Here is a 144,179-nt window from a genome sequence, read left to right on the forward strand (position 1 = left end):
TCTGCTAATCCCCTAAATACTTGATATTTGAATGGGACATTTAAAAGCTTTCATTTTAAAAAAGAAAAATGTCTTATTCCTTACATATTTCACTCACAGAGTTCCATATATTAAAAGGTTCCATGTTATCTAAAGAAAAAAATGTTCTCTGAGAAACCCCACTTAACTAAGAGACTTGTTTTGGCAGAACTGGTTTTATTTAAAGTCACTGGGAGAAAATTAAATCCGCCAGAGGTGGAATTATGGAGCACTAAAATCACTTCAATTTATTATGTCCTGTTGTTACATCCATTTGGCCCTCTTTGAGGGCACCACTGTTAATTCAGTTACTTTCATAAATGTTTGTTACCTACCAGCTATGTGCCAGGCTGCGTTCTAGGCTCTTAAAAACAGATAAATATCCAACAGATAAATTTAGTAATTTCTTGTCAGCCATTTATTCTGGGTCTGAGGATAGAGCAGCATCCAAGATCAACTTAGGACCCGGCCCCCTAGGATTGATACTTTACTTTGGGGTTTCTCAGCCTCAGCACTGTGGATGCTGTATGCTAGATGATGAGTTGTTGGGGACTTTCCTGTACATTATAGGGTTTTTAGCAGCATCTCTGGATTCTACCCACTAGATGTCAGTAATACCACCCCCGCCCCCAAGTTGAGACAAGCAGAATTGTCTCCACACATTGTCAAGTGTCCTCCAAGTTAGATTCAGGGAAAGGGGAGAGGGGTGTTGAAGGGCAGAATTGCCCCAGTTGAGAACTGTTGATCTGGTGGGAAACAACACATTAATTACAGATGAGTGTTAGGGGTACAAAGCAGACAGTTTAGGGCTTCCCTGGTGGCGCAGTGGTTGAGAGTCTGCCTGCCGATGCAGGGGACACGGGTTTGTGCCCCTGTCTGGGAAGATCCCACATGCCACAGAGCGGCTGGGCCCATGAGCCATAGCCGCTGAGCCTGCGCGTCCAGAGCCTGTGCTCCACAATGGGAGAGGCCACAACAGTGAGAGGCCCGCGTACCACAAAAAAAAAAAAAAAAAAAAAAGACAGTTTACTATAGTGGATAAGGATGGGCTCCAGAACCAGATTTCCTAGGTTTCTAATCCCAGCTCTGCCACCTCCTAGCTTGTGACCCTGGTTAGTTTCCTCAGTTGCTTTACCTGTAAAATGGGAATGATAGTAGCATCTACTTCACAGGAGTTAAAGAGAGTGAAGTACATGGCCAGTGTCATCCTCCAGGTCAATATTTTTGTTGCTTTTTATTTTGTATTTTGCTAACAGAAATGGGGCTGTGGTTTTGGCAAAAAACACCATTGTCTCCCATACAAAATAATAACTGCAGCTTAGGAATGCAAATCATATGTAGATTGACTTTTCTGGTACTTAAATGGACAAAAATATTAAAATAATTAAGTCAGAAAACTAATGAGTCCCTTTTTATGTCCCCAAGGATACTTGGAGAAAAGCAAATTTTTGGAGAAAAACAGTGGTATTTCACGTAATTTTTCTAAAAAGTGTAAAAACCTTGTTTTAACTTGCATGTTGATTCAATTCTTTTCCTTAAATATATAATCTTTACCACACGTGGATATTATGAGTAGGAAGTTTTAAAACCTCTGCTTATGAGAATAACTTTGCTTTGCTTTTTTTTAAATCGTCTCTAGATGTGGGGCAGATAGCTTAGAATCAAAACTCATTACTGCAACATTTTTTCTTCTGGTTTGTCTGTCTGTGTCTTCATTGAATTTAATCCCCATCTATTCTGCCACTCTTTAAATCATGGAAATGTAGAGTTACAGTATTTTATAATTAATACTCCTACAGCCTTATCTTAGAAATAATCATAGTGTTTGCAGTCTTTTTTTTTTAATTTTAATGTTATTTTTTGGCTGCATTGGGTCTTTGTTGCTGCACACGGGCTTTCTCTAGTTGCGGTGAGCGGGGGCTACTCTTCATTGTGGTGCGTGGGCTTCTCATCGCAGTGGCTTCTCTTGTGGAGCATGGGCTCTAGGCGCGCGGGCTTCAGTAGCTGCGGCACTCAGGCTCAGTAGTTGTGGTGCGCAGGCTCAGTAGTTGTGACGCATGGGCTTAGTTTTAGTTGCTCTGCAGCATGTGGGATCCTCCTGGACCAGGGATCAAACCCTTGTCCCCTGCATTGGCAGGCGGATTCTTATCCACTGCACCACCACCAGGGAAGTCCCAGTGTTTGCAGTCTTTATCTCTCAAACTAGCAGTGAGCCTTAACAAATTGTGACTTATAAGACTCAAAAATTTTTTAATCTGTTCTATAATTTGTTACAGTGCATCAGTACATCTGGTATTTTATGAATGTATGAGAGGAGTGAAATAGAAAACAGAACTAAACTTCTGTTCCCTTAACTGACCATTGAAAGAAGAACGTATGAGTCCTTTTTATGCTATTGATGATACTTGTCAAAATTCTAAACCTATTAATGGAGCAACTAAGTTTGTAGGCTTGACATTAATTTATCTTTGAAAGGTAGAAATAAAATACTTATTGCTGAATAGGTCGGTTTTCTAAATGCTACAGAAGTAATCCATATGTTGCACATACTTTGAACTTGTTCCCTTAAAACACCCTTTGTGTGGCCTATAGATTACTGACCTTAAAAATTAAAGATTTTTTTCCAGAATTAGGGATATCCACCTGATTTTTGTATCTTAAGAACCAACAAACACATTGAGTATTGCATATTTACCATGGTTCAAGCACTGTTCACTATGCTAGTGTGGATACAGCAGGGATGTTCTGCTCACGTGGAGCTTACATTCTATCGGGGGGAGGGGGGGAGTCAACAAATGAACAAAACTCAATTGGTGTAAAACAAACTGTCTCAGAACTTTCTATTTGGGACAACTTAATGATTTTAGAAAAGCATGGTATCGTTTTTAATATGTATAAAGATGTTATCATTTGTAGGCAGTTAATTTCTCTATTCTGATTTATTTGAAAGGGTGTGGAGAGAATTTTTACTGTTTTGTTATATTACAAACCTAGTTTAACCAGATTTTCCTGATACAGTGACTTAAATAATTATCCATATTCAACATTTGGGTCAAAATGCACGTTTTTTCCTGAATACTAAACAAGGCAGATCATACAAGGTTTTAATGTGAATAGAGTATTCACTTAAATCAAAAGGGTACAGCAGTTTTTTAAATAGGCAGAGATCAAAGCCTTCAGTGTTTTTGTCATCTACCATTATTACCCATTGAACTTTCTATTTATAGTGTGGTAGTTTATGCCCCCTGGGAGCACTAAGTTCAGAACAGGAAACTCTATTTCTGTCAGACGTGAAATGTGCTGTGTTTGGAGGAGAGGGGAGTAGGAAAAAGTAAATGAGAGAATAAACCCAGTCACTGCTGGCAAGGTGCTTAATGTATCAGTGGTGGGGAAGGCCAGTCAGAAAGTATCTCATAAGCAAAAATCTAGTACCTCATATCTACCCACAGAGAGTTCATGCTCCATTATCCACACTAATCCAAGTGACTAAGAGTAAAAATTGTATTTTGCTTGTATGGACTATTTGATTTATATTTCTATGCGTTTTACTCAGGTCAGTGTTAATTAGATTCTCTGAGCAAATCAACCACTGATGGAGAACTACATGGCTGGCAGAAAAAAATGAGTGTCTTTCCATACTGGAAATGGAGCAAGATCAGATGGCTACAGCATAGAGTGGGAGTAATATGACTAATCAGCAGATTCTGACAGCTGTGTGAAAGATAGCTCAGGAGGTAAAATGGTCGAGCTGGAGGTAACCCAGCCAGCTTGGAGGCTGCTTGGGTGTGTAAGCATGAAGTGATAGCGTTGGAGCTGCGGTGAGAAGGAGAGCCCACAAAGTTTTAAAAAGGAATAACTAGAGAATTGTTTAATGGCTTAGATGTGGGAGCTGAAGGAAAGAGTGAAATACCGGGTTATATGAGCCAAACCAGAGGGATTGAAACCAATGATGATACAATACAGAAGCCAACAAGGAATCGTGGTTTTTAGTGCATGAGCGAAACAACGTTTTGGTATGATGAAGTTTATTTTAAGTGAAATGTTTTAAAGGGTATCTTCTGAGGAGAGGTGGATTTTAACAGTTAGACTTTGAAGTCATTGACATACAGGAGGCAACTGAAACCATGAGTGTGAATGAAATTATTTTCATAAGGATTAAGTATAGAGAAAGAAATATAAGAAAGCCTGGCCTCAGTGGGATGGGGAGGAGAAAGGTTGGAGTACAAAGGATTGCTGTTACAAAGACAAGGGCGTAGAAGGCAGCAAATAGCCTTCTATAGCCAGAGAATACAGCATTCTTAATAGCAAGACAGTGTCCCCCTCTACTTGGTTTACACTGGTAAGGCCAGCAGTAGTTCATTCTCTCGTTGCATCATAATTTCTATCTGTCTCTTTATATACTTCTTGGTGGGGAATTAGCTACTAATCTAAGGAGATGATAGGATAGTTTTAGAAATACCATCCTCGGATTAGTACCAGGTCTGTGGATGTCTGTTCAGCAACTACAGGCACACCTCAGAGATATGGCAGGTTTAGTTCCAGACCACTGCAATAAAGTGAATATTGCAATAATGCAAGTCACAAATTTTTTAGTTTCCCAATGCATATAAAAGTTATACTATACTGTAGTCTATTAAGTGTGCAGTAGCATTATGTCTAAAACAAACTACAAACCTTAATTTAAAAGTATTTTATTGCTTAAAAAAATGCTAGTCATCATCTGAGCCTTTGGCAAGGTGTAATCTTTTTGCTGGTGGAGGGTCTTGCCTCAGTGGTGATGGCTGCTGAAGGGTGGGGTGGCTGTGGACATTTCTTAACATAAGACAGCCATGACGTTTGCCACATGGATCAACTCTTCCCTTCATGAACGATTTCTCTGTGGCATGCAGTGCTGTTTGATAGCATTTTACCCACAGTAGAACTTCTTTGAAACTTCAAGTCAATCTTCTCAAACCCTGCCGCTGTATTATCAGCTAAGTTTATGTAATATTTAAAATTCTTTGTTGTCATTTTGACAGTCTTCACAGCATCTTCACCAGGAGTAGATTCCATCTCAAGAAACCACTCTTTCTTGATCCACAGGAAGCAAATTATCAACCATTGAAGTTTTATCATGAGATTGCAGCAATTCAGTCACATCTTTGGGCTCCACATCTAGTTCTAGTTCTTTTGCTGTTTCCACCACATCTGCAGTTACTTCCTATACTGAAATCTTGAACCCCTCAGAGTCATCCATGAGAGCTGGAATCAACTTCTTCCAGATTCCTGTTAATGTTAATATTTTGACCTCTTTCCCTGAGTCAGAAATGTTCTTTCTTTTTGCTTTTCCATTATGGTTTATAATTCCCTTTGGTATACAGTAGGACCTTGTTGTTTATCCATTCTGTATATAATAACTTGCATCTGCTAATCCCAAACTCCCAATTCAACGCTCCCCGCTGCCCCCTACCGGCAACCACAGGTCTGTTTTCTATGTCTGTGAGTCTGTTTCTGTTTCGTAAATAAGTTCATTTGTGTCATATTTTAGATTCCAAATATAAGTGATACATGGTATTTGTCTTTTTCTGACTTCACTTAGTATGATAATCTCTGGGTCCATCCATGTTGCTGCAAATGGCATTATTGCTTTTTTATGGCTGAATAGTATTCCATCGTATTATATGTGCCACATCTTCTTTATCCATTCATCTGTCAGTGGACATTTAGGTTGCTTCCACGTCTTGGCTATTGTAAATAGTGCTGCTGTGAACATAGGGGTGCATGTGTCTTTTCCAGATATAGTTTTCTCCAGGTATATATCCATTAGTGGGATTGCTGGATCATATGGCAACTCTGTTTTTAGTTTTTTAAGGAACCTCCATACTGTTTTCCATAGTGGCTGCACCAATTTACATTCCCACCAACAGTGTAGGAGCATTCCCCTTTCTCCACACCCTTGCCAGCATTTATTATTTGTAGATTTTTTAATGATAGCCATTCGAATCAGGAATGTTCTTTTTTTTAAAAAATATATTTATTTAATTATTTTTGGCTGCATCGGGTCTTCGTTGCTGTGTGGGCTTTCTCTGGTTGCAGCAAGCGGGGGCTACTCTTCGTTGCCGTGCGTTTGCTTCTCATCGCGGTGGCTTCTCGTTGCAGAGCACGGGCTCTAGGTGCGTGGGCTTCAGTAGTTGTGGCTTGCGGGCTCTAGAGTGCAGACTCAGTAGTTGTGGCACACGGGCTTAGTTGCTTCGCGGCACGTGGGATCTTCCCGGACAGGGCTCGAACCCATGTCCCCTGCATTGGCAGACAGAGTCTTAACCACTGTGCCACCAGGGAAGCCCAGGAATGTTCTTAATAGCATCTAGAATGGTGAATTCTTTCCAGAAGATTTTCAAATTACCCAGATCCATCAGAGGAATCACTATGGCAGCTATAGCCTTATGAAATATATTTCTTAAATAATAAGACTTGAAAGTCAAAATTACTTCTTAATCCATGGGCTGCAGAATGGATGTTGTGTTAGTGGGCATGAAAACAACATGAATCACCTTGTACCTCTCTGTCAGAGCTCCTGGGTGACCAGGTGCATTGTCAATGAGCAGTACTATTTTGAAAGGAACATATACATTTTTTTTTGAGCAGTAGGTCTCAACAGTGGGCTGAAAATACTCAGTGAACCACGTTGTAAACAGATGTGCTGTCATCCAGGCTTTACTGTTCTATTTATAGATCACAGAGTAGATTTAGCATAATTCTTAAGGGCCCTAGAATTTTCAGAATGGTAAATAAGCATTGGTTTCAACTTCAAGTCACCAGCTGCATTAGCTCCTAACGAGAGAGTCAGCCTGTCTTTTAAAGCTTTGAAGCCAAGCATTGACTTCTCTCTAGCTATGAAAGTCCTAGATGGCATCTTCCAATAGAAGACTGTTTTGTCTACATTGAAAATGTATTGTTTAGTGTAGCCACCTTCATTATCTTAGCTAGATCTTCTAGATAATTTGCTGCAGGTTCTACATTAGCACTTGCTTCACCTTGCACTTTTATGTTATGCACATGGCTTCTGAAATCTCAAGAACCAACCTCTGCCAGCTTCAAACTTTTATTCTGCAGTTTCTTCACCCCTCTCAGCCGTCTTAGAATTGAAGAGAGTTAGAGCTTTGCTCTGGATTAGGTTTTGTTTCAAGGGCATGTTGTGGCTGGTTTAATCTTGTATCCAGACCATTGCAACTTTCTCCATATCAGCAATAAGGCTGTGTAATTTTCTTATCATTTGTGTGTTCGTTGGAGTAGCACTTTTAATTTCCTTAGCACTCACAATTTGCCTATCTGGTACAAGAGGCTTTGGACATGTCTTCCTCACTAAGCTTAATCATTTCTGGCTTTTAAAGTGAGAGACATGCAACACATTCTTTCAGTTGAACACTTAGAGGCCATTGTAGGGTTATTAATTGGCCTAATTTCACTACTGTTATGTCTCAGGGAATGGGAAGGGCAAGACAGGAATGGCCAATCAGTGGAACAGTCAGAAGACACACAACATTTACTAAGTTTGAAGCCTTATATGGGCATGATTTGTGGCACCCCAAACAATTAGAATAGTAACATCAAAGATCACTGATCACAGATTGCCATAACAAATGTAATAATAATGAAAAAGTTTGAAATATTGCAAGAACTACCAAAATGTGACACCGAGACACGAAGTGAGCAAGTGCTGTAGGAAAAATGGTGCCAGTAGGCTTGCTTGCTGCAGGGTTGCCACAAACTTTCGGTTTGTAAAAAACACAGTAGTCTGCTAATTGTAATAAAGTGAGGTATGCCTGTATAAAGTCTGTTTCAGAGCCAGTATTGACAAACTTCTTTTCAAATTCAGCTGTACCACGTCCCCAAGGCATCTTTCAAATACATGTCATTGAAATATTTCTCCACCTGCATTTCCAATGATATAAACATGTTTGTTCCTCTTTTAAATGGCACTTTGGTGTTTTACCCACAAAAATGCATTAGGGTGGTAAATTATTATTTATTAAGTGGGTTCTCATACGTTGTCGACTTGTTTCTGTTATTTTCTAAGAAGACATTGGTGTCCTAGCTAAGCAGTATGTGTTAGTTCCTAGGGCTACTATAACAAATTACCACAAATTTGGTGACTTAAAGCAACGAACTTTCTGTGACGGTTCTGGAGGCCAAAAGTCCAAAATCAAAGTGTTGGTGAGGCCTCGCTCCCTCTAGCGGTTCCAAGAGAGAAGTCATTCCTTGCTGCCAGCATTCCTGGGCATTAGGCCGCAATCACTCCAAACTGCCTCCATCTTCATATCGCCTCTGTGTCTCATCTGTCTTTTAAGGACATTTATGTTGGCATTTAGGGCACAGCCGGATAATCCAGGATAATCTCAAGATCCTTAATCACACCTGAAAAGACCCTTTTTTCAAATGAAGGTAACATTCACAGGTTTGGGGATTAGGATGGGAACATATCTTTGGAAGCCATTATCAACCTACTACACAGCGTTTTTACTAATTTTGCAGTAACAAAGACCAGCATGGGTCTACTCTAGGATAATCCGAAACATGGCAAATTGAATCAGCAGACCTAAGGGTCTCCCTAGAAGGATCTCGCCTAGGAAATCCCCAGAATTAAGCTACTCTGCAGAGATCCTTCTAAGGGAAACCTAAAGTCAGAGGAGACCTTCATGAATCAATAAGAGGTCCAGTCTGGGCTAGTTCCACAATCCCAGAACCAATATCGTGTCCATGAAATGCTGTTAATCATTATCCCACTGAATTACCTTCCACTTGGGTTAGCACACGTCCAGTCTACCCGACATTTTATAATATTCAGCGATGACAGAAACTTCCCCCTTCTACTGACTTACTTTTAGGAGTGATAAATAGTAAACTTTATTTTCTCTGCTTTTCATTTCTAGACACAACAAAAAGGGTTTTGCCTCCACCTCACCCCCTCACCTTCAGTCAGACATACATGATTCATATTAGAAGAAAATGAGTGCTTCTGAAACCAGTGTCATGATTTAGATTTTATTCGACCTCTGCACTGAATTGCATGTTTCATTTACTGCCTTCCTTTCTTTGTTTTTAGAAATGGGAGCAATGGATGGGCACAAGAATTAAATGATAAAAATTCATTTGGTTGGAATAAAGTACATTGAACACTCAAGCAAATAAGGGATTAATTCAACCCAGTGGGATTTGGGGGTTTTATATTTTTTAGTACATCCTGCATTAGGTTTCTGTGAGGTTTCTCAAAAATGAATTTGAACCTTCTCCAGATAGGCCTTATCTGTTCGTTATTTCTGGTAACTATTTGAAGTAATGGTAAAAGGGGACAGTAACCATCTGTGGGGTTTATGTGTTTAAGAGACAAACTTACAGTTCCCAGAAGTTGATTCAGTCATTCTCTATCAGAACTATTCTGGAAAAAGTTCTCACTTTGTTCATTTATTCCTTTGGGTTTTCTGACTTCACTAAAGCATGACTTGGATTGTGCAAGATTTTAACTGGAGACATACAGTCTATTTTATTAGACTAAAAGACAGTCATGATTCTTGAAATGCATCTTGGGCTCCTGCAGAAGCTAGACCAGCTGGTAATTACTATGTCAAACACCTAACAGCTAGCTCTTAACTTGTTCAGAAACAAAGAGATGATACTAGCTAGCTACCACCATGCCATTAATTTCATTCCACCAGTGCTGTCATAAAGGATGGCACTAAAGAAGGAAGAGGCACCCATCACCCCTCCCTTCATCCTTCCATTCTGAACCAGTACAGGATATTCTGATGGGCAGGGCATCCTCTCCTTAGCAGGATGTGGCTAATCCAGATACAGAGTTAGCCCTGGGCCCCCTGCCAAGGTTCTTGTTCAGGGAGGGTAAAGAGGACAGGTCTCAGGTTGTCATCCAAATAAGAACTAAAATGTCAAACCATGTCAGCCCTGAAAAGTGAAGACAATTTACAGTGCCACCTCCCTGCCCCACTGTCTGCCGGAAGAGAGCTATAGCTACCCTAGAGTTCATCTCCCCAAGGCTATTACATCATAAGGAAGTACTTTTTTCTTGGCTCAGTTGCTTGTGAAACTCACTGAGAGGAGCAGTAGAATTAGTCACAATCAGCTCAACTGCTTTATCTCACTTCGAGGAAGAAAGGTAACAAATTCTAGGAAGCAAAAGATTTTGTGACAGGTCTCCTTGACCTGCACACAATAAATTCAAAACCACCCCATGAGTTAAACCAAAACATATTCAGTATCTAGCCTTAAACCTAGTTTGACTATAACATCTCTTTTCCAAAGGAAGGTACCTGTGGAATGATAATGATTCCAGAAATTGTTGTTATAATAATTATGTAATAATTTTTAATCTTATTACATAATAACAATTTATGGAATCATCCCCAAACATAGACTATTTCTCTGCTCTCTTTTCCTGTCATCCTATCAAGGTGAGAGAATCACAAATAAAAGCTTAAGAAACCTGTTACCCATGCTCCCCAAAACCAATTTAAATGCAGAATGATGAAAGAATAAGAAAAACCAGCAAGTGATAGCTGAATTCTTGTTCTTTGGCATGATGTTCTGATGAGAAACTTGGGATTCAAGAACTCATCAACTCTGATAGTTTAGAAGTAATAACAATATTAGTTATTTCTTGGACCCCTACCATGTGCCACCCACTGCTCTAAGCACTTTACAGGTTTTTATTTAGCCTTCAAAACGATGCTATGAAATAGGGGATAGTAGTGTCCCCAATTAGTGCTAATGGATGCCTTAAATCAATAGAATAAAACATAAACACTAGAAAAGGAACTTATTATAAATAAATACTTGAAAAGCTCAAAAAGTCAATTAGAATTATTCAGGAACTTAGGAAGGTAGCTGGATACAAAATAAATATGCCAATCAATAGCTTTTTTTTTCTATATTCACAATAAGCACTTAAAAGTTGATATGAGGGTAAATATTGTAACAGACAAAAATTATAAATGTCTCAAGGAATAAAGTAAACAAGAAAGAGCTACTAAAAAGTCATTAAAGAACATAAATCAAGATCTGAACAAACTATATTCTTGAATGGGAAGACAATATGAAATATCAATTCCCCCAAATTAACATTTTAATGTAATATGATTCCAATTTGAATTTCAACTGGTGAAGTTTTGAAATTGAACTAAATGATCTTAAAGTTCAAGTGAAAGAAGAAATAACATTAAGGGACTTCCCTGGCCCTCCAGTGGTAAAGAATCTGCCTTCCAATGCAGCAAACGCGGGTTCGATCCCGGGTCAGGGAGCTAAGCTCCCACATAGCACAGGACTACTGAGCCTGCACACAACTAGAGAAGCCCACGTGCCACAACTAAGAGCCTGCCTGCCGTGACTGAGGCCCAACACAGCCAAAAATAAATAAATAAATATTTTTAAAAAAGAAATAACATTAATTAGTAGAGTAGAACTGAGTCCAGAAGTAGATTCTAGTATATAACATTAATATATGACAAAGTTGTATTTCAGTAAGAAAGAATGTTTCTTAGTAAATGCTGGCGCAACTAGCTATCCATTTGAAGAAAATGGAAGTGCAACCCTTATATCGCACAAAAAGCAAATTCCAGATATATTAAATTTTTTTAATTAAATATAAAGTAAAACAAAAAGAAAGAAATCTAAGAGACTGGAAGTGTAGTCTAGAGATAGGGGAGACTTTCTTAGCCAATTTAAGAAACTAAAAAGCTATTTTTTAATTAAAATATTTTATATATTTATGGGACTTCCCTGGTGGTCGGTCGGCGGTTAAGAATCCGTCTTGCAATGCAGGGGATGCCAGTTCGATCCCTGGTTGGGGAACTAAGATCCCACGTGCCAGGGGGCAACTAAGCCCGCGCACCACAACTAGAGAGGAGCCCGTGCACCACAACAAAGAGCCCACGCACCACAACGAAAGATCCTGCATGCCGCAACTAAGACCTGAAGCAGCCAATAAATAAATATACTAAAAATATTTTATATATTTAAATTAAGATAATGAAATTAAAGAATTTATAGATTTAAAATTTGACAAAATATATTACAAAGTTCATGTGGGAAAATATAACAAAATATATAGGGTTAATATCTATAAAATACAAAATGTTCTTAAGAATTGAGATGAAACAATCCAAAAGGAAAATGGGCGAAAGATATTCCTAGGCAGTTCCGAGGAGAGCAAATTCAAATGGCCCATAAACATTAAAAAAAAAATGCTCAAACTAACTTCAAGACAGAGAGATGCAAAACAATATACCAAAGAACCCAACACACGGGGAAAATTTGCAAAGAGATAACACTACAAGCCCAGAAGAGAGGTTAGAGGGCAAGAAAGGAGTCATATATTGCTGATGGAAATGTGCCTTGTAGAGCCTTTGGTAAGCAAAAATTTTAATTTGCTATCTGCCATTACCTATTGAAAGTCAAAGTAGGCTTATTTGACCCAGCTATATCCTACTCCTGATAGCTACACCAAAGAAATAAAAGTATATATATATATGTACTTTACTGCTACAGTGTAGTAGAAAAACAGAAATAGGGTGAATGACCATCAAAAGAATGATTAAATAAATTATGATGCATTCATAACATAGAATATCATGCAGCCATTAAAAATGAGTTTGAGGGGATTCCCTGGCAGTCCAGTGGTTGACTCGCCGCTCTCACCGCGGAAGGCCAGAATTCGATCCCAGGTCGGGAAACTAAGACCCTACAAGGCAAAAAAAAGTTTGATTTTTGTTTTTTTAATTAATTATTTATTTATTTTTGGCTGCGTTGGGTCTTCGTTGCTGCGAGCAGCGGCTACTCTTTGTTGCGGTGCAAGGGCTTCTCATTGCACTGGCTTCTCTTGTTGCGGAGCACGGGCTCTAGGCACGCGGGCTTCAGTAGTTGTGGCACACGGGCTCAGTAGTTGTGTCTTACAGGCTCTAGAGCACAGGCTCAGTAGTTGTGGCGCACAGGCTTAGTTGCTCCGCGGTATGTGGGATCTTCCCAGACGAGGGCTCGAACCCGTGTCCCCTGCACTGGCAGGCGATTGTTAACCACTGCGCCACCAGGGCAGTCCAAGTTTGATTTTTAATGGTTGATTTAGAGGGATTTCTATGAGGTATTTAAAGTGAACAAAGCAAAATACATGGAAGGATTGTGTTATGTTTGTGTGTGTGTGTTACATGAGCCTGGGAAAGGTACTGAAAAATACATCCCAGGTTGTTAACATGGTTTTAGAGGAGAGGAGGGTTGAGGAAGTTAGAGTTAGGGGGATCTGAGTAGATAAGGGAAGAATAGCAAAAATACAGCTGTGGGAAAACAAAACAGGATCATAAAGGCACAGACAATTCCTCATTGTCAGTGTCAAGTAAATAACAGTTTCTGGAATATAAATTTTAAAAGCTATATGAATCTCATTGCTATATGTAAAATATGAATATCAACATATGGGGAATAATGTGCTATAACAAAAATAACTGTCCTAGCCATAGTAATATGGATGACTTTTGAATTATTTCTTTTTCCCTAACATTCTTATGCTATCTTTAAGTAAAAAATAATTTAAAAAAAATTAAGTAATTAAGTAATAACTTCATAGCTAAATCAGAAAAAAATAAGTCATCATTCAAAAAGCAAAAGGAGTTTAACTTTCTTCTGTTACCTGAAATTCAATCTTCTTACACAGCTGAAGAACTTCAGTTGATCTTGTGAAGGACAAAGAAGCAGAAGGACTCCCCTAGGATGGCAGGCAGTTTGCTGAAGATTAAACTCAATCTTTTAAAAATTGCAAATAGGAAGCCAGGACAGATTTCTAAGCACAGACGTACCTAATGCCCTTTCGCGGCACAGACTCCAGCGTCCTAACAAGTTTCAAGGGCAGTGTTCAAGACAGACGCAGGTTTTCTTGGCATTATAGTGCACTGCCAATACTTACATTATATCATGATATCATTTTATGCTATATATGCTATATATCATTATATCATTATATCATTTTATGCTATAACTGCTCTTCTATTTATAGAACCGGCATAGTTGGCTCTTATATGTCAATATATTTGTAGCTCAAAATATCCTCAAAGTATTTACAAACTAAATATACTGCATTTTCAATCATTAAAATAACCCCTTGGGACTTCCCTGGCGGTCCAGTGGTTAAGACTCTGCACTCCCAGTGCAGGGGACACAGGTTGGACCCCTGGTTGGGGAACTAAGATTCCGCATGCCGCACAGCATGCCAATAAATAAATAAATAAATAACCTCTTGAAAATTGTGTTGTTGTTAAAGAATAGATTTATAGCATACATTTTCATAGATGATCTAATTAGAAGATATTTACTTATAGAAAAAGATAACTGTACATACATGGGATCCATTCAAGTTTTTTAATTACTTGTTATATTGTTTCTCAAAAGGTTTTCATTTAGATAATGATGTGTTTGTTTTCGCTGTGTTCTTTTAACCCCTCCCTACCCTCTTCCAACTCACTGGGTATGCAGCATCTTTCTGACTGTCAGACACAGAGACCTGGACAATGACTTGCATTTGGTAAAGTGGATTGAAGGCTGAATGCCATTATCTGTGTTCTTAGCACCATAGAAGCCAGCGCATGGATTCTTATGCAAACCCTAGAGAAGAGGAAAGACCCTCTGTGATGTGTGAGGTTGAATTTCCTGCCTTCAACCCACCAAACCAGGGAGGATGAGGGCTCAGTCAGAAGTAAGACCATTATAAGAAAAACAATTTTTAATGTGACTTTCCTTAGCCAGTCGAATTTATGGGGTAAGGTTCATGCTAGCTACCTTCTCTTCATATTAAAAGCTAAATAGAGTATAAATCATGCTATTTAGAGAAAAGAGAACAAAGCAATGCTGTCTCAAAGGCCCTAAGAAGTCATTCATCAGGAATGCGAGTGCGTATTTGATTTACAGAATTTCTATGCCAAGCAGAGAAGTATGCGAAAACAGCAAAGCAAAATGCAGAAGCTGCAATAATAGTTTCGTTTAGCTGGAGCATGTCCTGTATCAACAGGGATTAACGATTTTAGTTTTTTGATCGCCCCCAAGATCATGTTCACTATTGATGACGCCTATGATGTCTGTAAAGAGTCACTGCAATTGATTTATTTGTCCAGCAAACTTTTTGTCAGCAAATTCACTACCACCTTAAAAATGTCACTGACTGCTCTATGCTTTCAACACTAGAAGCACAAGCTGCAGTGAAAACTGTATTGAGCTCACCCTTACTGTCAGAATTCTAAGAAGCAATAACATATTTATGATTTCATGTTAAAAATCTCCCAGACATCACTGTTTAAATCACAATTTAGCAATAACAGAGTAACTTGAAATTATGAAGTTTTACATTTCACCATTCTGTTTTCCTCTTCACATTGAACAAAATTTGAAAGGATTAAGAGGAGAAGCTATAACATATAAATTATTCAAGAGTTCTTCCTGTTTTTAAGCTCCACAAGACTGAGACGACAACTCTTTTGAAGTGGTAGAGAGTACTGTGAGGTATCTATATATGATAGAATATAATATAAATGAAAATAAATTGAGTCTGATTATATAAATGTAGATATTCTTATTAGAATATTTGTTGAGGAATTGAATGCAGTTGTATTGATTGGAAATGACCCACTCATTCAAAAACATTTGAGCACCTACAAAGTGACAAAAGGTAGAGATGAATAAAACAGATATGGTCCCTGCCTTCTTGGAGCTGAACAAAAGAGCAAACACATACTAAATACTTACTATACGTGGTGCATTATATTAGTCTATGTTTATTATTATAGACCAAACGCTGTTCTAAGTGATTTGTCTGTGTAAACTCATTTAATCCTCACGAGAAATTTCTCAGGTAAGTACTATCATTTATGTTATACAGAAACAGAGAGGTAGTTTGTTCAAGGCTCCACTGAGTAAGTGGAGGAGCCAGGATTCAACCCAAGGAGTCTGTGTTCTGTGCCACCTCTCAAATTGCTACATAATTATACTCCAATAAAGATGTAAAAAAAAAAATTTGCTACATAAATAATATTTAATCACGAGTACAAACTTCTGAGGACAGTACTCTTATCTCAGTTTTGCAGAAGAGGAAACTGAAGTGTAAAGAGGTGAAATAACTCATCAAATATGAACTGACAAGACCCTACCCACCACACTACACTACACTACACTCTGCTTTACAGGCAAGATAGACACACAAGGGTCAACTAGGCGCCGTATTTAAACTTTGACCCCATTTGACCTCAAGGTAAAGCATTTTCCTTCAAACCAGATACTAACCCCACCCCACCCTCGGCAAAAAATGTCATATCGGAAAAGACATAATGTACTCAATCAATAGCTTCGTGCTGTCACCACCACGACCACATCCTTTCCTAGACTCCTATCAATGTCTCAGGAAGTCCTTCCATTAGCATTTCTCCTATATGTGAGGTTCCAATAACACATCTGAATCTTCGAGGGCACACAAGGTTTACGCTCCACACTTAAATATTTTTTTACTCCCCTGATTCATGAGCTGCTTCTTCTTGAAATTTAACATTTTTTCTATCTTTTTTGCTCCCGATCTCTCCGGACCAAACTCACATCTTGCAGATTCCCCCTAAAATCCATTCGAAGCTCTGTTTTCCTTCCCATCACTGATGTATAACTGCTTTACAATATCACTGCTACTTATGCATGAAATGTGTGTCAGCATTTTATTCTGACTACCAAGATCTGATGCATCTTGAGCAGGCAGCCAAATTAAATAAAAAATAATTTTGGATTTATTTTGGTTTATAATTTGGTTTCTATGTTTAAGGCTAAAATATTTCCTTGCACAATAATGTGAAATGTACCTAATGCCACTGAACTGCACACGTGGAAATGGCTAAAATGGTAAATTTTATGTAATATATATGTCATCACAATTTTTTTAAATAAATAAAGAGCTGAAAGAGCTGGTCGACATCAAAAAGGAAAAGAAAAAGAATAAAACATTGCCAATCAAGCCCTGATATCAATTTGCGAGATCTAATGGTTTTACCTCATAACAGGTTTTAAGTAAGAATATTTTAAGAAAATAATGGCCAGGGAATTCCCTGGAGGTCCATTGGTTGACTCCACAGGGACTTAAGATCTCACAAGCCACAGCACGACCAAAGGAAAAAAAAAACGCCAAATTTTATTTGGTGACTATAATGGTGATCTAAAATATTTATGTATTCCAAGTTTGTGATCAATTATGTATATTTGAATAGGTAAGTTTACATGATTTATTTTTTTTTAATCAGCAAATGTCCTTTTCCCCAGTCAATATCTCCCAGCTACAAGCACAGTGCCTGGTACATAATTGACACTTGATAATTATTTGTGAATGGTTGAATAAAGGATTCTTCAGGATTATAACCACTGAGCTACTTTATATGGAGAACAAAAGGAGACTTTGCAATTATAGTTATCAATATAAAGTATTAGTTATTTTGAGATCTTTATATAAACAGGGAAAAATGCTTCTGCATCAGAGGTGAAAAATAAGGATTGGAATTAGTTCAATCTATGTTACTAATGTCTCTTTCTCTATGTCTTAAGTTTGATGTTGCAAAATGAACTGATAATTATTGTAAGAATAAGATAATTTTTGAACATGTATAATATGCCACACATTTAATGCCTGGTACTATTCTAAGGCTTTACACATATTAACTCACTAAATCCTCCTAACAACTTTATGATTTCATACTAGTATTACACCCAAAGAGAATAAACTGAGGCACACACTTGCACCCAAGGTCATGTAGCTGGTATGTGGTGGAGCTAGGATGTAACCCAAGTCAATCCAACTCTCAAGTCCGAGCTTTTGACCACTTTGCTCTATTGCTATTTTTGTATTTAGTCCTCACAATTACCCTAAGAGAATATTTTCATTTGTAGAGGTGAGGTTTAGAATAGTTAAATAGCTGATAAACTGCAGAACTGAGATTTAAACCTGGGAAACCTGATTTCCAAGACTGCTCTTAACAGGCCAGGCAATATTGTCTCCTGAGCCAAGCTAGGTCTTATAACTTACATGTGGTTTTGGTTCAGCCAAAAACTGGTATTTGTATTTAATTCATGATTCATGTTATTTACTATACTTTTGGCTTGTGATTCAATTTAGCTCAAGTCCATGACCTGAAGTAAATTACTTAATCTTACTGTAATTCTACTTCTTTAGATAAAAAGAATATTATGAAATTTTAATAGCATGTTTGCAATGTTTTGAGCTCAAAGAAGAAAACTGCTGTTTTAGAATTCGAACATGTTAAATTTCAGATACTCTGTATCCTCAAAGTGGACATGCCCAGTAAGCAATTGGATGTATGAGTCTGGAATACAAAAGCAAGATATGGGCTAGAACTATAGATTGGGAATCTGGGAGGAAAGAGTTGGTAGTTTAAAGCCTGAGGATAGTGCAGAGTCGAAGAAAAGAGAGCTTAGGTCAGAATTCTGGAGAAAATGAATTAACATTTAAGGGAAAGGCAGATTTCAAAAGCCCACGTAGGAGACTAGTCAAGAGAAGCCAGAGAAGACTTAAAAAAGTTCATGAGGAAAGTCATGAGACCTAGGGACAGGACTGTGGCAGAGAAGAGAGTGGTCTGCAGTGTCAAATGCACCCAAGATGATGAGAGATGAAACACAAACTTTTACTGACAAAGAGAGCATTGGTGACCTTGTTTGGAGCAGTTTTCTTTTAGCAGTGAGGGTTGAAGTCAGACTGTGTTAAGTTGCATTGTCAGTGTAAATAGAGACAAAGTTTCCTCCTTCAAAATATTTGGCTAAATTAACAATGTTGCAGATGAAAAATATTTGATATGATTAAAATGTTCATACTGTTAAGTGAAAAAGCGTTTATAAAACAGTGTTATAGTCTGATCCCACTTCTTCCAGTTATCTATTGCTATATAACAAGCCACCCCAAAATGTAGTGGCATAAAACTGAAACAGAAAGGAAGGGGGCAGGGCACATTAAAAGAATGCCTAACCATTGAGGACAAGACATAAACTGGTTAGAACCAACTAGGTCCAAGATGGCAGAAGATTCAACTTCCAGTAGACCTCCAGTCTCATTATACACTCATTGTAATTGTAATACATTAGCATTTAATGACACACCCACAGATGCCATGACAGTTTCCAGGGCTACCATAAAAGGCCAAAAAGTGGGCCGTGGCCCAGTTCCTGAAAATCCCTGTCCCTTCCCCAAAATAGTTGGAATAATCCTCCCACTTGTTAGCCTATGAAATTACTCAGTCATAAACTAACCACCCCATATTTCGGGGCTCACTCTTGCCTTTTGAGATGGACTGCATTCTGTCTATGGAATGTGTCTCTCTCTAAATAAATCCACTTCTTACCTATCACTTTGTCTCTCACTGAATTCTTTCTGTAACGAGACATAAAGACCCTGAGCTTCATTAAGTCCTGAGACCAGGTGTCAGATTTCAATTAAAAGTGGGTTCAAGGGCTTCCCTGGTGGCGCAGTGGTTGAGAGTCCGCCTGGCGATGCAGGGGACACGAGTTTGTGCCCCTGTCCGGGAGGATCCCACATGCTGCAGAGCGGCTGGGCCCGTGAGCCATGGGGGTGGGGGGTGGGTGGGTTCAAGTTCCAGTTTGAGTTCTGGCTGGGTTCGAATCCCATCCGAGTTGTGCAGTTTCAGTATGGTGTTTATGCCTACTAGTCGATTGTTTCAAAAGTGAACCCCAGTGCACTTTTTAACAAGTGTTCCCTCTTTGCATATGAACTGAACACTAAGCTAATCCTTTGCCCAAAGTTGCTCTTCACTTTTATTGTGTGCCTTAAGGTCAATCACTTTAAGTACATTACATGAATAAAACGCATTGGAATTCACTTGCCAGGGGACACATGGCAAGAACCTGAAACACTGGCTCATACTTTGAATAAACCTGCCTCTGGCACTGACAAAAACCATTAAGACCACATTTCATATTCCATAAGAGAAAAGTGTTCTTCTGTACAAGAAAATTAGGATATGGGAAAAATGAGAGAGCACTAGGGTGAGACCCAAATAGTGATTGGAGGAGGAGAAAATTAACATTTCGATGAGTACAATGTGCAGTGCACATCTGACATCTCGGTTTTTTTTAAATTTTTTGCGGTACGTGGGCCTCTCACTGTTGTGGCCTCTCTCGTTGCGGCACACAGGCTCCGGACACGCAGGCTCAGCAGCCATGGCTCACGGGCCCAGCCACTCGCACACAGGCTCCGGACACGCAGGCTCAGCGGCCATTGGCTCACAGGCCCAGCCACTCCACGGAATGTGGGATCCTCCCGCACCGGGGCACGAACTTGTGTTCCCTGCATCGGCAGACGGACTCTCAACCACTGCGCCACCAGGGAAGCCCTGACATTTTGTTTTCATCCTCCCAACAACTCTTCGATAAAGGCGTTACCTCTGTTCTACAGATGAGGAATCTACAGCGCAGGGGTTTCGAGCCTAGATGGAGCCCAAAGCCACGTTTCTTCAAAACCCCACGTCGTCTCAGCAGAAATTAGCTATGAAGAAGCCTTCCTAGAATGACATTTCCCAGGATTAGAGTGGAATGTAAATGCCTAAGGCAAAACTTCGACTGATTCCTTCAGGGCCAGAACATTCTTTTTGCCTATCCTGCACTTTGAAATAGAGGGCAATACCAACATCTTTATGCTTTTTTAAGACAGGTGATCCTTTTCTCCTTAATAGGGAAAAATACCAAGTAAAGAACAAATAGCTATTAAGGAAAACAATTTCAAAAACTGTAGGGGGTTTACACTACAGTTCAAACAAGGTGAGTACAGTAAGAGAGAGACAGGGACCCCCGAGGTGTAGCGCAGAGACTGCACGTCAGAATTCCAGGTCCAGGCTGTTTCTGACAGAGAATACCAGGAAATGACTTCACATTTTTCTAGACTATCAATATACGTCAAGTATCCCAGCAGGATAATCCCGGCGCCTGGACCACGCCCATAAATGCCAGTCAAGCAAAGGGGCGGCCGCACAGCGAGGCGAAATGCTCCTTCCTGCCCCGCCCCCTGCCCCGCCCCGGTCCTGCCCCGCCCCGCCCAGTGACGTCAACCGCCGGCACACCTTTGCGCCTGCGCAGACCGGACAAGCGGCGGCAGACCGAAGAAGTTGCGCATGTGCCGAATGGGAAGTTGTTCCTTCTCCCCTCCCGCCTCTCGCTTCTTTTTTCTACAGCGACTTAGCGAGGACGTGCTTCCGGGTCAAAGGGTTTGCTTCCGGAGAGCGGGAAGGCTGAAACGCGGTGGTTAAGCTGGGACTGAGTTTGCAAGGTTCTCGGTGGGAGAAGGCTATAGCCATGGACAGGTCAGTTCTGGTGGTGACGGCCGAGCCCGGACACTTGTCCCTCCAGGGTGTTGGAGGAACGAAACAGGTGAAACCCGACTCCCAGAGGAAGCCGACGAGGGCCCGGGTGCTGACCCTAGGACTCCTTTTCCGGGCTGGGGGGACTGCAGCTGATGGGAGAAAGGCCGCTTGGGTCGGGAAGGGATACGGCTAATGATAATCTCCTGGTTCCCACGGCGGCTCTGCCATCTACTCACTTTCGCGCAACATTTTTCGCTCCTGGGTTGGGCGAGGTAGGAGGTGGCCCGGCATTCGAGATGCTGAGTGACCTGCCGTAGACCACAGAGCCAGTCAGTGATGGAACAGGGATCTCAGCCCAGACTTTCTGATTACAGGTTCCAGCACCAGATAGTTATTGTGTTCTTTCTATGACCCTGGCACTATGCCAGACATCTGCGTTAAAGATGAGTTATTCAAGGTTCTTGGCCTCGGGGGAATGTGTAGTGGAGGAGACAGCCGAGTAGTACGGAGTGATAAGTATTTTGTACTGCTCTGTGGGAAAAGAAATGGGGAGCAGTGAAGTCTCCCTGTCATGGGAGGTATCAGGAAGACCTCTCAAAGGAGAATGCTTTCTAGTTGGTGTTTGAATAGTAGCAGTAGCCTACACTGACTAACTTAAACGCTTTAAATATATTATTAGCTAATTTAATCTTTCTAACAATCCTGTGAGGATAGCTACTTTTTACACCTAACATTGGGGCTAAAAAAGGTTAAGGACCTTGGTCAGTTAGGAAGCTAACAAATAGAAGAACCAAGTTGCCAACCTGGATCTGTGTGTCTCTAGATTCCAGGAGGCTGTTTGATGAGTAAGTATTCACCAGGTAGACCAAGGGGGCAAATGTAGGCCTCTGTAAAAGAAGCAACATGTACAAAGGTGTAAGGATATGAAAGCGTAGCCGAATGGTCACATGCAGTGTATGTTTGTATGGAGTGATGTTTTGGCTGAATATAAGGCTGGACTGGTAAGCTGGGGTCAGATTGTAAAAACCATGCTAGGAAATTTGGACTTGATTCTGTAGGCCAGAGATAGCTATCTGAAGATTTTCAAGTGGAGGAAATGCATATTAGATTCTTGTCTTAAGATACAGGCCTCTTAATTCACACAATTTATTTTCTAGACTTTGGGCAGAGAATGACAAGGGCATTGTGACCACAGTAGTGCTGAGACAGGAGACACCTTTAGTGTAGTCTGGGGAGAAAAAACTTGAAGGATCATTTCTCTCCAATTTACTAGATTTCTTTTTTACTTAGCCTCCCAAGTCACCAGCTTAAATAGTGGTATCCATGGTTTGAAGTATTTTGGAAACTACAGAAGATCCTTTTAAGAGTTCCTGCAGTTTTAGGGACCTCAGTCCAAAGAGGAAAGGTTTACCTTCATGAAGCAGTTATCTAAAACAGTGTTATAATATAGATTTAGATTCCACGTGTTAAAATAATTCCATAGGAGAAAATAACAAGTAAGTATTAGAAAGTCATAGAAGTCTTTGTGCAGGTAAAATGTGAGCAGGACTTTGAGGGATACGCAGGATTTGGAGCCATAGGGGCATTGTCAACAAAAATATCAAAGACTTGGCTACTGGGATGATCTGCATCTTGACTGACTTAGGATCCTTTGGTCCAATCATGATGATAAAATTTTTTTGCAAATGCTACATTCTCATTTCATTCACATGAGCTTGATTATGCCATTTTAGGAGTGGCTTTGAAGAGATGGCATCTCCTGTGATCCGGGAGGCAGAGGTGACTCGGACTGCACGAAAACAGAGTGCTCAAAAAAGAGTTTTAAGTATCCTTTGCATTTTAAGCATGATTATAAAAATTGCAACATGTTGGGAATCAGGATTATAGACTTTTCTTTTTATGAGCGATATTAAACACTAGCTATAATAATAAAATGCTATGGACATTAGTTTTAGGTTTGTTTTTTTTTAAACTTCCCAGATGTGTTATTTTGTAAGTATAATGCTGAAATTCAGTGAGATTCATGTTTCCCTGAAAATAAGGATGTTCCATTTTACTGCTAACCATCATACGGTGGTTAGCTTCTGCTGAGATTAGATTTTTTTTATTATTTGAAATCTGACTAACAACTTTTAGTTCAATGTGTAGTAACCTAAGACTGATAACTGAGAATTTAAAGGGGAGAGGGAATTATTTACTCTTTGCATAGAAAATGTGGTAGCCATAAGATACTTTGCCCTTGAAAAATGTATTCACATATTTTGTATAGTGTAAATATGGTTCATTCTATCTTTGATGGTGTCTTTTCTACATGAAAAACTTTTCTTAACTTTTCCTGTAGTTCGGGCATCCCAAGATGAAATTTTTGCTAATACTACACCAAGAAACCAGGTTATCCCCCGAACTCCCAGCTCATTTAGACAACCTTGTAAGATTTTTTTTTTTGCTTTTAAAGCATTTAATAATGATAACAATAATAGCAACTAATACCATAATATATATTATATTTTATAAATTATCTCTAATTAAGAACAAATAATAATGATTGCAGTTACTATTTGTTGAACTCTTACCATGTGTAAGTCACTGTTCTTTACATAAATGCATACTAACTATGACATAGGTATTATCTCTATTTTGCCAAGACTGAATGTGAGACTTAGAGAAGTTGATTAACCCAGATAACATAGCTAGGTAAGTATGTAAGTAATGGAACCAAAATTCGAATCATAATCTGCTTACTCCAGGGCCCATGTACTCTATACTATAGTATGCTTTATAAAATTAGAATTTGGCAAATTCACGGACTCATTCGTGTCCCTTTTTTTATGCTCAGTTGTGCTATAATGAAAGCATCTCTGTTTGCAGTAAAGTTTTTCTTGGTGGGCTCAGTAGTACCAAAAATTAATGTTAGGAAAATAAGTTGAATCTTCATATGATGGAAATGTTAATAATTGAAAGTATTTATTTGGTTAGAATCTAAATAATTGAAAAGTGAAAATTATTCTTTATTGTTTGTTTGCTTGTTTTCTTCCATGATCAAGGCTCACGCATTTCGAATTCTTTTTACTAACCTCTTCCTAGTAGTTACTCCAACAAACCGAAGCTTACTAAGGCAGCCAGATGTTTTCTGCATTCTTGGAACTGGAGGGAGGTCTCCTCGGTTTACACAGTCTTCAGGGTTCTTGGGAAATCTGTCTATGGTATGTAGAAAGATGGAGCTGAAATTTTCTTCCTAATTATTAACGTAAGATATTTAGCTTAAAAGCTTTTAATGAGAATTGAAGTCTTATTTGTCATAAAGTAAAGTAATTCGGTTATGTTAATTGAAATCAGGTTTTGATTAGAAAGACTTTCAGAAAACTGAGACCCTTAAGCATACTCATGTCATAGGTGGAAGCTGTGGCACCAGCGGCAGTTAGTTGCCTACAAAATGTGTTAATCTGACAGTTTGCTGATCAGAATAAATCAATTCCGATTGGTTGCTATTGGTATAAAAGCTGAGCCCAAGAAGCATAGAAGAGAAGGAAGCCGGGAGTAATCAATGAAGACTGTCATAAGGAAGGAGGACAAAGCATTAAAGGAAAGAGGAGAAAATTTTGGGAGAAGTAGATGAGACACTCTTTAGGAATCACTATGGTACAATATTTATAATAGCAAAAGAAATGTCTTATAAACTGTGATACAGAATGACGTGACCTAGGTGCTTAAAATACCCTATAGAAAAAGAAAGAATTGTGTCTAACTGAGAAGAAGAAAATGGAAGACTTTTGTTGGAGTAGTAGAGTATTATGGCCCATTTAGTTCCAAAAACAAGATAAAAATGGCTCTTTATTTGGCTCTGTGCTTATTAAAAAGAGGTTTTGCATGTTAAACCTCTCCTTGTCTTAGAAGGTTAAATCCATCTTAGCAATGTTTATTACAGTCTTACGAATTTTTAGAGTGTTAATATCTAACAGTGATCTAGTCATTGAACAGTTTTACTTTGCTTATGAAACTGGTTTATTTTGACAATGTTTATTCTTATTCCTCTTAAAAACATGAGTGAATTGACTGCTTCTGTGTTTAAGCAAAAGAAAATGAGTTTTATTATTTACTGCTTCAGAACTGCAAGATTAATAGTAAAATTGTTACTCTTTTAAAGGCCAGGATAGAGTAAATATGTATTGATTATTACAAAATGTTTGGAAATTACTTTGTAGTCAAAGATATTGTCTTGATTTGTTTTGCCTATTTTATTTTATTTTTGAATATTTATTTATTTTCCTTATTGTTTTGGCTGTTTTGGGTCTTAATTGGGGCACACGGGATTTTTGTTGAGGCATGCGGGATCCTTTCGTTACGGCGCGTGGTCTCTTTGTTACAGCGTGCGGGTTTTCTCTCTCTAGGTGTGGCACACTGGTTTTCTCTCTCTAGTTGTGGTGCGTGGGCTCCAGGGTGCGTGGGCTCTGTAGTTGTGGCGTGCGGGCTGTCTAGTTGAGGTGCGAGAGCTCAATAGTTGTGGTGCATGGGCTTAGTTGCCCTGTGGCATGTGGGATCTTAGCTCCCTGACCAGGGATTAAACCCACATCCCCTGCATTGGAAGGCAGATTCTTTACCACTGGACCACCAGGGAAGTCCCTGTTTTGCCAATTTTAATATCAGCTGTGAGAAGTGGTCTTAGATAGCCCTGAAGGAAGTACAGTTATTTGCCATGTTGATTTTACCGTGTGTCTACCTGCCAAGATTTGGTTATGGACCAAAGTATTTTTCTGAATGCAGGATATCACTGCTGTGTAAGATTTTCAGTTTGATCTTTATAATAATGATGATTAGTATCCAGAAGGGAGTAAACTATCAAGCAGTCTTCAGTAGCTGCAGCTAAGCTCTCCTCAGCCCATAGTTACTACCTCACTAATATGTAGGGCCTCAGCACCCATCTTTAGCATTTTTCCTTGGGGAGACTGATTTAAAGGTACATTTTTATTGTTGCTCATGCCTAGATTTTAAGTAAAGGTAAATTTAAAAAAGCTTTTTATTACTATTTTTTAATATGTCCAAAAATACAATAGTAGAGTAAGCCGCCATGTATTTATTGCCCACCTTCAACAGTTATCAGCATACGGCTGATCTTGTTTCATCTATACCCACAAGCATTTCTCCCACATTATAGTTCCCAGATTTCATACCATTTTATCCATAAATACTTCAATAGGTATCTCTGAAACATAAAGATGCTTTCTTTAACATAAGTACAATATTGTTAACACATCTAACCCCTCCCTACACACACAGAGTAATTCCTTTATGATTTCAAATAGCCATTTTATGTGTACTTTTTCCATTACAATAAGTATTTCATTAAGTGTTCATACTTCTTCAGTTGTGTCAATTTTTTTTTTTTTTTTTTACGGTACGCGGGCCTCTTACAATTGTGGCCTCTCCTATTGCGGAGCACAGGCTCCGGACGTGCAGGCCCAGCGGCCACGGCTCCCGGGCCCAGCCGCTTCGCGGCATGTGGGATCCCCCCCGGACCGGGGCACGAACCCATGTCCCCTGCAACAGCAGGCAGACTCTCAACTACTGCGCCACCAGGGAAGCCCAGTTGTCGGTTTGCTCAAATCAGAATCCAAACAAGCTCAACACATTGCATTTGCTTGGTATGTCTCTTAAGTATTTTAATCTATAAGTTCCTCCATCATTCTTTTTTTCTTTACCATTTATTTGTTGTAGAAACTGGATCATTCATCCTGTACTATTGCCCAAAATTAAAAAAATTGATTTGAACTAGTCCTAGAGCAATAGAACTAAAGCTGATATTAGTTTACTTATTAATATCAGCTTAAATATTACAAAATGGAATCTTTATTGGCTTTTTTTTTTAAAGTATGGAGTAGTACAAAGAAGAAAACTAAAAAGCTGGGACTGGGACTTCCCTGGTGGCGTAGTGGTTAAGAATCTGCCTGCCAATACAGGGGACATGGGTTTGATCCCTGGTTCCAGAAGATCCCACATGCTGTAGAGCAACTAAGTCCGTGCACCACAACTACTGAGCGTGTGCTCTAGAGCCCACAACGACTGAGCCCGCGAGCCACAACTACTGAAGCCCGTGCGCCTAGAGCCTGTGCTCTGCAACAAGAGAAGCCACCACAATGAGAAGCCCGCGCACCGCAACGAAGAGTAGCCCCCGCTCACCGCAACTAGAGAAAGCCTGTGTGCAGCAAGGAAGACCCAGTGCAGCCAAAAATAAATAAATAAATAAATTTTAAAAAGGAGGAATATACTGCCTTTTTTAAAAAAAAAAAACCACCAGGACTTCCTTGGTGGTCCAGTGGTAAAGACTCCAAGCTCCCAGCGCAGGGGGCGCAGGTTCAATCCCTGGTTGGGGAACTAAGATCCCACATGCCTCATGGCATGGCCAAAAAAAAAAAAGCCATGATTTCCTTAATAAAATGGCCCCATGGCTGTCTTTTAAAAGTGAAAAACACATACCTATGGTCTTTAAAAGGTTTTAATAGTATTGAAGTCTTCATTCACTCAGCAGCAATAACCACATTACTTTTCTGTATCTTCCTTTTATTTTTTCAGGTAACTAATCTGGATGACAGTAATTGGGCCGCTGCATTCTCATCACAGCGTGCAGGGCTCTTCACAAACACAGAGCCCCACAGTGTAACAGAAGATGTAACTCTCAGTGCTGTTATGTTACGGGAGGACGATCCTGGAGAAGCTGGTAAAACTTTGTTTGTAACACAGTAGCTTGTCGTTTTACTAAGATCAAGGAAATTATCTCCTATTCCTGAACATCATTAAAAAATATTTTTGGGGGCTTCCCTGGTGGCGCGGTGGTTGCGAGTCCGCCTGCCAATGCAGGGGACACGGGTTCGTTCCCTGTCCGGGAAGATCCCACATGCCGCGGAGTGGCTGGGCCCGTGAGCCATGGCCGCTGAGCCTGCACGTCCGGAGCCTGTGCTTCGCAACGGGAGAAGCCGCGGCAGTTAGAGGCCCGCGTACCGCAAAAAAAAAAAAAAAATTTTTTTGTTAAGCCAACTAGTTATGGTAATGGCTACGACATTTGATGTAGCTCTAGGAGGTTGAGAACCTCACGTTAGTTCTCAGTTGGAGCGGCATTTTGCCGTTTAATCTTTCAGTATAAGTAGTAGCCTGTTAGGTTATTAGACTAGTCTCTAATATTTTTATTTCCATATTTGTGCTGTTGAAAGAGCTTCTCTTTTTCTTTTGGTTTAATTTTTATCTGACATTGTCGACGTGTTTTATTTGGCCTGGATGCTAGTGTTGTTTCTTCAAACAGTACCGTAACTATTCTAACTTTACATTGGTTATCACCATTCCCTTTTGGAAAAAAAATCTGCCTTTAGTGTCTCTGTACCTGCACATTATGACATAGGTTCTTCTTCATTTTATTATTATAAGCTAACATATATGAGTGCTAGTCAGTATGCTTACCACTGTATGAACACTAACTCCTTTCATGGTCCATTAAATAGATACAGTAACTGTTTCCATTTTCAGGGAAAGGAAACTGCTGCTTAAAAGGATTAAGTAACCTGTTTGAGCTCACCTGGCTAGGAAGTGATGGCACCAGGATTTGAAACTAAGCAGTTTGATTCCAGAGCCCTTCTCTCTCTCTCTTTTTTTCCGAATAAATTTATTTATTTATTTATTTATTTTTGGCTGTGTTGGGTCTTGGTTGTTGCGCACAGGTTTCTCTGGTCGCGTCGAGCAGGGGCTACTCTTCGTTGCAGTGCGCGGGCTTCTCATTGCGGTAGCTTCTCTTGTCGCGGAGCACGGGCTCGAGGCGTGCAGGCTTCAGTAGTTGCAGCACGCGGGCTCAGTAGTTGTGGCTTGTGGGCTCTAGAGCGCAGGCTCAGTCGTTGTGGCGCACGGGCTTAGTTGCTCTGCAGCATGTGGGATCTTCCCGGACCAGGGCTCGAACCTGTGTCCCCTGCATTGGCAGGCATATTCTTAACCACTGCGTCACCAGGGAAGTCCCAGAGTCCTTCTCTTAACTCTCTGGTGACCACTGCTTCTTTGTAGTATTTGCCAGTTATAAGTACTCAAATATTGAGTGACTCAAAAGTACTTTGTACTTAATCTATAAAATATTTCATTTTTAGTGTGAACCATGGCTGAGGCCTTAAATATTATACAGTATTGTAGTAGAGTGTATGTATTTTCCCTGAGTAAAACATGTCATTTTAGTATCTATTATAACTTTCTCAGCTACTTTGTTATGGTGTACTTAAAATATAATTCAGATGTTTCAAAATCTGGCTCATGGTTTTGTAGTAATGGTCAACAGACTACTGAATAATACATTTTGGAATCTTCAAAGACTTGTAGGTAACAAAAGACAAAATAACTTGGACTACATCAAAATATGTGTCAAAAGAACAATCAATAGAGTGAAAAGGCAGCCCACAGAGTGGGAGAATATATTTGCAAATCATATATCTCATAAGAGATTAATATTCAGTATGTAGAAAGAACTCCTACAACTCAACAATAATAGAAAACAAACAACTCAGTTGAAAAATGGACAGAGGACTTGAATAGACATTTCTCCAAAGAAGATATAAAACTAGCCAATAGGGCTTCCCTGGTGGCACAGTGGTTAAGAATCCGCCTGCCAAGGCAGAGGACATGGGTTCGAGCCCTGGTTGGGGAAGATCCCACATACTGCAGAGCAACTAAGCCCATGTGCCGCAACAACTGAGCCTGCGCTCTAGAGCCCACAAGCCACAACTGCTGAGCCTGCGTGCCACAACTACGGAAGCCCGCGCGCCTGGAGCCTGTGCTCCGCAACAAGAGAAGCCACCACGATGAGAAACCCGTGCATTGCAAGGAAGAGCAGCCCCCACTCGCCACAGCTAGAGAAAGCCCGCGTGAGAAAGCCCGCGTGCAACAAGGAAGACCCAACACAGCCAAAAATAAATTAAAAAAAAAACCTAGCCAATAAGCACATGAAAATTTGCTCAACATCTGTAATGTTGCATTATTAAGTAATAATTTGCGTTAAGGAAATGCAAATCAAAACCATGAGACACCACCTGAACGCATTAGGATGGCTACTGTCAAAAACCCCCACAAAAACAGAAAAACCCCAAACAAACAGAAAATAACAAACGTTGTCAAGGATGTGGAGAAATTGGAGCTCTTGTACATTGTTGGTGGGAATGTAAAATGGTAAACAGTGGTGCTTCCTTAAAAAATTAAAAATAGAGTTACCATATGATTTAGCAATTCTGCCTCTTGGGTATATACCTAAATTCTGCCTTTTGGGTATATACCCAAAAGAAGTGAAAACAGGATTTTAAAGAGATTTGTGTTCCCTTATTTATAGCCCCATTATTCATAATGGCTAAAAGGTAGAAGCAACCCAAATGTCCATTGATGGATGAAGGATAAATAAAATGTGGTATATACTTACAGTGGCATATAATTCAGACACATGCTACAACATGAATGTACTTTGAGGACATTATGCTAAATGAAATAAACCAGTGGCATAGGGACAAATACTGTATGATTCCACATATGTGAGGCACCTAGAGTAGTCAAACTCATAGACATAGAAAGTAGAATAATGGTTGCCAAGGTCTAGGGAAAGGGGAGAATGGGGAGTTATAGTTTTAGGATTTTTTTTTCTTTTTTTTTTTTGAGGTGTAATTGACATAACATTCTGTAAGTTTAAGGTATACAACATATTGCTTTGATACACTTGCATATTATTAGTGTTAGCTGATACCTCCATTGTACTTTCACATCACATAATCATAATTTCTGTGGTGAGAACATTTAAGATCTAGTCTCCTAGCAACTTTCAACTAATACAGGTTTATTGATTATAGTCAATGCTGTGCATTAGATTTCCAGAATTTACTCATCTTCTAACTGCAAATTTGTACCCTTTAACCAACATCTCTCAATTCCCCCACTCTCTAGTCCCTGGAAACCACCATTCCACTCTCTGTTTCTATGAGTTTGGCTTTTTTAGATTTCCTCATGAGTGATATAGTACAGTATTTGTCTCTCTCTGTCAGATTTATCTTACTTAATGCCTTCAGGGTCTATCCAGGGTCTGTCCTGTCACAAATAGCAGGATCACTTTCTTTCTCATGGCTGAATAATATTCTGTTGTATATATATACCACTTCTTTATCCATTTATCCGGTGATGGACACTTAGGGTTTTTCCCTGTCTTGGCTGTTATGAATAATGCTGCAGTAAGTGTGGAAGTACAGATACCTTTTTGAAAGCCTGTTTTCATTTCCTTTGAATATATACCCGGAAGTGGTATTGCTGGATCATATGGTAGTTCTATTTTTAATTTTTTGAGGAACCTCCATACTGTTTTCCATAGTGGCTGAACCAGTTTACATTCTCATCAATAGTGCACAAAGGTTCCCTTTTCTCCACATCTTCACCAACACTTGTTATTTCTTGTGTTATTGATGATAGCCATTCTAACAGACGTGAGGTGATATCTCATTGTAGTTTTGATTTGTATTTCCCTGATGATTAGCGATGTTGAGCATCTTTTCAGGTACCTGTTGGCTATTTGTATGTCTTTTGAGGAATGTCTGTTCAGTTCCTCTGCCTATTATTTTTTGCTGTACGCGGGCCTCTCACTGTCGTGGCCTCTCCCGTTGCAGAGCACAGGCCCCAGACGCACAGGCTGAGCCGCCATGGCTCACAGGCCCAGCCGCTCCGCGGCATGTGGGATCTTCCTGGACCGGGGCACGAACCCGTGTCCCCTGCATCGGCAGGCGGACTCTCAACCACTGCACCACCAGGGAAGCCCCTCCTCTGCCTATTTTTAAATCGGATTGTTTGTTTTTGAATTTTATGAATTCTTTATATATTTTGGAGATTAACTTCTTATCAGGTATATAGTTTGCAAATATTTTCTCTCATTCCATAGGTTGCCATTTCATTTGTTGATTGTTTGTTTAGTTGTATAGAGCCTTTTAGTTTGATATAGTCCCACTTGTTGATTTTTTGCTTTCATTGCTTGTGCTTTTGGTATCATATCCAAAAAGTATTGCCAAGACCAGTGTCAAGGAACTTTTTCCCTACTTTTTTTTTTCTAGGAATTTTACAGTTTCAGGTCTTATTTAAGTTTTTAATTCATTTCAAGTTCATTTTTATGAGTGGTGTAAGATAGGGGTCTGAGTTTGTTTTTCTGCATGCGATTATCCAGTTTTTCCAGCACCATTTATTAAAGAAACTATCCTTTCCCCATTCAATATTCTTGGCTCCCTTGTCAAATATTAATTCACCATATATGTAGGAGTTTATTTCTGGACTCTCCATTCTTTTCCATTGGGTTATGTGTCTATTTTAATGCCAGTACTGTTTTGAATACTATAGCTTTGTAGTGTAGTTTGAAATCAGGAAGTGTGATGCCTCCTGCTTAGTTTTTTTTCAGGATTGCCTTGGCTATCCTGAGTTTAGTTTTGCAAAATGCAGAGTTCTGTGGTCCCATGGTGGTGATGGTAGCACAGCACTGTGTATGTACTTACTGCTACTGAACTGTACGCTTAAAAATGGTTAAAATGGTAAATTTTGTTATGTATATTTTACCACAATTATATATTTTTAAAAATATAGCAGTTTAAAAAAAGGATTTGTAGCTATGTTTTTAAGTTTTTAAAACAAACAGAATTACCTAGAAGTATGTCATTTAACTCTTTCTGTTCCTTTTCTTTTTAATGTGTTCTAGCATCCATGAGTATGTTTTCTGATTTCCTGCAGTCTTTTTTGAAGCACTCTTCAACTACAGTTTTTGACCTTGTGGAAGAGTATGAAAACATTTGTAGTAGTCAGGTAAGTTAATTTCACTGCATTGCTGGTCAGACTTCAGTACTCTTTAAGTTTTTTTTGAACAGCATCAACTTGTGAATTTCTATACTATATTTAAGGAGGATGTCTTGGGGTGTAGTGACAAGTGTGGCATGGTTAGAAGGTCGGCCAGAGCAGCTCTGCTTTTTACACGTTGAGAGTCCATATAATATTTCTTCTAAGGACAAAAGGATTCTGCATCTTTGAAAAAGGAAAACCCAAAATATACAAAGAACTTAAAACTCTACAGTAAGAAAATGAACAGTCTAACTGAGAAATGGACAAAACATGTAAACAGACACATCACCAGAGAAGATCTATAGATGGCAAATAAGTATGGGAAAAGATGCTTAACATCATATGTCAACACAACATTATAAATCAACTATACTCCAATATAAAATAAAAATTAAAAAAGAAACACATCATATATCATTAGGGAATAGCAAATTAAAACAAGATGCCACTATACACCTGTTAGAATGAACAAAATCCAAAACACTAACAAAACCAAATGCTGGCAAGGGTGTAGAACAAGAATTCTCATTCATTGCTGGTGGGAATGGAAAATGATACAGCCACTTTGGAAGACAGTGTCTCAGTTTCTTACAAAACTAAACATACTCTTACCATGTAACCTAACATTCATACCCTTTGGTATTTACCCAAAAGAGTTTAAAATATATGTCCACACAAAAGCCTGCACATAGATGTTTATAGCAGCTTTATTCATAATAGCCTAAATATGGAAGCAATCAAGATGTCCTTCAGTAAGTGAATGGGTAAATCAACTGTGGTTCATCCAGACAGTGGAATATTATACAGCCCTTAAAAGTAATGGGCTATCAAGCCATAAAGAGATGAGGATTAACCCGAAATGCATATCACTAAGTGAAAGAAGCCAATATGCAAAGGCTACATATGGTGTGATTGCAACTAGACAATATTCTGGAAAAGGGAAAACTTAAAGAGAATAAAAAGATCAGCAGTTGCCAGGGTTCAAAGGGCGGTAAGGATAGAAAGTGGAGCACAGTGGTTTTTTACTGGAGTGATATTATTCTGTGTGATATTATTATGAGGGACACATGTCATTATACATTTGTCAAAACCCATAGAATGTACAACACCAAGAGTGAACCCTTGTGTAAACTATGGACTTTCAGTAGTAATGACATGTCAGTGTAGCTTCAGTGACTGTAACAAACGTACCACTCTGGTACTGGATATTGATAGTGGGGGGTTAGGTTGTGTGTATTTGGGGGCAGAAAGTAATGGGAACTCGCTGTACTTCCTACTCAGTTTTGCTGTGAACCTAAAACTGCTTAAAAAATTAAGTCTCTTTTAAAGGAAAGGAAAGGACTTAAGAAACTATTGCATTCAAGAATAATTGAAATAATAGTAATAGCCAATATTTTTTGAGCATTTAATATTAGTTCAATAATCAGTTTATGAATTGTCCCATTATAAAAGCAGTAGCTTCATTAAATAACAAAAACAATAATAATCACCTAGTGAATCATTGGAGTTAGGATTCCAATAGAGAATTTATTAAAGGAATGAGAAATACAGATAATACTTTTATTAAACACTGGCCTTAAGACAGAAGTAACATTATTTTGTGAATACTTTTTAAAGGGTGGGGAAACCTGTTGTTTTGGTAGTGATTCTTCATTTTCTGAATGAGACCAATCCTGTTTCTTAATTGCCCTTGATAAGGAGGTAATATTCATAACCTTTGAGAAAGGTTTCTTTTACCTTGGGTCCTTAAACCTCCTATTAAATAATTTGGTGTGTGTTTCTGTGAAGAACATCCATATCTTTCATTAGACTTCTGCAAAAAGTCCTCAAATGGTTAAGAACTACTGTTTTACAGCAAGGAGGGATTTTGGTTAAGGTTTGGTTAGAAATGACAATGTTTTGGTACCAGTCTTAGGAAAATATTTTTCTTGATTTTTTTATATGGTATAAATTTTTCAGATAAAACTTGAAGATACCTTATTTTTAATTTTCATTGCTGCTCTGTTGGTTCATGTTATGATTTTGTTGGGTGTAGGTTAGATTTAGCTTATCTTCTGGGTTGATGTACAAGGAGAAAAACGCACGCATGGCTGTTATTGTTGAATCTGAACTCTAGAGACTGTTAAACTTTTACATATATACTCACATAAACACACCTTACTTCAAATTAAGGCCATTTCTAGTGGGAATGTTATATTACACTCAATTTCAAAAAGACAATAGACAGGAAAAATTTATAATATAAATATGTACATATATAAAATATATATAAATAGTTTTAGCACTATGTACTTGAAGAATACGAAGTTGTGACTCAAAATTATAGAAAACCTTATTACATTTGTATTTTTAATTCAGGTGAATATACTGAGTAAAATAGTGAGCCGAGCAACACCTGGACTTCAAAAGTTTTCAAAAACAGCCAGTATGCTCTGGCTTCTTCAACAGGAGATGGTCACATGGAGGCTGCTGGCTTCTTTGTATAGGTAAAGTTGTGTAGGACTTCAAAGAGAAATAAACTGGCAGATTAACTTGGAAGTTAGAGTAAGATGTGTTTGGAAATAGGTTCTGCCATTTTGTGATACTTATCATTTCTAATGCCTTAGTTGTCAGAAGTGAGTTAACGAGGAAAGGGGAATATTAATCATAAAGCTGGTAGCTACCAAAAATTGGATACATGTAAAGATTTAAGGAAAGTGCTAAAAAGACGGCAATATTTAGAAGAGGATAGATTAAGAAAAAGAACTGACAGATATACTTATGTAATGTAGAAGTTTGAGAGAAGTTAACCAAATTTTTCTTCTCTCAGATGCTCCTTGGTTTTGGCTTTCATTCTGTTACTTTCTCATCCTAATGAGAAAATCTTGAGAGAAACTTATATTTTTTCATTTGGGCCCTGTGAAAACATTATATTAAAAAGTTAGGTGTATGAATTAGCAGGTAGCCATTAAAGACTTTGCAGTTTGTCTCTTTAGTAAATATCATTTTTGTTCAGATGTCAGTATTAGATTCAGAAGGCATTTACTACTTGATTTTTGCTTTTAAAAGCATGTTGGCTAAGTTAATTGGAAACTCATTTGTTTACAGTGGATGGAATGCAGGTTTCTGCATGTATCTAGCTTAAAAAGGTGATTTCATTTACTCATATGAAATAAGGCTTTTTCATTTTGTGTTATTTTTCCCCAGAGACAGAATACAGTCTGCATTAGAAGATGAAAGTATGTTTGTAATTACTGTAAGTTTTATATTAAATTTTTTCCTTTATAAATGCTTAAAATTCAAATGTTTTTAGTAGTAGAATTTGATTTTTGACCCTCCATCTAGAGTTTCTTCATTTTAAAAATTTTACAAGTAAAGATACAATAATCAAAATTGATTTACATTATAGAGTAAAAGGTTAAAGTTCTCTTTTATCCCTCATACTGTTCAGTCTAACAATTTAGTACATATTCTACCAGACATTTTTCTCTGCATCTTTATACATATATACACATACAATTTTGTGGGTTTTTTTTTTTTTTTTTTTTTTGGTACGCGGGCCTCTCACTTGTTGTGGCCTCTCCCGTTGCGGAGCACAGGCTCCGGACGCGCAGGCTCAGCGGCCATGGCTCACGGGCCCAGCCGCTCCGCGGCACGTGGGATCTTCCCAGACCGGGGCACGAACCCGTGTCCCCTGCATCGGCAGGCGGACTCTCAACCACTGCGCCACCAGGGAAGCCCTGTGGGGTTCTTTTTTGAAGATCAAGTTGAGAATGTCATTTTGAAATGTTTAGTTAAACCTTGAGAAGGTCAACCACAGTGTTCTAGAGATGCCTTCCTTCAGACAAAGTATCCTCCAAGACAATGAAGGCTATGCCTCATTATCCTTGAAATCAAACATTGACCTCCTAGGTAATTTGAGGGAGTTGTCCCTCAGGCCATTCAGCAGAAGCCTTTTTTTAATGCAGTCTGGGTGAAGTGTTGCAGGATTCAGTGACTTGGGTCCTAGTAAAGGTATTAGTCAAATTGTTAAATTGTGCAAACTTCTCTGCAGTGCTGGAATATATTTTGTTCTCTCCTAGAGACTCCAAGCAGAGAGAAGATAGAGCCTGAAGGGAATGAGTCCCCCAGCTCTGTCTCATTCTGTAAATGGTCTTTCCATATTTTTCTTTTCCTCCCAGCAGACCCAGGGGAACTCAGCCATGTTGCCCCCCTTCAAAAGTCAGCACCTTCTACAGTTAACGTTTGAACAACACGGGTTTGAACTGTGTGGGTCCACTTTTTTTCACTAAATACATGCTGCAGTACTACATGATCTGCAGTTGGTTGAATCCTCAGGTACAGAACCTCGGTTACAGAGGAATGAGCAGTACAGAGAGCTAACTGTAAAGTTACATTTGGATTTTCGACTGTAAGGAGGATCAGTGCCCTAACCCTTGCATTGTTCAAGGGTCAGCCGTATTTCTTTCTTTTAAAGCAAAATAATTTTCAAGCACTGTAACTCCAACCTGTCAAAAATCAAACCCACTTTTGTCTTTCAGTGGATGGCACCATAGCCAACTTTCCAAGGAACCCGAATGTTCCCTAAGCCAGCACTTCTCAAACTTCACTGTGCACATGAGTCACCTGGGGATCTTGTTAAAATACAGATTGTGATTCAGTAGGTCTGGGAAGGGGCCTAAGATTCTGCATTTTTTTTTTTTTTTTTTGAGGTACACGGGCCTCTCACTGTTGTGGCCTCTCCCGTTGCGGAGCACAGGCTCCGGACGTGCAGGCTCAGCGGCCACGGCTCACGGGCCCAGCCGCTCCGCGGCATGTGGGATCCTCCCGGACCGGGGCACGAACCCGCGTCCCCTGCATCGGCAGGCGGACTCTCAACCACTGCGCCACCAGGGGAGCCCAGATTCTGCATTTTTAAGAGGCTCGCAGGTGGTGCTGATGCTGTTGGTCTGTAAACCACACTCTGAGTAGCCAGGGTTTAGACCCTGCTCTCTGCCTCATCTCAAAATTTAGTCCATCATCAGATCTTGCTCACTTTAGCTCTTCTGTTCCAACTCTGACCTCTCATCTCTGTTCCTCTTGCCACCACTTAAGCCAAAGCCTTCATCATTTTTTGCAGGAATTATGGCAATAACTTCATCTAGTCTCCCTGCTCTATACATACATGTAGTTTTGGGTGGTGGTGGGGTTGGTTTGGTGTTTTTTTCTTTTTTACTGTATAGTATGATTTCATTTATACCTTATACTGAGAGTTTTTTATTATTCATCAATATTTCTTAGTTTTTTTCATGTCAATTTGTATACATTTACCTTATTTTTTCATAGTATGCCAAAGTATAAATGTGCCATAATTTTTTTCAGACATTCTGCTGGACATATTTGTTTCCAGTATTTTTGCTATAGTTAAAATGCAATGGACATTCTTCACACTTACCTACATATTTGAGTATTTCCTGTATTTCTGGAAGTGAATTGTTGGGACAAAGTTTGATAGAGTTTGTCATGTTGCCTTCCTAATGAAATGTACTAGTTTACACTCTCACAGTGTGTGAAAATGTTTACTCTGCCATCAATCATTTGATTTTGCCAGTTGGAAGGAAGGTACCTTGTTTTTTGTTTTTTTTAATTAATTAATTAATTAATTTTTGGTTGCGTTGGGTCTTCGTTGCTGTGTGCAGGCTTTCTCTAGTTGCGATGAGCGGGGGCTACTCTTTGTTGCCGTGCGCGGGCTTCTCATTGCGGTGGCTTCTTTTGTTGTGGAGCACGGGCTCTAGGCGCGCGGGCTTCGGTAGTCATGGCACGTGGGCTCAATAGTTGTGGCTCGTGGCCTCTAGAGCGCAGGCTCAATAGTTGTGGTGAACAGGCTCACAGGCCTAGCCGCTCCACGGCATGTGGGATCTTCCTAGACCAGGGTTTGAACCCATGTCCCCTGCATTGGAAGGCGGATTCTTAACCACTGCGCTACCAGGGAAGTCCTAAAGTTTTTAAATGTTAATTTCCTAATATGCCCCATGACTGCATCCTACCCTTTATTATGATTTGTTTCATTTTGTTTTGTATTTTATTTTTCCCAAAAACAACATCTCTGGGGAAATAGAACTTAAAAATTTTAAGCATAACCAAGAATTAAAATATCAAGTAAGAGCAGCTGCACATTGATCTAGCAGTTTGAAACTTACTTATAAAATTTTTTCAAAGGTGAATATACAGACTTGCTATGTTAAAATGGTTGTAGGTGGTTAAATATACTTATTTCAGATTCTCTTACCTTTCTGTTGAAATAATGTTCTTGAGGATCTTCTTTTCTTTCTTTCCACCATTTTTTTTTTTATAGGTTCTTAATGCCAGTGAAAAAGCAGTTGTGGAAGCATTATTTCAGAGAGATTCACTTGTCCGACAAAGTCAGGTATGACTAGAATTTTTACATTTTTTTGGTGAAATATGGAGAAAGGTAAATGACATAAAAGAAATGAAGTGGTTTTTTTTTTGCGGTACGCGTGCCTCTCACTGCGGTACGCGGGCCTTTCTTGTTGCGGAGCACAGGCTCCGGATGCGCAGGCTCAGTGGCCATGGCTCACGGGCCCAGCCGCACCGCGGCATGTGGGATCTTCCCGGACCGGGGCATGCACCCGCGTCCACTGCACCGGCAGGCGGACTCTCAACCACTGCACCACCGGGGAAGCCCTGAAGTTTTTTAAGTCAAACTTTTTTCTTAATTTTTTTCTTTTTGATCTTTTAACTTATAATTAAAAAGAATTAAGAACCTTGTTTTTTATTTTCAAATAATAGCCCCACCATTTCCAGGAATAGCCTGTTAAAAACTGTATTATTCCTATAGAAAATAACCTTTTGCCATAATATTTATACATCTTTAAAAAGTAAAAACAGTGATAGAAAAAATTGTTACTTGGTATTTTTGAATTAGAAACCTTTTTTTTTTAAATTAATGGTAGGAGTAATACTACTTCAAATAAAATACTTACAGATTTTATAGTTAATACTCTTTTTCCCCTCCTTTCCTAGCTGGTGGTAGATTGGTTGGAGAGCATTGCCAAAGATGAGATTGGAGATTTTTCGGATAATATTGAGTTTTATGCAAAGTCAGTATATTGGTAAGTCACTAAACTTTTATTGTTGAAGTCATTTAATGTTGGTTTTGTTTATTCATCTTTCAACAAATATTTATTCAGTTCTTACTGAACTCAGTCTGTGAGCAAAACAGATAAAAACTCTGCCTTTGTGGAATTTATAATTGTATAGGAGAGTTAGACAGCAAATAGATATATATCCTATTGGGTGCTAAGAGCTTTGAAAGAAAAATAAGAATCAGAGTTGATGGATAGAGGATGGTAATGGGAGTTACTTTAAGTAGAAGAGGTGACCAGGGAAGGCCTCTCTAAGGAAGTAACAGGTAATAAGAGTAAGAGGTTTTTAAGAAATAAAGGAGGCCAGACATGCAAAAATTTGAGGGACAAGTGTTCAGGGCAAGAACAGGAACTACAGAGACTCTAAGAAGGTAAAGCATTTGCACAAGGAGGCCAGTGTGAGCACAGCAAAGAAAAGAATGGTAGGAAATGAGATTGAAGAGAGCCAGTTCATATAGGACTTTTACAGGTAGCCCAGGTAAGGGTTTGGGACTTTATTTTAAATGTGATGGGAAACCTTGAGAATAAAAGAATGACATGGTCTGATTCAAGTTTTCAAACAATCACTTTGCCATATTTTTGTAATAATCATAATTATCAGGAAGACAATTCTCCCATGTTTCTAGCTACTTGTATGTGTTTTTGTTTTTTAATTGCTTTTCCCTGCATCCTTCAGTGCTTCTAAATTATTGTAAGACCTTGAAACCAGAAAGCAAGTACCCCTAGGTTAAAGGGACAGTTTATTTCAAGACTTAAAGAAAAAGTTCAGTTTGCCTTTGAATTCAGTAACATTATATATGTATCAAGTCTATAAATCAATTGTTTTTTTCTCTGCTTAACTAGGAAATTAGTGCTACCAAATTTTTTTTTTTAATCTTAAATCTTGGTTAGTTGTGGTTTTTCTGAGAGAAAGAGAAATTTTCATTTTCAGAAAAAAAATTTTTTAAGTTAATATGTCCTGTTAAGGTTTTTACAAGTTTTTTACGAGTTAGTCTCCTTTTCTTGCCAGTCAATAGAAGAGAATAGAGAATCCTTTTAAAACAGAGTCACACTTCTGTGGTCATTTGGTTTTTAATAAGGCATCAAAGCAATCCAGTGGGGAAAGCAATGTCTTTTGAACAAACCGTGCAGGAAAAAACTGCATTATCTATGTGAACAAAGCTTAGCCTTGATACCTCCCTCACACTGTACCCAACAGTTAATTCAGGATGGATCATAATCCCCAATGTAAAAGCTAAAACTGTAAAGCTCTTAGAGGAAAACATAAGAGGACATTTTTGTGACTTGGCGAATAAGTGATTGTCACAGAAAGCAGTAATCAGGAGAAAGAGATTGATTTGACTTCATCAAAATTAAAACCTCATTAAAAGACATCATTGAGAAAAGGAATTGGTGGCAATCCGCAGACTGGAAGAAACGTAAAGAACCTGTAGTTCATAAAGAACTACAACTCAGTAGCAAGAAGACAGCCAGATTAAAAAGGACAAAGATTTGAACAGATTCCTCACAAAAGCAGATAGGTGAATGGCCAATAAGGCATGAAAAAATGCTCAACATCATTAGTCATCTGAGCTAAAATGCCCTTTTATATTAACGTTTTGCATGTTTTTTCTGAGTTTGTACTCTCTTTCCTTGACTTGATTTTTTAAGTAGACCTATTAAAATTCCTCGTTTAAAAAAAAGTTGTACTTATTCTTTCAGGGAAAATACTCTGCATACCTTGAAACAGCGGCAGCTCTCTTCTTACATAGGAAGTGTCCGTCCTCTTGTCACTGAATTGGTAAGTGTTCTTTGAAATGGAAGTTGCCTTCAGAGTTAAGTGATTTTTATTCCTAAAGGCTGAGAATTTTTATTTTCTTGGATCCTTGTTTTAGTTTCCAGAAGGATTGCATATACTGTTTAACTCTAAAAATTACTAAGTTGCGTTTGAATTTGATGGCATATATTTGAACCCATCTGTGGCCTATAGATTGTAAATTGTAAAAGGAAGTATAGAAAGTGTTCTTGATTTGCCAGCATTAAAACAAATTAATTTTGACTTTATAGCAAGGTTTGACTCTGCAGCTGTAAGGTGGTGACCTATGAAAGTTCTTTTATATAGAAAGCAGGGGAAAAAAATAAAGCTTTGTGAATTAGCTTGAGGTTAGAAGGGTCATTCTAGGATATGAGTTATAGGAGTAATAGTGGATTTGAAAAGAACGGGAGTCTAATTATTGTAGAAATGAAGGAACAGAGCTTTGTGATAGGTGGAGGCATGTGAATTAAATATTTATAGTGAAGAGTGAGAGAAGTAAGTAACAGTCGAAAAAATAGGTAAAATTCCATTTGGTAACAAAAGTGTGTTTTGATGAAAATTATTTGGAAACTACTGAAAGTTCTTGTAATAAATTGTAGCAAAATTACCCCTGTAGCAAGCAACTAAAAATCATTTACCCTTAACATCTGGAAAGTGGTGATTTCCTTTTGCCAGAAAGAAACTGTTTGTTCCAAAATTGAATGATTATATCTGTCTGTAAAATATTTGTGAAACTAGCCAATTGACCTATTATGCCTTCCAGTTTTTGAATTGATAATCATATTACTCAGTAACATTTGGAATAAGAATTACTCCTCTTTTAAAGTCACATTAAAATAGCTTTTAATCTGAAATTCATCATGTAGATCAGGGGTCCCCAACCCCCAGGCTGTGGACTGGTACCGGTCCCCGGCCTGTTAGGAAGCGGGCCACGCAGCAGGAGGTGAGCGGAAGGCGAGTGAGCGAAGTTACATCTGCCGCTCCCCGTCGCTCCCCATCTCCCCGTCGCTCCCCATCGCTCCCGTTACGCCTGAACCATCCCCTTCCCCCTGCCACCCCCCCTGCCGTCTGTGGAAAAATTGTCTTCCACAAAACCGGTCCCTGATGCCAAAAAGGTTGGGGACCGCTGATGTAGATCATGTGTGCTCTTTGCCACAAAAATGAGGACACTATGTTATCCCCAGTGTTCAAAGGCCCATTTCTTTTTATTCTTGAAAGGTAGTTGGTAGGAATAACTGAGGGTGGAGGTATTTATTAGAAATCTGTTTTAAAATTTCTTTTGTTGGGTGTTGGTGTGCTTTGTATAGCATTAGTCCCATACTGGGCTCTCTTCTCGTATGTTCTCAGAAAGAACCAGCTAAGCACCTTCTAGTCACAGAGTACATTGTGATTCCTGCAGTTTCTCCTCTGCTCATTCTCCATCTAGGCCTAATTCTGTTTAGGATTAACTGGGCCATGTAGTTGCTACAACAGGGTAAAGCTCAAGTCAGCTTGAATTATGAGTAGAATTTCTAGAGCTGCTGGGCTGGACTAGGGCTGTTTCCAGCTTGCCTGACTGAAGTATGCACCTTTGTGGACCAACAGAGTCTGTTTTGAATGGGCAACAGACAGCTATGTGGCTATTTGGGACACTTGTGACACTTCGTTCCCTTTGTTACTTAAGTAAATTCAGTGAATTTATTTCAGTATGTAATTCAGGAGACATTTATCATCTCTTGATGTTTACATTGTATGTGCGTATGAAGAATTTATAGTTGATGATTTAATTAATTAATTAATTTTTGTAGGACCCTGATGCTCCCATAAGACAGAAGATGCCCCTTGATGATCTGGATAGAGAAGATGAAGTCAGATTACTTAAATATCTTTTCACTCTGATTCGTGCTGGAATGACAGAAGAGGTAAATGATGTATATACCCTGCTTGTCCAATATCAAAAAGTCACAGACTATAAGTTGGAAAGGATCTTTGTGACCACTGAGTATGCCTCCTCAATGCAGTAATCTTTTTCACAGTATTTCTGGATCTAACTCCTGTTCCAACATTTCTGGTAATAAAGAACACATTGCTTCAGAAAGCAGTGCACTTCAGTTTGCACAACTCTGGTAGAAAATCCTTTGTAAGAAGTCAAACTTTGCCTTCCCATTAGTGTACTGCATACCCTAGGCATAGCCCCATTATTTCTAGTTTGGATTTTTTTTTTAACAAATTCAATGAAGACTTTTTTTTTTTTTTTTTTTAGTAAATTTATTTATGGCTGCGTTGGGTCTTCATTGCCGCACATGGGCTTTCTCTAGTTGTGGCGAGTAGGGGCTACTCTTCATTGCGGTGCGTGGGCTTCTCATTACAGTGGCTTCTCTTGTTGTGGAGCACGGGCTCTAGGCGTGCGGGCTCGGTAGTTGTGGTGCATGGGCTTAGTTGCTCCGCGGCATGTGGGATCTTCCTGGACCAGGGCTTAAACCCGTGTCGCCTTCATTGGCTGGCGGATTCCTAACCACTGCGCCACTAGGGAAGCCCCTATTTCTAGTTTGGATTTTTAAGAGTTAAGAATAAGTCTGACCCTAATTGCTCTTCTAGTTGATACTGTCTAGCATTTGAAGACTATGGTCCCCTCAAATTTCTTCCTTTTAACTTCACCTCTTTAATATGTAACCTCCTGGGCTTCCCTGGTGGCACAGTGGGTGGGAATCTGCCTGCCAATGCAGGGGACCTGGGTTTGATCCCTGGCCCGGGAAGATTCCCACATGCCGCGGAGCTGCAAAGCCCATGTGCCACAACTACTGAGCCTGTGCTCTAGAGCCTGTGCTCTGCAACGAGAAGCCACGACAATGAGAAGCCTGCGCACCACTCGCTGCAACTAGAGAAAGCCCGCGCACAGAACAAAGACCCAACACAGCCAAAAATAAAAACAAATAAATAAATAAATTTATTTAAAAAAAAAAGTAACCTCCTTTGTGATAGTTAAGGTCTTGTGTGTAAGGTGTGAAGTATCTGATTAGACAGCTTACTGGATGGCTCTGTGGACTTTTTTTTTTTTTTTTTTTGCGGTACGCGGGCCTCTCACTGTTGTGGCCTCTCCCGTTGCGGAGTACAGGTTCCAGACGCGCAGGCTCAGCAGCCATGGCTCACTGGCCTAGCCGCTCCGAGGCATGTGGGATCTTCCCAGACCGGGGCACGAACCCGTGTCCCCTGCATCGGCAGGCAGAGTCTCAACCACTGCGCCACCAGGGAAGCCCTCTGTGGACTTTTTAGATGAGGTAGTCTGATGCATAGGAGCTTCAAGCTTCAGATATTATGCTGTACCTGTTTTGCTGTACTCTTGGTAATGTTCTTTGGATAGAAATATGTTAACTCAAAGTGTTGTTTGTTCTTCTGTGTTACAAACCACTAGCATATATTAAGTAATTTTTATAGTAGTAAGTGTTGGATTATTAAACATCATTCTTATTTTTTAATTAAGAAAAGAAGGGGGATTCCCTGGTGGTCCAGTAGTTAGGCCTCTGAGCTTTCACTGCTGAGGGTTTGGGTTCAATCTCTGACTGGGGAACTAAGATCCTGTAAGCCACGTGGGTGGCATGGCGCCCCCCCCCCCCCAAAAAAAAAAAGGAAAGAAAGAAAGAAAAGAAGTAACACGTACTCATTTGTTCAGAAAATATTTGAGTCCCAGCCACTCTGCCAGGTGATGTGCGGATACTAGGAATCACAATGGCAAGTAAGGATGTATTTTTAAAAACAAAACAAAAATATGATCACATTATTGAAAGCCTTGAAAAATAAAAACTCTCAAGGTCCCACTACCTTTACATAATCACAGATAGTGGAGTTTTAAAATTTACTTACAAGCCTTTTTTTGTACATCTTTTTTTTTCACTTTACACGAGCCTCTCACTGTTGTGGCCTCTCGCATTGCGGAGCACAGGCTCCGGACGCGCAGGCTCAGCGGCCATGGCTCATGGGCCCAGCCGCTCCGTGGCATGTGGGATCTTCCCGGACCGGGGCATGAACCCGCGTCCCCTGCATCGGCAGGCGGACTCTCAACCACTGCGCCACCAGGGAAGCCCAAGTCAATAGTTTTGGTATATTACAGTATTGATTTTTTCATTGTGATAAAAGATATATAACAAAATTTGTCATTTTAACCATTTTCAAGTGTAAATTTCAGTGACATTAATTAAATTCACAGTGTTGCAAAACCATCACCACTATGTTTCTAAAACTTTTTCATCACCCCAAGCAGAAACTCCATAATCATTATGCAGTAATTCCCCATTTCCCCTTTCTCTCAGCATTTGGTAACCTAATCTTTCTGTCTCTATGCATTTGCCTATTCTAGCTATTTCATATAAGTGGAATCATACAATATTTGTTCTTTTGTGTCTGGCTAATTTCACTTAGAAAAATGTTTTTAAGGTTTTGCATTCAGATTTTGTCCTGCCTTTTTTAGGTAGCATATCAAATATTTAAAAAATATTTTTCCATGTTGCTACATAGCTTTCATAATTTTTAAAAGTCATAAATCCAAAATGATGTTTTGGGTATGATACTTTTTAACTGATTCAATTTTTTAAAAAATATTTATTTATTTTTATTTGGCTGTGCCGGATCTTAGTCATGGCATGCGGGATCTTCGTTGTGGCGTGTGAGATCTTTTAGTCGTGGCATGTGGGCTCTTAGTTGCAGCATGCGGGATCTAGTTCCCTGACCAGGGATCAAACCCTGGCCCCCTGCATTGCGAGCGTGGAGTCTTAACCATTGGACCACTAGGGACGTCCCTTAACTGGTTGTATTAATCAGGTTCTGTAGGTTCAAATGACAGAAGCCCAACTCAAATTACTTACAGGTCGGGGATTGATTGTCTCATGGAACAGAGAAGTATAGAGGGTTATATCTGGTTATAAAAGCAGGATTCGGGGACTTAGAAGATGTCATTAGGATACTGTCTCTCCCAGGCTCTTGACACTCCTCTCTGTGGCTTCATTCTCAAGAAGCCATTTGTGTCCGTGATGGCCGCCAACAGCTCCAGCCTTACATCCTCCTGCAAGCTAGCAACCCCAGCAAAAGGAGTGTCTCTCTTTCCCAGTATCTCTGGCAAGGGTCCTGGGAGTGATTCTTGTTACATCACATGCCTAATCCTTGAGTTCAGAGATGGAATCATATGACCTATTCAAACCATATGAACTAAATGGGGAGAGATGGTTCCTAAAGAGATGATGGACCAACAAACATGTTTCTATCTCACTGGTATATCAAGCTCATCTGATTGGTCACATTTAACATGAAGAAATATCATCTTTATGGGCTGAATGAGCAATAGCACCCTGTCATTATAGAGACTAACAGTGTTTTTGTAATACTTTTACATAAATCAAGGGTCATCAGCCTCTTTAGCCCATTTGTCTCTAGCAGAATTACATGCCTGTGGGCACTGTGGGCACCTAGTGGTAAGCCCAGAATCAAAGAGCAAACGGATTATTAGGGAAAGAAAGAAAGGAAGGAACGGAGGGACGGAGGGAGGGAGGAAGGAAGGCAGGAAGGCAGGCAGGCAGACAGGCCCGCGGGTGGGCAGAGGCCACAGAAAGACATGCATATGGCTGAAGTGAAATGCCATTACTGATTGTCTACACCGTCCTTTGTCACATCTATGCCATAAGTTATCTAATCCTCATAAATTGCTTGTACTTTTCTATAAGGCACAAGTACTTCTTTAGTACTGCATTGGTTATATGACCAATCACTGTTTCTTGTTTCTAAAGGCACAACGACTCTGCAAACGCTGTGGTCAGGCATGGAGAGCTGCAACACTTGAAGGCTGGAAGCTCTATCATGACCCCAATGTTAACGGAGGTATTTTAATTGATTTTATTCTGAGAGTTAGCTCTAAATGGCAATTTTGTGAAGTATAGCTTTTGTTTTTAGAAATTGTTGAACTTAGGAGATCTCATTTTAAGCTATAAACTTTATTTCTTTTACTGTTTTATAGGAACAGAATTAGAACATGTTGAAGGGAATCCATATAGATGCATTTGGAAAATAAGTTGTTGGAGAATGGCGGAAGATGTAAGATATAATAAAATATTTACTGATACTGATTTTTACTCATAATTCACTGAAGGCCTGCTGAAGATGCTATGAAATGTTGAGAGTAGTTTAAGACTAAAGTTCCTGTTTTTGAAGAACTTCCAATCAAACTGAAGAACAGGGCAGGCTTTACGAATCAGAGTTATTCAGACACACTGAGTACTAAGAATTAAGCACTGAAATAAGGCAAAAATACAAAAAAAGATAGCAGATGAAGTCACAGAATAAGCACTGGGCTGGCTTCCAAAGAGAATTGAACCGATCTTTTAAAAATTACTAGGATTTGAGTTGTTGGGCATGAAAAGCAGAGAAAGGAATTGTCGGTAGGATGCCTAGGTTGGGAAAAGTCAAGGGAAGGTAGGTTTACCAGGTTGGAGCAGAAGGCTCACAAGAGGAAATATAGTCAGTTCTGTCATGACACCACCTACGCATTCCTAAAAATCACTACAGCATGACAAATTGTGGAGAAAATCCACAGGGCTTTTAGGGAAAATAGAATTAAGAGCACAGTACTCAAAAACCACCAGTGACACATAAAAAATTAAAAACTTAATAAAAATAGCACAGTGTCACACTGTTAAATAAACACATAAATACTGCAACAAATATGGCAGTTTACCTTGAAAAAGAACTGGAGTTTGCTTGTGGAATGAGGTGTCAGAGGGTTACAGCTTGTGAGTTATTGAGAGGTGATAGAAGGAGGTTATCTGAAATGAAACAAAATTGTAACAGTTGATGTGGATGGATTTAGCTTATCATACACCTGGAGAGCCCAGGGAGCTGGTAGATGTTTGAGGAGTGTCAGTTTTGTGTATTTCCAAGTGGCTTGGTTCATTTAGGTGTTTTCAGTATTCAGCTAATGTTTCTTGTGCACAAAATTGTGCATAAGGAAATGCGAAGTTTATATTATGTGCAAATCATTTCTTGATAAATCAATTGCATTGGAACAAATTCACATTTTCAAAACAAGCATTGTAGCAGAACTGACTGTAATGAGAAGATGACTGAAAAACGTAAATTAAGAGCAGGCAGTGGTGGTCCTCAAGTGCTGCTCTAAGGAATGGGAACTTTGTACCATACATAGTGGTGAGCCATCAAAACCTTGAGGGCACATGACAGCAGTGCTTTAAGAAAATTAGCATGGCAGTGGAAAATAGGCTTAAAATTGAATGAACTAAAGACTGAGAAACTAGTTAGGAGGCTGTCAGAGTTATTCAGACACTAAGTAATAAGGGCCTGCCCTGGGTTAATATGGAGAGTACAAAAGAACGGAACAAAAATGGTCAGGACCAGAAACTGGAAACAGCGCAGAGGAGGACTCAGTTTTATAGTGAGAGTCTCTGAAGTCTCTTGTTTGGATGATGAGAAAACAGGAATGTCATTAATAGAATCCAGAAGTAAAATGGGATAATTTGATGAATATAATTAATTCTACTTAGGAATTTGATGCAAACTGATGCGTGACAGGCTCCAAGTGTGCCTTGTTTGGATGTTGTTCTTAGGTCACTATCAGGTAGTATTAGGTATTTAGAAACTTTATAGGGGAAAACACCTATACAGAGTCTATCTGGAATAAAATTTGCCTATAATAAATAATCAAAGCATCCATTAGATTTGAATCTGCTTTCACTCTGTGTTTGAAATTTAGATATTTGACTTTTCAGGAAGATTTCAGCATTGGCTATATCAAACTAAGGGGTCCTTCCTTCTTATTCCCCTACTAGATCTTTTACTAAAGTTTAGAAACTGTCAGGTGAGTAAATAAGTTCATTTTAGAAGACACTGCAGATTTCCAGATTATGAAAAAGTTGACATACTAAGAAAAACAGTAGTTCAATTTTATTTATATTCATTATATTTCAGGAGCTTTTTAATAGATATGAGAGAGCAATTTATGCAGCTTTAAGTGGGAATCTCAAGCAGGTATGCGATTTATTTTAATAATTCTTTTTTTCTATGGAATGAAATTATATATAATATATGTCATATATATAACCATATATAATAATCGTATAAGCTTAAGCTACTAAGAATAGCAATGATAGAGATAATCATGAAATAGAATAGTAACTTGAGGTACTTAGTTTGATGTATTTCATACACCAAATGATGTTTTATTTATTTATTTATTTTAATCTTAATTTTTTTTAAAATTAATTAATTTATTTGGCTTCACTGGGTCTTAGTTGTGGCACGAGGGATCTTCTTTGCCGCATATGGGATCTTTAGTTGCGGCATGCAAACTCTAAGTTGCAGCTTGTGGGATCTATGGAGTTCCCTGACCAGGGATCAAACCTGAAGCCCCTGCATTGGGAGCGTGGAGTCTTAGCCACTGGACCACTAGGGAAGTCCCCCAAATGATGGTCTGATACATGAAATCAAATTTCAGTTTCTAAGAATTGTAAATTTAATTCCAATACACATTTATTTATAAAACTTATGGTTCCCATAGCTTTATCCAGAAGTGTTCCACAAAGGCACAATGACTGAATTGTCTCACACGTGTGTGTGCTGCTCACAGCTCCTACTACCCCCTACATTTTACAGCGGTTTTGAGGAATGTTACCATAACACTGAAACACCATCTTATATCAGCATGGAAAATTGATGCTATTGTGTGCTCATCATGGAAAAAATCATAATAGTTCAGACTTCTTAGAAGATGTGGTTTGAGAGACTTCCCTGGCGGTCCATTGGTTAAGACTCTGAGCTTCCACTTCAGGGGGCACGGGTTCAATCCCTGCTTGGGGAACTAATATCCCTCACCTCATGCTGTGCAGTGCAGCCAAAAAAAAAAAGGAGATGTGGTTTGAGGGGTGGAGAGAGGAGGTTATTTTGGTATGATATTTTACAATACACAATGTCTTATGTCATTATAGTGACTTTATAGTCCATATAAGTGGGTGTAACTGCTTTTCCTTTCTTTTTTGTTGACTATGTCTGCATGTTTCTGTTTTGGAATGGGGTAAAGCTGCTTCCTGTCTGTGACACCTGGGAAGACACAGTGTGGGCCTACTTTCGGGTGATGGTGGACAGTCTGGTAGAACAGGAGATCCGGACATCAGTAATAACTCTAGATGAAACTGAAGAACTCCCTAGAGAATATTTGGAGGCAAAGTGAGTGAGTTGGTTTGTTTTTCATCATGAGGATTTGTAGTATTCTCTGTGAAGTTTCATTTTGTAGTCTTTGTTCATATTATTTATTAGCGTTACTTTATCCCTTTCCTTGTTCTTTCTTTCAAAGTTGGACTTTAGAAAAGGTTTTTGAAGAACTTCAAGCTACTGATAAAAAGGTAAATATTAATATTTTAGGATAACTGGAATACGAAACTAAATGTTACATTGTGCACTGTAGCTGAAAGGCACAAAAGTATGCGAAATCTTGTTATATTCTCTTTTCGTTTCCTCACCTCTTATTCATATAAGAGATATTCTTTAAAAAGAAAAAACTTAACTGCATATTTAAATGATACATCATTTCTGTTTATTTGGTTTAGGATTGGTTTCATCTAAATATATGGTATGCATGTAAGCTAATTTATCCCTTTCTTTTTGAAAAATTAAAATATATAATGGCAAATTAGCAAGACTTTCTTTTCCTAGATCTCAAAATAATCCAGTATTTTTTAAAGTAATATTCTTTTTTTTTTTGGGGGGGGGGTGTGTGCATGCCTCTCACCACTGTAGCCTCTCCTGTTGTGGAGCACAGGCTCTGGACGCGCAGGCTCAGCGGCCATGGCTCACGGGCCCAGCTGCTCCGCGGCATGTGGGATCCTCCGGGACCGGGGCATGAACCCGTGTCCCCTGCATCAGCAGGCGGACTCCCAACCACTGCGCCACCAGGGAAGCCCTAAAGTAATATTCTTAAAAATTTTTTTAAATAACCAAAGTATGTACTTGAAACAAAATAATCTAAAGATGTATAAGTAAGGCCTTTATAAAACTTCCTCCCAACCTCTTTATGGTTATTCTCATTCACTGAGGTGATAAAACATTGATATGTATCCTACATATCCTTCTCCATAATCTTACAAATATATGTAGATAATGTAGATATTCCAGTATAGGATTTTGGTTTTTGAGGTTGTTTTTCACATCATTCTACCTACATTAGTCTACGGCTTTTTTTCCCCCCATTTAATGATACTGTCTTTGAGTTAGTGGATATAGATTTAACAGCCTAACTTATTATTTTTAATAGGTATATAATGTTCTATAGAATGACGTATCCTTTTTTTAAATCATTCCCCTTTTGGTGATATTTAGGTTGCTTCTAGCACTGCAATGAACATTCTTATTTATTTATTCTTATTTTTTTATGCTTATCTACTAGTCCTGTTTCTTTACAGGTTTCCTGAAAGCAGGAATGTTGGGTTAAAGGGTATATGTATATTAAGTTAATTTCCTTGTTGTAGCAATTAATTCATACTCCTACAAGTAATTTATTAATATGGCCATTTCCCTGCATTCTCACTAGTCCCAGATATCACAGTTTTTTTTTATTTTTTGCCAATCCATCAGATTAGCTGGGAAATAGAAACTCACTGTTCTTCTCATATTTCCCTGTCTATTCATAAGACTGAGCAAATTTTCCTGTTTATTGACCATTTTTGAATTTCCTATTTAGAGCTTTCACCTATTTTTCTGTTGGATTTTATTTTTTCCTTATTATTGTATAAGAGTTCTTTGTATAGTAAAAAAAAATGTAGTGCTTTCTCTATCAAGTGTTTTTTTTGCCAGTCTGTTGTTTTGGAGATTCCAATGAATGAAAATAAAACAAGAAAGTCAAGGAATAGATACAAATTTAGAAACGGGGGAGCATTTACATATGATGAGAGTGTAAATCTAGAAACTCAAGATGCAGTAAGTTACTAGAATTAATAAGAGAATTTTTAAAGTATCTAAATTCAAGACAAAGTTATGAAAAAAATCATATCCTTTTTGTAATTGTTACAGCTAGTTAGAAAAGGATTTAGCTCCCTGCAAAAGTCCCATTTAAATTATTGACCAAAACTATAAGATACCCAGGAATAAAATTAACCAAGGATTTGAGCACCTTCATAAAAAACTATAGAATCCTATTGAAAGACACAAATAGATATACCACATTCCTGGATGAGGTGATTTGATATAAATCTCAGTCATTCCAAAATTAACATTGAAACCTAATGCTTTGGGGCATTATTTCTGAACAGAAAATTTCCAAGTAGAAGAATAAGTGAGAATGGCGAGAAAAGAACAATAATTAATAGGATATTTGCCTTCCTCAGTAATAAAACAATATAAAGATACAATAAAACAGTATCGAATTGTCACAGGAATAAATAGATCATCGGAATACGAAAATCCATATTAGATCCAAATATATATGAGAACTTAATAGTTGTAGATGACAGAGATGACGTTTCCTTTCAGAGGAAGAGGGATGGTTTATTTACATACATGGTATGGACATAATTTACTTTCCATCTGGAAGAGAACAAAGCTAGATCTCTGCTTCATGCCATGTATTAAAATCATTTCCAGAGGGAGCAAACATTTGAATGTAAAAAAGAAAAAATATTGGAAGAAAATTTAGACAAATAAAAATCAAAATATATTTGACCAAAAATATATGAATTATTTGCTTCAGAAAAAAATCCAACAGCAGGTTACTTGTAAATTTTGTCTGCTCTGTGCCTAATCACTATTTTGATTGGTTTTGTTACTTTTGGTGCCATTTGCAGAAGAGAATACCCAAAGAATGCTTTCAAGAACCACTGTTGATGTTGAAGGAAATCTTACAGTTTATTTTGATTTGGTCACATGTGCCCTTCTTTTCTGGTTCACCACGGACTGCCAAGGAAAACTGTAGTAAAATATAAAAAATAAAAGTTTCATAACATTCACAGAGATTAAATTGTTTTATCGCAGTTCTCTGCTTTCAAAGATAACGTTGAGCCTTGAGTATATATTTCCAAGGGCAGTATCTTTCTCATGTTTTACTTTATTTTGGTCTCCTAAGACCCTTCATCTCCAGCTTTTTCTTTGTATATGTTCCTTCAAAAGTTGACATTTTTAGCTTACCAGTGAGTACATACTGCAGAATGACCATAGTAGATTTATGGAAAATGTAAAAACTTTTTCAGAGAGTTCTGGAAGAGAATCAAGAACATTATCATATAGTTCAAAAATTCCTTATCCTGGGAGACATTGATGGTAAGATATATTTTATTTCACTTTGTATGAGTTCTTTGTTTTCTTTAGTAATTTTGTAAAAAGTTATCAAAACAGTGCATATGACTTACCACATTTTGTCATCTCTATAAATATCAACGTATCTGAATGCAACTATTTACTTAATTTTTAGAAAATAAAGTTTGAATTTAATCCAGAGTCTGTTTTATATGATGGTTCTTAACAGTGAGATAGTGAACTGGTAGTGGTATAGGAATACAGTAAATGTCCTTGGATAGTGTTTATATCTCTTCTTTTGATTTTTATCCCTATTGTTGCATCTTTGCTTTGATTGCTTATAGGTCTGATGGATGAATTTAGCAAATGGCTTTCCAAAAGCAGAAACAATCTACCTGGACACCTCCTTCGCTTCATGACTCACCTCATTTTGTTTTTCCGCACTCTGGGACTACAGACCAAAGTAAATAAAAATGAGCTGTATACCCTTCTCTGCAAGATTGATGCTTTATACACCTATTGTCAGGAAAACATGCTACTTTTTGGTTGTTGTTTTCTGGAAATGGTGACCATAGTCTCATATGGTCACTCGATGATAATTCACTGCAGGTTACTTGTTAGGGTTCTAATCTGTGGCTGCAGAATGCTGGTGGTTACCTGGATTTTGGACAATTTATAACTTTAATCCTCATCAGTACCCACCTCTAAATCAACCAGCTAAGGTAACTGAGCCAGACTAAGTTCTCTGAGATCTTAAACCTTTGTTTTCTTTTTTCTTTTTCTTCTGTCCTAAATGGTAACACTTTGGTCAGAGTACATGTAGAAGGCAGAATGATGCAGTAGTTGAAAGCTTGGGTTTTGGAGTAAGAATCCTGGATTCATATTCTTACTCAGCAGCTTCTAGCTGTGTAATTCTGGGTAAATCTCCTTAGGTCTTAGTTTCTTCCTCTGTAAAATGTGAACAATAATAGTAACTACCCACAGAGAGTTAGGGTAAGGCAATACATGAACTTCGCTAAGCACTTAGTTATTGCATGTAGTTATTGCTCAGTGGTAAGTATTAAAAGTCATTAAATCATTATAGCGGAATTTTTATTAGATATATTGCTGGTACACATAAGCAGTTGTATTTATAATTTAATAATTATATCTTTTTTCCTATGAAGGAAGAAGTTTCCATTGAGGTTTTAAAGACATACATACAGGTAAACTTTGAGAAACCACAATTATATATATTTTTTTACCATTTTAATGAAAACAAAAATCAGAATGATAATATTTTAATATCTAGTGGCAGGAGAGTCATCAAAATCCATAAAGGTCTTTTAATTGTCATAAATACTTTCTTTTGGAATTTAAAATTCTGTTTAGCAGCACAAATCTATATCTGTATGAATCTCTCCTAAATATATTTGAAATTTTGAAGTGAACTTTTTAAAAAGCACTGTTGATCCTAGAACTTGTTTAATTATTGACATTCTTTGATCCTTTTTTTGTTTTTTAGCTTTTAATAAATGAGAAACATACAAATCTCATAGCATTTTATACCTGTCATTTGCCTCAAGACCTCGCTGTTGCCCAGTATGCATTATTTTTGGAAGGTGTTACAGAATTTGAACAGCGCCACCATTGCCTGGAGCTGGCTAAAGAAGCAGGTAAAAATGGTTGAGAACATCTACTGGGCTTTGTAAGCAGATTATCATTTTGGCTTTAGTAACATTTAGCCTTCTAGTTTTAAATCCTATTTCTCTTACGAGGTGAAAAAGGAATGAGGTTTTCAGTGAAATTCTGTTTTAGGAATGAAATAACCTATACTGTAACTCGTGTGAAATATCTTTTAATTTTGGCATTTTCTTTTATAATGTCTTTCATATTTTACATATTTTTAAAGAAGTGTTATCCCAAATTTACCAAATCATTGTGACTGTTTAGAGGATATTAGTGTGAACGATTAATTCTTGTTTTTGTTTCTTCAAAAAATTCTTTAGATTTGGATATTGCAACTATAACAAAAACCGTAGTTGAGAATATTCGGAAGAAAGATAATGGTGAATTCAGTCATCATGACCTGGCCCCAGCCCTAGATACTGGCACTACTGAGGTAACATGAGGGGAAGAGAGAGGTGTGTTATATAACTCCTGATAATCCCTCATGTTATGCTTTTGTGAACTTCTACCTTAAAATACTCTGGCTTCTTTCTTTTTTAAAGAATTTTTCCTTGTCAGCCAAGTTATAAAAATTGGCAGCAAACTTAAGGTCTTGTGTAAGGAATTGCTTAATAGTAGTATTATGTTAAGGGAAGTTTCTTTAATGGAAAAAACCTGAGCATTGGATTTTTGCTCATCAGATTATTCTAGATACTTGATCAGTCACGTTTTTTGGCTGAGTCGGGTCTTAGTTGCGGCACTCGGGATCTTTTCATTGTGGCATCTTTTCGTTGTGGCGGGTGGGCTCTTCGTTTTGGTGCGTGGGCTTCTCTCTAGTTGTGACATGTGGGTTTTCTCTCTCTGTTTATGCCGTGTGGGCTCCAGAGTGCATGGGCTCTGTAGTCTGCGGCACACGGGCTCTCTCATTGAGACACGTGGGCTTAGTTGCTCTGCAGCATGTGCGATCTTAGTTTCCTGCATTGGAAGGTGGATTCTTTACCACTGGACCACCAGGGAAGTCCCGATCAATCAGTAACTTTTATGTAGCTTACTTATTCCTATTTTCAGAAAAGAATAGAAAGTTTTATCTAGGAAAGAAAAAAATTTTAGAGTAGCACTTAAAGGAATTACATGATTAAGTTGGTGGGACATCACATATATAATTCCAGATTCACAGTCCAGTAAGTTTTTTCTATAATTTAATAGAGACCTATTAAATGTGAAAATAAACTAAGAAAAGCTATTTTCTTTCATTATTTTGTATAACCTGAGGGAAAATATTCACTAGAAGTACAGACATAAGCTGGTTCTACTAATTTGTAGAATATCGTAGAAAAAACACAGTTGACATTTCTTTTTTCCAATTAAATGAATAGGAGGACCGTTTAAAAATCGATGTAATTGACTGGTTGGTATTTGACCCATCACAGAGGGCGGAAGCACTAAAACAAGGCAATGCCATAATGAGGAAATTCTTGGGTATGCTGTATTTTTATATTCTTTTTTTTTTTTTTTAAGTTTTTGTTCTGTTCTAGAACTTTGTTGTTTGTTTTTCCAACCCTTCCAGTAGGGTAAGGTACAAAACAGCCACTGTTACGGCTAGTATTGTAAAACAAAACATATTTAATAGTGACTTTTCATATCCTACTCAATTTTGCATATAATCTCAAGCCTTTGAAAAAATTGAATTGCCTTTTTTTAAGACACAGAAAAGTATGTAAAAGTAATTGCATTTAATGAATCCTTTTGTGACTGTTACATTGAGATAAGGAAAAGCCCAGCCATTAAGTAGAGAGATCACCCAGACCTTTAACAGAAGTACCTTGAGACATGAAATGGTTACAGGTAGCTGTGAAAGTTGCAAACCAATAATTTGATTCCTTTAGAAACCATTACACGGAAATCCATATGTATTGAAAAACTGTATATCTTTTTCACAGCATCAAAAAAGCACGAAGCTGCAAAAGAAGTATTTGTGAAAATTCCTCAGGATTCAATAGCAGAAATCTATAACCAGTGGGAGGAACAAGGAATGGAGAGCCCACTTCCTGCTGAAGATGATAACGCTATCCGAGAACACTTGTGCATTAGAGCTTACTTGGTGAGATTGTAAAAACCACAAAACCTTTCTTTATGATGACTTTCCTGATTCACTCTCAGACCTTGAACTGTTTTTCCAGAAATGGTGATTGACTCATTATCTTAGCTCCCTTGCGACTGTGGGACTGACTGATCCATAAGAACTTTGAAGACAAGACCTGGTCTTCATTTGCATGAGCCTCTAATCAGTGCTAACCAACTAAGAACGTTTCACATGGTAGATAGTGTGTGTGATGTCTGAAATATATGTTTTCTTAAGATTCTTTGAATGCTTCTCTCAACTTTAACATTTCTGCTTTTGGCAATAACTGAAAAAAGCAAGATATTCTGTATTGTGACTAAACAACATACTCATTCAAAATTCATTCAACAAATAATGAAGTGATTGGCTAGGTTCTAGGACTAATTCTGGATGTCTTTCTATCCTTGCCCTCTAGAAGCTAATAGGCTCATCAAGAAGACAGACAAGTAAATATGTGAACATCACGAACAAAACACTTAATTCACCATGATTTTTTTTTGGTATAAAAAAGAAATATTAAACGATTTTACTTCTTGCTACTGAAAAATTATTTCTAAGAGTCAAATTTTTAAAAACTTTGTTGAACATATGTGAACAGTTTTTTGTTTTGTATTTCTCTTTTATTTTGCATTTTAGGAAGCGCATGAAACCTTTAATGAGTGGTTTAAGCATATGAATTCAGCTCCACAAAAACCTACTTTGACACCTCAAGCAACTTTTACTGAGAAAGTGGCTCATGAACACAAAGAAAAGAAATATGAAGTAAGTTGAATGTAGATGAGACATGTCTATTGCATCTCAAAAATGCATGTCATATATTTAAAGAGATCATTTTTTCAGCAGTTATATTCCTATTATAACAAGTGATCTTCCTTACTACTGTTCTACTTTGAAAAAAAGCCATCCCTTTAGTTACTTTTCTGTAGATAATTAACCAAACATGAAACATACCTTCAGGTGACAGTAGTGCTCATTTACATGGTTAACATTTTAGCGTTTTATTGAACTGCAATCCGTCGATGTTTGTTTTTATATTTGGCTTACTGAATGTCAACTCTTTAGAATGATGTTCCATATATGTATATTCCTGTCTATACTGTACAGATACATTATAGTCTGTTATATATCTGCCTTATGTTTGTTTTGCAGATGGATTATGGTATTTGGAAAGGGCATTTGGATGCCCTAACTGCTGATGTGAAGGAGAAAATGTACAATGTCTTGTTGTTTGTTGATGGAGGGTGGATGGTGGATGTTAGAGAGGTAAGCTGTGTGCATTGTTTATAGCTAAAAGCAAAAATAATGTCTTTTTTAAAAAGTTTTTTGAATAGGAGCAGCTACAGATCCTATATAACCTTTGTACTTATAACTAAACATCCCATAATTTAACCTGAAATACTAGTTAGGGAATATAGGAATGTTTGACTCTTGGGTAAACTATTTTTCCATATTTAATATGTTCACTTAGGATAGTAAAATCTGATTTTTTAAAAAATATTTATTTATGTATTTATTTGATTTGCTGGTTCTTAGTTGCAGCAGGTGGGCTCCTTAGTTGCAGCCAGTGAGCTCCTTAGTTGTGGCATGTGAACTCCTAGTTGCAGCATGCATGGGGGATCTAGTTCCCTGACCAGGAATCGAACCCAGGCCCCCTGTATTGGGAGCGTGGAGTCTTAACCACTGTGCCACCAGGGAAGTCCCAAATCTAATTTTTTAAAGTTCTGGACCTAAAAATTAATTATATATGTATTCAACTCAATTTATGGATATGAAGATAAGTCTAGTAGAATGAGTAAGACATATATAAAGCAGTGGTTCTCACCTCTGAGCTGTCCATTTAAATGATCTGGAGAACTTTTAAAAAATACTGGTTTGGTTCCACTAGTGGTTACCACTAGTGGGGAGTGGGGAGGGAGGGGCAACATAGGGGTTGTGGAGGGGGAGGTAGGAACTGTTGGGTGTAAGATAGGCTACAAGGACATACTGTACAGTATGGGGAATATAGCCAGTATTTTGTAATATCTGTAAATGGAATGTTGCCTTTAAAAATTGTATTAAAAAAAAAACTTTTAAAGAGTCCTGAAAAGACATGACAGTTAAATGTAGTATGTGATCCTAAACTGGCTCCTGCATTGGAGGAAGAAAGATGCTATAAAGGAGAGTGTTGAGTCAGTGATGTTAAGGTATTACGTCACTGTTAAATTTCCTGACATCGTTAACTGCATTGTGATTATATTAGAGAAACTTCTCTTTATTAGGAAGTAAACACTGAAGTATTTAGAGGTGAGGGAACATGATTATGCAGCTTGCCCTCAAAGGGTTAAAAAAATGTGTATTTATAGATACACATGCAGATGCAAATCATAAAGCAAACAGGGCAAAGACTGAACAAAGGGTGAGGGTATTGAGATATTCTTTGTACTATTGTTGTAATTTAGTTTGTTTGAAATGATTTTCAAATAAAATATCTTTTTAAATAATAAAAAAAAAAATACCGGGTTCCACTTCCAGAGATTCTGGGTTAATCGGTCTGAGATAGGGCTGGCTGGCTTTTTTTTTTTTTTTGCGGTACAGGGGCCTCTCACTACTGTGGCCTCTCCCGTTGTGGAGCACAGGCTCCAGATGTGCAGGCCCAGCGGCCACGGCCCACAAGCCCAGCTGCTCCACGGCATGTGGGATCCTCCCGGACCGGGGTACGAACCCGCGTCCCCCGCATCGGCGGGCGGACTCTCAACTGCTGCGCCACCAGGGAAGACCTATCTGGAGAGCTTTAATGTGTAGCCTGGGTTGAGAAACCAGTTACAGAAGTAATAAATACCATAAGAAAAGCACAGATGAAGCATTTTGTGAGCTTAGGAAAAGAAAAGGTTCCTTCTACCTGGAAGAGATCTGGACAGAATGCTTGAAAGGTGTAGCATTTGACTGAATCTTGAACGAACTGGGTAAATTTGGATGAGCTGAGGTGGGCGAAAGGAAGGATGCTGCAGGTAATAATGGTGTGAGGGAAAGGCACTGAGGCTTGCTCATGGGGCATGACAGAAACATGGAGTAACTCAGTTTTACCTCTGCAGACCTGATGATCTGTCCAAGGATTGTAAATGCTGGATTCTTGGATATTAGGTATATTATTTTGAACAGAAAAATCACAGGAGTATGTTTGGTATCTTCCCTTCTGCATTCCCTGAATCTTAGTATAGTCACTCCTTTTTCACACTTGATCTTAGCCAAAAGGTTGAGAAGCGATCATCACTCCTTTTTTATTGTTTGTTTTGGTTTGGTTTTTGCTACTACATTTTTCTAGTTCCTCTGGCTTCCCTTTTTGACCAGAAGCAAAAACATTAGGGACAGGAGACTAGATTTGAGCCCCTATTTGCTACTATTCCTGATACAGTAACTCTGCTGATTTCATAAATAATTTTGAACCTTTAGCAGGTTCCTTGGGTTTTCTCTTCTATTTCATGCTGCTGCTCACGAAGATAAAATTTTAGTGTTGCAAAATGCTAATTAAATGGTATTTAAGGTTTGAAAAGACTTGATGCCTTATTTATACATAAATCTTTGTTATTGTAAGTATTAATTAATCTTAGATTAGGGACTTCCCTGGTGGTGCAGTGGTTAAGACTCCAAGCTCCCAATGCAGGGGGCCTGGGTTCGATCCCTGGTCAGGGAACTAGATCCCACATGCATGCCACAACGAAGAGTTCGCATGCCACAACTAAAGAGCCTGCCTGCTGCAACTAAGACCCGGAGCAACCAAATAAATAAATTTTAAAAAAAGATAGTGAAAGTCACAAAACAGACACTCTGGAGTGTTTTAAAAATAGAGTAGGAATGGAAGGCTATGAATGATACCATTTTGTTTTACCAAACATTTAAAAATCAATATTCAGTCTCAATCATGTCTTCAAACCTAATCCAAACAAGAAGAGATTTCTTGAACAATCAAATGATAAATAATGATATTTTGAGTTGAGTTTAGCTTAATACTCTTACATACTCAGCAAAGCAGGAAATTATTCAGGGCTCCTGATAGCACTTATATCACTTGTATAAAAATTAGGAAATGGTATCCATTCTCTTACACAGATAGATTCCATGCCAAGTGCACATGACCTGTAGACTGGAGCATGGATTAGATTTCAGCCCCCATTCACTCACCTGGCTAGCACCATGTGCAAGGCACAGCTGTTCAACAAAGCCCTGGCCTTGTATGCTGACTCTTAACATCTGTACCTCACTTTTTACATAACTGCAGAATGGGCCCATTCGTGTTGGAGGCTGGTGGCACACAGGAATGGCAGGGGGAATGGAGGAGGCAGCTCATCTTTACCTACTTTTCGCCACCTCTGCCTCAACCACATTCTAGTTGAAGCCTCAACTGTCTTTCCCTTGCTTCCACTCTTCCTTACGCAGTCCCTTCCTCATAGAGATCAGCTAGTAATCCTTTTAAAATCAAAGAGGTATGACTCTCCTACTCAGACCCTTCTGATGGCTTCTCGGTACACTTTGAATAAAACCCAGAGTTCTTTTCTTGACCTACAAGATCACACATCCGCTGGCCCTGACTGCCTCCCCAGTCTTGTATCCTACTGCTCTCCCCTCACTTTGCTCTAGCCTTCTGGCCTCTTTGCTGTTCTTCTGCCTAGAGTGCTCTTTCCCCCCAGATATCTGCATGGATGGCTTCCTTCCTTCAGCAGTCTGCTCCAGCGTCATCTCTCTTTAGAGACCCTGCCCCACCCCCAAACCCCCTATCCTAAATAGGACATATACATATATGCACATATATGTACATAAACACATCAACACATATCAGTTAATGAGCTTTTCTCACATATAAAGCACTACATGTCCCTGATGGAAAGAATCTTTTTGTTTTATATTATTTACAGGATTTTTCAAATTTTTCAAATTTACAGGATTTTTTATTCAGATGAGAAAAATATCATAGGTTGTAGCAGAGCAATTTATTCCCTTTTCCTTGTGGCAAATTGCTGGGTGCATCAGGCATGATTCTGGTTGGTTGATGGTTGATAGCAGCCAACCCACTGGTATGGAAATCGCCTATAGTCAGCAGAAGAGATCACACCCTGATATTTGGCAGCAACAGGATTTCGGAGAGGCAGGTGCCAGAATCCATCCTATGAAACGAGGTTATCAGTAAGCAGGTGGAAAGGAGTCTAGGGGCCAGGGGTACTTTGCTTCTTTAGCATAGGGGGAAAGAGTACACTGGAGCACAAATGGAGTGACCCAGAAAGAAGCAGTCTTCTTATTCTTACTAGGCCCCTAGTAGGATTCACTAATATGAATTATGAGTAAGACCTTGAGGTGTTTTAAATCCACCTCCAAAGGTAGTAAGTTCCTATTTGAGAAAATAAATGAAGGTGCTTTCCCTTTTAAAGCTAAGAACATACAAAGCATGCGTTTTGATATTTGCTTCTATGTATCTATATCTCAAAACAGGACAAAAAGGTTGACACTAATTTTTCATATGTGTGGAAACCTGACCTATGTCAGATTTAGTACAATTATTCCTTGGTATAATTTCCGGATTACATTCTGTTGCTTCACACCTCCACTTACATCTACCTTTGAAAATGTTTTAGCAATTTAATATTATAGTCTCTCACATGAAGAGATTTTTAGTGATTAATATTGTCATAAGGAAAAAATTTTTAATTAATTAGGTGTCTTATTAGGCTTTTCAAAGGACCAGTTGGTATTTTTGCTTGTCCTGTTTTCTGTTTTGTTTTACACTATGAGTCCTATGGATTTCCTCCTAATTTTTAAGATTATTTCAGAAATTTTATTGTGGTTGGGTACCTTTTATTTTAATTATTTTAGTTTTCAATTTTTTATAAGAAAATGTAGTGGGCATGAAAGGTCTGTTCTGGGGCTTCCCTGGTGGCGCAGTGGTTGAGAGTCCGCCTCCCGATTCAGGGGACACGGGTTCGTGCCCCGGTCCAGGAAGATCCCACATGCCGCGGAGCGGCTGGGCCCGTGAGCCATGGCCGCTGAGCCTGCGCGTCCGGAGGCTGTGCTCCGCAATGGGAGAGACCACAACAGTGAGAGGCCCGCGTACCGCAAAAAAAAAAAAAAAAAAAGTCTGTTCTTTTTTCTACACTCTTAGTACCCACAAAATTTTTTAGAAAGACCCCTGTATACTTATAAAGAAATGCTCACTGTTTTCTCTACAGTGTTATCCTCATGTATCTGTTAGTTCTGTCCCATGCAAATCTTCAGATTCTTTTTTTTTTTTTTTTTTTTTTTGCGGTACGCGTGGGACTCTCACTGTTGTGGCCTCTCCCGTTGCGGAGCAACAGGCTCCGGACGCGCAGGCTCAGCGGCCATGGCTCACGGGCCCAGCCGCTCCGCGGCACGTGGGATCTTCCCGGACCGGGGCACGGACCCGTGCCCCTTGCATCGGCAGGCGGACTCTCAACCACTGCGCCACCAGGGAAGCCCCCCAGATTCTTTTAATTTTTCTATTTTTAATAAATTATACAAAGACATCATAAATTCATTCTCTCTTTAAAGAAACAAAATATGTGCAATGAAGTTGTCCTCCCTGTGCACCTCTCCCCTCATCCTGATGCTTCTTCCCAGCAGGAATCACTGCTGGTGGTATGAAGAGCCCTCTCAGTCCTCCTGGTATCTGTGTTTCCTTCTGTATATATCCAGGGCAATGGTTATTATTTTCTGTTCTGATTTTTGCTCTAGTCTCTGTTTTTCCTTTTATGCATGTTTTTATTTAAAACATAGTAAGTACAAATTCAGAAGCATTCTGTTTTCATTTTCAGACTTCTGACTCCTCTGAAGATACCATGATAGAAACCCTGCCTTGTTTTATTTTTAGTTAGCATGATAAGCTTTACAGAAACACTTTAGCTTTTACCTGTTGCTTTTTGGTTTGATTCATTGACTTTTTTGTAAGGGTATTTAGCTTAAAGTTGTTAGAATGACTACTTGATGTCTGTCTGTAGGATGCTGAGGAAGACCATGAAAGAACATATCAAATGGTTTTACTGAGAAAGCTTTGTCTGCCAATGTTGTGTTTTCTGCTTCACACCATATTGCATAGTACCGGTCAGTATCAGGAATGCCTGCAGTTAGCGGATATGGTATCCTCTGAGCGCCACAAGCTGTATCTGGTAAGTTCTAGAGCATTTGCACTTTTAAATTTTAGTGATTTGATAACCTCTGTAATAATATTTAGGTTTGTGAGATGTGTTTATATTCTTTAGATGTTCTTAGACTTTCTTAAAGTAGGGATCCAGTTTTAATGTTTGTGCTTTTTTATCCAAAATATGTATACATTTCTAACAGTTGGAAGTATATAGACTGGTCCAGAGAAGTAGCTTTGAAGTCCTGGGCTATCCTAATATACTGGCCTCTGGCTACATAAACCTTAAAGAGGAATTTCTTCTTGCATTAAGCTAATCAGGTTGATTAGGTGACTGTAAATTCACACTCTTTTTTGTTCTCATTCTTAACATTTTTCTCTTTTTTAAAAATCAGGTGTTTTCTAAGGAAGAACTAAGGAAATTGCTACAGAAGTTAAGAGAATCCTCTCTAATGCTCCTAGACCAGGGACTTGATCCATTAGGATATGAAATTCAGTCATAATTCGTCTGCTGTTTGTAATCTCAATAATTTCCATGATAAATGGAAGTTTTTCTGTAAAATATATATATTTGTAATTACTGGGTTTTTTCTTTTGCCTTATGGGGAAAATGTTTATGAAATTTAGGCATTTAATTTTGTACTTTTAAGAATATTATGGTGACACTTTGAAAATTTAAGGTATTATATAATTCCCTGTGTTTATTAATAAAACTATATAAAAACTAAAATTTTCTGTTCATATGAATTCCAGGAATGTGCCTCTATTATGTAATAAGAAATTAAATTTCCTGTTATCCCTTTTCCCTGTGATCATAAGTACTCTGAAATCTTAAAGAGGATGGAAAGTAGATACATGTTTAAGCCAGGTATATAAGTCCTCATCATAAAATTTGGTGTTTTTAAAATATTACAGTTAATTAGATGAACATAGCAAGAATGTTTTCTAAAATAATATTATGCTATTTTCTTTATTTTGATGACGTTTTTAGTTTATTAACTCTCATTCAGCAAACCTCTAAAATAAGTTGGAGCATGTACAGACTTAGAATAGTATCTGGCACACAGCAAGCAGTGAATAAATTGGGGAATACACAGTAAGATCTCATCTAGCCCTTCCAGTAGGGGAAATACAATAAATATATTTTTAAATGCCATTTTAAAATACAAGTAATCCAAGCAGGGAGAAACTATTTCCAGCTAAGAGGTTTCTGAGGAAGTAGCATTTGAGCTGGGGTCTGGGTAATGCTCTGAATTTGCAAAGACAGAGATACAAGCACAAGAAGGGTGGGGCACTACAGATTAGGAAATCAGTATAAGCAAGGCCTACAAATGGTAAATGCATGTTTATGAATCAGCATTTATGTTGAATTGACTAGAGTGTAGGACTTATAAATGAGAGATGACCAAAAGAGAGAATGTGACTCTAAGAGAAAACATAATGTAAATGGATTATAAACCTGAATATAAACGCTGAAACCATAAAACCTCTAAGAAAAATAGAGAATATCTTTGGGACCCAAGGGTAGGTAAAGATTTCCTATACAAGAGACAGAAAGCAATTACCATAAAGGAAAAAATTGATTACTTAGACCATCAAAATATAAAACTCTGCTCTTCAAAGACATTAAGAAAATAAGTAAGCCACAGACTGGGAGAAAATATTTGCAGAAGGATAACTGACTAAAAAAACTCGTGTCCAGCATATATAAAGAACTCTTACGCTTTTTTCCTTGAGCTTGCAGTCTTAGCTGCGATGCGTTTCTTGGGCGCCGCGTTCCTGTTCCTGGCACTCAGCACCTCTGCCCTGGCCGAGCCGGTGCATTTCAAGGACTGCAGTTCTGGGGTCGGAGTTATAAAGGAAGTGAATGTGAATCCATACTCCACCCAACCCTGCCAACTGCACAAAGGACAGTCTTACGGTGTCAATGTCACGTTCACCAGTAGCACTCAGTCTCAAAGTAGCAAAGCCGTGGTGCATGGCATTGTGATGGGTTTCGCCATTCCCTTTCCTATTCCTGAGCCTGACGGTTGTAAGAGTGGAATCAGCTGCCCCATTGAAAAAGACAAGACCTATAGCTACTTGAATAAACTACCCGTGAAGAGTGAATACCCCTCTATAAAACTGGTGGTGGAGTGGGAACTTACGGATGACAACGACCAACGTCTCTTCTGCTGGCAAATCCCAGTACAGATTGAAAGCTAGAGCTATTTGATGCCAATATGTCCGTCTGGGGGTGAGAGAGCACGGGTGGAGGGAGAGGAGGAGAGATCAAGTCTAAACTGAATCAGTGCCATAAGATGAAAAGAATTTCTAGACTGCCGTTCTAGCCGCTCAACCTCCAAAAGCATCTAAGACCCTATTTCCTGAGAGCTCAGAACTGTCGCCCCTGTATTATCCTTTGTAAAAGGGTTGAAGGAAGGAAGAGAAAGTGAGACTGTAGGGATTGATTTGTCTTCAGGGGGAGTTGTTTGTTTTGGTTTGGTTTTTGCTTTTGGAATAAGGAGGGTCTAATCAGACATGATCCAAATGAGGCTGCTTGGGGGATATTGAATAACTTGCCCTAGGGTTACTAGCCCTTGCAGCAAAGCGCGGGTTCCAAACCACATCCATCTAGCTGGGATATTACATCTGCAAGTTCCTCATCTCCACGTGCCTCGTTGAGTTCAGTGCAGCTGGCCAATGAGCTTCCTCACATCCAGCTCCGCTGCTTCACTGGCCATGACTCGCTCTGCAGTGGTGTCCAGCGTGGTAGTGGAGGGGAAGTATTCTACAACAAATTCTCTGCAGTTAGCTCATGTCTCCTTTACTATCTTAGGTGGTTTTCATTAAATGCATCACTTGATTAGCAAAAAAAAAAAAAAAATAATAAAAAGGCCAAAAAAAATTTAAAGAGCGGACAAAATAGTACAACAGATGATTCTTGAAGACATACCTAACCATGTGCCTGTGAAAAGTGCTCAAGTCAATGGTGAATGCAAATTAAAACCATGAGATACCACTATACATCCATCAGAATGGCTAAAATCAAAGACTAACAACCAAATGTTTGGGAGGATGTGGAGCAACTGTGACTGGGACATATTGCTGGGGAATGTAAAATGGTACAGTCTTTGGGGAAAGTTTTGACTATTTCTATTCTTGTGGATAACTGTCTATTTTATTGACCTTTTCAAATATTATAAACAACAATCTACCCTTTAACCCAGGAATTTCACTCAAATGCATAATGTTTAGAATAAGTAAAGTGATGTGACAACAGATGAAATAAATTGAAAATATGGTAGAATACCATATACAACTCTGACCAAGTGTATTAGAACATCTAAGTAAAATGGACACTTCTAGGACGATGAAAAACCAAACATTGATTGAAAAAAAAAAATCTGAATAGTTTACTAACCATGATGAGTATATGAGGGTTCATCATACTGTCTACTCTTCTCTATGTTTGGATTTTTAAAATAAAATGTCTAAAAATATGGTTTCAAGAAGTAATGCTTTCCCCTGTTTGGCGAGGGCTAAATTTGCTCAGCACCAAGAATACCTAGCAAGTCTACTCAACCGACACAGAAAATACCAAACAAGAAAAGGGTCCCAGATTGGCGCAGCCAGGTTTAGGTAACCCGGGAGGTAGTGGACCAAGGACGCAGCTCTCCGCACCCAGAGCTCAACGCGCCTGCGCAGGTAGAGGCCGCTTCCTGAACTGTTCAAGGGCGGAAGCGCGGGCTCCCCGAGTCACGTGGCCGAGGGCGGAAGGGGGCGGAGCGCGCGGGACGTGCTGCCGCGTAGTCGCCGGCTGAATGGGCGGTGGCAGAGCATGTGTGATCCGCTGAGGCTGCAGCTTACCAGGGACCCAGAGGTTGCATGTCTCTCCCCGGCCGGACCGTAAAGCCGGGGGCTGCGGGGACGCGGCGGCGGAGGAGGAGGCAAACGGCAGCTGGAGGTAGGCCGGGCGCCCCTTTCCGAGGGTGAAGGGCCCCGGCTCCGCGGGGGTCATGGCAGCGCTGGCTGATAGAGTACGAGGCAGAGGGCGCATCGCCGCCGGGCTCCTGCTCAACCTACTGGTGTCCATCTGCATCGTGTTCCTCAACAAATGGATCTATGTCCACTACGGCTTCCCCAACATGAGCCTGACCCTGGTGCACTTCGTGGTAACTTGGCTGGGCTTGTACATCTGCCAGAAACTGGACATGTTTGCCCCCAAAAGTCTGCCGCCTTCCAGGCTTCTCCTCCTGGCCCTCAGCTTCTGTGGCTTCGTGGTCTTCACCAACTTATCTCTGCAGAACAACACCATAGGCACCTATCAGCTGGCCAAGGCCATGACCACGCCGGTGATCATAGTCATCCAGACCTTCTGCTATAAGAAAACCTTCTCCACCAAAATACAGCTCACGCTGGTGAGTAGCTTCAGCTGGGCGAGGCGCAACCTCTTAACAACCCACCTCCTGGACAGTCTTTCTCCCTGGGAAATGTGAATGGTTAACCTTGCACCACGCTCTTTCCCGTGATCTGGAAATCCACTCGAGTCCTTTGTGAGCAAGTGAACTTCAGGCTTATTTGGGGAAGGTGAAAAAAGCCATCTTGGCGCTCTGTTGGGCTTTTAGCCCAGTAGAGTGTGCTTGTGTGAGTTTTAATAACTACTGTTTGATGGAAATCCTTAAATGCTATGATCGATAAGAAAAGAAAGCTGTGTTGGGTGATGCAAATCTGTATGGGATTAAATGCAAAAGCTCAAACTGAAAAACGTTTATGATAAACGTAAAATGTTAAGTCTCAGGATATGTTTGCGGCGACATACTGCAGAGGCTTCAGCGTCTTTAAATAAGACTAAAATAATTTTAGCACTTCATAACTTACAGCATTTAAAATCTTAATGCTTTTGTTATATGTTTATATATTGTTTAGACACTGGTTTTGGGGTCCATTTACTACTATGTGCATGCATGTGGTATTTTCTTGCAAAGTGCAATGCATCGACTCATTTTACCCAGAATTTTACTTTAAATAGAATTAAATGTGAGCGTAAATATAGACTTATCATATTTCATTTTGAAGAAATAGGATTACCAGTCCGTTTTTTTTCAAATGGAAAAAATATTTATAGAGGTTCATTGTTTCCTAATGATGTTTTTATGATTAACCTTTCAAGACACTGTGAAAGGAATACTAATTTTATGTCTCATAAATTTAATCTGAACAACGTTTACCTCTTTTTCTTTACAGATTCCTATAACTGTAGGTGTAATCCTAAATTCTTATTACGATGTGAAGTTTAATTTCCTTGGAACGGTGTTTGCTGCTCTTGGTGTTTTAGTTACATCCCTTTATCAAGTGGTTGGTAATTTTTTTTTTCTTTATGTGCCCTTTTTAGCAGATTTCATAAATTTTGAAGCTGTGCCCCAAGGTTTAGACAATACAGTATAGAGACAATAGACTGTTGGGAAGAAAGCATAATTGCATAAATTGTCTGACTCAAGGTGAAGAGAAGAAAGGAGACAGAGAAACTTGGGTGTATGATGCTCACCAAGTACCTCCCTACCTGTTTGTAAGTGTATATTACCCACGCTTAACAGTCTGAGTTTGGGGTGATGGTATATTATTTTCTGGGAAATCTTTACAAAATGAATAGTAAGACTTTTTACTTGAGGATTGAGTCCATTGGTTGTATTTACCATTTACTCTTTAATTATGACATTACTGTGAAGGAGTGAGTACAGGTGCAAAAATTTGAACAGGAAAGGAAAATTTGAGATTTATAAATCTTTGCCTCAGAAGATATGCTGCTGTTACAGCTCGTATATTCTAATCATTTTTCTCCATCAATATTTTATAGCAATTGGTATTTCACTTCTTGCACTAGCGCGGTGACTTGCCTGTAACAGCCATTTATTTGACATTTGTTCATGGATTCACTTACTTCATTACCATAAAATCTCAACAAGTATCTTTGTTTGTTTCTTATATATTGGAGGAAAGAATAGTGAATGGCGAAGGGTACAGTGAAACAGTGTTTTCTCTGTACTGAAAACCTTGGACTGGAAATTGTGGTTTCCACTGCCTGCGTATGGGGAATCAGAGCCAAAATGTGTGACCAGTTTTACTTTTTTCACAAACGTCCACTGGTTATAAACTAAGGCATTCTTGTTATGAATGTTAGGAGTTTAATAATACAGCTTTAGCATCTTAAATTTTCTAGTACTGGTCATTTCAGAAACATTGTTATGTGAAAATTCTGGGGTTGAAAACATTTCTTAGTGGCAGAGAAGCAGTTTAAATGAAAGAGAGCAGTGACATGAGAGGGTGGGGCACCCGCTCAATCTTGTCACTTGGCCTCAAGATATTCTGTCTTTTACTGCAGAGAGAAATCAGAGGAAGCTCAGGTTTGTGCTTTAAGAAAATTGCATTTGGGCATACTTCAGTGAGTTTAAAGTTAAATTTTTTAATTAGATACAGTCAGTGAACATTCCTATTTCTCTTTTTTGTTAAATGGACTTTATTTTTGACCGAGTATGGATTATTTATTAGATATAGCAAGAAATTTCATTTGTTGAATGTTAGAATTTCTTGTATTCCTTACACATCACTTCAATTCAGAGTACTCACTGCCCATGCTAATATGACCGTTTTTGTTCACACAAGTTTCAAAATTGCTATAGGGTGGAATCAGAGGATTCTGTATCTCTCAGGTAGATATCTGAAATGAGATTGACCAAGGAATGATTATAGACTAAGTCATGGGCAGAGTTTTTGATTATCAGTAAATGGTAAAAGTACTGGTACAGAATAGGTGTATTCCCTCCCAAAATTCATTTTAAGGAAAGTTGTATTTTCCCATTGTAACCTGGTATAATTTCTAAGTTATTTCTTCTTATACTGCTAGGGCATTAAAAGGAATTAAGAGATGAGTGACCAACTATTAGTTTTAGTGGTAAAAAGATGGTTGACTCCTTCATTCATTCAAAAGACATTTCTTCTGCTTTATGCTCAACCTTGATACAAAGATAAAGGGCAGCTATAATCCAGCATTGCAGAAACACATGGAGACAGCTGATAACAAGTAGTATAGCTCAGAGTATGAGGAAAGTTCTGAGGAGCACCAGGGAAGAAGGGGTAGTTCTGCACGAGGGCGGTAGTGAGGTAAGATTTTATGGGAAGTTTAACAATTTAAATTGAAGAATGCACAGGAATTCGCTTAGCAAAGAAATAGAGCAGAGGTCTTTCTTTGCAGTGATGTGTGAAAGTACAGAGCATTTTTGGAGAACTTGATTTGTTTGGTGGGACTGGACTGTAGTTGCGTGGTGGAAAGACAAGGCTGAGGGGTGGGTGAGACCAGATGGCAGAGTTTTGAGTGTTATGCTGAGGAAGTGTGCCCTTTATCCTGCAGGTACCAGGAGAGGAGTTCAGATGGGCAGTGACTTGATCACTCCCTGTGTTTTAGAAACTTCACTCTGGTGGCAGTGAAGGATGAATAAGAGGGATGATAGGGTGATAGGCAGAGCAGTCAGGAAGTGCTCCATGGTTTAAGGGGAAGACAGGAAGGGCCTGAACAAGGACAGTGGTACTGGACGTGGAAAGGAAAGAACAGACTTCAGAGACCTTTTGGAGAAAGAATTAGTAGGACCTGACTGAATGTGAGAATGAGGAAAATAAGGAGTCTGATCCTTGGAGGAGATTATATCATTAATTATCGGACCAACACAGGAGGAGCTAATTTGGAGAAGGAATTAATCCACTTAATCTTAAACAAGCTCCTTCAGGTGATATAACTGAAGATGGCCAGTAAGCTGTTTGTTGAAGGTGGGACTTAAAGGATGCTCAAGGAAGGAGGTCAGAGCTGTAGATGTCAGCGGATAGTAAAAGATCAGTGAGGGAGATAAAAGAGGAAAGCCAGACATCTCCCTTACAGGTAGTAAGTGAAGGAACAGGTGAGCGAGGAAGCAGCGCGAACCAGCAGTCAAGTTCTTCCAAGAGAAATCTGCAGGTTCTGCAGAGGGCTGCGGCCGGAAGGGGACCGAGGGCAGTCCTTCGATGTGGCCACTGGAGGTGAAGGTGCCCTTTTGGGGAGCAGTTTCATGAGAGGGTTGGTGGGCAGAAGCCAGGCTGCACGGCAGGGAGGGCAGGTGGTGGCCTGAGAGTCACCACCATTCCAGGCTGTCTGTCCTGTGTCAGAGACACACAGCTGCCCAGAGAGGCTGCTGGGCAACACAGGGCTGTGCACATACCCTCTGCATTCATTTTTGCTTGCTGCGGTGTCCCAAGCAAAAGAATCAATTCTCTGTCCTTCATGTTCACAGCAGACTCTCATTAAGGCTGACAGGAGTATGCTTCAGATTTCTCGCTCTTCTATTTTTGTCTTGGTGAATTTCTATAGACTTAGAGTTTATGTAACAGGATACCTGGACCTACAGGAAAGAGGATTATGTAGGAGCAGTTATTCAAAAGCCTGGCTGTTCCTGCCAGATCTTATTCAGACAGTCCTATCAAGCTTTCTTTAAAGCCTCCTGTTCAGTTATATTTGTGAAGCATTTTGAGAACTGATGGGATTTGAGGCTTTGGGGTGATGGTTCTACCGAGGGATAGTCTTTTAAAGTTTGTGATTATCTAGTTTATTGAGGAGTATTGGTGTGGGATTACCCACCGAAACGTCAGCCATAATGAGGAAAGTTCCTTCTACCATCGATTGGGTTTTCTGAAGTGAATGAAAAGACCTCACATACCTTTTTAGCCACACATATTGGCAGCCACCTGGGATAACTGAGGTTTCTGTCAATCTGTAATTAGAGTCCGCCCTGCCCCCCAGTCTTCATTTTGGGGGCCATTTTTAGAAAGAAATGAAGTCTGACACTGCATCTGTATTCCTGCTTATCCTGCTTATAAATATTATCCTGCTTAGAAATTTCCATTCCTGCCTAATTTTCCCAAGATTGTTGATGCCTGTGGGCCCCGGTATGCATTGACTTTCCCCATCTACTCGGATCAGGAGGGAAGAGAGGATTTTTTTTCTCCTTTATAATTGAGAAGAAAATAGATTATCAGACATTGAATTTATAAAGCTCCTTTCATCCAGGGAGCTTAATATAATATACATATATATTATTGATCTTTGAAATCTTATAGACTCATTAGGCGTTTCCTCTCCCCCCGGCCCTGCCTCACATTCCCACATTTGTGGCTAGAGTTGCATCTTTTGTTTGTTGAGTGATGCTGTTTTTTTTCTGCCTAACTCGTTCTCTCTCCTAATTTTCAGTGGGTAGGAGCCAAACAGCATGAATTGCAAGTAAACTCGATGCAGCTGCTGTACTACCAGGCCCCGATGTCATCTGCCATGTTGCTGGTAGCCGTGCCCTTCTTTGAGCCGGTGTTCGCAGAAGGAGGAATATTTGGTCCCTGGTCAGTCTCTGCTTTGGTAAGTTATAATTGTTTTGGTGTCTAAGAAACAAGATAATAATAATTTCTCCATTATTAATGCAATTTTTAGTTTTCAGAGCACTAGCTCAGATCCGTTCTCACATTAAGTCTTTATAATCACCCTTTAAGGGAGGCAAGGTAAGGATTATTCATTAGATGAAGAAACTGAGGCACAGAAAGATTGAGGGACTTGCCAGTCAGTGGCCAAACCAGGACTAGAATTCAGGTCTTCTGATGTCTGGTTACTGTGCTGAGCCCGCCAGGCTATTGCCCACCAATACTTTGGGCATTTTTTTTGTTTCTTAAATAATGAAAATATAACTTTGTTGATTTTCTTGTAATAGTATAAGTAGTACATGCTCATTGTATGCATTTTTGAACATACATAAAATTATAAAGTGAAGGTCTCCCCAAATCCTGCCACACTAAGATAAACACCTTTACCGTTTTGGTGATGATCATTTCATGGATCTCTTTCATATACACAGACACACGCATGTGTGTGTATGTTTAATTTCATATGTATGTAACCGTATTATATATGCTGGGTTTTGGGGAGGTTTTTTGGTTTTTTTTTTTTGCGGTACGCGGGCCTCTCACTGTTGTGGCCTCTCCCGTTGCGGAGCACAGGCTCCGGACGCGCAGGCTCAGTGGCCATGGCTCACGGACCTAGCCACTCCGCGGCATGTGGGATCTTCCCGGACCGGGGCATGAACCCGTGTCCCCTGCATCGGCAGGCGAACTCTCAACCACTGCGCCACCAGGGAAGCCCTTTGGGAGGTTTTTTTGTGGCTGCGCCACATGGCATGTGGGATGCTAGTTCCCCTACCAGGTATCGAACCCATGCCCCTTGCAGTGGAAGCGTGGAGTCCTAACCACTGGACTGCCAGGGAATTCCCTATATATGCAGCTTTTATCATGGATTCCTTTTCCTCAGCCCTCCTACCCATACACACATCAACATCCCATTACCTCACCCCTGTCCCTTGAAATAAGTCATGTTAACATTCTAGTGTTTGTTCTTCCATGCTTTTCTCCGTGCTGTGCATACCCACATGTAAACACATACAACATACATAGGCACATATGCACGTATGTACACATAAATTGCACATTGGTTTTTTTACAGAAGTGAGATCATATTACACATGATTTTCTGTATCTTGCTTTTCTCACTTAACAATGTCCCATGAAAATCCCTTCAAATCATTCTTTAAGTACTTGTATAATAGTTCCAGTTCTTAACCACTATGAACAGTATTACAGTAAACATCCTTGTACATGTGTCCTCATGAACTGGTACTTTTTATTCTATGGGATAGAGTCCTAGAGTGGAATTGCCAGATCAAAGGGACCTGTACTTTGGGGACATTTTTTTAATAAAGTTAGAAAGTATAATCCCCCTATTTAGGAAAGGAACTCCTGCTTCCCATACTTTTAACACAGTCAGTGGGAACATCTTTTTTGCTGGTGGTGTTGATTTATCAAACTTGCATAGCCCTTACTCTGCTCCAGGCACTATTCTAAGCTCTTTGCAAATATTAACTTATTTGATCCTCGTAACAACTTTATTAGGTGTTTACTGATGAGGGAACAGAGAGACAAAGCGTTAAGTAACTGACTCAAGGTCCACAGCAGAGCCAGACTTTGAATCCATGCATTCCAGATCCAAAGTCCACATTCTTAACCACCCTGCGAGGCTGCCTGTGAGCAGATTGATAGTTGTTTCGAATTCATATACTTTAGCATTTGCGCTTTTTTCCCAAGGTAGAAATCAGTGGACCATCTCTCAGGTAATATCTCCTCTTACTTTTACAAAAGTTACCCATCTTGGTCATCTTGCCTATCAACCACTGCAGCTTGAGCACCTTAGACTAGGAGGGGAGAGGCTTTATGTGACTGGCCCTCTGACAGATTTGAAAATGAGGACCTCAGCAGAAAGGCCATAAAAAAGGTCAAAGAAACAAGAGCATAGCCAGTCTGAGGCCATTGAATAAGGGAAAGTCACCTGCATTCCTTCTTGTCCCTAGAGGGCATCATTGCCTCAAAGTAGAGCATGTAATTGTGTTTTTAATGATGTGCCAGGTCATCAAGAAATAGGCATGTGACATTCTGTGAATTCAATAAAATTAGCAAGGACACATTTCTAGAAACAGTTTTTAAAATCTTTAAGGAGCAAGTTTCTCTTAGTTGAAAATTTAATGGAACTCACTGTTGTAAAACAAGTAAGGTGTTACTATTTCTACCTAAATAGGCTGCAAATCCAATTGGCCTGGGCTTCTTCTGACTGCACTGGTTTAAAAACAGAAAACCCACATGGGACAGAAAGAATCTTCAAATATGACATTTTCTTTGGAATTTAAACTTCTTACTAATTCAAATTGTAACTAACATTTTCTCTAGATTCTCTTATTTCAGAAATAGAAAATGTTTTTATAACTTTTACAATGAAATTGTGGGATACATGTGGACAGAATGTTGTGTGTGTCTACAGTGGTACAGCTGCTTTGGTCCCCCGCCTCAGCCAAGTCGGTTAACTCGCCATCCCATGCACACACCTGGGCTTTCACGCCTCCGTGCTTTGACCCATACTGTTTCCTGCCCCGTTATTTCTTTCTCTAATCAAAACATGCATTTGAAATCCAAAGACTGTTCTTGCTATCGCAGCCCAGAAGGACATCTGTCTAGAGTCCTACAGAACCTATCGTCTGTTTGCCTATTAACGAGGTAGAGCTCAGGACTCATTTTCTTTTCTTGCCTGAGCTGTTCATCTTGTATTGCACTCTCTCTTTCATGTGGTTAAGAGGTAGCATGGCAGAGCAGGTTAGGAGCAGGGACTCCAGTACCTTGGCCCTTCTTACTGGCTGTGTGTCTTAGGCAAGTTGCTTTACCTCTCTGTGCTCTGTTTTCTTGTCTGTAAAAAGGGAAGATATTTTACTCCCTCATGGCTGTTTGCAATGATTAAATGAGTTAATATATGTAAAATATTTAGAACAATTCTTGGTGCATAATAAGTACTATATAAGTATAAGCTATGATTATCAAGATTTTTATCATGTGCTCAAGCAGTTTCTAAGATCTTTGAGGGCAGGAACCCACTGTGTTCCTTACAAGGCCTGGCCTAGTTTTATAGATACCTGATGAATGCCTACTGATTGAATTTAAATAAGAATAAATATAAACAATTCAATGGAAAAAAGATCTGGAAGGATATATACCAACGTATTAATAGTGGTGAGTGGTTGAGATTTAAAGAATTCCTTATGAGTTCTCTTCACAAGGAAAAAAACTTTTTTTCTATTTATTTTTCTATTATTTAATTTTGGATTCACATGAGATGATGGATGTTCTCTAAACTTGCTGTGGTAATCATTTCATAATGTGTGTAAATTAAATCATGATGCTGTACACCTTAAACTTACGCAGTGCGGTATGTCAATTATATCTCAATAAAACTAGAAGGAAAAAAGAATTCTTTATATTCTTGCTCATCTTTATTGTCTGGTTTTTCTGTAATGAATAAATATTACTTTTATAATAAGAAACTATTACAAAATAATTTTTCTTTGGATAGATAAGAAAAATGAATCTGGAGATTTACATTCAGAGGCAGGATATTGTTGGAGAATTTTCCATTGCATTTTGTAGACAAAATTACATTTGTGAATACTACTCATTCTGCTCTTTAACCCTCAGTTCTTGCTATCTCCCAACTTGATTCTCTCTTTTTAAAAATCTTGTTTTTAATGGTTGATAGAAGTGCCTGATGAAGTGTATTTTCACTTGATGATCACAATGATTGCAGCTGCTTTGCATTAATGATTCTTCTGGTTTATTTGTAGCTGATGGTCCTGCTCTCTGGAGTAATAGCTTTCATGGTGAACTTATCGATTTATTGGATCATTGGGAACACTTCACCAGTCACGTATCCTTTTCCTAACAACTTACAAATGTGTAGTCTTTTATATTCTCCAAAACTCTGTCACATTGATTTCCTTATTTGAGTCTCACACTTTCTATTGCATGGCCTAAATTGAGTAGAATGAGTTATTTTTAGTCTCTTACTAGAGTCTGTGGGAATTTAAAGAACTGTGAACTGGGGAAATGGGTTAGCTTTCTGTATGATAAATGCTTTTGAATTTTCTTTAAGGAATAGGTGACCTTTTCCCTTATCAGAATTAACATAGAGCACCATTCCTTGTGCATACTGGGGTTAAATAAATATTTGTTGACTGATAATGGGGTGGATACTTATGTTTTCCATCCCTTTTCAGTTCTCGATAGTTCGATAATAATAAGGTAAAGGTGTGGTTAATCCAAATAACAGAAAATAATTTCAGACCAGTTGCTCTGACTTTTGAGCTTGTTTTTGTACTTGTCTGGCTACGGGTGTGCCTGCTTTTCTCAATATTACTTCAAATCAAGAAGTGGAGTCATGACTTGAATGTCTGAATCAAACTCAACTGCCCATTTTTAACATTTTGCTTTTAATGAGTGAACACCGAGATGTCAACAAAGTAAAAAAGCAGTATATTTGCCCACTATCAGTAAATAACAGTGATAATAATGATAATTTTTTTTAAAAAACAATACCTGGGGACTCCCCTGGTGGCGCATTGGTTATGACTCTGTGCTCCCGATGCAGGGGGCCCGGGTTCGATCCTTGGTCCAGGAACTAGGTCCCACATGCCACAACTAAGAGTTTGCATGCCACAACTAAGGAGCCCACATGCCGCAACTAAGGAGCCGGCGCAACCAAATAAATAAATAATTTTAAAAAAATTTTATTTATTTAGGACTTCCCTGGTGGCGCAGTGGCTGAGAGTCCGCCTGCCGATGCAGGGGACACGGGTTTGTGCCCCTGTCTGGGAAGATCCCACATGCCGCAGAGCGGCTGGGCCCATGAGCCATGGCCGCTGAGCCTGTGTGTCCGGAGCCTGTGCAAAAAAAAAAAAAAAAAAAAATTTATTTAGTTAGTTAGTTATTTTTGGCTGCGTTGGGTCTTTGTTGCTGTACACGGGCTTTCTTTTTTCCAGTTGCAGCGAGCGGGACTCCTCTTCCTTGCAGTGCGCAGGCCTCTCATTGCGATGGCTTCTCTTGTTGCGGAGCACGGGCTCTAGGTGTGCAGGCTTCATTAGTTGTGGCACGTGGGCTCAGTAGTTGTGGCTCACGGACTCTAGAGCGCAGGCTCAGTAGTTGTGGCGCATGGGCTTAGTTGCTCTGCGGCATGTGGGATATTCCCGGACCAGGGCTCGAACCCATGTCCCCTGCATTGGCAGGTGGATTCTTAACCACTGCACCACCAGGGAAGCCCAATAAATATTTTTTAAAAATTAAAAAATAAACAACACTTAATAAATGTTTATTTTGTGTCAGGCACTGTACCAAACATCTTGTGTGTATTAAGCATTTAGTTTTTACAGCAGCTCGAAGAGAGAAATTCTATCATTTTATTCTACAGAAGAGGAAATAGAGGCACAGAGAGGTTGAATAACTCACTTGGAGTTACCCAGCTGAGAAGTGTGGTGTCCAGATTTGAGCCCAGGTAGTCTAGCTCCAGGATTTATGCACCATGCTGCTAGATCAAGGCATCCAAGTATGCGCCCTGATTAAGAGCATTCATTCATTCAGTCAACAAATACTTATTGAATGCCCCCTATAAACTGTTCTTTGACTTAATAAATATTCACATACTGAATATCTACTGTCTGTCAGGCACTGGAGATATAGTAGTGAACCGAAGAGACAAAAATCTTTGCTCTCACAGGCTTAAATTCTGGGGAGGAAGACAGGCTATAAACAAGAAAAATAAGAAATGGGCATATACAGGGCTAGATTGTGTTAAGTGATAAGGAGAAAAAGGTTAAGCAGGAAAGAGGATGTGAAATGTTGGGGACAGGGTTGCAGTTTTACGGAGGGTAGTTGGGAAAGCCTCAGCAAGACGGGTACTTTTGAGGAAAGACCTGAAGGAAGTGAGGTTGCTCTGTGCAGAGCAGGGTGGGTAGTGTTCCAGGCAGAGGGGACAGCAGGTGAGAGGCTGGAAGGAACAAGAAGCCTGTGTGGCTGGAGCGGGAAGAACAAAGGGTGGGTTCTTTGTCCCTGAAGAGTAACAGGGGGCCTGACTGAGGAGAACTTTCACACGAGGACTCCTACACCAAGTGAGAGGGGATGGCGTTGGAGTTTTGAGCAGAGAAATGCCATGATTTTCTGTCTGTTCTAATAGGATCCTTCTGGGCTACTGTGTTGAGAACAGACCGGGGAGGGGGGGACTTTTCAACTTCAGTGCTATTGGCCTTTTTGGTCCAGTGGATAGGCCTGTCCTGTCCATTGGAGCACGTTTAGCAGCATCTCTGGCCTCCACCCACTAGACGCCAGTAGCATCCCTTTCCCCAATTATGAAAACCAAAACTGTGTCCAGACCTTGCCCAGGTGACAAAATCACCCCTGGCTGGGAAAACCACTGTACTGAAAGTGGCAAGAGAAGAAGAGAAACCATCAGGAAGCCATGGTGGTTTGGTACCAGGACAGTCGCAGTGGATATAGTGAGAAGTGATTGGGTTCTGGATATATGTTCAAGTAGAGCCAACAGGTTTTATTGGCAGACTGGATGTGGAGAATGAGAGAGGAAAGATGGTTGCCACCCAGTTTGGGCCTGAGCACCTGGCAGGGTGGAGTTGCCATGGACTGAAATAGGACAGCCCCCAGGAGGCTTGGGGGTGGGGAGGAAGACCAAGTGCTCAGTTTTGGGTAAAAAGAATCTGAGTTCAAGGTCGAGGTCTCTGTTGGAGGTATTCCGGAGAGAGTCAGTAGTGTGTAGTTGTGGTTTGAAGCAGTGAGCCTGGCTGAGATTACCAAGCAAACAAGTGGAAGAAAAAGAGGTGCCCAAAGACCGAGTCCTGGGTCACCTCGGTGTTTAGAGTTTGGAGAGATGACAGGAGCCAGGCAGAAGGGGCAGAGAAGGAGTGATCAAGGTGGAAGGAAGGAGGACAGGGTGTAGAAGCCAAGTGAGGAGGAAGAGGAGTCAGCTGTGTCCAAGGCCGCTGACAGGTCAAGCTTGAGGAAGGCTGGAAAGGGATGGAGGAAGGGGTGTGGTGAGGTGGAGGTTTTGACGAGAACTTCAGCGTGTCCAGGTGGAAGCTGACCGGAGCAGAGTGGAGAATTAGAGAGAGGAATTGGAGATGTCGGGTATAGATTGCACCTGTTTTGTTCTGTGTTATTTTTCTAATTTACAAAAGGATTCACTGAAGCATTTCTTTAAATTTGCCTTTCCTCTCATGTAAATATTGTTAACAGATCATGAGCACTTCAAAGCGAGGCTGAGGAGTAAGGAAATGCTGAAGTGCGGGAGCCGGTTCACTTGAAGATAGCTCATAATTGAAAATGAAGCCTGCTTTATTATGGTTATAATTAACGTCCTCGGGAAGGTCCTCCATCCCGCAGGAAAATTACCCTTCTTGGGTCGGGCCAGCACAGGTACCCTGGTGACTCAGCCCGTGCTCTCCTGCTCGGAAGCAACTTCCAAGCTGCTTAGTTGGGCTCAGAACAGAGGAGGGAGCCTGGGCTTTGAGGTCGGACAGGTCCAGGTGTTCCAGCCCGGCCCCGCTGCTGCCTGTGGGCCTGCGTGACTTGTAGATCTCGGGTCTCACTCATATCACTTATGAAGCGGGGGTTGTGGTACCTACAGAGTTGGGTGAGTGCTTGAGAGAATGTGTCCAGCACCTGGCAGGTGTTTATTATGCGTAAGTGCTGCTGTTGATAGCTGACCCATAGGGTGCTTCCTGGGTGCTCGAAGCCTCGCGTATATTAGCTTAGTTAATCCTCACAGTGATGCGGAGGCACAGAGTGGTAGCTCTTTCTAGTACTGTGTTTGGGAAGAGTAGATGGGTGCATATCAGACATCTGAAAAATAATAAAGTACTAATCCATATATAAAAAACTATTTAAAATACAGGAAGAGAATAATTTATAAAAGAACCATTTGTGTGTCTTTAGTTTGTCTTTTAAATGAACAGTGATTTGGAAACACCCTAATCCAGCAGCAAGTTACTGGCAGTCTGCTCATCTCAAACATGGACTTTGGGGTTAAATAGACCCATCTATGTTTGGCCTCTGGCTCTGCTGCTTACTAACTCTGTGATCTAAGTTACTTAAAATCCTCAAGCCTCTACAGTTGTCGATGGGAGGAGTGATACCACAGTGAAGGGAAATGTGATGCTTAAATAAAATGGTGTTATATATGCACCTGGCGTAGTGCCTGGCATGTATTGGTGCTCAGTGGTGTTCCATCCCCTGTCCCCGATTCCCTCTTAAACTTAAGCGCACTGGCTGTGTTGACCTTGTGTCAGCCATCTGGCACCTTTCACATCTCACCTTATTTGCCAAGGGAAGTTTAGAAATGGTGCCATGAAACAGCATCACAAATTGCTCTACAAAAGACCTTCTCTGTACCTTGTTCTGAATCCCTTCCCCACCCTTGTACTGCAGCCCCTTTTCTCTTCTTTGCAGAGGTCAACAAGGAGAGTTGAGGCAGTCTCCTGTCACTGATTACTTGCTAAAACCTACCTGAAGAAGCTAGGATCAAGCCAGCACTTCACTGAAGTTCCTGTTCTTTAGATGGGGTGGGAGGCGGGGCGATGGGGGCAGGGGTGGGGCCGCTGTTTAGTCTCCGTTTCGTGCACTTCTCTCCAGGCACAGGAAGCTTTTGCTTCGTGGGGTGTGTGTGTGTGTGTGTGTGTGTGTTTGTGTGAATATAACATCTGGCTTGTTCTTTTTTATCCTTATCCAAAAACCTCAGCTATAACATGTTTGGACACTTCAAGTTCTGCATTACTTTATTTGGGGGATATGTTTTATTTAAGGATCCATTGTCCATTAATCAGGGTCTTGGCATGTTATGTACACTATTTGGCATTCTTGCCTATACCCATATTAAACTCAGTGAACAGGAAGGAAGTAAGAGTAAATTGATGCAACGTCCTTAATTAGGTTTTCATAGAGAAAAGAAAGTCGCCTGAAGATAAAAAAAAAGTATTAAGTGTGCAAGTTACTTTCAAAGATGAAACAAAAATTATATTGCAAAATACATTAAATGATGGTTTGAAAGAAGTTAAGCAAAGGAAATTTTATTCATAAATATGACTTTCTTGGGACTTACCGGGTGGTCCAGTGGTTGGGACTCCATGCTTCCACTGCCAAGGGTGCAGGTTTGATCCCTGGTCAGGGAACTAAGATCACACAAGCCGTGTGGCACAGCCAAAAATTTTAAAAAATTTTAAGTAAAAATAAAATAAATATGACTTTCTCTTTTACAGTACCTTTTTTAAAAAACGTAATTCTCTAAAACATGGCTCATGCTTCCTTTCAAAGATGATTCTATGAAGTACACAGAATGTTTGGCTATATCAAATGAAGTACATGAAATTAAAGTTCTGTAATGGTGACAAAGGAATTCAGATCACTGTACTACAAACGTGTAGTGGTTTTTAAGGAAGGGCACGTAGGACTCCCCTACTTGCTCTTAGGTGGTCCCCAATGTGAGCCCAGTTATAATTTAGGCCAAAGTATTCAAGTCAGAATTTAAAGCTAGCATTTCTATTGATATTTTCGTTGTTTTAGTATAACTTCCTGCTTTTTTCATTTATAGATATGAAATAACATTTCTAGAAAGCAAAGTGTAGTAAAGGGGACCATAAGCCAAAATCCGGTTCTAAAAGTACCATTTCTCTAGTAGAAAATTGATGTAAGAACTTAGATGTTATCAAAAAAACTACAGTTTCTGTAGGTATTTTCTTGTTTTGAGCTCTCGGTGGACTCTAGAAACTGTACATGAATTTAAAATCAAAATAGCTCCATGTTTAAATGGCTCAAAGAAAGGACTACGGGAGGAATTGAGCAGGTTTCTTCTTATCCTGGTGACTGTTCTTCTGGCCTCTGAGCATTTCGTGTTGGTAATTTCTTAAGACTACCTTCCTGTTGTCATTCCCTACCCGCCACGTGTGAGGCATCCGCGGAGCTTTCTTTGGCACTGAAGGATTTGGAGTGAACTATGTCAGCCTTTCTGAGGGGGCTGAGGAAGATCCTTGAGCAGCAAGGCAAGGCAAGGCAAATGTACTCAAAGACTAACAGAAGCTTGATGAAGACACGAGGAAAGATTTGAGAGAGAAGTAGAGAAACAGTCAATATTTAACGAGTTCCATGAGTTTTTTAAAGGGATAATTTAAAAAAATGTCATGGGGGAAATACATGATACCTAAGGAAATAATTGTGCCACCTATTTAATTGCAAAATCTACTTCTGCCTTCCAACTTTTGACATTTGAGAATTCAAAGCAGTTGTTGATAACCTCTCACCATAAATTGACTGAAACAGGTAATCCCTCTTGTAATAAATAATTCTTTTTCTAAACATTGTTTAGAAACTTCAGGTGAGCACACGACACTTAGGAGGACAAAGAGCCACGTGTATAAAATATGCCGTTTAGGATTATTTTTTTCCTGGCCTGTTTGAAGTGAAAAGCCTCACTGAAAATCTTATTTTGACAGAATTTCAATGTATCAGTCAATCTGTTGTGTGATTTTTATGTGTGGTTTTCTGTTTTTGTTTTAAATACTTTTGGTTCTTCTCTGTTTCCAAAGATACATTTTATTGTGCTAAGAAATACAAAGCAGATTGTCTTGCCAGATGGACCTCAGGAGTTATGTTTGTCTAAGCAGTGTTCTCTGTGTATGTTTAAATTAACATATAATTATTTCCCCAAAGCTGGAGAAAAGTATTTCAGAGGATTATGCGACTTCTGTGCACTAACAGCTGAGTTGATTTGTGCCATGTACAAATTCTTCTTAACTGTAAATACAACTTGGGGAGGGGATTTATAATAAATGTTGGGGGAGAGTTATAATAAATGACTGATGTCAATGGGAATGCAAGGAAGGTTGGAACAAGACAGCATGGGAGGGTACGTATTTATAAGTGAATAAAATATGTACTCCTGGAACTAGAGTCTGATAAACAGTTTTTGCCCTGAAGACCATCTTCCCATTGAAAAGGAAATTCCTGGGGGAAAAATGTACCAGACCATAAGGACCAACCATAGAGACAAACCAGAAATGCAGTGCTATGGAAGAAAGCATGCTGGCTGTCCTTTTGTTACGGATGTAACTGCATTTGTTTTTTATTGTATGTGCGATGACTGGACTTCAGCTGTTACCTGTTATAAATAAAGAGAACCTGATGTTTTTACTTTCAAGTCGCATGTTAGGACCGGCAGAAGAAGGATGGCATTTGTGTATATGCAGGGGTAACAGTGGCCTGTCCAGCCCCCAAATATGCAGCATCTAATGAAACAAAATCCTCATCTCCCTTTTAAAATAACATAAAGGAGAAATCTTTTTCTATGAAATGAAGCAAGCTTTTTCCTGTTGCATTTTTAAAAATACTTTTTAAATCTTGCTAGTTTCAAATCAGTGGTCATCTTTTCTAAAAAAATCTACTTAAAAGCGACACTCCACATTGACCCCATCAGTGAGTAGTTGTTGGGTGAATGAATATGCAGAATGGCCAAAGGAGAAAGTCTGATTAAACGAATGAAGACCAGATTTATTAGATAGATTCTGTTTTGCATTTCTGTTTCCAAACTTGAACTGGATTATACTTGCTAACATCAGGAATACAATGATCATTTCATTCATTCAACAAGTTTTATTGAACATATATTTTGTGCCAAATACTGTGCTAGACACTGTGCAAAGACACTCCTGTGTTCCCTGTGATCTTAAGAAACATTGGTCTAGCAGAAAAGATAGACATTAATTAAATTAAAATGTAAGTTTATTAGTACAAAGTCAAATAGTAAAAGGAACGTGGTTCTCTGGAGCATGTAACAAAAGAATCTGGCCCAGGATTGGCTGTCAGCAAAGGTGTCCACGAGGAAAGAACAACTCAACTGAAATCTGATGGGCATATAGAAGTTAGCTAAGCAAAGAGGGGGATTGCATTCTGATTAAAGGGAATAGCATATACAAAGGCCCATTGGTTGGAGGAGTTTATGATGAGTTTAAAGAACTGCAAAAAGGATGGAGCATAGCGGCTACATTTAGGGAAGGGGAGATGTGGTATGATACGAGACTGGAAAGGAAGGCCAGCCTCGGACCATAGAATACCTTGTAGACATTGTTAGGCATCCAGTAAGAGCAAGAAGGGAGTGTTCTGAACGTCATCACGGTCGACCCCTTCGTTTTGAAACAATTGGAAGAGAACCAGAGAGATGCTAGGAGACGTGATAGCTTGAAGGGGTGGTGGAGAGATGACGAAGTGGGTAGATCAAGAGGATTTAGTAGACAGGATCAAGTAGACTTGAGATGGATTGGAAGTGGAGGGCATGGGAGGGGATGAAGTCAAGAATCACACATGTTTGATGTGGGCAGCTTGATAGAGGATGGTGCCACTCTGAGGTAGGAAACGTGAGAAGACGGTTGGGGTGGGGAGGATGGAGCCCGAGTTCCTACGTAGCCATCTCGATTTTGAGGCATCTTTGAGAAATCCAATTATTAATCAAGTAATCAAATATACAAGTCTAGAAGTCAGGAGTGTTTTCTTTTTAATTGAGGTATAGTTGATTTACAATATTAGTTTCAGGTTTACAGCTTGGTGATTCAGTATTTTTACAGATTATATTCCATTAAAAGTTATTACAAGGTTATAGCTATAATTCCCTGTGCTATACAATATACCCTTGTTGCTTGTCTATTTTATGCATAGTAGTTTCTTTCTTTTAATCCCATACCCCTAAGGAGCTCTTCCCCACTTCCCTCTCCCCACTGGTAAACACTAGTTTGTTTTCTAGATCCGTGAGTCTGTTTCTGTTTTGCTATATACATTCTTTTTTTTCTGACTTATTTCACTAAGCATAATATTCTCTAGGTCCATCCACATTGCTACAAATGGCAGAATTTCATTCTTTTTTATGGCTGAGTAATATTCCATTTTCTGTATGTCTCTGTGTGTATGTGTTTGTGTGTGTGTGTATACACACGCACCACAGCTTTATCCATTCATCTGTCGATGGACACTTAGGTTGCTTCCATATCTTGGCTACTGTAAATAGTACTACTATGAACATTGGGATTTGTGGATCTTTTCAAATTAGAGTTTTCATTTTTTTCTGGATATGTACCCAGGCGTGGAATTGCTGGATCCTATGGGAGTTCTATTTTTAGTTTTTTGAGGAACCATACTGTTTTCTATAATGGCTGCACCAACTTACAGTCCCATCAACAGTGCACAAGGGTTCCCTTTTCTTCACACCCTCACCAATACTTGTTATTTGTAGACTTTTCAATGATGGTTATTCTGACAGGTGTGAGGTGATATCTCATTGTTGTTTTGATTTGCGTCTCTCTAATAATTAGCAATATTGAACATCTTTTCATGTGCCTATTAGCCATCTGTATGTCTTCTTGGGGACAGGAGAGTTTTGGTTGCAGTGGAGATAAACGGGTAGTTACTGGAGTATGCCTGATGAGGACGAAAGCATAGACCAGGATGAGCTTACCTAGGAAGACAGTATAATGCAAAAAGTCTACAACTGAGCCTTCAGGAACTCCAGCATTTACTGGCAGTGGTAGGTAATTCTGCAAAGGAAACTGAAAAGGAAGAGTCAAAGAGGTAGGAGGAAAACAAGGATGATGATATAATGGGAGAGAGGATGGCCAAAGGTGACAGTTTTGTTGAGAGGTCAGGGTAGACATGCACAGAAAAATAACCACTGTATTTATTGACAGTTTACTGTGGACCTTAGTAAGGCTGTTTCAGTGGCGTGATGGAGGCAAAAAGTGGGTTGGAGAAAGCTGAGTGGTCAGTGTGTGAGAGTTAAGGAAATGGATCCCAGGGTATAGACAATTCTGTTGCTATTGCAGAACTGCAATATTTCAAGCAATATTGAATGTTGCTTGACATGAATGGGGGCTTTTTGTGTGTGAGTCTACGACTTTTTTCATAATGCTAATTTATTATTATAGGATTAAAATTGTAAAGCACCAAATATCCCTGCGTAACCCTGGAGGAAGTGCACATCCTTCTGTAACAGTGATGATCTTTTACTCTGAAAAGGAGTTTTGTTTTTGGCTCCTGAATATACTTGAAATGTGGGTTGCTATTAATAAAATCAACAGTTAACTTTTGCGAACCACCAGCATACTTTGAAAAAAACAATCTTGCAAGCCCACTAACGGGTGCTTAGTTACGCATTTTCTGGTCTCTGTCACTGCTGAGGTTAACAAAGGGGAAAGAAGCCTGCCAAGAGAAAGGCCAGTCTGTTTGGGAGCAGGGCTGGCTTAGACATCAGGATCGTGGCTTCCAGTCCAGACTCGGGTGGCCTTTGGCTTTGGACAATTCCCTTGCCTCTTAGGTCTCAGTTTGTTCATTTATAAAATGAGGGTTTGGATCCAAGTGATTTCCAAGGGACCCTCCATCTTCAAAATCCCCTGATTCTGCTTTTTCAGATTAAAATTGTAATTTCCCATTCACTTACATTGAGAGCATATTAGATTAAATTAATGAGAAAGGTTTTGTTTGGTCCTTATGTGAACTGTTTTCTTGTTCATATGCACTTCAGTACTCATATATTGTTTTTTAAAAGTCTATGCAAAACATTAATTTTCATATTTGTTATATTAGAAGACATGGTTTCATTTGATTTATCCAATCTGCTTTACACTTCACATGAAATCACTAGGAGGTGAATTATTGCCAATTCAACTAATTATTTATGGGTATTTGGAGGATGTTTTTTGCTATACTGTTTTTAATTTGGCAAACAGCACATCGCCCAAAGCATAGTAATTCACATTTTTCTATTTAACTAAAAATATCTCATAAATACTAGGTATACCACAAGAACAAGCCTGCATATTTATTTAACCAACCAGGACTACGCCTTTTTTAAAAAGAACTTTATCGGAATTCCCTGGCAGTCTAGTGGTTAGGACTCCATGCTTCCACTGCAGGGGACACGGGTTCGATCCCTGGTCAGGGAACAAAAACAGGAATAGGTATTTGGTTAGGAAATACCAATACCACAATTACCACACAGCACGGTCAAAAAAAATTTTTTTAATAAATAAATAGGACTTTATTTTTTAAGAGCAGTTTTAGATTCATATTCACTTCTAAATTTTGAATTTTTTTGTTACCTACATGAGATTATTTTCCCTTTTAAAATCAAACGATCTGTATCAACCAAATGTCTTCATTTTTTTCCTGTTTGTTCTCACACTCCCTGCAAAAAGTCAGTTTCCTGTTTTCTCAATTCCTGTTTTCTCAGTTTAAAATTAGAGACAGCAGTTCCGTGCAGGAGAGTGATGGGTGGGCCTTAACCCAAGAGATGGGCGGCTCGAAATCAGCTAGTCTGTTGAGATCTTCTGGGATATCCAGAACTGCAGTTTACCACAGGAATGAGCAGACTCTCCAGGTTTTTCTCTGCCTGGAGTTTGGAAGCAAGACTAACCTTGGGACTGGAGTTCTTAGAGAATTATGGAGTGACGCCTTGGCCATATTTGTTAGAAACAGAATGCTTTATACAATTTACCAAAACATTATACGGAGAAAAATAGGCAAAAATGCTATGGAAGACACAGTTGGTTTCCTAACCAAATACCTATCCCTGTTTTTGTTCACCTACCCTCTAGAGGCTAGACATGCTAAATTCTCTTATTACCATGTTGCCACATCCACAGAACGTGGATATCTAGAATTGTGCTGATTGGTAAAGGAGCGGTGAAGGAACCTGATCCAGAAGTGCTGAGCTGCTTAAGCAATGTCATCAGCTGCCTGTCTCCAGTCTTCTTATTCTAGATGGAAATAAACCCTGATTTGTTTAAGCCACTTTTAATTGATACTTGCAGCTAAAAGTATGCCAGTGAACTTTTGAGGGTAAAAAGGGGTAAAAATGGAGGACTTGATCTATCCGATAGATTTTACAATCCAGGAAGCAATAAGTAAACGTTAACTGGTTAAAAGTGGAAATAGGCTAGTGGCTAGCCTGACGCCAGCCATCCTTGCATTCCATAGAGCACCAAACCCCAGCGAGTGAGGTGGATGGAAGAGAGGGAATGATCTGATGGACCTGGGGACTCACGAGTGGGGTCCAAACATGGGGCTATTGCTGGCTTGGGGTGAGTGAACCAGTTCCAACCAGGAACAAACTTTCCAACCTAGTGGGAGGTGGCCTACCTTGCCCTCCACCATCCTCTTTGTGCTCCCTGACTGTGGTCATCCCCAATTACCCAATGCTCCCCCTGCCCCAGCAACCTTACACCTCTTCAGTCACTACCTCATCCCCACTACTTCCCCCAGTTCTTCAAGTTGAGTTGGTGGATGAAGGAAGCAGTATCACCAATGACTACAAGGTCATGCCTAGGTCTTGGAGCCAGGCATCAATTTGAAGGTTCTACAGATATTCAATAAGAGGACCTAGGAAAAACTCACTCTGATAATGGTCCAGGACCTCCATAAAACCATAGGAAGAGGGAGCTTCACTAGAGGGTCTCCCAGTGCCCACACACAGGGCTATGGACATTGGTGAGAACCTCTGTGCTGAAAGGAAATGTCTGCTTATTATCGCAGAATGATTGTCATGGAGAATTCAGCCAAACAGAGGACCATTCTTCTGTAATCAAAGAACATCTTGAGGACATGCAGCGCTTGTACTCAAACAGCATTCCTCACAGGGATGTCAAGCCTGCGAATTTCTTACACCTCGAAAAAGCTCAATGCTGTTCTGAAACTCAGGGATTTTGCCAAGGAAACTAGGAGCTAAAACTTCTGTCCACTTTTCCCCTGACACAGCACTGTGTGGCTCTGGAGAAGTATGGCCTCTCATCATGGGTTCTTGAATGTTGTCATGTTTATCTCCATTCTACCCCAACCTTGGTCTCCCCCTTTTTCCCGGTGTGAAGATGCACATCCAAGTGGGACAGTCTGAATTTCCCTGCCCTAAGGGGTCAGAGAAATCAGGAAGTCAAGATGAACATCTAGAACCTGCTAGAAAGGAAGTTCACTCAAAGAATGACCATCGCAGGGTTTATGAACTACTCCTGGATCATGCGGGCCATAAAAGTCCTCTAGGCCAGTGCCATTCAAGGTATGGTCTGTGGACCAGTGCCAGCCCATGAGCAGTTTGTTACCTGTTCAAACAAAGTAAGTACAGAAATTGAGAATAAGTGTTGAGAAACTTCTATAGCAGTTTGGTACTGCTATGATAGCCAGGCATTTGATTTTGTCTTTTACAAAAGTATCACTCTGCAATGGACTGAAAGTAAAAAGCTGGTCTTCAAACAGTTCGTGCAGGATTGCCTCCACCCATGTGGGGAGAATACGAAGGAGATGGCCGGAGTTTGGGCCATGAGGTGAGTTGGTTATGAGGAGCTTTGTGATTAAAGCCTGGCCTCCTCTCGGTTACTTGGCTTACCGCAGGTCTTCTCTTAGGGGCTTTGAATTCCCAGACCTCCCCTGCCCACTAGAGTCTTGGAGTTTAGTGGAGGGACAAGAAGAGCATGTGCGGTGGAAAGTTTGGAGCATCTCATACACAACTCGTTAGTCTGATGACCTCTTCAGCATCTCCGCCGGGCAGTCCAATAGATATCTCAAACCGACACACCCAAAACCAGACTGATCTTCCCCCACCCCAAACCCACTCCTCCTGCAACATTCCCTTACCGTTTGCTCGGATGAAAAATCTCAGTCATTCTTGACATTTCTCTTTTTCTTACCTTCTTGCCCAGTCTGGCAGGCTGGTTGGCTCTACCTTCCCAACAGATCCAGAATCCAACCTCTTCATCCGTTTCCACTTATATTGCAATGGCCTCCTAAAGGATCTCCCCACTTTTTCCCTAACTCTCCACAGTTCACAATACAGCAGCCAGAGAGGTCCTGTCGTGTCACCCCTTTGCTTGAAACCCAGCAGTGATGCCCCCGTTTTACTCAAAAATCCAAATCCAAGGAGCGGCCTCAGGGCTATGTAGCGTATGACCTCATCTCCTCTCACCCTTCAGCCCCTCCTCTGCCCCCCACCATTGGCCCTCACACTCTGTCCCTGCACGCTGCAGGCGTGCTCACAGCTTGGGGTGTTTGCTCCAGCTCTGCCTGGGAAGCTCTTTCTTTGTTGTCTGTGTGGCTAACTCACTTCCTTCTAGTCTTTCCTCAAAACCTCACGTTTTCTATGAGGCCTACCTCACCCTCACTCCCAGCAATCTGGACTCTCCTTACCCTGCCCTATACTTTTTTCTTTTTTCCATAGAACTTGTAACTTTATACTGTACCATTTTAACATAGTCATATATTTATGGTTTACTGTCCGTCCCCACACCAGAGTGTAAGCTTCACAAAGACAGGGATCTGTTTTATTCATTGATATATACAAATGCAGGCACTTAAATACTTGACAGATGAATGAATGCATTTCCCTACAGCAGCTTTTATTAATTCCCTGAAGAATTCCCCCTAAACCTCAATGTTACTTTAGAGGAAGGAAAGCAGAGAGAGAGAGAGAGAGAAGGAGGAACAAAAGAGCTATCCCTAAAATCCAAGGTTGAATTATCCACTAAACACTACAGGAGCTGCCTGTGCTCTGCCTCACCCTCCCGGTCTCCCTGTCTTTCATTGCTCCTGTATTCCATTCTCCCATTCAGGAAGGGCCAGAAACGCAGAGGTGACAGGTGAAGGATGAGGACTCATCATCCTTTGACAAACTTCTGGACTTCACGTAGGCAAAGCAGGAGAGTGCATGAGGGGCTAAATCTATTTCTCCACTTTCAAAAAGTACATGTGTGCCAGAAGTTACTGGGTTTTTTTCCATCAGAGCAGGAGTTTGGAACAAGGCATCCAGATCCTCCCTTGCATCTCTTCAACAGAAAGTTGGAGAAGAGGGGGGAAAAAAAAGCAAAGAAAAAGTGTAACAGAGAGAAAGCAATCATGAACAACATAACAAGCAATAATAAAATTAAAAGGATAATCGAGATTTTTAACACACCTCTATCAGAAGCGGATAGAGCAAGTGGCCTGAGAGTAAAGTTGTCTAATAGGTTTCATGAGGACCCTTTTCTCAACAAGCAGAGGACACACATTCTTTTCAAGTGCTTGTGGAACCTTTACCTTTAACAGTAAAGATTAACAGAGATGGTATTATAAATGGTTGGTAGGTTGAAGAGTTTTTTGTTTTGTGTGCATTTATTAAAATAATAAAAACAGGGAATTCCCTGGTGGCCCAGTGGTTCAATCCCTGGTCAGGGAACCAAGATCCCACAAGCCATGTTGCATGGCCTAAAAATAAATAAACAAACAAAAACAAACAAACAATTTAAGCCATCTTTTATTGTTTTGGGATACTTAATGCTGAGAATGGACTAGAATCTTTTTTTATATATTTATTTTATTTATTTGGTTGCCCCAGGTCTTAGTTGCGGCTCACAGGCTCCTTAGTTGCGGCATGTGGGCTCGTTAGTTGTGGCATGTGGGCTCGTTAGTTGTTGGCAGGCAGGCTCCGTAGTTGCACTCGTGGGCTCCTTAGTTGTGCCGTGTGAACTCTTAGTTGTGTCATGCATGTGGAATCTAGTTCCCTAACCAGGCCCCCTGCATTGGGAGCACAGTCTTTTTTTTTTTTTTTTTTTACATCTTTATTGGAGTATAATTGCTTTACAATGATGTGTTAGCTTTCTGCTTTATAACAAAGTGATTCAGTTATACATATACATATGTTCCCATATCTCTTCCCTCTTGCGTCTCCCTCCCTCCCACCCTCCCTATCCCACCCCTCCAGGCGGTCACAAAGCACCGAGCTGATCTCCCTGTGCTATGCGGCTGCTTCCCACTAGCTATCTACCTTACGTTTGGTAGTGTATATATGTCCATGCCTCTCTCTCGCTTTGTCACAGCTCACCCTTCCCCCTCCCCATATCCTCAAGTCCATTCTCTAGTAGGTCTGTGTCTTTATTCCTGTCTTACCGCTAGGTTCTTCATGACATTTTTTTTCCTTAAATTCCATATTTATGTGTTAGCATACGGTATTTGTCTTTCTTTTTCTGACTTACTTCACTCTGTATGACAGACTAGATCTATCTACCTCATTACAAATAGCTCAATTTCGTTTCTTTTTATGGCTGAGTAATATTCCATTGTATACATGTGCCACATCTTCTTTATCCATTCATCTGTCGATGGACACTTAGTTTGCTTCCATGTCCTGGCTATTGTAAATAGAGCTGCAATGAACATTGTGGTACATGACTCTTTTTGAATTATGGTTTTCTCAGGGTATATGCCCAGTAGTGGGATTGCTGGGTCATATGGTAGTTCTATTTGTAGTTTTTTAAGGAACCTCCATACTGTTCTCCACAGTGGCTGTACCAATTCCCATTCCCACCAGCAGTGCAAGAGTGTTCCCTTTTCTCCACACCCTCTCCAGCATTTATTGTTTCTAGATTTTTTGATGATGGCCATTCTGACTGGTGTGAGATGATATCTCATTGTAGTTTTGATTTGCATTTCTCTAATGATTAATGATGTTGAGCATTCTTTCATATGTTTGTTGGCAGTCTGTATATCTTCTTTGGAGAAATGTCTATTTAGGTCTTCTGCCCATTTTTGGATTGGGTTGTTTGTTTTTCTGTTATTGAGCTGCATGAGCTGCTTATAAAATTTGGAGATTAATCCTTTGTCAGTTGCTTCATTTGCAAATATTTTCTCCCATTCTGAGGGTTGTCTTTTGGTCTTGTTTATGGTTTCCTTTGCTGTGCAAAAGCTTTTAAGTTTCATTAGGGCCCATTTGTTTATTTTTTTTTTATTTCCATTTTCTAGGAGGTGGGTCAAAAAGGATCTTGCTGTGATTTATGTCATAGAGTGTTCTGCCTATGTTTTCCTCTAAGAGTTTGAGAGTTTCTGGCCTTACATTTAGGTCTTTCATCCATTTTGAGCTTATTTTTGTGTATGGTGTTAGGGAGTGATCTAATCTCATACTTTTACATGTACCTGTCCAGTTTTCCCAGCACCACTTATTGAAGAGGCTGTCCTTTCTCCACTGTACATTCCTGCCTCCTTTATCAAAGATAAGGTGACCATGTGTGCGTGGGTTTATCTCGGAAGCACAGAGTCTTAACCACTGTGCCACCAGGGAAGTCCCCCTGGACTGGAATCTTGAATGATCAGATTTCAAGGTACAGGTGTTGAACCAGGTGATCTTGTGGCTTCAAGGAGGCTTTGGAAGTCACTACAGGTGAGATTAGAAGTCTTAGGAGTGGACTCTCTGACCCAAGATATGTGTCTGGAACCAGAAAAGATGTAAGCAAAGCATGAGGAAAACAGCTCAGGAGGAGGGAAATGGTGAAGCCATTCTCAGCACTTCTCAGGAAGATTAAAAGAATGAATACATACATACATACATGTGATTAATAAATAAATAGGGGTTGCTGCTAAACATGGAGTGACCAAGAGGGACATTTTGGGCCACTTCTCTGGCCCCAATTTCTAATATTATTTCTAATGTGGAACAGCTGGTTGTCCTAGATCTGTTACTCCTTCTATTTAAATTAGTTCTAAAATTTTATCTTAAAATCTCAATGCATAATTTCTAAAATTTTAAATAAAATTAAAAATGTTCCATATGCTTTTCCGGGAGCCTTCTTTTCTAATTGGAAGAGTTTTCTCCATGACACTTGAGGTTGAAGGAATGCAGTTTGCTGCCCTCAGCCTATGAAAATGAGACTTGTTTTCTCCAGCATCTGCCTCATAGGGCACTGATTCAGGCTCAACAACCTCAGACTCTGGGCTAACCCAGAATGCATGCACAGTCACAACATGGACGACGGGAGAAAGTCTTGTTTAAACTCTGGTTGTGGCCAGTGTCTTTGGGGAAGAAAAATGCAAGTTGAGTTTATTAAGAGGATTATTTTTAAAAGTTTAAGGTTTGTGATTGCACTCTAAATGTAAGTCACTTTTTAAAAAATTCACTTTTATTGGAGTATAGTTGATTTACAATGTTGTGTTAGTTTCTGCTGTACAGCAAAGCGAATCAGTTATACATCTACTTAAGTCACTTTTGGAATGAATACAACGATGTATGTGACACAGGGATGAAAAATTAATTGTCATTCTTATTGTGACTCTGACAAAGTGTTCATAATTAGGGATACCTGTGGTATTGACACTTGCCCATTAATTCAGGATGTTCTCGTATTGAGAATTCTCTGGGCAAGCAAGGATTCTCTATTAAAGGAAGAAAAGCAAGATCCTTTAAAGTAGTATTAGTGTGAGTAGAATCTCATTTTGCTGGATAAAACCATTACAGTTACAGTTATAAGAGGATTGTCTGAACATTTTGGCGTGTAGCCCGTAACCGCTCTGCTTTGCTAATAATAAGCAATACTGCTTGCAGAAATGTTTCTTTAACTAATGCATTTCCTAAGTGGTTTCCTGTTGACTTCTCTTTTTCTTCCTTGCCCCTAGCTTCGAATATTCAGCAAACCTCAATCCTGACCTCTACTCTTTCTTTATTCTCTTAGAAGCTCCTTGAGAGGGGCTTCCCTGGTGGCTCAGTGGTTAAGCATCCGCCTGCCAATGCAGGGGACATGGGTTCGAGCCCTGGTCTGGAAAGATCCCACATGCCACGGAGCAACTAAGCCCCTGCGCCACAACTACTGAGCCTGTGCCTTAGAACCCGCGAGCCACAACTACTGAAGCCCGCATGCCTAGAGCCTGTGCTCCGCGACAAGAGAAGCCACCGCAATGAGAAGCCCGCGCACCGCAACAAAGAGTAGCCCCCGCTCGCCACAACTAGAGAAAGCCCGCATGCAGCAACCAAGACCCAACACAGACAAAAATAAAAGAATTTAGAAATAAATTTAAAAAAACAAAAAGGAAGCTCCTTGAGAGCAGAAAACTTGTCTGTCAGCCAGTGGGTAAACCAGTGTCAGATACTTATTAGACATTATCTTTCACTATCAGTTCTAAGCTGGTAATTCTCAAAAACCACATCTTTAGTTCCGTGTTCCTGTCCATGATATATTGTTGTTCTTTCCACTGAAAATTATGTCCATGAAAAAAGCACTTTACTCCAGCTCATAACTCAATCAGGAGTGAGTTCTTCCTGAAAATAACCAATGTACATACTTCAGTGTACAGCCAGAGTGTTTTATGTGTACTTCCCATTTTATCATACAGAATCCTGAAAAGTCACGTACTCAAGGGTAATGACTAAATAAAATAAATAATTTTGACTGCTTCTTCGAGGACATTCTTAAGTGACTTGTAAGTGAAACTGGCTTTTTTTTTCCTGTGAGTACATGGAGGTGAAGAAGAATATAATGACTGCTAGTAAAGCTGGTGCCACGGCCTTGACTTCATGCCAAGGGGCCAACAGTTTTACCCACCATTGCCTTTGCACCATCAGGGCAGAAGTCAACACGGTGAAAAAGCAAAGGAAGTCTTACTATTATTATGAAGAGACTTTTGACCTTACAAGACCCTTCCAGGGGGTCCATGGACCATACTTTGAGAACCACTGCCCGAGGCCTTCAGGATGTCATGGCAAACAAGACAACAACATCACTGCCCCTGTGGAGCTTAAGTTCCAGTGATGGAAGACGATCGACAAGTAGAGAAGTAAACAGGGGTGACTTCAGAGCATGATCGACTCTGTGAAGAGCATAAACAAGGAGAATGTAGGGGACTTCCCTGGCGGTCCAGTGGTTAGGACTCTGCGCTTCCACTGCAGGGGAGCACGGGTTCGATCCCTTGTTGGGAAACTAAGATCCCGCATGCTGTGCAGTACAGCCAAATTAAAAAAAAAAAAAAAGGAGAATATGACAGTCTCGAGGGATAGAGGAGGGGCTGCTTTTAAGAAGGCCCCTCTGAGGAGGTGACATCTGAGCCCAGAGCTCAAGGATGAAAGGGGGTCTGCCATGCACAAGACTGGGGAAGAGGTTTCTAAGATGATACAGCAAGGGCCAAAGTTCTGAGGCAGGAAAGAGCTTAGCATTTGAGAGAGACAAGAAAGAAGGCAGTCAGGACTAGATAACAGCACTATTTTTTATGGCCCTTAAAATTCCTTTAGGGGGGATTCCCATGTTATTTTCATAAACAATAATAACAGTATATGTATTAACTTATTTAATCCTTGCAATAATCCTGTTATCCCCATTCTATAGATGAGGAAACTGAGGCATGCAGAGAATGGGAGAGTTGGTGTCAGAGCTAGAACACCAGGCAGTATGGCCATGGAACCTATACTTGTAATCTTTAGAGCCTCTTTTTTAGAAAACAATCACTCAATAGGTAAAACTTTCTTGTTAGTGCACATAAATGCATAGTTGTGTGTGTGTGTGTGTGTGTGTGTGTGTGTGTGTGTGTAGTATATCTGATGTATCCCTCTTTACTTTGGGTCTGGAGAACTAGAAGCTATCAAGTCACAGACAGGAATCTATCATTTGAGGAAGGAACAGTAGCCATCAGCTCAGTGAAAGGAGTTTCTCTGAACAATTCTCCTAAAAATTTCTCTCTCGGACTTCCCCGATGACGCAGTGGTTAAGAATCCTTCTGCCAATGCAGAGGACACGGGTTCGAGCCCTGGTCCGGGAAGATCCCACATGCCGCGGAGCAACTAAGCCCATGCGCCACAACTACTGAGCCTCCACTCTAGAGCCTGCGAGCCACAATTACCGAGCCCGCGCGCCTAGAGAGCCCGTGCTCCACGACAAGAGAAGCCACCGCAATGAGAAGCCCGCACACCGCAACGAAGAGCAGCCCCTGCTCACCGCAACTAGAGAGAGCCGGTGCCCAGCAACAAAGTCCCAACGCAGCCAAAAATAAATTTATTAAAAAAAATTTTTTCTCTCTCAATGTGAGCAGTCCGAGATACATTGATTCTTTATGAAGCTTTTGTTTTATTCTAAATGCGATATAGACAAAGAGCAGTGAGCTTTGAAGCTGAGCAGTCTACTCAGCACAAGTTCCTCTGTGCAGATTGGTTGTTGAGTGACTAGTCTAACCTCCGTGGTGGTCTGATAGGGAGGTTACAAAAGGATGGTGTCCTACTGCCAAATCTATGCAGAGAAGCAGGAAGGTTGTAATTCCCTTCCTAGGAGCAAACCTGGCCTGAGATACCCCTCCACTCCCTCACCTCCACCCCAGCCCTCAGTAAGGGGACCTAACTGTCAGCTTTGATGGGAAAGGGCAACCTTCCTGGGAACAAGGGCAGTGAGACCACCCATGGCTGACCCATGGCATCTCTCTAATCCTCTCTTTGTGGAATCTTCTCTGCTTTGCTTCTTCTCAGTTCATCGCCACCCCAATCTGCAGGCACTGGGCGAAGGGTGGAACCTGGCTCCAAAAGTCGCTGTCACTTGAAATCAGACTTACTCCCTGGTTGTGGGCACTCTGTCCTCTGGATTGCAACAGAACCGTGTTTCTTATAAGAGGCCAACCCCAGTCCAGGGTTTCACCATCTGTACCTTAGCCTGAATAGTAGACTCTGGCTTCAACTCACCAAGGAGCCCTGCTCTGGGCTTCTGGAAATTATGTGACTAAATCAACGTGTGACACTGTGCCTAGTCTCTCCTGACAATAAAGAAAATACAATATGTGCTTGATTAATTTTCTACCTCTGACTTTTGTAATATGTAGACTATAAGCTCCACGAGGGCAAGGTCTTGTCTGTTTCTGCTCACTTTTGTACCCCCAGCCCTGGCACAATGCCTGGCACGCCCTGTTCATTGATTATTCATTTAATGACTGAATGACTAAATGAGCGGTTTCACCGGACACATGGAAATAGACATTTGAATGTAGTAGAAGATTTATTCACCCACTTGGTCTTTTATTCACTATTCCACAAATATTTATTGAGCACTGATTATGGCAGACACTCTGTTAGATGCTAGGAATGCAAAATCCATGGGTGAAGCAATCTAACCAAGGGGACTTTCCCAACTAGGCAGACTCAAAGAAATAGTCCTTTATTCAGTGGGTAGCGTGAGTCAAGAGTCCTTTGCATGCAGCACACTGTGCAGAGCTGTCAATGTAAAGGCCAGAGAACATAGCCCTATGCAAAATACTAAACTGTGTGCAGTGACACATATATGAAGAAGAAAATATTAACATGTCCCCAAATGCTGCAGCTCTCTGAGTAATCAAGTGATCATTACTCATGGTGTCTGTCAGAGTTTCTTTCTGTCTCCTGCAAAGCTCTCCCCACCCTCTGCTTAGGCAGCTTCCCCTAATGCAGATCTCAGGAAGGCTGTGTCTGCATCTACATCCAGATGCCCCTCTGTTAGTCTCTCTTTTAAGAACCCATTTCTTTTCCTTCCAAATCTTCATCCCAATTTGCAATTATATATTTACTTGTTTGTTTCTAGCCTTTCTCCTTCACTGCCCTGCAAGCTCCAAAAAGGCAGGGACTTTGTATGTTTTGATCAGGCTGTCTTTCAGACATCTTGCACTGTATAAATATTTGTTTTAAAAAAATGAGTTAAGGACCACAGCCAAATTCCTGCTTCAAATATTTTGATGCCTGGCTGAGAGGGCTGCAGTGGCAATGCAAGAGACTCCTGACACAGCTGGTCATGGTCGCTTTCCTTTCCACATTATTGCTAAATGGCTATGCCGGACACAGTTCTGATCTAGATCCTACTTTCCTTTTTATTTTTTTAACCTTATTTATTTATTTTTAATTGTGATAAGGACTCTACTTTTTTTTAAATTGGTGTTTAAATTTTAAGGGACTTGTTTCCACAATTGAAGTCATATTGGCTTTACTGAAATTTTAGAAATAAATGTTTTTAAACATCCACTGATGTAGAAACGTATCACAAATCAAGTAGATGGATACCATGGAAGATGACATAAGTGGAGCCATTTAAAATAGATCTGGAGCAGGTATTCCAGAGGAACTGCCTTGCATGTCCTGTTTTTCTGACTTCTGAACTGGACCAAACTGCCAACAATCCAAGAAGTCAGCAAAGAAACGAGAATATTCTGCTGAAAGGACCAGGACATATCAATGGACTTTGACCTAGAGACCGCCAGCTTTTCCTCATCTTTTACCAATGAACACTTCACCTGATCGATTACCTCATCTTACACCAACGAACTCCTCTTAAAAAACAACTTACCTCATCTTCCTCTCTTTTCCCCATAAAAACCCTGAGCCCTTCTCCAGCAATCAAGACCCTATTTGGGTTTCTGTCTAAATCTGGGTACCCCAAATTGCAATTCTTTGATCCCGAATAGACGCTTTGCCTCTTGAACTGGATTCCTATTTCTTTAGGTTTACAATACTCTTTCTTTATAAATTTTATCGGAGTGTAGTTGATTTACAAGGTTGTGTTAGTTTCAGTTGTACAGCAAAGTGGTTCAGTTCTACACATACATATTTTCATTCTTTTTCAGATTCTTTTCCCACATAGGTCATTACAGAGTACTGAGCAGAGTTCCCTGTGCTATGCAGTGGGTCCTCGTGGGTTATGTGTCTTGTATATAGTAGTGTGCGTGTGTTCATCCCCAGCTCCTGATTTATCACCCCACAACGTTTTCCCCTTTGGTAACCGTTAAGTTTGTTTTCTGTGTCTGTGAGTCTGTTTCTGTTTTGTAAATAAATTCATTTGTATCTTTTTTAAAAAAATTAGATTCCACATATGAGTGGTATCATATGATGTATGTCTTTCTCTGTCTGACTTACTTCACTTAGTATGATCATCTCTGGGTCCATCCCTGTTGCTGTAAATGGCATCATTTCATTCTTGTTTCATGGCTGAGTAATATTCCATTGTATACGGATATATGTACCACATCTTCATCCATTCATCTGTTGATGGACACTTAGGTTGCTTCCATGTCTTGGCTATTGTAAATAGTGCTGCAAGGAACATTGTGGTGCATATATCTTTTCGAATTATGGTTTTCTCCGGATACATGTCCAGGAGTGGGCTTGCTACTATTTTTAGTTTTTTAAGGAACCTCCATTCTGTTCTCCATAGTGGTTGTACCAATTTACATTACCAACAACAGTGCAGGAGGGTTCCATTTTCTCCACACCCTCTCCAGCACTTATTGTTTGGAAAGTTTTCAGTGATGGAATACTCTGTTAAATAGATATCCATTGGTCTATCTTGTATTTTGTTTTTTTTGTTTTGGGTTTTTTTTTAACTTGCTTTTATTTTTTATTTTTATTGAGATATAATTGACATATAAAACTGTGTCAGTTTAAGGTACAACATGTGATTTGATACATATATTGCAGTATGATTGCCACCATAGCATTAGCTAATACCTCCATCACCTCATATAATCATCATTTCTTTTTCGCGGTGAGAACATTTATGATCCAGTCTCTTAGCAGCTTTGAAATATATACTACAATATTGTTAACTATAATCACAGTGCTGTGCATTAGATCCCCGGAACCTACTCATCTTCTAACTGCAGGTTTTTACCCTTTGACCAACATCTCCCTAATCCCCCTACCCCAGCCCTACTTTAAAAAATAGTCAGAAATGTACTTTTTGAAATTACTCTATCAATTTTTGTTCCTATTTTTATTTATTTTTTTATTTATTTAATTTTGGCTACGTTGGGTCTTCGTTGTTGTGCGCGAGCTTTCTCTAGTTGCGGCGAGCAGGGGCTTCTCTTCTTTGTGGTGCGCTGGCTTCTCATTGTGGTGGCTTCTCTTGTTGCCAAGCACGGGCTCTAGGCGCACGGGCTTCAGTAGTTGTGGCTCATGGGCTTAGTTGCTCCGCGGCATGTGGGATCTTCCCAGACCAGGGATCGAACCTGTGTCCCCTGCACTGGCAGGCAGATTCTTAACTACTGTGCCACCAGCGAAGTCCCTGTTCCTATTTTTGTGTGACGTATTAATTTTATGTCTCTAAATAACTTAAAAGTGATGAGGACACTTTAAGTAAGGTGATGAAAGATAGAAAACAGCCTGACCAAGATTTTTAAAAGAAGTGACGGCCTCTAAGGTCGAAAACAAAACCACGGTTAGATTGTAGCATTTTCTGGTAGTTAGAGGGAGTCATTGCTACCGTTGGTTTTCTAAACCTTAAACTTATTTATAGAGAAACTTCCTCTTCTGTCATCTTAAAACTAAAGCCTCTTCAAAGTTTTAAATTTTAGTTCAGTGAATTCCCTTAAAGGGGGAAAATCCTAAGAGGAAGAAAGAAATTAAGTAGTCAACTGATTTCTTTTTCAACGTTCAGAAATGCTGCTTATTAGAATTTGAATTCATTCTCAGACTTTTCAAAGAGATTTGAAGGGCCCTGCTGTGTTTATTAACAACACAACGACCAGTTAGAAAACTAGGGAGGGAACCGTTGAAAAGGAAGGAATGACTAACGTCAGAGGGTCAGAGCCCTAGAATCCTGATGATTTAGCAAGTCTCAACATGTGGATTTTCCCTTTAAAGAAACATTCTGTGCTGATTTCTCATTTTGGCTCCAGTAATTACTCCTCAGCCTGTAATTATGCTTGCTCTTTCATTTCCTCCTCTAATGATAAAGGAAGCTGTAGTTGCTCCATGTTTGAACCGAAAACATCAGACAGGGCAACTACACAAGAAAGTGGGCAAGTACAAGCAGGGCACATGGTGGCAGGAGTCAGGCCCTCTCATGTCTCCATCATTTTCCTTTCTCACTTTTGCTCTTTTTGTCTTCATTTCCTATCGTATTACATTTTTGTCTTAACCTTTTCCATCTTTTTTCCTTCTAAGACACCTCTGCCTTAAACCCACAAGTTAAAGCGCACTTCTGCTTCGACTCAGGAATTTTTGTTTTTGTTTTTTTCTCTTGGCCGGTCGAGTGGCATGTGGGATCTTAGTTCCTTGACCAGGGATTGAACCCACGCCCCCTGCATTGGAAGCATGGAGTCTTAACCACTGGACCGCCAGGGAAGTCCCATCAACTCAGGAATTTTAATACAAACAAACAAGACTCCAGCAATCATTGTAATATAATGTAAAGTGAATTCCTTTTTCTATAAACACCATACAGGTTTTTTTAACTGATGAAAATAGTTCTGAAATGAAAAGGTAAATGGAAATTTTCAACATATAAAATTGGCAAACATTTTGTTTTCATTTTCACAGAGACCTAGAACTCCATATCTTTCCAAATTTACTAATCAAGGGTATGGGAAAACAAGTACCCTCTTATAGCGCTCATAAAACTGTAAATTGACATAGCCTTTCTTTGGCCCAAAGAATCCACTTGCAGGAAGTTAAGATGTGCACAAGGATTTTTGTCTAGGGAAGTTTATCACAGAACTATTGATAATAGCAAAAAACTGGAAAGCACCTAAATGTCCAACAGTTCTTGGTCCGCTAATCTGTGTGATTCCCCAGTCTTCTGGGAAGGCCTGGAGTTTTTAACTTTGTACTTGACACATGAACCTAAGCTGAATGAGTGGGACCCTGGAGGTCCATGGTCCTCTCCAGTTAAGGACTGCTAGTCTTCTCTCATTTCTGAGTGCAGATAGCTTGGTTTCCCCACTGTGTTCAATCTGCTGCTTAGAACTTCAACTACTTGCAATTGCAGTTCCCTCTACCTTCCACTCTGGTTAAATACAAGAACTGTGGTGGTTTTTGTTTTTTTAATTGTATTCCCCAGAGCGTAGCACCGTGGTTAATGGGTACTTAGTTAATTTTTATTGTATGAGTGAGTAAATGAATGAGGTATTTGCGGTCTGCCTTGAATGTGATGAGCTCTACTTCAAGCTGCAGGCCTGTATTCTACTGCAGAAAGAAATCATTTACACGGTAATACTAGGGGGGGAAACGACTATGAGTCATAGCATTTCAGCTGTTAACCTAGCCAAACAACAGTGACGGTTTTAGCCATCCATTCATTCAAAAAATGTACTGAGTATTTTCTATATACCAGGCACTATGCAAGCACTGGAGATAAAACCACAGAATTAGAATTCCAGAAAACTGTATGGCTTGACCTGTTTAAACTACATGATTAAAGTCTCTTAAAGGACTGATTTGTACAACAGAGTATCAATTTTTCAGTTCAGAAAGATAGATTTACTCATTTCTTCTTTATGGGCATCCCCTCCTTTTGCATCAAGGTACCTATGAAACTGGATAAGCTAGTTGAAAGTTTAATGGGCATATAATCAGAGAGAAAGGAGTAGACTAATGTAGAAAGCTATTTCTTTCAAACTATGGAAAGGCCTGGAAAATTTTATGTATTTCTCTAGTGAATTGATCAAATTCTTACTATTTGTTTCTCCTTTTTATATGCTTCCTGTATATAAATGTAACCCTCCTTTACTATATAGAGTTGGCCCTCCGTATTCACAGGTTCTGCATCCGGGGATTCAACCAACCTCAGATGGAAAATATTCGGGGAAAAAAATTCCAGAAAGTTCCAAGCAGCAAAACTTGAATTTGCCGTGCACTGGCAACTTTTTACATAGCAATCAGATTGTATGTACAACTGTTTACACATAGTTGATATTGTATTAAGTATTACAAGTAATATAGAGATGATTTAAAGTTATGTGGGAGGATGCACATAGATAATATGCAAATACAGAATTTTATATAAGGGACTTGAGCATCCATGGAATTTGGTGTGGGGCTGTCCTGGAACCCATCCCCTGTGGATTCCAAGGGACAACTGTATTATTCCAGAGAGGCTCTGAAATAACTAAGTTACTATTCTCATTTTAAGGATACATCCTGCTTTCTTAAATAAGTCTAGTGTATTTGCCTAGTTTCAGCAGTCGACATGTAAGCCTTTTCATAGTGTGGGTTATACCTGCAGATGGCTATTTCACCCAAGTTAGAGTGGTATGTACAATAAAGATGGAGTCAGTTTCAGTGGGGAAGTTCTAACAACTCAGTAAATGGCTTTGGGACAGTTGATCATTTGTTTTGCTAAAGTTAGGTTCTCTACCTAACACCATTCATGAAAATAAATTCTAGAGGGACTAAAGACCCAAATGTAAAGAAACAAAACCGTAAATATATCAGAAGAAAACGTAGGAGAATATGTTTATGTCTGGGAAGCTAGAAGTCGTTTTAAACTAGGCCCTAAATGCAAAAGACGTAAAGGAATAAATTGATATGTCTGACTGCATCAAGACGGATAAAGTTGAAAAGCATGTAAAAGTTCCCTACTACAAAAGGCATCATAAGCCTTCAATAATATGTCCAATATGTTTAAGTGTAGTTCAGAGACAAGCAACAGATTAGGAGATAATATTTGCCATACATATAATGCAGAAAAGATTAGTTTTTAGATCCATAAGACACACCTACAAAAATGGAAAACTCAAATAAACCAATGGGAACATGGAAAAAAATCATAGGATAAGTTATTTATAGAAAAATAAATACAATTGGCCAACGGACATATAAAAAGAAGCTGAATGTCACCAATTATCAAAAAATTTGATTATATTTAGAATATTGAGATAATTTTCAACCATTATACTGTCAAAAATTAAAGCCATTAATAAAACGGGTTGACATGGGTGTGAAAAGACATACATACACACTGCTAATGGGAATATAAAACTGACAGAGCCATGTTGAACAGGGAAATTTGGCAATATTGAATAAAATAAAAATATACATATGCTGTGAGCCAGCCATTCCAGATATTAGTCTCTACTTTCGAAAAACACTGGCACTTGTGCACAAGAAAACATGTACAAGCATGTCCATTGCAGAGTTCCTCATAGGGAGAAACAGGAAACACTGAATCATGAATAGAAGAATGGCTTATAACGTGTACACTCAAACTGTGTATGTGGTGGTTTGAGTTAAAGGGTATGGTAGGTCTGCGCCAACCTGGATAGCTCTCCACAGCATGCAGTTGGGTAAAAAAGCAAGTTACACATATATTTCTATGAGGGACGGGAGTGTGGGTGGGACTTGACGGGGATTTGATCTTATCTATAATGATGCCCCCTTTTTTAACAAAGATAATTTGTGTATTACTTATTTTAATTTTATTTTTCAAAATTTAGTCTGTTTTCTGATTAATAACTGCTGTAGATGAAATATGTATACTCCCTTCAAACACTTAGAGATGCTGCATAAAACAAAATTTAAATACATATAAATATAAATTTAAATACACACAAGTACATATATAGCATAACTTGAAATCAAGAAAGAGATGTTTTCTTTTGTACCAGAAATAAACAGGGAGCCCCCAAATCTAAGCAGTGAGTAAGTGATAAAGCCAAGGGGCTCACAGAGCAAGGGAATAGGGTTAGACTTTATTAGTAGGGTTGGTAGCTCTAGATTGTGGCATCAGAAACTAACAGACTGTGGAATAACCAGGTGGTCAAAGGACATCAGCCAGCTGGAAAGCAACAGATGTGAGCAGAATTGACAGAACAACACGTTCCAGGACCACCTCCACTCCCACCCCAATACTAGAATACCAACTTAGAAAAGCAAGGGATGAGGGAGATCTAAAAGAAAGATGAGCATTTCTATTTATCTACCTACCTACCTATTTATTTTTTAAAACCAGACTATTTATTGCATGACTAATCATTGAAATTCTTAGGATAAACTGTTAAATACCACAAGCTCCTATGAACATTTCTATTTAAAAGAGACTGGACACCGCAGCAACATGGATGGAACTAGAGATTATCGTATTAAGTGAAGTAAGTCAGACAAAGACAAATATCATATGATATCGCTTATATGTGGAATCTAAAAAATATATATATATAAATGAACTTATATACAAAACAGAAATAGACCCACAGACATAGAAAACAAACTTACGGTTACCAAAGGGGAAATGGGGGAGGATAAATGAGGAGTTTGGGATTACACACTACTATATATAAAAGAGATAAGGAACAAGGACCTACTGTATAGCACAGGGAACCATACTCAATATTTTGTAATAACCTATAAGGGAAAAGAATATGAAAAAAAGATATATATGTATGTGTAACTGAATTACTTTTGCTGCACACCTGAAACTAACACAACATTGTAAATCAACTATACTTCAAGAATAAAAAAAATAATTATGACTTACCTTTAAAAATAGTAAAATAAAAGAGACTGGACACTGTTCAAATGATTTAAATAACCAGATTTAAATAATATTGGACATTTAATTAATTTTCCTATTAAATTCCAAGTACAGCCTCAGAAATAATTGTAGGCAAAATTAAAGTGTTATTTTTTATTTGCCTGTCTGAGCTGGGGTGAGTTAAATTTTCAACCTCATTAGTTATATAATAATCCATTACAATATTGTTTACAGATCTATTTCCCTCATCCTTTCAGTGCCGTCTATGGTCACAGCCAATTAGAGCTGGTAAGGCAGTTGTCCTGTTTGCTCCAGCCAATGAGAGTAAGTGTACTAGGCTGCCAAGACTCTCAGCCAATGAGTATCCTGAGCTATCCTCTGTTGAGCATGTACTGCAAGGTGGGTCATTCGTGCTTTTTTGGTTTAACTTTCTGCTGTTTATTTTGGGTTCTAGGGAACAGTTTGACCCAAAATGTCTGACATAATCTGTGTAAGTGATAGTGTTGGCTCACAATCAAGAAACAGAAAATATCATGGCATTAAAATAAAAGAAGCCCACAAGTGTTAGGGTGACCTGAATTAGGAGCTAGACAAATAGAAGTTGGCTTCCCCTTCTAGGTTTGGCCACATGAGGAAAAACTTGAAGGTCCATGTGCCTATGAGGCAGTTCCTCTTCATGGAGAAGGCACAGTGTCTTTTTAACCACTTTGAGCATCAACAGTGGAATCATCTGGAGCCAGTTGTAGATGCTAGACAACAGCAAACACCTCAGCAACCAGCAACAGTTTAAAGTGAGTAGTCAAGCAGAGACTGCTGACCTCCAGGGCAGGAATTCTCTGACCCACTCAAGGCATCCACTGAGCATGGCAACCACCACCCCAACTTGCCCTGGGAGGATGATTTTAATGCCATCAAAGACTACTTCACAGTCCTGCAAGGCAGTACTACTTTCGTGAGATTTTAATTTGAAATCCGTGTGGACCTGTCATTCAAAGACACTTATCTCTGCCTAAGCCAGATTTTTCAGTTCTGAGTTGTACCATAATTTTTCACTCAATACAAAATACAGTAGTCATAATTCTGAGTGGTAAGTCTCGGAAACTAACTATATTAGTTTGCTATGGCTGTCTTAGCAAAGTGCCACAAATTAGATGGTCTCAGCACAACAGAAATTTATTGTCTCAGGGTTCTGGAGGCCAGATCTGAAATCAAGTTGTCAGCAGGGCCATGATTATGTTACATCGCATGGCAAAAGGGAGATTGTCTGGGTTGGCCAATTCTAATCATAGGAGCCATTTTTTTAAAAATTTTATTTTATTTTTGGCTGCGTTGGGTTGCTGTGCGTGGGCTTTCTCTAGTTGCGGCGAGTGGGGGCTACTCTTTGTTGTGGTGCTCAGGTTTCTCACTGCAGTGGCTTCTCTTGTTGCCGAGCACAGGCTCTAGGCGCGCGGTCTTCAGTAGTTGCGGCATGTGGGCTCAGTAGTTGTGGCTCGTGAGTTCTAGAGCGCAGGCTCAGTAGTTGTGGCGCATGAGCTTAGTTGCTCCGCGGCATGTGGCATCTTCCTGGACCAGGGATTGAACCCATGTCCCCTGCATTGGCAGGCAGATTCTTAACCACTGTGCCACCAGGGAAGTCCCATAGGGGCCTGTACGCTCAGAGTTTTCTCTGGCTGGTAGCAGAGGGGTGAGTCAGAGATTCAAAGTACAGGCATACCTTGGAAACATGGTGGGTTCAGTTCCAGAGCACTGCAGAAAAGTGAATATTGCATTAAAATGAGTCACATAAATGTTTTAGTTTCCCACTGAGTATAAACATTATGTTTACACTATACTGTAGAGTATTGTGTGCAGTAGCATTATGTCTAAAAATCAATGTACAAACCTTAATTTAAAAATACTTTATTCCTAAAAACTGCTAACCATCATGGAAGACTTCAGTGACTTGTAGTCTTTTTGCTGGTGGAGGGTCTTGACTCGATGTTGATGGCTGCTGACGGGTCAGGTTGCTGAAGGTTAGGATGGCTGTGGCAGTTTCTTAAAATACGCCCACAGTGAGGTTTACCACATTGCTGACTCTTCTCTTCATGAACGATTTCTCTGCAGCACACAATGCTGTTTGATAGCATTTTCTAAATCCTTTGTTGTCATTTCAGTGATCTTCACAGCGTCTTCATTCCATCTCAAGAAACCACTCTCTGTTGATCCGTAAGAAGCAACTCCTCATCTGTTCAAGTTTTAGCATGAGACTGCAGCAATGCAGTCACATCTTCGGGCCCCACTTCTAACTCCAGTTCTCTTGCTTTTTCCACCACATCTGCAGTTACTTCTTCCACTGAAGTCTTGAACCCCTCAAGGTCATCCATGAGAGTTGGAATCAACTTCTTTCAAACTCCTGCTAATTTTGGTATTTTGACCTTATCTCATGAATCATGAATGTTCTTAATGGCATCTAGAATGGCGAATTCTTTCCAAAAGATTTTCAATTGGCTTTGCCCAGATTCATTGTGAGGAATCACTATCTATAGCAGCTAAAGCCTTATGAAATGTAGTTCTTAAATAATAAGACTTGAAAGTCAAAATGACTCCTTGATCCATGGACTGCAGAATGGATGTTGGGTTAGCAGGCATGAAAACAACATGAATCTCCTTGTACATCTCCATCAGAGCTCTTCGGTGATGAAGTGCATTGTCAGTGAGTGATAATGTTTGGAAAGGAATCTTTTTTTCTGAGCAGCAGGTCTCAGCAGTGGGCTTAAAATATTCAGTAAACCGTGTTGTAAACAAATGTGCTGTCATCCAGGCACTGTTGTTCCATTTATAGAGCACAGGCAGAGTAGATTTAGCATAATTCTGAAGGGCCCCAGGATTTTCAGAATGGTAAATAAGCACTGGCTTCAAGTCACCAGCTGCATTAACTCCTAGCAAGAGATTCAGCCTGTCCTTTGAAGCTCTGAAGCCAGGCATTGACTTCTCCTCTTTAGCTATGAAAGTCCTAGATGGCATCTTCTTCCAATAGAAGGCTGTTTCATCTGTACTGAGAATCTGTTGTTTAGTGTAGCCACTTTCATTAATGATCTTAGTTAGATCTTCTAGATAACTTGTTGCAGCATCTACATCAGCACTTGCTGCTTCACCTTGCAGTTTGATGTTATGGAGACAGCTTCTTTCCTTTAACCTCAGGAACCAACCTCTGCCAGCCTCAGACTTTTCTCCTGCAACTTCTTTACCTCTCTCAGCCTTCATAGAATTGAAGAGGGTTAGGGCTTTGCTCTGGATTAGTCTTTGGCTTAAGGGAATATTGTGGCCTGGTTTGATCTTCTATCTAGACCACTACAACTTTCTTCATATCAGCAATAAGGCTGTTTTGCTTTCTTAATTGTTTGTGTGTTCACTGGAGTAGCACTTTTAATTTCCTTCGAGAACTTTTACTTTGCATTCACAACGTGGCTAACTGATTGGTGCAAGAGGTCTAGCTTTTGGCCTGTCTTGGCTTTTGACACGCCTTCCTCACTAATCTTAATCTTAGCATTTGATTTAAAGTGAGAGATGTGTGACTCTTCCTTTCATTTGAACACTTAGAGGCCATCGTAGGGTTATTAATTGCCCTAATTACAATACTGTTGTGTCCCAGGAAATAGGGAGGCCCAAGGAGAGGGAGAGAGAAAGGAGGATGGCTGGTTGGTGGAGAAGTCAAAACACACACAACATTTATCGATTAAGTTTGCCTTCTTATATGGGTGCGGTTCGTGGCGCCCCAAAACAATGACAATATTAACATCAAAGATTACTGATCACAGGTCACCATAACATATATAATAATAATGAAAAAGTTTGAAATAGTGCCAGAATTACCAAAACATGACACCCAGACATGAAGTGAGCAAATGCTGTGGGAAAAATGGCGCTGATAGACTTGCTCAATGCAGGATTGCCACAGACCTTTGATTTGTAACCAAAAAAAAGGCAACATCTGTGAAATGCAATAAAGCAAAGCACAATAAAATGCGATATGCCCCTATAAGGGCGACTCAAAATACTGTTGCCGCCTTTAAGATGAAGGGAGCCATGTGTCAAGGAATGCAGGCAGCCTCCAGGAAGCAAGAGTGGCCCCCACTATCAGCAAGGAAAAGGGGGCCGCGGTTCTATAATCAACACAATCTGAATATGGGCCCAAATCTGAATGAACTAGAAAGCAGGTTCTTTTCTAGAGCCTCCAGATGAGAGCTCAAGCTGGCCAATCTTGAGTTCGACTTTGTGAGACCTGGAGCACAGAAACCCAGCTGAGTTCACTTGGACTTCTGATACATAGATCTGAGAGCTAATACACTTGTGTTACTTTAAGCCACTCTGTTCGTGGTGATTTGTTACACAGCAATAGAGAACCACTACATTACCACTACATTACTCCTTGTAATGGGTATTGGGTTGGGAAGGTGGAAGGAGGGGAAAATGACTGCCCTTGAAGTTTGTTTCCCTTATATGAGTTGTACATAATCATGGTTCCTTTATATGAACGATCCCAGCTAAATGATGGAGACATTTCTGTCCCCTTTCTGTTGGTTGTCCTGGATTCCTGTTTAATACCAGTTGGCATCACATCAGTTCCCTCCATGTGGCAGGTGTCCAAAAGCTAGTTCTCCAAAGGGGTCCTATGGCTTGGTCCTGGCGGGAAGTTGGACAGGGGGGATCTGAACGAAGTTCAATTTCTTTTGCCCCAACTGAGCACATTCCACCATACATATCCTACAGTCTTTTGCTGCCAGGGTTCTATTACAAGGCTGTGTCCATCTTAGGGGCTACCAGTAAAACTCCTAACATCCCTTCCATCTTCTTAGGGACCACTGACCTGTGAGAAACTCCTTCAAACTTTCCACAGCAAGGCAGAGGATGCTACTCAAACTCACTATGTCTCTTCTGCCAGTTGAGTGGTTCATCAACTTCCAGACAAGATATGATCACAAGTTTCAGATTTAGTTGGGGGTATGGGATGTTATAAACTCTCTGTTCCTCCAAAAGGTGACCTCTTTTTCATGATCCTCCCTTTAAACTCTCAATGGTAAAGGTTATCAAACTGGCTGAACCTGTATTGCCCCTGTGGGAACCAGAGTCTCAAGTCAAGAACTGGGCCTAATTTGAACTTAGTCTTGGAGAACTGAGTAACTATTCTCAACAGGACAATATCCCCACTGAAATCCTCTAAGGACTGTAGCCTCTGGTAACCTCTGAGGACAGGATATCAGTTATGCTCCATATTATCCTGTTGCACAATTCTTGTTACAAATTTAATTCATCAGTGTCTTTAAAAAAGAGACAAAAAAGCCCTAAATAACTAATAACTAAGTAGAGTTTATCTGAGTAAATACAAGCATGATTCAGTATTATCAGATCTATCACTATAATCTTACCATATTAACAGATTAAGGAGAAAAACACTTGATCATCTCCAGATGCATAAAGAAGTATTTGATAAAACTGAACACTTATTCATATATTTTAAAAATTAAAAGACCTGTGAATAGAAGGAAAGTTTTATAGTGTAATAAAGGGCAACTACCTAAAACTTACAGCAAACATCAAACTTTAAAAGCATTTTTTATTGAAGTCCAGCATAAGACAAGGATGCCCACTATCATTGCTACTATTCCCTGAAGTAATAATTTTTATAATGATTTTAAGACAAGAAAATAAGGGAATTCCCTGGCGGTCCAGGGGTTAGGACTCCGTGCTTTCACTGCCCAGGGCCCAGGTTTGATCCCTGGTCGGGGAACTAAGATCTGCAAGCCACGCGGCCTGGCAAAACAAAAAACAACTGCATATATATATATATATATATATATATATATATATATATATATATATATATATATATATAAAAAATATATACACACACACACACATATATATACATAAGAAAGGAAGAGACAAATTGATGATTTTTACAGATGAGATTATTATTTACATAGAAAATTCAAAAGCATCTACTGAAAAGCTAGTTATATTTATAAAACAAAATGCAGCAGTGTTGCTGGCTCTAAGATCAAAATACAAAAATCAATAATTGTCCCATGTGTCAAAAATAACCAACTAGAAATAAAACAGAAAAAAGATATAATTTATAATAGCAATAAAAATTATAAATTACCTCAGAAAAAATAGGCAAAGATACTAGAGACCTAGGGAGAAAATGATAAAACATTATTAAAGGATGTAAAATGGAGACCTGAAAAGAAAGGAGCAATACGATATGTTCTCATTTGGGAAGAATCCAAACTGAAAAGATGTCAATTTAATCTATTAATCCAATGCAATTCGAATCAAAATCCCAGTAAGATTCTTTTTTATGAATTAGACAAACTGATTCTAAAAGTGACATTCAAGAAGAGCCAAAACAATAGTGAAAAAGATAAGGACAGCTTTCCCTGTTAGATATTGAAACTTACCATAAAGATTAATACCCTATGGGCCAGCAATTCCTTTTATACGTATGTATATATGGTCTATTGTGCTTACTGTTTATAGAGTCAATGTATAAAAAAACGTGGACTCAGTAGATAAACATCAAGTTGATAATTATGATTGTCTCAAGAGAGGGAGGGGAATGGGATTAGGAATGAGAATGGGGGAATTTCAACTTTTTTTATGTTCCCTTTTTTAAATCTATCCAAAGCAGAAATGACAAATGTGTATTATAGGCAGTGGTTACATTGGATATTAATTGTTTTGTGAATATTTCTGCATCCTTGAATCTTGCCAAAATAAACAAAAAGTTAGTTGATTAATTCTCCAAATAGAAATAAAAACCCTGTATTTATAGCCACATTTGCTAGGTTTTTGCTTTTTTTTGTTGTTTTTAATTTACATCTTTATTGGAGTATAATTGCTTTACAATGGTGTGTTAGTTTCTGCTTTATAACAAAGTGAATCAGTTATACATATACATATGTTCCCATCTCTTCCCTCTTGCGTCTCCCGCCCTCCGAGCCTCCCTATCCCACCCTTCTAGGTGGTCACAAAGCACAGAGCTGATCTCCCTGTGCTATGCGGCTGCTTCCCACTAGCTATTTATTTTTCGTTTGGTAGTGTATATATGTCCATGCCACTCTCTCGCTTTGTCACAGCTTACCCTTCCCCCTCCCCATATCCTCAAGTCCATTCTCTAGTAGGTCTGTGTCTTTTGGGTTTTTGCTTTTTAAATGACACTATCTCCAGATGTCTGCAAATACATGAGGAATTTGAACTAATTCTGTAATTTTAGATGGTCTCATAAATATTGCAAAACTTTTAGCATTCTAAACATTGTTTCTGAGATAAATCTTGTTTATTTTCTACCATTCTTTAAAGATTAGTCAGTTGCCATTAATAAATGCAAGTATGAAATGGCTCTTGGACCAGCATAAAAGTCTACTGTGCAGAGTTTAAGTGCCAAGAACATAAAGATGCTCAAGGTATCTCCATCTCTTAGAACAAAGGAGGGTGTCAAGAACAATGCTACGAAATATTAAGCAGAAGATGCCCCCAGAGAAGCCTCCAGGAAGCACAGCAAGGGCAGAGTGACATAGGACAGCAGTGGAATGCAGGGCAACAGCAGCAGCTGGTCTGCATCTTTTCATAACGGTTAAGTCACAAACAACAGGAACTGTTTTTAGAGTGACCAGATCTAGTGTGTTTTCTCATACTTCATTTTCTTTGACTTCTGCAGTATTCAGTACCATTACTTGGCTCCTGTGGTTTTGAGACACCACCATATGGTCCTGTGTTGGTTGGCCTTCTGGTCATTCCTCTCATTCTCTGCTGTTTGTTCTCCTGCTGCCTTATCCCAGTCTAGTCTCTTCTCTCCTTTGGGGAACTCATCAGGTCTTAAGTGTGGAGCCAACCATCACCTTGATAGCTCTGTCTCCAGCCTGAGCTTCTGAACTCTTCATTCTGTGGTACATCATCTAAAACTCGAACAACTCCTCAACTGCATTTCCTCTAGACTTTCGGTCAGCAATATCATTATTCTCTTTGGGTGGAAATTCAGAGTCATCCTGCTAGGTTCTATGATGGCAGGTAATATGACCATCCTGTTCACCAATAGGGGCCTTGGGGAGTGCTTGGTACACTCAGTAAATTTTCAGTATCAATTCCTTGAAAGATAGAATCCTTGCCTCATTCATCTCTTCCCCCAACACTCCAAATCCTATCACTTAATTTCTGCCCTTCTTTTTTGGTTCCATTAGAAGAAAAAGACTAATCCTATCAGTTCTGCCCTTTTGTTTCTGCTCTACGAATTCTGCCAGGAGGATTTTTTCAGAACACAGGGCCAAAGAGAAAGGGGAAAGTTGGTCCAGAGGAGGCTGGCCAGCCTATTCATGAATTTGGTCATGGTGGTGCTGTTAAAAAGTTAAAAACAGTTTGAAGCAACTCACTTGTTTACATTCTTCCCCTCTGTCCACTGCCTACCCTGTCCAAAGCCCAAATTCCTTTGCTTGACATTTAAGGAACCTCCAAATTCTGAAAATTTTTTCTTTTTCTTGGTTTTTCTTTTCCTTGGTTGTAGGTCAAACTTAACTGTTTCTCAAATGGTCCTTTACATTTTCACTTCTGAGGACTTCCCTGACAGTCCAGTGGTTAAGACTCCATGCTTCCACTGCAGGGGGCGCAGATTCGATCCAAGGTCGGGGAACTGAGATCCCACGTGCTGCGAGGCATGGCAAAAAAAAAAAAAAAAAAAAAAAACAGAAACAAAACAACATTTTCACTTCTGGACTTTCTGGAGAATATTTTTCTTGTGCCTGGAATATTCTCTGTCTTAAGTCTTACCATCCTTCAAGGCACAAGATATATCTAAACGTCTCTGAGGTCTTTGTGAACCGCCTGGGTATTCACTGAGCAATCCTGTCTTTGAACTCTTGTAGCACATAGCTGTTCCTTCACTTGGCATTAACAAATGCCAACTTGTTTAATTTACCTTTTTATGCTATTTTCTCCATCTCTTGAGATTTTCTTTTATCCTGTGTCAAGCACACGCTTTTACAACCAGAAACCTCACTATATTTGATTTGACAAAGAGGAGATTTTTTTAAAAAGCCAAATCAAATCCCTGAAGATAATGTTAGTAATTAAATTAATTGAGCGACCACTATGTTTAAGGAAGATTGCTTTCTAGTAGACTAGGGTGTGGGAGAAAGGAAAGATTTAACTTTATCAAAAAGTTCTCCGTTCACAAGGAACTAGTCACTTCCTTGCCAAAGAAGAAGCTGTTTTTGCGATGACTGTGCTTTTTGGGGTGAGCCAACTCAATTCTCATGTCCTGGCTCATTTTTGAGACTGCCATGCCTATGTGCCAAAAGGGGCAAGTAGGTGAGTCTTTCAGTACTGAATGCCTAATATAGAAACAGATATTTTTAATGGTAATGAATACATTCATCATATAAACAAAAGAAACCCAAACACTCTAAAAGCATAAAGTTAAGAGTAACCGTTCTTTACCTCACCCATCTCTAACGGTAACCACCGGCCTTTTATTCCTCCAACTAGAATACTCTATGCATCCCTGAACAAGCCCATACTGTGCTATTTTTAATCATACTTAAAAAAAAACAACTCCAGCTGTTGGCGGTGCGGGCTTAATATATCGCACAGCTGTTAATTGTGGTTTCTTTTTTGGTAGCGGCACTTAGATGCGTATTTGCCTGAGTTTCCATTGCGGTAGGGAGGTGCAAACACAGAAATACAAAAATAGCGCCAAGGTTCAAAGAAGTCCCAAGCTTGGCGCCCCAAACCAGGCGGCGGCGGGAAGAACCAGGGATCAGCTCCAACCGTGAAAAAGCGATACCGACTCCGGCGGGTCGTGCGCGCCCGGCGGCCCCTCCCCACCGGCCGAAGACGCTTGCCCAGTTCCTGGACCGCCCCCTTCACCGAGGCTGTTGGGCCCAGCCCCGCCCCCAATGGGCGGGGGCGGCGGGGCTTGCGCGCCCAAAAGCCGGGATGGGCCGCGGCTTCCGGCGCGCTGCGCTCGGACGGCAGGGGGCGTGCATCCGCCGTACCTCGGCCAGCTCGGCACCGTTGGGGGCCTGTGCGGCCCGGTGTGACTGGAAGGAAAATGGAGCAAGAAGCCTAGCCTGAGGGGTAGCTCTTACCCCTCTGACCGAGGTCCTGCCGCTTTTGCCGCTAGGAGCCTCCTTCTCCTTCGGACCTAGTGAGTTCGAGCGCCCCGGCGGCCTGGGCCCGGCGAGTGGAATGGTCGCCGAGGCCCAAGGCGTCGGGCTTCCGCGCGCCCCGTGACGGGAACTAGGAAGCCTCGAGGTACGGCTCCCTCACCCACCCCGCCGACTCCAGGCGCGGCAAACCCCAATTAGTGAGCAGCAGGTATCGGCCTGGAAGCGCGTGGGCAGTTCTGGGTTTGCTTTGTGACTTGGGTCTCCCCGGTCGCTCTCACCCCCCACCTGTGCCCCGCGCGCAGCCTTTGTGCATTTCGTGGTGGGGGGCGCCGGGCATGTGGGTCTGTGGAGGTTTTGTTGGAAGGAGGCGAGGTTGTCGCCACTCGGGAGGAGGGCGGGTTTTCGGGGCCGCGCTCCCAGCGGGTGGGGGTTTGGGAGGGGGTTCCGCGGGCACGGGGGTAAAGGTCAAGTGCGCGGGGGGGCGCTGCCGGGGGCGGGGGTGGGTGTCGGAATAATGACAGGTGCCTTTTCGGTAGCTTGTATCTGCCGGGCGCTACGTCTGGGCAAGATTGGGCTGGTTCTGGGGGCAGGTTGACTCAGCTTTTCCTGTGGGGATGGTCAAGTTCGGACACGTTCCGCGTCGGTAGTAGAAGGAGCTAAGCCCTGACTTGTCTCCAGCTGGGGCTATTTAAACGATGCCTTTTCCCAGCTGTATTCACTGGCTGTTTGAGAGAGAGAACCTGTGGTCACCGACCTGTAGCATTTTCTGCTGATGTAGGTAAGGACCCACTTGCTAATAAAAGCATTATTTATCTCATTTCTATATGATTTGTCTTTTTTTAAAACAGGTATTTCAGTATTTCAAGTTTTTATCGTGTGTTTTCTTTTCGTACTCGTAGGCAAATGTGCAATACCAACATGTCTGTGTCTACTGATGGTGCTGTAAGCACCTCACAGATTCCAGCTTCGGAACAAGAGACCCTGGTTGGTATTTTTGTCTCCAGTGTAACTTTAGAAAAAATTTATTTTATGAGGTGATCAACTAGATTTCACAGACCCCAGTTATAGCATGGCTCTTTAAGTGAAGTTGTAGTACATAGCTTAAATTCCTGCCACTCAGGCATAACTGTGGAGCAAAAGTTACCTGTAAGAATCAATATTTATTTTCTTAGCTTTTTACCACACTGAATTAAAAGTCAGTCTCATTATCTTCTTAAGTATGGATGCTGAAGTTATGTTTATTATGTGACTGTTTTTTGTTTTTTTTCTGTTTTGACCTGTCAGTATTTAACTTTTGTAGAAGTCAGAAATAATTCATGCTTGTTGTAAAGATGTTAGGCATTACAGAAAAGTATAAAGTAAAAGCTGAAAATTCCAGTCTTCTGTTTTGACCATATCTGTCATATCTCCTTTTTAGATCTTTATCTATGTGCATACCCACATATATATATGCACATGTGAGTTTTAATCTGTCGCGGTTCAGTTTGTTTCACTAAAATAGGATTATACTAGAGATGTTAAGCAAATAGCATTTATGTCAATCAGTAAAACCTACAGAATTCTTTTTTAACAGCTGCATGGTAATCCACAGCATTAGTGTACCATTTAAGAAATTTATGCCTTTACTGATAGGTTTTCTAAAATTGCCTTTAGTTTTTGAGTATTACAGATGGTGCTGCTTTGCATATGTATCCTAACACAAGTGTTATGTGTAATAGTTTTCCTCTCTGTCAAAACTGAATATTATCACTGTTATTTTGCCCTTTTTTGGCAAAAGGTATTATATTATTGTGTAAGTGTGTATTTCCCTAATCTTTGGTGAGGTTGGGCATCACATCATTGGTTAAATCATTTGTTTCTTTTGGGGTTTGCTTGGTCTTATCTATACACTTTTAGGCTTATTGTATTTTTCTTAATAATTTGTAATAGTTCTCTGTGTTTCAAGTGTATTTAATTTTTATCATTTACAAATGTTAAAAATTAACTTTGCTTATTTGTTCTTTTTCTCACTGAGAACATTTTTATAAAGTAAAATTTGACTTTTGCTGGCTTTTGAATTTCATATGATGTTTTGGAAGAACTCTCCCATCCCAAGATTATACAGATAAACTGCTGTATTTTCTTCTAGCATTTTTTATTTTTACATCTAGAATTTATCTTTCTGTTCTTAAATGTAAGATTAATAATGGTATTGTCTTTTATAGTAGTTTTCTTATTAATGCATGTCTTTTAAGTCTTAATAAAAAGCTGATGGCTTTCCATTGGAGACTTTGACTTTGGGTTGTTTTATGTAGTTTGAAGTTAATATAGTATATATAAAATTTTAGAAGAAAAAAAAGTAACTTTTTATGTTTTCTGGGATAATTCATTCTTTAAATAGCCTGAAAGTAAAGCGCATATGTAAGCACATAGGAAAAAACATATGATCAGAACAATTAATGATTCAATACTACATTTATTGTGTATTTTAAAACTTTCAGTTATTAAATAATATTATGTTGATTAGCTGGAAATAGGCAGTTTTCTTAAATCTTGTTCTGAGGGTTAGATCCCGACCTGGGTTGCTGTCAGATTTCAAAGTTAGACAGGATGGGAGTATATTGAAGGGACTGCAGAGGCACCAGTCTGTATAGGGGTGGCTGTGTAGCTGTAAAGATACTTGAGTTTTGAAGATTTTGTTACAGCAACAGATAGGGAGAAAGAGCATAAACACATTACATCCCTGCCCCCTTGCCAGATATTTTCTCAGTACAACTTGGAAAGCCTCTAGGTCAGAGGCAGGCAAACTACAGCCTATGGGCCAAATTTGGCCTGCTGCCTACTTTTGTGAATAAAGTTTTACCGAAATGGAGCCACATCCATTGGTTTACATATAATTTATGCTTCTGAGTCATACTATCTGGCGAGAAAAGCTATAAACTGTTTACTGTCTGGCTCTTTAAAGAAAAACATTAAACCCTGATCTAGTTGGCTGGCTCCTTCAATACAGGTCATATGTCTTATTTGTCATTTGTGTGTGTGTGCAATACCCAGTGCTGTCTGGTGCATGGCAGAAGCTCAATAAATGTTTGTCAAGTAGATATTTGGAATGTAGACCAACTAAAAGACAGCATGATATTATAGTAGGAAGAAAGTGCTGGCTTGCAGTTGAGGGATGTGAGTCTCAGTCTCCAGATCTGTTCTTAATTATCCTTGTCAGCTTGGGTTAAAGTTCGCCAGCGTTCAAGAACCTAATCTGTAGAAAGAAAAGATTGGTAAAAGGACCCACCATAAAGATTAACTCTTTTCTCTCGTATTTTGTAATTTAGTTTATAGTAAGCTCATTGGGGTATTCCATTTACCGTTGAGTTTGTAAGGTAATAAGCAGATGATAGAAATAGCTGGAGGAAAAAGAATAATTTTCACTGCCCTGGCATGGGTACTGTTTTTGATGGCAACTGATGATACTTGAGGGTTCTGTGATTATTTGCATAATAATTATATCCCAGCATTTTCTTCCCAAACACAGTCTGTGGTATTCAGTTTACATAGTTTATTACATTTAGTGAAAACATTATGACTTAGTTTTTGAGGTCTCTAATGTTGTGAGGTAACATTGTGTTTGCTACCTTTATTGAAATTCTTTATGGATGAGTATTCTGCAGGCTTATAGTTCTGGAATAATTTGGAAGTATAATAGCAAATCTGTGTTCTTTATAGGTTAGACCAAAGCCATTGCTTTTGAAGTTGTTGAAGTCTGTTGGTGCACAGAAGGACACCTATACTATGAAAGAGGTAAGCTGAACTTAGTTAAAAAGATAACTTAATGTCTTACTAGTTACGTATAGCCATGGGGAGAAATTGGTCATATGGAGGGATTTTCAGTAAGCAGGAATGTTAAGTATTGTGGTCATTTGGACTATAATTTGAAGCTGAAAATTCAGTTTATACTCGAATTTCATTTGTCAACCCGGAACTCAGACAAAGGGAAGCTCTTTAGGGGTTCTTAGCCATTTTGTGCTGTGAACCCACTTGACGCACTGGTAAAGTCTTAAGATTTAGCAGCAGATCTAATAAATGTAATTTGGAAGTAGTGAGGAGCATAACTGATATTTTGAGACGTTTACATCAAGCATAGTATGTATGATATGAAAAATGCTTGTGATTTTATTGGTGACAAAATCACAGTTATTGTTAATACTTTGTGATTTGTTGCCTATGTTCATAATTGAAGGGCAAGCTAAATTTCAGTTAAAAGTTAGTGAAAATACAGACAAACATTTTTTTCCCATCCAAATTAATGGACCCCCTGAATTATATCCAAGGACTTATTGGGCATTCATGGATCCCAGGTTAAGAACTTCTGCACTAGAGATACATGAGTACAGTATACTGATCTTTCTGGGATAGAGGTGAGCTGATTTGTGAACATATGTTCTATTTAATGGATACATTTCAATGTATTGTTCTCTAGCTTTAAATTTGCGCACAGAAGCATGTTCTTCATTGAGAGATGGGCCATCTTGGGGAAAATTTCGATGTGAATGAAATGTGCCTCTTCCCCATCTCTCACACTTAGTTTATGGGGCTCAGATTACTTAAAACACTGAAGGACCTTACTTACATCAGCATAGTGGGCAAGAAAATATTCCAGACCCTTTTCCTTTTTAGCCACATTCAGAAGTTTCCTTATGGGACGTTTAGTAGAAAGAGTCTAGGTTCTCCTCCTTCTTCCTTTCCACTGTCTACCATCTCTTCCATCCATAGTCACATAGGAATATTCCTTTAAGTCTGAAGCCTGCTTAGCCATTTAAGTCTATAGACGGAGCTTGCAGGGAAGTGTCAAGGTAAATGATGTTTTTGGGATGTTAACTTGGGTTTAACCTTATATTATCATTATATAACCAGTTAAGGAAACAAAAAAGTATGACTAGTAGTAGGTAGAAATAAGGAGAAAATTGATCAAGGTCATCATAAAGACTTAGAATGCTAGTATTAAACCGTGTAACAGTGATGTATATATATTGTCTGACACAGTGTTCAGTTGTAAAATCTTTGTTCTGTGGTATGTGGGAGAGTAATGAAAGCTAGTATGGGGTAGTAGAAAGCACACTGGGCAAGAAGTCAGAAGACCGGGTCAGTTTCTTATTTCTCATATGCTGATAACAATTCTATGAAATATCAGAAGGAGACAGTACTTGTAAAAGTACATTGTAAACTGTAAAACACCATATGTGTTTAGGTGGTTGTTAATAGGTTTGTATGTGGATGTCTTAAAAATGTATTGCCTACTTTGTTTTAATGGAGCACACAAAATATAATTTAACTGTATGTGCATGATTCAGGGTCATTATTTTGATTATTTATTGTGTAGATTATAATGATATCTTTAAGGGTTTATTTCATTCACTGAATTCTCCCAAACTCTTCTGTAGATGTAATTCGTCATTATCTTCTCATCTGTGATGACCTCAGAGGTTGTTGAGGTATATGGTGTGCAGGACTAAATGACTCCAGGTCACTGCTATATTTTAGTTGATGTTTTTGATTCTGCAACTTTTCATTGTGATCAGTGGTTTTGCATTTTGCTGCCTTTTCCTTTCTTCCTAATAAGTAGTACCTAGATATTTGGGCAAAGTTAAAGTCTGCCAAAAAAAGAGAAGACACATTTTAAAGTTTAAGTAAATCAGAAGCAGTGTCTCTACTTTAGTCAAATTAAAAGAAAAAGATATAAAATCAGCTTTTTTTAAAATTTTTTTTAGGAGTACAGAATGGTTGTTATTTAGATGGTTATTGATGTGGTTGCTGGTTGTTTAACCCTCTTCAGATAAATGAGATGTTATCGAATGTATTTGAAACAAACATTTAATTTTCTTTAATGCTCAGAAATCATATTTCTGTTTCAGGTTATATTTTATCTTGGCCAGTATATTATGACTAAACGATTATATGATGAGAAACAACAGCATATTGTGTATTGTTCAAATGATCTTCTAGGGGATTTGTTTGGAGTGCCAAGCTTCTCTGTGAAAGAGCACAGGTAAGTTCTTTAGTCTACTGTAAAATACCAGCTGGGCAAACATTTCAGTTCACCTCCATCCTCACTCCCTTTTGGCAGAGAAAATTGTTATTATATATAAAAGATGCTGAAATTTAATTTCTTAGTAAAATAGCATGTTACTTGAGAACTTGGGTTCTGGAATCTTACAAGCCTGGGTTTGAGACCCAGCTTAGTCATTTACTAGCTGTCAGACTAGGTAAATTGACTTACCCTCTTTAAGCCTTAAGTTTCCCCTGAATATGAAGTAGGAACAATGTAAATACCTTATGTGGAGGTTATAAAGAGGCAATGTGTAAGCATTTAAATATTAGCTACAGTAACTGCATATTAAAAAAATATTATTATTGCAGTCACTTCCAAAGACAGTCTTTATGATACCCTGTGGTAATTGCTTAAATTTGAGCCCTAGTTACTTTGAAGATCTTTTTCATATACCATTATGGCACTTAATCAACTGAATTTAACCCAGATAGCATTTCTAGAATTACTCTGCCGAGAACTTTTTTTTTCAGACTTTTTTTTTTCAGTCATTCTTACTTTACATTTGGAATTCCTTGTTTCATTTTTGTTAGTCTCTTTGCAGTGTATCTTAATGAGAAGAATACTTTTCACCTGAAACATTTACCTAGATTCTACTAGTGTTTAATGTTCAATAATATTATAGCTAAAAAGATAAGTGGGATATTTATAACTTTAAAATAACTTCATTATTATATGTATATATTCATTATTGAATATTAAGAAAAGACAGAAAGCTAATGATAGGGGAAAAAAAGACTGTAATTTGTCATCGAAAGGTATTTTTACTTGTCATTTTTACAACGTATTATGCACAGATGTGTTTTAACCCAGTTGTGAACATACTATATTTAATTTCATCCTGCTTTTAAATTAACATACAAGCTTCTTTCCATTGACAGACGATATCTGTTAAATATTTATGTTATTTTATACTTGGCCTTGGGATATAAACTCTAATTTTATAAGTTTAAGAAATAACTATATTGATAATTTTGCACCATCTGAGTATTGAATCTTGATAATGTTTGGAGCTGTAATTTCTGATACGGAAAGCACAAATTTAAAATTATCTTTGACTTGAATTCTAATGTGTTGAGAGGTTAAACACTGGGGAAACTACTGACTTGGGGAAAAGATACGAGTAGGAATATTGATTTTTTTTTGTGAGTTTAAGGAGCTGTATCATCCTTAAACAGTGAGTTTAAGGATGCTGTATCATCAGTCCCAAGGATGAAAAAAATTAGTTGGGATTGGCACTTTCCCCTTAACCGTGAGAGTTAGAAATGATATCTTGTGACCAATAAATGTTCTCTGAAGTCATTAGTTGATGAAAAATGTACCATGACTTCACTGAGTATTGGCATAAGTGAATTGTTTCCTTATGCTCCAGGAGGGCAGAGATTTGTTTTTATTTCATTCTTTGTTTTCCCCGATTTCTAGAACAGTGACTGGTACTCAGGCTGTATTAAATGACCGTGTACTGCTCTATCTTTTAATAAATTTTCAGATCAAGAAAGAAAATCCATTAGATGATTGGTCTAAAGTTGATAAAAGTCAAAACTATAATGAGGGCTTCCCTGGTGGCGCAGTGGTTTGGAGTCTGCCTGCTGATGCAGCGGACACGGGTTCGTGCCCTGGTCCGGGAGGATCCCACACGCCGCGGAGCGGCTGGGCCCGTGAACCATGGCCGCTGAGCCTGCGCGTCTGGTGCTCCGCGGCGGGAGAGCCCACAGCAGTGAGAGGCCCGCATACCGGAAAAAAAAAAAAAACTATAATGAAGTTCCTATATAATGGGTTTTGCATAACCTGCTATTTTTTTAGGCAGTCTTCGTCTGTGCCCGGAGCTAGATAAATTCTTTTCTGTTTGAAAATACGTATGTTAACCTGCCTCGTGTGTTTGCACCAGTTCTCTGGGGACTTTTGCTAAAGTCTCAACAAGGCATGTTTCAGGAAATGGAGATGTGAAATCTTTGCACTAGGGAGACTTTAGTGATTATTAAACGTGGCTGCGTGTAATCATTGTGCAAATAATTATTATGGTGGTTTTTAGTGTCTAGAAGCTTATCAGTACTTGAATGTAGTGATTTAAACTTTGGGTTGTAGCATGATAGTTTATACTAATATGCATTTAAAAGTCTTATTAAGTCTAGTTAAATACATTTTTATTTTAAAATGTACATTTTTTTTTCTCTCTACAAGGAAAATATATACAATGATTTATAGAAACCTGGTGATAGTCAATCAGCAGGGTAAGTTCATTTTGAATTCCATAAGCATGTACTGTAAAAATATATTAAAGACATTCTGTGGATGTGCAGACATCTTATAATTGTGATTTGCTTTAAAAGTTGCTCTCATTGTGTATTTAATTATAGTAAGGGTATGATAAATTTAACAGGAAGAAATACATATGAGCTAAAACAACATAATACTAAGTTTCTTATGCACATTTATTTGCAGTGGATATTTAAATATCCTATTACATAAATTTAAGCCTTGGGATATCAGGTTAGAATTTGCTTTGAAAGGTAGATAATTTCAAAATCTTCTGCATAGTAGCGATAGGAGCAAACCTTGAAACGTATTCAAAGGCTTAGGGAAGTAATACAGATACCTAGGTGGGGCCATTTGAATGGAAGGGTTCTTGTCTTGTGTGTTTTTTATAATAGACAAAACTTTGTTTACCAGTTTGTTCAGGTGAGTGCCATTTTACTTCCCTTCCTTTAGACTTGTAGTTCTTAACTGGTTATTTTTGGGTTCCGTATCCTGTTGATAATCTGATGAAAGTGCTAGGTTCTTATTCCATAACGATACACCTAAACATACACAGTGATATGCCGGTAAATGTTTATCAATCCACTCTCCAGGGGAAGAGCCTTGATTTGTGGTTACTGGTTTCCATAATATAAATACTCTCAGCATGACCATTTTCAGCCACAAACATGGAGTTGGGAAGAGATGAACACAGTTTGCTTGGGAGTGCTGGTAGGAGCTGGCTCCAATACACCACAGGCTTTTTTAAAAAAATTTATTTGTTTTTACTTTATTTATTTTTGGTTGCATTGGACTTTATTGCTGCACGTGGGCTTTCTCTAGTTGCGACGTGCGGGCTTCTCATTGCGGTTTCTTCTCTTGTTGCGGAGCATGGGCTCTAGGTGTGCGGACTTCAGTAGTTGCACCACAGGCTTCTTAAAATCCATTCTTTTTTTTTTTTTTAATTTATTATTTATTTTTGGTTGCATTGGGTCTTGCTGCGTGCATGCTTTCTCTAGTTGCGGTGAGCACGGACTACTCTTCGTTGCAGTGCATGGCCTTCTCATTGTGGTGGCTTCTCTTGTGGTGGAGCACGGGCTCTAGGTGCGCGGGCTTCGGTAGTTGTGGCTCGCGGACTCCAGAGTGCAGGATCAGCAGTTATGGCGCACGGGCCATACTCACGGGCCATATGAAGTCCGCCTGCCGATGCAGAGGACACGGGTTCGTGACCCGGTCCAGGAAGATCCCACATGCCGCAGAGCGGCTAGGCCCGTGAGCCATGGCCGCTGGGCCTGCGCATCCAGAGCCTGTGCTCCACAAAGGGAGAGGCCACAACAGTGAGAGGCCTGCGTACCGCAAAAAAAAAAAAAAAAAAAAAAAGAACTATTCTCAGCTTGTTCATTTTCCAGAACGAACTGACCACTCCTTAGTGCTCCCATTATTTCGTATCTAGATTTTATTGTTATATTACTTTGTTACACTTACTTACACATGTGTGTCCTCTTCAGGTTTGCAGTCTGCAGTACACAGTACAGTGTTTATTAATACAACGTTTAGTAAATTTATTGAATTGAATACTTACTCTTCCAGGGTTAGGATTTAAGACCCAGAAAAGCACATCACTGTCTTATCCCAGAATAGAAGTAATTATTAGGCTGGTGACTTGACATTTTGTTTTACAAAGCCCTTTATGAAATCAAATGAAGGCAGATAAACAACTGTAGTATCTCTTGTAGTATTTTCAGTTTTCTGAAGTATTATTATCCCTGATGTGTTCATTCATTCATTTAAATCTTGGTTGATTGCTAGGAAGATTTTATTAATGAGATGGTGACCCGTAGATTACTTATGTTATTTCCATTCTGAGTTTGTTTCAGGTTTTAGTTTAATATAATTAACTTCAGAACTCCTGTATCATTGTTCTCAAACTTGTCACACTTAGTGCTTCCTTTTTATTACATCTGTTTTGTAACATCTCTTATACTAAAAAAAATATAACCTATTTATATGGACAGCTTAAATCAGTATAATACCTTGCCCATAATATAAAAAATAAATAAACTGTTATGATAATGCATATAATTTCAAAATGTTAATACTCAGACCGGGCTTCAGTGTTAAGACGAAAATATTTCCAAGGGAGTAGTAAAAGGTATTTGGTTATGATCTTAGGTGATGGTATATATCCCACATCTGAAATTTTGACTTGAGCTCCAAGTCTGTACATCTACATACAGACTAAACCTACCTACCTGAAAGTTTTATCCACTTTTCAGTTTATCTTCCCATCCAAATCTGTTCATCATCTGAAGTTTTGAATTATACCACCCACTTATTCACCCAAGGTAGAATCTTGGAATTCTTGACTCCTTTCTCCTTTGCCTTGTATGTCAGACACCAGGTACTTGTTGGTTTTTACCTTTTTAATTTCTCTGGAATTGATCTTTTTTCCATGTCTTAGTTTAGACTTTAATGCTTTTCATTTATGTTATTGCAGTTGCTAATACTGGTTTCCCTACCTCTGTTCTCTTTTTCTTCTATTTTGGCAGAGGGAGTTGTCACTCTTCTGCTTATAGTGACCATTTAGGGGTTCCTTATTGCTCGCTGGGTAAAATACTTGCTGTGAACTAGCAAATCAATTTTATCTCTTAGATTAAACCTTTTTAATGGTGCGTGGCTGCAGCAGTGCCTTAGGGAGGAATGTGAAGTATTAGCTGGGGAGGATGCAGTGATTTGGGATTGGTGGCAGGAATATTGCTTGTTGATATCTTTGTGCTGTTTAGCAAGACAGGCAGGATCCTTTATGATCCTGCTTACATTCCCATAGTAATGAAGTACCTGTAGTTCCTGCAACAAACACTGGTAGTTCACTTCTGAATGCTTTTTGCACAGTGTTTCCTCAGTCTGGAATAGCCTTTCCCAGTCGTACTTCCACATATTCTACTATGAAACCTCTCCTGATTCCTTGTTACTCAGACCTTGCCGCATCTCTACCAAATAACCATTGCTTCGTCTTCTCCATTAACTTATCTTATAATACTTCTTTTAGTGTGCTTATTTTATTGTACTTTATAACTATTCTTATGTATCTTCTATATTAAAATTGAATTATCCATTTACGTCTCTAGTATTCAGCACAGGATGGCACTTGGAGACTACACGTTCAGTGTTGGTTAAAAGGTTAAATTGTATGAGGAGTTTGTTCTGGATAACATCTATTGAATAACCCTTTCTTTCCTAGTTTGTGATTCTTTGTTTTTATTTTCTGTCAGAACCATCAGATTCAGGCACATCTGTGAGTGAAAACAGGTGTCACCTTGAAGGTGGGAGTGTTCAAAAGGTAATCTTGAACTCATTCTACTATGATGTTTCTTGAAAATTTGGAGTGTTTAAAACAATGAATTTTTAGCTTCTTCGTGTTATAAGTTTGTGGGTTTATTTTTTGTTTTTTTCTCCCTTGAATGCTTAGGACCTTGTGCAAGAGCTACAGGAAGAGAAACCTTCATCTTCAGATTTGGTTTCTAGACCATCTACCTCATCTAGAAGGAGAGCAGTTAGTGAGACAGGTATATATGAATATATAATTGGCACTTTCAAACAGCTTTTCAGTGTTCATTCTTTACTGAAATTAGTACATTTAGGCTTAATGAAATTGTGCTTTTTTGGTTTAGATGAATGAATTTGAGTTTCTTATTTTTATATGATTTATTTGGTTTTAAAATTGCTTTCTTAGCAACATTTTTCTGGTTGACTACAGCAGGCACAATTTTACTGTGTCCTGCTGGATTTTATAGTTAGCCAGCTTTTTGCTGTGCGTGGTAACAGAGGACAAGGATATAAACTCTATTTTAGTCATCATTCTTAGTCAACAGTTAAAGTATTTGTTGTTTCTAATAAATAAAACACACCAGTGAGTTTAAAAACAGAAATAGCATCTTAGAAATGAGGACGAGGTAAAGAAAATAGCTGAGAGCATTTTTAACAGAGAGAACAGGAGGAGGCTGTTGCCTGATGAAAGTCATGATAACTAAAACTGTATGATTCAGTAGAAAAAAAAGAGTTTGGCAAATCAGTGAAGTAGGATAGATAAATCCAGAGTAGAGTTTTGTACATGAGGGCAAAGGGCAGCAAGTGCAGAGTAAATACATGGGAGTAGAACAAATGGTTATTTGGGGGGAAAAAAATCAAGTTATATCTGTGCCTTATGCCAAAATGAATACTAAATGAGTTGAAAAGATAAATGAAAAAAATTACAACATACTGAAATAGATTCACTTTAAATTTGACAGTGTTAATATCCTTATTATAAGTTTCCAAAAGTCAATAAGAAAAATATTAAAAATCCAACTTGTAAAAAAAATTTTTTTCGTAGTAAATAGAAATGACTGATAAATATGAGGAGTGGATTTTAGTGATTTAGCTTTATAGATAACAAAAAATGCAAAAAAGGTGTCTTTTCTGGTCTTTCAAGTTAGGAAAGATGATTTTTTTTTTTAACTTATCCTTGCTAACTATGTGTTGGCACTGATGCACTGTTGGTGTATCAATTCGTGTAAATTGGTTAACCTTTATGAATTATAAAAAGGCTTGGCTTTCTTACCGTTATCACAGTAATCCACTTCTAGGAATCCTAAGGATATAATCAGAAATGCAAAGATTATATGTAGAGATATTAATTATAGCATTATTCGTAGTTGAAAACATATATGATGCTAGAGAATGTCATCACTCTAGTCCAGGCCATTGTCATCTCTTACCGAGACCACTGCAGCAGCTTCTGATTTTGTTTCTAGTTACTTGCTCTTTCTGTCCTTCATCACAGTACCAAAAGGAATCATAAAAGGTAAATTGGATTGTGTCACTTCCCCACTTTGTTTATTTACCATTGACCTTCAAATAAAACCCACACTTTTATGTTGGCTTACAAGGCCCTGTTCTACCTTTAATCTGGGTTTTGGCTTTTTTCCCCACCTTCACTGTGTTTTAACTGCACTGATTGGTTCCTCAAACAAGTCAGAATTCTTTCCTGCTGTAAGGCTGTTTGCACAGTTTTTTTCTGCCAGAAGTTCTTCTACCTCAGTCTTGTAAGACCAGCTCCTCATTTTTCTATTTTTGCTTAATTATTACTTTCTCAGAGAGGCTGTCCCTAACCACCTGGAAAAGTGGATCCCCTCTTGTTATTCTTTCCCTTAGCACCCTGCTTGTTTCCTTCATAGCACTCGTTATAGCTTGTAAATGATCGTATTTTGGTTGCCTTGATGTTTGAACGTAAACTTCCTCTGGTGGTAGGGATGATGGCTGACTTCATTTTTGTATACCCACTGCCTCGCACTGTGCCAGACAGAAAGAAGGTGCTTGGATTTGTGGACTGAATTGTTCAATTATGATGAACCTATATTATGGATACCATATTCTGCAGCCATTAAAAGTAATGTAAAAGAATGTTTAAGAGAAAACAACCCCTGGGAAATCCCTGGCAGTCCAGTGGTTAGGACTCAGTGCTTTCACTGCAGGGGCCTGGTTTTGATCCCCGGGTGGGGAACTAAGATCTTGCAAGCCATGTGGTACGGCCAAAAAAAAAAAAAAAGAAAACAACCCCAAGTTGTACATATAGTGTGATATAAATATGTTTTTTAGACGGAAGTAAATTTTTTAATGACAGCTGGAAAATTATTATGCTAAAATGTTATTAGTAGTTATCTCGATGGTAATATTATAGATGATTTAAATTTTTGTCTGTTTTTTAAAGATTTCTACTGTGAGTAATACAATACTTTAATAATCAGAAAAAAGCCCTAAATGTTATTAATAGAGTTAAAAAATACAGATCAACAGCATGGTTTTGGCCTTCTAGCCCACATCTTTCAACCAAGATCACCTTTTCTTATAGGGAATACAGACATTAAGAACTTATATCAAGAACTTGTGATCTTGTAGAGATAAATACAAAATTAGAGGATATAAGCGTGTTTTGGGAATTCAGAGCAAGAAGAGATAACTTCTGACTAGGAAGATCAAGAGAGGGAAATGGAGTGAGCAAAGGTGTGAGTTGTACCTGTTTCAGGCATATGGATTATATTTTATTTAATGTCATAACCCTGTTAGATACTTAACATATAAGGCTGCAGTGAGCACCCTTGCTCATAAATCCTTAAATGATTATGCAGATATTTGTCTAGGATAGAAAAACTGCCCATAAAATGTTACACTGTTTTGCGTTTTTACCAGTAGTGTATAAAAAGTCCTTTCTCCCAAATCTCTGAGACTGTCTCTCATTTTAATTTCTGTCATTCTCATGAGTGAAACATGGTATCTCATTTCAATTTGCATTTCCTTGATCACTGAGAGGTAAGCCATTTTTTCATGTTTATTAGTCATTTGTGTTTTATGCATTGCCCTTTCATATCTTTGACTCTTTTTTAAATTAAGTTTGTCTTTTACTTGGTTGGTAGGAGGCCTTTATATAAAGTGGATATTAATCATTTTTTATTATGTGTTGCAGATTTTTTTTCAGTCTGACATTTGCCTTTTAACTTCTTTTTTATAGTATTTTATTTTGCCATGTAAGCCTTAAGTAACTAACTTAATCTTGATAGTCTTTTTCTTGAGGGCTTTGTAGTGTCACATCATACTTTCCCACCCCGGTATATTCTCTTATATAAGTAGTTGGATGGTTTTGTTCCTTGTATTTGGTATTTTAATCCACTTGGAATTCATTTTTATGTCTGGTGTAAGGTAGGACTCTTCATTTATGTTCCTGACAGATTTGGTAACATTCTCACTTTAAGTCAGAGATAATTTCTTATTTAAAATAAAATGGACCAGGGACTTCCTGGCCGTCCACTGGTTAAGACTCCGTGCTTCCACTGCAGGGGGTGCAGGTTCGATCCCTGGTTGGAGAACTAAGATCCCTCATGCCGTGTGGCCAAAAAATAAATAAAATAAAATGGACCAGTTTTAACTGGTTTTGATTCCTGTTGAAAATACTGGATACTAAGGAAATTGAAACATTAGGAATACCTTCTAAGTAAGTTAAACAGTTGGTTCTTTCCAGGAAAAAAAGTGAAATCTTATATCCTAAATTCTGATTTTGACAGAAAAATTGTAGACTGGTTAATAAAAGGTCTAGATGGATTAAATTAATTGTGAGTTGATAAAGTTCTGAAACAAGCTTTAAAGCTTTTAAAAGTGTAGTGTTCTGCTATAACTCTAAGTTGGACAGATCCAATAAGAGTGTTGACTTTTGAAACAGTAGTAATTCACTATTTTTCTCTGTTTAATTTCATTGAAACAATTTTAGTACAGATAGGTAACTTAAGACAGCTCAATTTCTAAATACATTATAGTATAGCAATTTAATTAACTTGTTTTTCTTTACATATTCAGAAGAAAATTCAGATGAATTACCTGGTGAACGACAAAGAAAGCGCCACAAATCTGATAATATTTCCCTTTCCTTTGATGAAAGCCTTGCTCTGTGTGTAATAAGGGAGATATGTTGTGAAAGAAGCAGTAGCAGTGAATCGACAGGGACTCCATCAAATCCGGTAATCCTCTCATTTTAAATAAAACAGGACTCTCTTATTTTTAGTCTAGTTCTGGCAGTCCTAATAAGCATCCAGATAGAATGCACATGTATGATATGTGATTGCTGCTTGATTGCTGCTATACACTTGGTAAAATTTTCTTTCAAATGAAACTGTATAGCTCTTCCCCACTCCCAACCCCGGGTTTGCAGAGAAGGGTGGAAGATAGTGGAGTTGCACTGGAGTGTGTTGGTAAAATTAGTACCTATGTTAGTTATTAATGTCACCCTACATATTGGAGAACCTTTGTGGGCCACTGCACCAAAGATATCTTAAGATTCTAAGCAATTTTGTTTTGCATATTTAGAGTAAATATATCTTATTACAGCTCTCAGCAAATAAGTGAACATAGCCTGATATCCACATTTGCCATATGTAGGTCTAGACATCAGGGAAGGTCTTTTTAATAAGGCTGTGAAATATTGGTATATTGCATGCATGATGGGAAAGTATCAGTACTTTTTGATCATTGATACAAAATTCCAAAGTATTAGCCAGCATTAACATTCTTAAGAGATATCACTGAAGGAGGTTTTGTAAAGAAGTTTTTGCTAACAGGAATGCTTGACAAATGGAATGTTTTCTTTCTTGTCATTACACATTTGTCTTTAAAATGTTATTAAAATTGGAATCTTTATTTGTGATATGGCAACATTTCATGGCGATTATTCTGGATATTAGTGATTATTTTATAGTTCTCTAGAAGATGTAAAGGATTGAACCAAATGTGATAGTAACCATATTCTTTTTATGTATTATTCTTTATTTTTACATTTTTTTCTTCCAAAGCAGTGATTTTATGGATGCAGAGGTGCCTTCTGGAGTTAGTACTTAATAGAGCTGTTACTCATGTAGGCCACTAGATGGCATGGTGAGCTCCTCCAAGAGCAAGTTCTTCATTCAGTAGATATTTGTGTCTTTTCTATGCCAGGTTCCATTTGGCACTGGAGATACAGTGGTGGTCAAGGTAGTTATGATCCCTGCCCTCATTGGGAGATAGGTCATCAGCAATCAAACAAATAATTAAAATACTGAATAAATGCTATGAAAAAAATACAGGGTCTTGAGAACAAATATGTGTGATCTAAAAATTGAATCCAATTAAATAAAACTTGATGTGTCACCAACTTCATGTTTGGATAATTTTATTCCTTACAAATGGTTTTAATACAACGACTATGTGCCATTTAAACTTACAGTCTATTAAAGTTGTTTCAGAATTCTAGCTAAATGGTATTAAAAGTCCTTGTTCTTTCTACCTGGGACACTGCCTTGTTATCAAAGCAGTATAGAGGGTATTTCTTTTTGTTAGTCCTATTCTACGCTCTCTTCTAAAAATCCTCTCTGTTAAAGATCTATTGTTTTTGAGGCAAAGTCCCTAGTTGTGAAAGCTTTTGGTAAGGCTAATTTTTTTCCTTCATTTTAGCTTACGTCATATTATTTGGTCTTGTCATTCACCAATTTGTGAAGGGAGTTAAAGGAAAGTGCATTTGCCTCCCATCTTTTCTTTCTTTTGGGTTTAATACATTGGGGGAACTAAGGCTATATTCTAGGCTCTATACCAGGCAATTAACATATTTTATCACCTCAGCAGCCTCAAACTCCATTTATAGATGGGAAAACTAAGACTTGGGTGTTTCAGATAACTTGTTTAAGATCGCATAACTAATAATTGTCACAATTGGAATTCAGAAAAACAGGGGTTTTAAGATCTTTCCAGATCAAGCCTGTCTGATACTTTTTAAATATACAGTATTTAAGAGTTTTTAGGTTTTTCTTTTTTGAACATTAGCTAAACTTTTGAAAACTTTTTTTTTTTTAATTTATTTGTTTATTTTTGGCTGCGTTGGGTCTTCACTGCTGTGCGAGGCCTTTCTCTAATTGCGGTGAGCTGGGGCTATGTGCGGGCTTCTCTTGTTGTGGAGCACAGGCTCTAGGTGCGCGGGCTTCAGTAGTTGTGGCTCACGGGCTCTGGAGTGCAGGCTCAGTAGTTGTGGCGCACGGGCGTAGTTACTCTGCAGCATGTGGGATCTTCCTGGACCAGGGCTCGAACCCGTGTCCCCTGCACTGGCAGGCGGATTCTTAACTACTGCACCACCAGGGAAGTCCTGAAAACTACTTTTAATTTTGCTTTCTTCATAGAACCCTAGAATAGGAGTGGGCAAAAACTTTTTCTGTAAGGGGATGGATAGTAACTATTTGGGGCTTTGCAGGCCATGTGGTATCTGTTTCAGCTACTCAACTCTACGGCTGTGAGGCAAAAACGGCCATAGACAACAAGTCTAATAGACAACGGGCATGGGTGTGTTCAGTAAAACTTTATTTATAAAAATAGATGGGTGGTGAGGCCCAGTTTGCTGACTCCTGCCATAGAAGATGCTTTCTGAAATTTAATGTTTATTGTGATTTTTACCCCCTTATTCTAAACATAGTATACTAAAGCCTAGTTAATTGAAGTGTCCAGTTTCTTAGGTTATTAGAGCTGTTATTGTATTCTAGCTTGACTTGTGATTTTAATGTGATTGTTAATACAACCTTTTTTTTAGGAATTAGAACTGCAGTTCAATGAATGTTGCTTTTACTACTACTTTCCTATCATCACGGTTTAAAACAGTCTTTTGACCTCAGTGGTTGTAAAATAAATACCTTGTTTTTGTTTTTATAAATGATGGGAATATTAGAGATCATTTAATCCAAACTCATGTGTCATAGATGAAATAGCTGTGGCCTTTACAAGCTAAATATGTCTAGGTTGAAAGTTACTTAGTGGCAAATCTAGAATAAGAATGTATGTATCCTGACTACTAGACCAAAATACTTTTTCTAGTTCTAGCCTTCTGCTTTGTGTATGTTCCTACCCTTAGCCACTGATGGCAAATATTATGGGACTGAAGGTTCTCTTAGGTTCTTATACTATTAATCAGTTTTAAAATGAATCACATGAGCAGATACAGAATTTTAAAAATAGATTTAAAAAATTATATCTGAAAGCTCTTCCAAAGAAATTATTCTCAAAGTTCATTAAACATAAATCATAATTATTGTATATGTTGTAGCTACTAGCATTCTATCAGTTGGAAGATATAAAGATGATTGAGACATGGTCTTAACTCTTAAAGTATGTATAATTCAGATAAGAAACGTGTACAAAATTATGTTTTGCAAAATTTGTGTGTGCAAATATATAATACTCAATAATATAAGTAGCACAGATAATTAAAGGTGGGGAGTGCTCTTCTAGTTATAGTATTGACAAAGGCTTTGGCAAAAAAGGATGAGCAGAATTTGAAAACTATCAAGTTATTCCAGCTAGAGGGAAGGTGTGGAAGTTGAAGTTTGGTTTAGGAAACAGTTTAGATCTGGTTAATGTTCTTGTTTAGTGGGGATAGGGTGGTGTCTAGTTGGAGATAATATGAAAATGTTAATACAGACTTCCTGTATGTACCTTGAATGCCAAGGGAATTTGGCCTTTTCTTTTATATAATGGGGTTTTGAACAGAGAAAATATTTATCTAATCATAACCCAGAAGCTTAACCTAGTGTCAGTGTGCAGGATGGAACTGAGGGGGAATTAGGTGCACAGGGAAGAGTTAAGCTGTTGCAGGCCAACAGGTAATGTACATTAAGTCGCTTTTTTTCCCCCTCGATTTTAGGATCTTGATGCTGGTGTAAGTGAACATTCAGGTGATTGGTTGGATCAGGATTCAGTTTCAGATCAATTCAGTGTAGAATTTGAAGTTGAGTCTCTGGATTCAGAAGATTATAGCCTTAGTGAAGAAGGACAAGAACTCTCAGATGAAGATGATGAGGTAGTTTTTTTTTCTCTGATTATATTCTAAAGTTCTTAAATACTTTCCATATTCGTTGACTGATGAGATTGAAATAATAATGTATTCAGATTTCACATCACAATCCTTGACGCTTGATTTATTCAAACTAGAATATTGGTTTGTGGACTTGAGGCTTTGTAATTCCTTGTTGTCTTATTTATATTTTTAAAAATGTAATGTCAAGAAGTCAGTAGGCCTTAATGAGCATTCTTATAATAGTCTACTCGTTTTTAAAAATATTTAATTCAATTCTCCTTTTTCATTTTTAATTTATGAAAAAGTAAAGCATGCATGCAGTTAAAAGTCACATACTACCAGCAGATCTGTTTCCTGGAAGTGACGAGCTTCAACATTTCTAGCTATTTCACTGTAATTTAATACTTCCATATTTATAAAACAAAAATGCTTGTACTGAATATTTTACTTTATTTATTTTAAACATCCCTGTATGTTGACTTTTTACCATAGTGGGTGAGGATTTTACCGTCCTCCATTTCCCCCCCTTTATATTCACTCATTCCATGGCACCTTTGTCTCAGATATCTCATATATAACATAATTGGACCCCCGTATTTGCGAGTTCTACATTGGTGGATTCAACCAAGTGCAGATTGGAAATATTCGAGTAAAAAAAAAAAATTCCAGGAAGTTCCAAAATGCAAAACTTGAATTTGCTGCGGGCCATCAACTATTTACATAGCGTTTACGTTGTATTTACAACTTTTCATGTAGCATTTATTAGGTATTATAAGTAATCTAGAGATGATTTGAAGTGTAGGGGAGGATGTGCATAGATTGTATGCAAATACTATGCCATCTTACATAAGGGACTTGGGCACCTGCAGATTTAGGTATCCTTATGGGTCCTGGAACCAGTCTGCCCACAGATACGGAGGGATGACTGAGTACATGTTGTTTGTTTAGGACTTATCACTTATCACTAAGAAGCCTTACTGGTTGAAGAAAAAAGGTGATGAATTGATGGTAATGTTTTTTTTTGTTTTTGTTTTTCTTAGGTATATCGAGTTACTGTGTATCAGGCAGGGGAGAGTGATACAGATTCATTTGAAGAAGATCCTGAAATTTCCTTAGCTGTAAGTATACATTTACTTTTTCAAGGAATCAAAAAATAACATTGAAGTCAAGATTAGAAAAATATGTCTAGTCTACTTCTTGACATGAGGTCGTTTTTATAAAGTTAACATTTTTTTTTAAGTTTTAATGGTTTAAAATATTTTTGTTCTTTTATTGGGTTGGGATCTGTTGCTATACTTTTTAGTTTTTTTGTGTTGGAATTTGAACTTTTGAAGAACTTCATTATGGAAAATTTTGGGTATGTACAGCATAGAGAATAGTATAATGTATCTCCATTGTACTTATCACTCAGGTCTAACAGTTACCAATATTTTGCCAATCTTATCAAATATGAATATCATATTGATTTGTATTAGAATATGTGGTGGGATTTTCTATTAAAGAAATCTGGACTTAAGCATTTACATTTCATGCTTCACAGGGTTCCTCAGGTATTGGATGTGTGTTTTTTTAACCAAATATTATTGCTTTAATTTTTGTTCTTAAATACTGCTTTTTGTTATATTTGGATAGGAAATCTCAGTTTTCTCTTTCTGAGATAGAAACAATTATTAATTATCCAAATACTAAAAAGGAGGAGAAATTGTAAAATCTTAGGAAAATATTTTGCTATATTAGAAAATAATTCAAGTAACTAGTTGAGTCATTTGATGTCAGGCTGAGTGAAATGTTTTAGACATAGATCTTGTAATTTATCGGACTCTTGAAGCACTTTCTTCCTGTATTACAAGACCTGTCTTTGGTTTTATCATTTAGTAGATACCTGCTTTTACAACTTGAAAGAACCATTGTGGGAGAATGAAGTTTCCACCCTTATTGCTAATATCTTATGTCATTTGTCAGGCAACTTAAAAATGGTTACATTATTCATGGCAAGATAGGAAGGACCTCTTATGGCAAGTTTTACATTAAGCACAGTGTCCTCAGGCAAGAACCATGCTTCTCGTAAGGCAGGGAGATAAGGGATATGTTCAGTAAAGAGGCTTGGAATGTGGGGGATTTGTTATCCAGATTGCATAGTGGGTGGAAAGTTTGGAGAAATAAGTTGGAATAAGGATGAAGCAATGAGCAGTTACAGAGACAAGAACACAGAAAAGGATAGACAAGTAAGGGGCATACATTCTGGATAGTGACAAGGATGGCAGATTTTATCTGGCTGTGATTGCTGAAAAGAATGTTTTAGCATTTCCTTTGTGGGTGTAGTTAGGGAACACCCAGTTGAGCCCTGGTTTTAGAGCACTTCTAAGAGAGTCTTAAGTCAATGGCAGACTGGTTGATAGTTTTGTCTAGATTGATTTGGTGGACTGGGCACAGTATCAGGTTTGAGCCTTTAAGGGAGTGGAGTGGGTACAGGCTTCATTACAGAGAAGATCCCATAGCACTTGCTTCAACTAAATGAACCAACTCTGTCCTTGAACAGATAACTTTACAGGTACATGGTTAAGGTCATGGTGAATACGTTTTTCATTTTAGAATTCTTAGCATAGTTTGGCTGGGAAAAAAATGTATTTACAAGCTCATGCTTGAGGAAAGACCGTTGAGTGCTTTATATAAGACATGAAATGCTGAAAATTGAGCTGTATGATACATTTTACCTTAGACATATTGAACAAGTTGCTAGCGTTGCTGTGACTGGTTATTGAAGGGTTACGGAAGCTAACTGTCTTGTTTCCTTGAAGGACTATTGGAAGTGTACTTCATGCAGTGAAATGAATCCTCCCCTTCCACCTCATTGCAACAGATGTTGGGCCCTTCGTGAAAATTGGCTTCCTGAAGATAAAGGGAAAGATAAAGGGAAAATGTCTGAGAAAGCCAAACTAGAAAACTCAGCACAAGTAGAAGAGGGCTTTGATGTCCCTGACTGTAAGAAATCTACAGTGAATGATTCCAAAGAATCATGTGTTGAGGAAAATGATGATAAGATCACACAAGCCTCCCTATCCCAAGAAAGTGAGGACTATTCTCAGCCATCAACTTCTAATAGTATCATTTATAGTAGCCAAGAAGATGTCAAAGAGTTGGAGAGGGAAGAAACACAAGACAAAGAAGAAAGTGTGGAATCTAGTTTTCCTCTTAATGCCATTGAACCTTGTGTGATTTGCCAAGGTCGACCTAAAAATGGTTGCATAGTCCATGGCAAAACAGGACATCTTATGGCATGCTTTACATGTGCAAAGAAGCTAAAGAAAAGGAATAAGCCCTGCCCCGTATGCAGACAACCAATTCAAATGATTGTGCTAACTTATTTCCCCTAGTTGAACTACCTATAAAAGTAGAATTATATATTTCTAACTATATAAGCCCCAAAATTTAGACATGAAATTTATTTTTATTTTTTTAGCTGTATCAAAGCAAGAAAGTATCTTACTACATGTAGATTTCTCCCAATAGTGAATAGTTACTTCCTTTTAGGAAAATGCTCCTTCTGTTGATATTTTATATTTGAGTTTTAATGTAATTTGGATTGGATATAGAGTTCATCCTTTACCCCTCTACCCCCTTTTTTTTTTTTTTTTGGGCTGCTCCGCTCTGCATGTGGATCTTAGTTCCCCAACCAGGGATCAAACCCGCGCCCCCTGCAGTGGTAGTGCAGAGTCTTAACCACTGTACCATCAGGGAAATTCCTACTGCTCGTTATTTAAAATAATTTCCACTTTCTCTTAAATGAGAAGTATCTGACCTTTTAAAAAATATATAAGTAGGACATTTAAATGTAACTTATTCAGTACCTTTCATGTAAGGAGGAAAAGTTCGTGTGAAAGATTTAATATTTAAATTTTACATACTCTTAAACTTTCCAATCCTTAGTTTCTCTAGTCTTCAGAGCCTCTTAAAATAAGTCCCCTGCATACGAACCTTCAAATTGCCAACTTTCAAAGATGCGAATGTGAGCTGGCATGTCCAGTCACGAAAGTTCACGTGAGTGGAGTACGTTGTCACGTGCGTGCATCCCCTACAAATGGTTGTGCTTTTGTGTACTTTACTGTGTAGAGTACAGTAGTATAGTATCTTTATTTCAAGCCCAGGATGTCTGGAAGCAAGCATAAAAGCAGCAGTGATGTAGCTGATACTGCTGATGGAAACAAAAGTGAAAATAATTGAGAGTGGAGTGACAAGAGGAAGAAGTATCAGAAGAACCAAAGAGATTCACGATGCAGAAAATGGCAAGGGTTTTTTCTTTATTTGAGGAGGCACTGTTAGTTTTTGAGGCACAGGACCCGAACGTAGAGTGGTACACGAAGGTTGCAGCAGCCGTTCAGAATGCAAACCAGTGCTACCGTGTTATCTATGAGGAGAAAAAAAGAGCTACTAGACATCATGGGATCGGTTTTTCAAGAGGGTAGGTAGAATTGAATCCAGCAAGGAACCAGAACCTGTGCCATCAGCGTCAGGTGTGAGTGAAATTGCAGCTTGCCCTCCATCTCCTGTTGCTGACAATCCTTAAGCTGTCATCTCCCACCTCTTCTCCCTCCTTCAGTCAGTAACTCTCCTTGCCTGTTCACTTGATGCCAGCCCCTGTATGCCAGCTGTTGTACTGTACTACTGTACTTTTCAAGGTACTGTACTGTAAGATTAAAAATGTTTTCTTTATTTTTTGTGTTTGTTTTTTATGTATTATTTGTGTGAAAATATTATAAACCTATTACAGTACAGTACTAGCCGATTGTGTTAGTTGTGTTAGGTACCTAGGCTAATTTTGTTGGACTTATGAACAAATTGGTCTTACGAACAGGCTCTCGGAACTGAACTCGTTCGTTGCAGGGGACTTACCGTATTCTTTCTAGATAAAAGAACTAGGTAGATCGTTTTGGTGCTATGTAAGTAGCACCTACATATTTCTCATTCTCCAGTCTCTTTGATATGGTAAGGGATATAATAAACAGAAGGACTGTTTGTTTTTATACTAGCTGAAATTGTCCTAACTTCTCTAAATTGTCCAAAAATTATAAGAATGACATCCTATAAGAATGATGGGATCAGAACATAAAATTCTGAAATAACTCTCAAACTGTATAGATTAACATCTTGATTTATATTAAATCTTCAACAAAATAGTGGAAAATAACAACTTTGATTTAAGGTCCCAGTGTATTTCTCCCATATATGTCAGTCGTACATACTCGGGTGAGGACAATAAAATTAACTGAGCTATGAGTTTAGAACAGAACTGAGGGATGATTTTGCACAGCAAGTTTGTGTGCCAGTTACAGAACATTGTATTAAACTTTAAAAACAAAAACCACACACACATATGACTTACCCATATATAGATATGTAAGTAATGGCTGAAGGGATCAGCACCTTAGCCAAAGAGTGGTCCTCAAATAGAGTAAAGCTTTATTAATTTGGGATTTATAATACTTCAACTAGAACTAAGTAGAATTGATCCTCTCTGAGGACAGAGAAATAAAAATGAGATTATAAACACTGTATAGTC

The 144,179-nt window shown here is 39.1% G+C and overlaps 4 protein-coding genes across 7 annotated transcripts; all 4 read left to right on the forward strand.

The window, feature by feature from the left end:
- The first annotated feature begins 21,304 nt into the window (after nt 1-21,304).
- On the forward strand, nt 21,305-66,003 carry NUP107 (nucleoporin 107). 2 transcript variants are annotated; one of them, XM_082849399.1, is made up of 28 exons: nt 21,305-21,389; nt 23,123-23,214; nt 23,731-23,817; nt 24,474-24,592; nt 27,957-28,101; nt 33,115-33,218; nt 35,610-35,737; nt 36,438-36,486; nt 39,565-39,636; nt 40,254-40,342; nt 42,077-42,155; nt 43,958-44,071; nt 47,924-48,014; nt 48,151-48,227; nt 50,112-50,171; nt 51,220-51,365; nt 51,493-51,541; nt 54,377-54,446; nt 54,767-54,885; nt 55,589-55,627; nt 55,927-56,077; nt 56,411-56,523; nt 57,446-57,548; nt 58,010-58,170; nt 58,828-58,953; nt 59,341-59,454; nt 65,172-65,339; nt 65,707-66,003. In XM_082849399.1, exons 1-28 carry the CDS (start codon nt 21,382-21,384, stop codon nt 65,812-65,814), a joined length of 2,781 nt encoding a protein of 926 aa, XP_082705525.1. In that variant the 5' UTR covers nt 21,305-21,381; the 3' UTR covers nt 65,815-66,003. The 2 variants fall into 2 exon arrangements, with proteins under 2 accessions (XP_082705525.1, XP_082705526.1); XM_082849400.1 differs by having other exon boundaries at nt 24,477-24,592.
- Nucleotides 66,004-67,065: 1,062 nt separating this feature from the next.
- On the forward strand, nt 67,066-67,758 carry LOC309969276 (NPC intracellular cholesterol transporter 2-like). Its single transcript, XM_082850975.1, has one exon. The coding sequence runs from the start codon at nt 67,067-67,069 to the stop codon at nt 67,514-67,516; it is 450 nt and encodes a 149-aa protein (XP_082707101.1). The 5' UTR covers nt 67,066; the 3' UTR covers nt 67,517-67,758.
- A 1,364-nt stretch (nt 67,759-69,122) lies between these two features.
- On the forward strand, nt 69,123-85,900 carry SLC35E3 (solute carrier family 35 member E3). Its single transcript, XM_082850691.1, has 5 exons — nt 69,123-69,711; nt 70,538-70,648; nt 74,562-74,720; nt 78,565-78,647; nt 83,517-85,900. The coding sequence occupies exons 1-5, from the start codon at nt 69,310-69,312 to the stop codon at nt 83,701-83,703; spliced, it is 942 nt and encodes a 313-aa protein (XP_082706817.1). The 5' UTR covers nt 69,123-69,309; the 3' UTR covers nt 83,704-85,900.
- A 32,876-nt stretch (nt 85,901-118,776) lies between these two features.
- MDM2 (MDM2 proto-oncogene) lies at nt 118,777-143,333 on the forward strand. Of its 3 annotated transcripts, none has more exons than XM_082850152.1 (12): nt 118,777-119,124; nt 119,626-119,694; nt 119,816-119,900; nt 122,616-122,690; nt 124,802-124,935; nt 127,177-127,226; nt 130,503-130,570; nt 130,700-130,796; nt 134,617-134,777; nt 138,470-138,625; nt 139,663-139,740; nt 141,421-143,333. In XM_082850152.1, exons 3-12 carry the CDS (start codon nt 119,820-119,822, stop codon nt 141,994-141,996), a joined length of 1,476 nt encoding a protein of 491 aa, XP_082706278.1. In that variant the 5' UTR covers nt 118,777-119,124; nt 119,626-119,694; nt 119,816-119,819; the 3' UTR covers nt 141,997-143,333. The 3 variants fall into 3 exon arrangements, with proteins under 3 accessions (XP_082706278.1, XP_082706277.1, XP_082706279.1); XM_082850151.1 differs by having other exon boundaries at nt 118,777-119,061; XM_082850153.1 differs by having other exon boundaries at nt 118,777-118,954.
- Nucleotides 143,334-144,179: the final 846 nt, after the last annotated feature.

The sequence above is a fragment of the Leucopleurus acutus genome, assembly GCF_964270905.1.
Source record: "Leucopleurus acutus genome assembly, chromosome: 11".
NCBI classification, from domain to species: Eukaryota; Metazoa; Chordata; class Mammalia; order Artiodactyla; family Delphinidae; genus Leucopleurus; species Leucopleurus acutus.

What these genes read in the sequence shown, in the direction of transcription:
- NUP107 (XM_082849399.1), top strand. An exon ending in TATCCTGGGAGACATTGATG is followed by an intron (nt 54,447 to 54,766) that starts GTAAGATATATT and finishes GATTGCTTATAG; the next exon opens with GTCTGATGGATGAATTTAGC. An exon ending in CTCTGGGACTACAGACCAAA is followed by an intron (nt 54,886 to 55,588) that starts GTAAATAAAAAT and finishes TTTCCTATGAAG; the next exon opens with GAAGAAGTTTCCATTGAGGT.
- LOC309969276 (XM_082850975.1), top strand. Translation starts at nt 67,067, where the DNA reads ATGCGTTTCTTGGGCGCCGCGTTCCTGTTCCTGGCACTCAGCACCTCT.
- SLC35E3 (XM_082850691.1), top strand. Translation starts at nt 69,310, where the DNA reads ATGGCAGCGCTGGCTGATAGAGTACGAGGCAGAGGGCGCATCGCCGCC. An exon ending in TTACATCCCTTTATCAAGTG is followed by an intron (nt 70,649 to 74,561) that starts GTTGGTAATTTT and finishes CCTAATTTTCAG; the next exon opens with TGGGTAGGAGCCAAACAGCA. An exon ending in GGGAACACTTCACCAGTCAC is followed by an intron (nt 78,648 to 83,516) that starts GTATCCTTTTCC and finishes CAAAAACCTCAG; the next exon opens with CTATAACATGTTTGGACACT.
- MDM2 (XM_082850152.1), top strand. Translation starts at nt 119,820, where the DNA reads ATGTGCAATACCAACATGTCTGTGTCTACTGATGGTGCTGTAAGCACC. An exon ending in CTTCGGAACAAGAGACCCTG is followed by an intron (nt 119,901 to 122,615) that starts GTTGGTATTTTT and finishes TGTTCTTTATAG; the next exon opens with GTTAGACCAAAGCCATTGCT. An exon ending in TTCTCTGTGAAAGAGCACAG is followed by an intron (nt 124,936 to 127,176) that starts GTAAGTTCTTTA and finishes TCTCTCTACAAG; the next exon opens with GAAAATATATACAATGATTT.